Source organism: Rhododendron vialii, chromosome 11a (assembly GCF_030253575.1).
Source record: "Rhododendron vialii isolate Sample 1 chromosome 11a, ASM3025357v1".
Taxonomy (NCBI): Eukaryota; Viridiplantae; Streptophyta; class Magnoliopsida; order Ericales; family Ericaceae; genus Rhododendron; species Rhododendron vialii.
In genome coordinates this window covers 21,708,299-21,840,695 of record NC_080567.1, presented here as the reverse complement: position 1 = coordinate 21,840,695, position 132,397 = coordinate 21,708,299, and the positions used below count along the sequence as shown (strand labels likewise).

The 132,397-nt window shown below is 38.7% G+C and overlaps 11 protein-coding genes and 3 long non-coding RNA genes across 19 annotated transcripts; 7 read left to right on the top strand and 7 right to left on the bottom strand.

Annotated features, from left to right (window-relative positions):
* Positions 1–3,689: 3,689 nt before the first annotated feature.
* On the top strand, positions 3,690–10,270 carry LOC131307685 (auxin response factor 17). Its single transcript, XM_058334321.1, has 3 exons — positions 3,690–4,870; positions 7,262–8,023; positions 9,859–10,270. Exons 1-2 carry the CDS (start codon positions 3,881–3,883, stop codon positions 7,979–7,981), a joined length of 1,710 nt encoding a protein of 569 aa, XP_058190304.1. The 5' UTR covers positions 3,690–3,880; the 3' UTR covers positions 7,982–8,023; positions 9,859–10,270.
* Positions 10,271–10,701: 431 nt separating this feature from the next.
* On the bottom strand, positions 10,702–17,883 carry LOC131307684 (receptor kinase-like protein Xa21). 3 transcript variants are annotated; one of them, XM_058334318.1, is made up of 5 exons: positions 16,906–17,883; positions 14,456–14,818; positions 11,410–13,404; positions 11,224–11,291; positions 10,702–11,193 (listed from the first exon to the last, which is right to left on the bottom strand). In XM_058334318.1, exons 1-5 carry the CDS (start codon positions 17,438–17,440, stop codon positions 10,915–10,917), a joined length of 3,240 nt encoding a protein of 1,079 aa, XP_058190301.1. In that variant the 5' UTR covers positions 17,441–17,883; the 3' UTR covers positions 10,702–10,914. The 3 variants fall into 3 exon arrangements, with proteins under 3 accessions (XP_058190301.1, XP_058190303.1, XP_058190300.1); XM_058334320.1 differs by adding an exon at positions 15,003–15,343 and having other exon boundaries at positions 10,702–11,291; positions 16,906–17,021; XM_058334317.1 differs by having other exon boundaries at positions 10,702–11,291.
* A 7,850-nt stretch (positions 17,884–25,733) lies between these two features.
* On the bottom strand, positions 25,734–38,254 carry LOC131308463 (uncharacterized). Its single transcript, XR_009194439.1, has 6 exons — positions 37,855–38,254; positions 37,409–37,754; positions 28,274–29,243; positions 27,697–27,759; positions 26,706–26,768; positions 25,734–26,118 (listed from the first exon to the last, which is right to left on the bottom strand). It is a non-coding gene; the product is annotated as an uncharacterized LOC131308463 (long non-coding RNA).
* A 7,058-nt stretch (positions 38,255–45,312) lies between these two features.
* On the bottom strand, positions 45,313–51,644 carry LOC131307636 (disease resistance protein At4g27190-like). 3 transcript variants are annotated; one of them, XM_058334255.1, is made up of 3 exons: positions 51,516–51,644; positions 47,046–50,423; positions 45,313–45,927 (listed from the first exon to the last, which is right to left on the bottom strand). In XM_058334255.1, exon 2 carries the CDS (start codon positions 50,193–50,195, stop codon positions 47,076–47,078), a length of 3,120 nt encoding a protein of 1,039 aa, XP_058190238.1. In that variant the 5' UTR covers positions 50,196–50,423; positions 51,516–51,644; the 3' UTR covers positions 45,313–45,927; positions 47,046–47,075. The 3 variants fall into 3 exon arrangements, with proteins under 3 accessions (XP_058190238.1, XP_058190240.1, XP_058190239.1); XM_058334257.1 differs by having other exon boundaries at positions 45,313–45,931; positions 47,046–50,407; positions 51,511–51,638; XM_058334256.1 differs by having other exon boundaries at positions 47,046–50,407; positions 51,511–51,638.
* Positions 51,645–52,517: 873 nt separating this feature from the next.
* On the top strand, positions 52,518–64,553 carry LOC131307662 (disease resistance protein RPS2-like). The gene is made up of 3 exons (XM_058334292.1): positions 52,518–52,740; positions 59,900–62,830; positions 64,043–64,553. Exons 2-3 carry the CDS (start codon positions 59,931–59,933, stop codon positions 64,227–64,229), a joined length of 3,087 nt encoding a protein of 1,028 aa, XP_058190275.1. The 5' UTR covers positions 52,518–52,740; positions 59,900–59,930; the 3' UTR covers positions 64,230–64,553.
* Positions 64,554–66,865: 2,312 nt separating this feature from the next.
* LOC131308271 (probable WRKY transcription factor 70) lies at positions 66,866–71,084 on the bottom strand. Of its 2 annotated transcripts, XM_058335144.1 has the most exons (3): positions 70,590–71,084; positions 70,079–70,183; positions 66,866–67,406 (listed from the first exon to the last, which is right to left on the bottom strand). In XM_058335144.1, the coding sequence occupies exons 1-3, from the start codon at positions 70,853–70,855 to the stop codon at positions 67,103–67,105; spliced, it is 675 nt and encodes a 224-aa protein (XP_058191127.1). In that variant the 5' UTR covers positions 70,856–71,084; the 3' UTR covers positions 66,866–67,102. The 2 variants fall into 2 exon arrangements, with proteins under 2 accessions (XP_058191127.1, XP_058191128.1); XM_058335145.1 differs by lacking the exon at positions 70,079–70,183 and having other exon boundaries at positions 70,590–71,071.
* Positions 71,085–73,529: 2,445 nt separating this feature from the next.
* LOC131308270 (WRKY DNA-binding transcription factor 70-like) lies at positions 73,530–82,970 on the bottom strand. The gene is made up of 3 exons (XM_058335143.1): positions 82,398–82,970; positions 74,940–75,044; positions 73,530–74,052 (listed from the first exon to the last, which is right to left on the bottom strand). Exons 1-3 carry the CDS (start codon positions 82,727–82,729, stop codon positions 73,746–73,748), a joined length of 744 nt encoding a protein of 247 aa, XP_058191126.1. The 5' UTR covers positions 82,730–82,970; the 3' UTR covers positions 73,530–73,745.
* LOC131306994 (uncharacterized) lies at positions 82,805–91,524 on the top strand. The gene is made up of 6 exons (XM_058333425.1): positions 82,805–82,937; positions 85,003–85,161; positions 86,366–86,510; positions 86,682–87,082; positions 87,262–90,029; positions 91,450–91,524. Exons 1-6 carry the CDS (start codon positions 82,805–82,807, stop codon positions 91,522–91,524), a joined length of 3,681 nt encoding a protein of 1,226 aa, XP_058189408.1.
* Positions 91,525–93,721: 2,197 nt separating this feature from the next.
* LOC131308269 (uncharacterized) lies at positions 93,722–100,422 on the bottom strand. The gene is made up of 2 exons (XR_009194396.1): positions 100,289–100,422; positions 93,722–94,087 (listed from the first exon to the last, which is right to left on the bottom strand). It is a non-coding gene; the product is annotated as an uncharacterized LOC131308269 (long non-coding RNA).
* On the top strand, positions 93,949–100,784 carry LOC131308268 (uncharacterized). The gene is made up of 2 exons (XR_009194395.1): positions 93,949–94,090; positions 100,291–100,784. It is a non-coding gene; the product is annotated as an uncharacterized LOC131308268 (long non-coding RNA).
* Positions 100,785–103,545: 2,761 nt separating this feature from the next.
* On the bottom strand, positions 103,546–105,600 carry LOC131308267 (uncharacterized). The gene is made up of 2 exons (XM_058335141.1): positions 105,029–105,600; positions 103,546–104,645 (listed from the first exon to the last, which is right to left on the bottom strand). The coding sequence occupies exons 1-2, from the start codon at positions 105,383–105,385 to the stop codon at positions 104,052–104,054; spliced, it is 951 nt and encodes a 316-aa protein (XP_058191124.1). The 5' UTR covers positions 105,386–105,600; the 3' UTR covers positions 103,546–104,051.
* A 14,548-nt stretch (positions 105,601–120,148) lies between these two features.
* Positions 120,149–123,180, top strand: LOC131308266 (ribosome production factor 2 homolog). Its single transcript, XM_058335140.1, has 7 exons — positions 120,149–120,306; positions 120,468–120,540; positions 120,675–120,878; positions 121,640–121,885; positions 122,018–122,260; positions 122,350–122,415; positions 122,733–123,180. Exons 2-7 carry the CDS (start codon positions 120,472–120,474, stop codon positions 122,832–122,834), a joined length of 930 nt encoding a protein of 309 aa, XP_058191123.1. The 5' UTR covers positions 120,149–120,306; positions 120,468–120,471; the 3' UTR covers positions 122,835–123,180.
* A 385-nt stretch (positions 123,181–123,565) lies between these two features.
* On the top strand, positions 123,566–126,216 carry LOC131308264 (G-type lectin S-receptor-like serine/threonine-protein kinase At1g34300). The gene has a single exon (XM_058335137.1). The coding sequence runs from the start codon at positions 123,590–123,592 to the stop codon at positions 126,077–126,079; it is 2,490 nt and encodes an 829-aa protein (XP_058191120.1). The 5' UTR covers positions 123,566–123,589; the 3' UTR covers positions 126,080–126,216.
* Positions 126,217–128,842: 2,626 nt separating this feature from the next.
* On the top strand, positions 128,843–131,742 carry LOC131308265 (G-type lectin S-receptor-like serine/threonine-protein kinase At1g34300). Its single transcript, XM_058335138.1, has one exon. It carries the CDS (start codon positions 129,032–129,034, stop codon positions 131,486–131,488), a length of 2,457 nt encoding a protein of 818 aa, XP_058191121.1. The 5' UTR covers positions 128,843–129,031; the 3' UTR covers positions 131,489–131,742.
* Positions 131,743–132,397: the final 655 nt, after the last annotated feature.

Here is a 132,397-nt window from a genome sequence, read left to right as displayed (position 1 = left end):
TGTGATCTAAAAATGGCCAAAAAATGCGAAAAGAACTAGAGGGAATACCAACCTCTTGGTATCCCTGGTATACATAAAAGTTTTTTTGTTCAAGATGGTGATATAGCATCCACATCTAACTTTTCAAACACATCTTGAACTAACCAGGGGCTGTTCAGTTGGTCAGGACTTTTGCATCTCACTAGAATATCAGGAGTTCGAATCTTCTCACCTGCGTGTGGGTGTTCTTCCCTAAGAGGACTTTCTTTCTTTGTTTGTTTCTATCCTATAATGGGTTTATTTCTTGTATTTGTTCAGTTGTTAGACTTGGTTATCTCGTGGACTCTCAGAATTGTTATAGTGTTATCGATTGAAGGAAAAAAAAAAAAGGCATCTTGAACTAAATTGAGGAGGAAAACCTTGAAATTAGCCCTTTACCAGCCTCCCTAAAGCACTTTAACAAATTAATTTTGCCACAGTGCCTCCTAAAAAATAAGAAGGTTATATAGTCACTCCTAATTCGTATTTTAGTAAACTTTTTTCTGATGTAGGAAAGATATTAAAAAATGGCTTGCTAAAGTAGAAAAGTAACTTTTTCTCTCTCTAATTTGGTTCAAAATTATGGGAGGGTATATAATGTAGATGCTCTTAGTGCATAGCAACCCGGATCAAGCTTCTCCCCAGATAAAACCAAGGCTCCGCTTCGGAAACCTTCTTAAAAAATAGTAAGTATTTATTTTGCCACTTCTCATTAAAAAATAAGAAGGATCATTCCACAAAACCTAAATAAAAAGTTCATTTTATATTTTCAAACTCGAAAATAATATAAATGGAAAAAAAAATTTAATTTTTTTTGCACCGTATTAAAGATCTCAATGAGATCTATCAAACAAGATTCATAGTAATAGTAAAATTATTTGCGTAAACACATGATTTTTGAGTTTGAAGTTGCCTTATACAAAAAATAAGACTGTTACAATGATAATGGTTGCCGGCGGAGGGAAATCGTACCGACGGCCGCGCCGGGCCGTCTCCGGCGGATCGGCCCCCTCGACGCGGGAATCAACGGCATCCGAGGTATGTAGGGTGCTTAATCTGAGCACCTTTTTTCCGTGTATATATAATATATACACGGAAAATGGGATATATACACAGAAAATAGTTTGTACATTACCGCCCGACAATGAAAATTGATGACGGCTCCGTTGAAAAACTAAAACGTGATATCATGATTCTATAAACTTCTGACGTTGTACCAACACTATGTCTCTTATTAAAAAAATACAATTACGTGTGGTATCAATATTATACCCAATAATTATTTCTCGATTGGGAGCTGAGGGGGGAGGGGATGAGTAAGCACGTTGAACATTTCAGATTGTCTTGCAAATGAACTACAAAGTGCATGAGAGAAAAATAAGATGTATTGCAAATCAAAGTTGTGGTGGGACAAATTTATAGGCTGGCTTATTCAGCTTATTTGCAAGAAAAAAGTTAGTAATACTCTAGTTTGCTAGCCAGCAGGTTTATATAATTATTTGTTGGTTTTTTTAGCTTGTTTCTCTCAAAAAAGGTAAAATTAGTTTAAGCTTCAAGCTCCGTTTGTTTGAACGTAAAATATTTTTCCTATTTTCCGGTGTTTGGTTGTGTAAAAAATGAGAAAAATATTTTATTTGTAAAACATTTTCCATCAATTTGATGAAAATGACTTACCCTTAAATCTTCCGTAAGTTATTTTTCGAAATGAACCTGCTGCCTTCTACTGCAATATTCTCAGTACTCGGTTTCCTCGATCGTCAGTCCTGACCCACGTTCAATTTCAATAATCTTATATCTCTCCACCGTTTAAGCTCCACATCTCTATACTATTTTGTTGATTTCTGAAAATATTTTCTAGTGCCAACCAAACACCGAAAAATAAAATTTTGAAGTTTGTTTTCTGAAAAAACATTTCACATGAAAAATATTTTACATTGTAAAACATTTTACATCGAAACAAACAGAGCCTCAATTTATAACTTTTTACTTATTTAAAGCTGACAAAGTTACTAAGAGACAAAGATAACCTTAATAGCAAAGTACCTAGTTATTTAGTCATTAAGGACAATTTAAACATTCATTCGATAACAAACTACTGTACAACTTATTTATCCAAACAATTTGAATTTTTATTCAAACTTATAAGAAGCAATGCTTGTTATCGAATTGACAAATTTACACTCCCTCCTCTCAGAGGGAGTTCATTTTGGTTCCCTCACCTGAAAAGTAGATAATCATTATTCACTTTGTTTTCCAAATCATACTGAGAATTCCATGTCGATGGTTAGGAGAATATATATATATATATATATATATTTTTTTTTTTTGTAGGACGTGGTATTTAGCCAATCTTGCAAAAATAAAAAATAAAAAAATTCAACGAAATGTCCTATCGATAAATGTTTGATCGAATAACACTCCTATTGCACGTAGCATTGCTCGGTACCGGAAACCACTTACAACGATCCCCTGATTCACTACGCACTTTTTTTATTTATGTGTAAAGTCTGTAATTATTGTTACGTATGTAATGGAACCTAACAAATCTCAACTACCTTAGTCTGATGATGTTGCTATCAGTGGAACATGATGAACCCTTGAGCTGGTTTGTTTGTCCCACCATTTTTGTGTTAATGTAAGTTATTTAGGGAAATGATATCACCATCTACTGAGTGATTGTTAATGTGCAGAATATGTGTTATTAATTCTAAATGTGGAAAGTGTAAAATATCTATTCGATTTTTTACACATTCCACGTTATTTGTTTCTTAAATCATTATTACGAGTAGTTGTTTTTTGATAACTGGATGTCCGGAGAACTTGTAGCACCTATATACTAATTGTTAGCAAGAGAGAGTTTTAATTCTACTAACACACCATAAGTGTGATAATAGGAATTCACCATTTTCCCATGGGGACAATTTCGTCTTTCAACAAGTTCACTCTCAGAGTAGTTAGGGTTCAATTTCTTTCTCGCCCGTTCACTTGAAATATTGAGACAGAGGTGCACACCAATTTGGTAACAAATACAAAAAGAGATTAAATTTTTTATACCGCCGGTGTAAATATTTGTTTCCTCCGAATCAATTATATTATGTCACGTCGTCATGTTCTGTTGGTTGGGACCACTGTCTTGCAACGTGGCGCGATGTCCTTTTACAAAAATCTAGAGCAGTCTAATGCTCTCCCTCCCTCTCCACAATTCTTACGCGGGAAACCACCCCCTTGGTGATTGGGTTAATTGGTTCTCTTTTTTAACACAACCCCTAATAAATTAAAGAAAGTTTAATACTACTAAGTTCTACTAACATTAAGGTTACGTTTGTTTCAATGTAAAATATATTTTTTAAAAATAATTTACCTATTTTTCGGTGTTTGGTTGGACAAAGAACAAGGAAAACATTTTTCGGTGTAAAACATTTTCCACTATTTAGGTAAAATGACTTACGTCGGAGATGGCGGTAAGTTATTTTCCAAAACCTTTGTCTCTTCACATGATTAATTAAACATTTTATGCAAAATCATTTTACATAACAAATATTTTCCATCAAAAAATATTTTCCATCGCAACAAAACGGAGCATAATTAATTAAACTGGGGTGTCCTGAGATGCTTTCGGTGTGCATCTAGAACATCCCCCCTCTCTCGCTCCCGTCCCTGTTCTACGACCCGATACGGCACTCTCTCTCTCTCTCTCTCTTTCCAATACAAACACACTCCACTCTCACTCCAACATTTTCTCCGGCCTTCAAAATCAAACACACTCAGAAATAACACAACAAACCCTATGTTAGAACCCTAATTCCTATCTCTCTCTCTCTCTCTCATCCATCCATCAACCAACCAAACCCTAGTACCAAAAATGGCCACAAACCCGCCCCCTCCCGGCGTCTGGAAATCATCCGCCGGCACCTCCGTCCACATCCCCCCCGTCGACTCCGCCGTCTACTACTTCCCCCAGGGCCACGCCGAGCAATCCTCTCTCTCCTCCTTCCTCTCCCCTCTCGTCACCTCCCGCCCGATGATCCTCTGCCGCGTGACCTCCGTCGCCCTCCTCGCCCACCCAGACACCGACGAGGTCTTCGCCAGAATCCGCCTCGTCCCCGCACGCGACCCCCACGCGACCCGACGGAACCCTCACGGCGCCGAAGAAGATGATGCGGTGGTCTCGTTCGCGAAGGTGCTGACGCCGTCGGACGCGAACAACGGCGGGGGGTTCTCCGTCCCGAGGTTCTGCGCCGACTCGATTTTCCCTCCGTTGAACTTCAACGCCGACCCACCCGTGCAGAACATTTCCATTACCGACGTGCACGGCGTCGTTTGGGAGTTTAGGCACATTTACCGAGGGACGCCACGTCGGCATTTGCTCACAACCGGATGGAGCAAGTTTGTTAATAGTAAGAAACTGGTGGCGGGGGATTCGGTGGTGTTTATGAGGAACCGGCGGAGCGGGGAGCTTTTCGTCGGTGTGAGGAGGGCGGTCCGGTCGAGTGCGGGGGCAGGGGGGAGGTGGAATTATCCGGTGGGGTCAGTGAAAGTGGAGGGGGGGTGGGAGAGGAGTGGAGGGGGTAGGGTTTCGCCGGAGGAGGTGGTGGAGGCCGCGGAGTTGGCCGTGCAGGGGAGGGAGTTTGAGGTGGTGTGTTACCCGAGGGCTGGGTGGGCGGATTTTGTGGTGGGGGCGGAGGCGGTGGAGGAGTCGCTGAGTGTGGTGTGGAGTGGAGGGATGAGGGTTAAGATGGCTGTGGAGACTGAGGATTCGTCCAGGGTGAGTTGGGTTCAAGGGACGGTTTCTTTGGCTGTTGTACCGGATAATAACTGTCCGTGGCAAGGTTCGCCGTGGAGAATGCTGCAGGTATAATCTTTGTATAGGGTTAATTCAATATGTGTTAATATGATTGCTTCTCAGTGTGGTTTTTTTTTTCATTTTCTTTTGAGGGTAATTTTTTGTTATGGAATATGCAATGATATCCAAGCTCCTAAAGCCTGAACTCATTTAGGAATTGCTTGTCCTTTTGGTGTACTACTCAATTAAGCCCCTTTGGATGGTGAGAAATGAAAGGATACCAAAAATGTGTTCGTGGGGTAAGGTTGGAAGAAGTGTCTTAGAAAGCAAATAAATTTGTGAGTTTGTTTGTTGCAAGTGTTGATACGTGTGGACTTGGGTTGTATTATTGTAAAATATGGGTTTAGGCTGCGCCTGGCGTCATGGATTATTTCTTGTCCTTGGTCTTAGTTGGCTCGTTGGTGGTTGAACCAGTAATGCCCTTGGAGCCCTGTGCATATAAACTATAACTATCAGAGTGAGCTGTTAGATTTTGATCCTTGTATCTGTTTGGATTGCCTTCGACATAGGATGCAGGAATTTGGTATATGATATGGGGTTTGATTTGTTTAAGAGTGTGAATGAGGTATTTGTTTGGGCCAGTCTTGTGTACACTCCTCTTAAGTTGCATAAGCTGATGGATCTGAAATGGTGAATCTAAGCTATTGATCATATCCACTTTGGTTCATAATCGACAGCACTTTTGGGTGCAACCCTGAGATCAGTCGGCCTAAAAGAAATGCTATTTTTTCATCCTAACCAACACCATTTGGGGGCATAATTAAACACCCTGTTGGTACAAAGCACACTTTGATTAGACATTTAGCTTGCCTCACGGCCCTCACCACCACTTCTATGCGTAAACCACTTTGATGCATGACAACATACTACATTAATTTGCAACTATGGCCTTTTTGTACAGAACTCGCATCATTTTAAGGGGGTCATAGTTTTTGCCTTTATGCGCACAATTGATTGAGTTTTTTCTGAAACAACCATGAATGAACTAACTCCAAAAAAGCACAAGGAATTAGCAAAACTATGGGTTTTCCCATTGCAGAAGATTTCAACTATAGAAATCTAAGAATGCCATAGCTGTGATTAGAATATGAGAATTACAGGATTGCAAGGTAAGATCAAGGTTGGAGTCAATATGTACCGGTAATGCTAATCAAAAGGCAGATAAAACGTTACTCATTGAGGAACAAGATTTCTTGTGTGTACTGTACAATAGTTGGGATGCAAGTCTCAAAGCAAGAAGCCTGCATGGGGTATCAATGATCCTCAAATAATGAACTTGTGAATTATTATTCGCTGCAACAATTTGTTTCGGGAAGGTTAAAAGGATGAATATTCAAGATCTAATATTACTTTTATGTGCAATAATGTGACAATAAACTCAACTAAGGGAGATATAATTTGCGTTACGAGTTTCTAAATGTTGGAGTGGAATAAGAAGGGAGCAGTGTTGGAGTGCGATGAGCAGTTTTTCATTTTAGGAGATTGGTTTGTGGTTTTGATGTGATAGATTTCTTGATTATGGCAGTATATATAGCCTCTGTATTTGATCTGACTAGTGGAAAAGTAGGAGTTTGATGTTGGAATGTAGTTTTAAGCGCTAGAAAAGAAAGGTCCTTGTATGTGTTAATTTGCTAGTTTCTTTTCTAAGAGAAGAAAGGGGAACCAAGAGACACCTTTTAAAGAGGATTATGACATTTGTCGTTTACAAATCATAAGCAATTATGACAAGTTATAAAGATAAGAAGAGGAATTGTAATTTCCAGAAGGCTGGATAAACCGCATCATCTTGTGCCTCTGTCCATCTGTTTGTTCGTCGATTCTTCCATGGGTTACTGGTTTTGATCACCTTGTTGCTCAGTTTTCAAAACTAGAAGTTAAGTGTGTCTGTGTGACGTGTTGTGTATACACAATGCTTTGCTTATATTCTGCTTAACATAGACTAGGTTTGTGCTTAGTTGCTATGTAAATCATGACTGAGATGCAAATAGAAAATGTACTATGGAAACCAGATGATCTTAGACTCTCTATCTCTCTCTCTCATCTGAGTGCGGGCCTCCGTTTGCTCAGATGTACACCTGCACACAAGTAGATGATTGACTTACTGACATAAGGTACCTGAGTATTGTAGTATGGGCGATTTTCTTTGTAATTGCAGGGATATGGTAGCTATGCTTCCCTATCTCGATCGTTTTTCATTCAGTCACTGCTTTTACTTACATTGTCATTCTGTACAGAATTGGGGAAGCTTGCCCTTTTACTGAGTTACAAAAGAGCGCAACTTTAAGATTGTGAACATCCTGTGATGCTGCTTCTATTAACCACCACCCCTTCCCTTCTTTGTGAGGATACTATTTTTACTTCTGAACTATCCTGAAGTGGTTACGTTTGGCTTTGCCACAGGTTACGTGGGATGAACCTGAAGCTCTTCAGAACATAAAGAGAGTGAGCCCTTGGCAAGTTAAATTTGTCGCGCCCACACCACCGCTCCATTCCACATTCCCTCCTTCAAAGAAATTCAGAATTTCTCAGAATCTTGAGTTGCCAACTGAGGGGGACAGAGACCTCTTCTTTCCTATGAATGTTTTTAGTAATTCACTGACAGGGAACTTGAACCCGTCATTGATGAATTACGATTCTTTTCCTGCTGGCATGCAGGGAGCCAGGCAAGATACATATTATGTATCGACTTTATCCAACTTCATTTGTGAGAATAGCCATAACATCTTCAGTGATGAGTTTTTTGGCAAAAATGCACCGGAAGTGGAAACTGTTTCAACTGAACTGAACATTGGCAGTTCACATTGTGACAACTTGTCACCTGATAGTCAAAGCAGTGTCCATTTTTTGGACAACGAGCTAACTGGAAAACAGGGATGCAGCCCCTCAACAAAAGTCAGTTTGGGATCATTCCAGTTGTTTGGTCAGATTATCCATGCGCCTGTGGAGAGTGGCTATGATGGTGTTGGTTGTGCAGAAGGTAATGAGTGTAAAATGTCCAAAAAAACGGAATGTGGGAATAATTCGCTGGATCTTTCTTTAACCAGCCCTTACACAAAATTACGAGATGGGCTTGATGTTCATTGCCAAAGAGCGTCAGCTGTTGAAGCATGTTCTTTATGAATGGGGGCTCTTGTTGACTTCAACAAATTAGCAGCTGTACAGGTATGCACATCTCTGTTTCTGTGCTAAAGCATTGGCTCTTATCATCAAATATGCAGCTCTGAGCATGCTGACAATTTTTTACAGCATCAGTTAAGCTTTTAACTTGGCTAATTATTTCTGGTTTTTGAGACTTTCCTTTAGTTGGTAACACAATGATAAGTTTCGCTAGTGGTGCTTTGCAAAAATTTGTGAAACTTTCTTAAGAGGCCTGGGGCTAAGAAAATGTTTTGGACGCAAATCATTCTTCCTTGCTAACTGCAACGTCCCATCAATAATGCCTTCCCCTCCTGTAAATATAGCTTGCGTTGTGCCTCCGTAAAAACCTAGGGGCATGTGGATCCTGAATGAAAAATAGGTGACATGTTGCACCAAAGTTTTTTGTTGTTTTTCGACCCTCTTTCTTCTAGCTTTTTTACGATCATCGCAAGGTTTTCGTTGGTGTTTTGTGTTCGTACAGAGGTATATCTCTAATGAAGAATGTCTAGTTTTGATGCCATGTATTTGTACCTTATAGTTTCAGGCCGTCCTATACATCATTTACAGGGAACTTCTATTCGGCAACTCTTATCTGAACTCGAAACGTGCCTTTAAAAATACACAGTTTTTGTTTAAAGATCTTTCGAATTCTATATATTGTATTTTCTTGTTAATTGTGGATGTCATATTATCAACCTACGCTCTTATTCATGTCACCTTTACATTTATTGTAAACTTTAGCCATTTGTGTTGCTCAAAACTGATTGGATTTCTTCAAAGAAACTAACAGTGGGACAAAATGTGGGCAGCCGGGGATCACATGCCTTCTAAACTTTGGTTCTCTTCTGGCTTGGCTAACCGTTCTCACATTTAATGCAATGTCGTTAGTTTCTAGCAAGTTTTCCTAACGGTGAGTTTTGATCATCTCATCCTCAATTGATAGCACAGTAGGGAAAATTTTTAAATACTTGGATTGCCTGGGGCTCAGTTTGAGTGGCAGGAACCAAGGACCACGAATGGGTATCTCATTCCCAGGAATGTCGTTCTCAGTAAAATGATACAGAAATAATCCCATTGTAGTGTTGGCTTAACTTAGGAATGTTATCCATATAAAGAAGACAAAAATTTATTCAAGCGTTTGATTTGACCATCGAAACCAGAAGAATGGAATGAATTTTTACTTAATTTTCAGGAGAACACCATTTTAGCATTTAGTTTTGGATTTTTCATACACCACAGTCTACTTGGGTATCACTAGCTTCACTCCTAAACCGGGAAAGTCTTACCTAGTCTATCATATGTACCGAGTACAATAGTGACGTTCCAGCTGATGCTTTTGCTCTGTTGCTTAAGTGTTCACTTGTGAACTGACAAGTATGAACTTGATAAGCCTGAATCAAAACATGTACAAAGTCTAGGATTCCTGCCATCCAAACGTGGGAATCTCAGGGATCGGGAATCACATTCACATTCCGCCCTAGGATTCATGCCATCTAAACATAGCCTATATGTGAATATGTGACATTACGTGGTTATTGTCTGCTCCAAACTACTCTACAAGCACTTGTAATATTGGAAAAGTAGGTTTACTCTTCATTTCTAATCATCTGTTGCTTTGGAGTCATAAACTGTTGCATGCACTTGCATTGATGTAGAAGAGAAAAGACACCTAACCGCCACAGAAATGGAGGGTCTTGAAAATCATTAATATAGCAAGATATACATTTAACCTTTCTTTACTCGTATATTTTCTTGGATGAGAAGGTGATGCATAATTTCACTTGCTATGAGTTTTAAGTTGCGACTTCTATTTGCTACCAAGTTTGTCTTAACATTTTCTATTGCATCTTGGTATCCAGGTAATCAAGGCAGGCTTGAAGCTGACTTGTAGTCTGATTAATGAAGTAGAGTTACTTGTCTGAGGTAGTTCGCGTTAGTTTGCGATGTTAGGGATTTGTGACCATTGCAGACATTGTTTAGTGGTTTTTATCTACTCGTAGATTTGTATGTAAGGTTTTAGATAATCAGATTTGACACACATAATTGTCCCTGTTAGCGGAGGAATGCCGACAGAAGGTGTGGCTTGGTGTTTGAAAACAAGAGCCAATGATATTGCCTTTGTTTTCTTGATAGTTATGGCTTTTCACAGTTTGGTTAGCTCTTAATGCTGCGTTTGGTTCTGGATCTATTGAGGGGAATGCAAAGGACAAGGAAAGGGGGAAGAAACCGAGGAATTGAAATTCCATGCCTCTTTGTTTGTATGAAGCAAAATCAGACCATATTACTACAAGATATCTCTGATCAATTATGCTTTGTTTTAGCTGAATTTCGTTTATCAGGCAGCATGTTTTCAGTCTATCAAATGGAGGCTCCACGTCTCTCTTAGATACTCTCTAGATTCTCTCAATGCCTTTTTCTATTTTCAGAAGGTTTTTGCGCAGAAAAAACCTACAAATACAGCAATCTCTTATCTTTTGAGGGAAATATAGAGTTCCTCGGACATTTCTAAATTATCAAGGGGCGTTAACAACAAATTCAATTTTTTTTTTCTAGGTTTTTGTGTTGTGTAAATAGATATAATCCATATAATCTTGGTTCAGGTCATTTTGGGCAAGCGGAGCATAACTACATTGTGTGGGGCTAATCGTTTTGATTTACCATCTCGTTTGGTTTTATAAGAATAGCCTCGATGCAACTTAAAGGAAGAAATTACTAACGGGAGAGAGGCGAAATCAGAAAAAGATCAACCACCACATCATATCCCCGGTTAGCCTAGGGATCCGCTATACCAGATGCCTCTATTATATCAAAACGTGAACAAACAAATAGCTTATGCCAACTTGAATCTCTTTTTCCTTGTAAGTCAAGTGTTTAGGCCAGCTCAGGTGCACCTCGAATCTTGGTACCCGTTAGCCTCAGATAGCTTCGTCTTTCAAGCCCCCGCCAACTTTTGCTAGAAACACAGTTCTAACTTTCTCGAGTCTAGCCACAGCATCTTTCATGTCGATCCTCTCTCTGGGCTGATCTTTCGAACAATCCAGGGCCAAATGCAAGACTGACAACACACATTGCTCCTTTGCAGCGAAATTTTCGTCTTCGTTTCGGATCAAATTGGAGTCCACAGCTGAAAGCAATGAACCAGAACACAATAACTGACTGACCCAACTTTTCAAGTTCATTTCTCCTGAAAACATCTCGTTTGTTGGCTTCTTTCTTGTAAACACTTCCATTAAAAGAACACCGTAACTGTAGACATCGCCTCCGGTAGAGACTATTCCTTCCATTCCATACTCTGTGCACGACATTAAACTCCTCAGTACCATATCGACTAATGAAAAATATAGTCAAGATGAGGGAAACAAATTTGCAAAATAGGAACATGGAAAAAAAAAAAGGATAGTAGACATCACCTGGTGCCATGTACCCAATCGTGGCGAGGGTCTTGGTTTGTTCTATATACTCCCCTTCACCAAAGAGTTTGGCAATACCAAAATCACCAACACGTGCAACCATATCTGCATCTAGAAGGACATTGCTGGGCTTCAGATCGCAGTGAACAATAGGCGTTGCAAGGCCGTGATGAAGATATTCCACAGCGAATGCAACATCTATCATTATGTTTAGCCTTTGCAGGACATCCAGGAAATAGTTGTGAGAGTACAACCACTTTTCGAGGCTCTCATTTGGCATGTACTCCAGCACCAGGGCTTTGAAATCCATACTACTGCAGCTGCTAATGATTTTGAGGAGATTTCTGTGACGGATATTGCACAGGACTTCACATTCAGCATTGAAACTCTTGAATGCTCCTTCTGCTTGTAAATTGAAAACCTTGACTGCAACAGTGATCCCATCCGAAAGCGTTCCTTTATACACAGTCCCGAAACTCCCTCTGCCAAGTAGGTTGCTTTCACTAAATGCATCCGTTGCCTCCACAAGTTCTTGATACGAGATTCTTCTCCAGACAACAGCCACCGATTCTACTTGACTTGGTAATTGCTTACTGCCTCTTCTGCATCTTACCAACACAAATATGAGTGTTGCCACAAGTATTGCAGATGCAACTGATGGCAAAATATATTTCAGTAAATCCAACGTTGTCCTCGATGGCTGAAGCTTTTTAGTTTTGCACGGAGGGACTTGAAATCGAGGTGCACCACACAGCCCAGCATTTTGCACAAACGATTGAGCTGTCAAGTTTGCAAGATTTCCTCCAGTAGGAATTTCACCTCGCAATCTGTTGAAGGAGAGATTTAAATATTGGAGATACCGTAGTTCCTCCAACGACTTAGGAATGCCTCCAGACAAATTGTTAATGGATAGGTCCAAGAATTCCAAGTTAATCAAGTTTCCCAGTGACTCAGGTATAGTTCCTTGTAGTTTATTATGTGCTAAAGAGAGAGTGACTAATGTCTGCGCACTTCCAATGGTGCTTGGGATATCGCCAGATAACCGATTCCACGACAAGTCTAACTGTGATATGACCTTCAATTTGCCAATATCCGGTGGTATATAGCCACTTAGAGAATTCGTCGACAGGTTTAGACCAATGAGATCTGTAAGGCTCCACAAGGTTAAAGGTATTGTGGCAGTCAAGTTGTTGGAGTCTAAGTATAGAGATCTTAGGGGTTTTTGTTCACCCAAACAAGGCGGGATCGGACCATAGAGCTTGTTCCCACTTAGGTATATGTCTCCCAACTTAATACACTGGCAAAGATCCTTGGGGATGGATCCTCCGAGGCTATTGTGCTCAAGATACAAGCGTTCGAGGCTTTTTAGTTTTCCAAGAGTTGGCGGGATAAAGCCTGTCAACTCATTGTTATCTAAACTTATAACTTCCAAGCTGCTCAAGTTTCCAATGCCGCTTGGAATGTTCCCCATAAGATTGCATCCAAACGCATGCAACGTTTGAAGCGAAGTGGAGAGATTCCCAAGTGAAGCTGGAAGCATACCGTGGAATTGATTATATGATAGTTCCAGCATTTCCAAATGTCTGCAATTTGCTAAGGAAGTAAAAAAGCTCAATTCGCGAGAAGAAGATTCCCGAGTGAGGTTATTCTCACCTATAAAGAATACCCGAAGGAGTCTTAGATTACCAAGTGTATGTGGTATGGAGCCACTGAACCCATTGCCGGACATGTCTATGATTGTAAGCTTCGAGGCATTGCCGATAGAGCTTGTTATGACTCCTCTGAGTTTATTGTAACTTAGATAAAGTTGTTCAAGACTGGGCAGCCATTGGCCAAGGGTCAAAGGAAGATGACCTGAGAGCTGATTCTGAGCTAGGTCAATTCTTCTCAGGGTTGACATGTTGAAGATTTGGAATGGGATTGAGCCGGTTAAGCTTGCTACATGGATGCTCAATCTCTCAAGATTAAGGTTACCGATCTCTTCAGGTAATGTGCCTGCACAAATACACCAAGCTATAAGCTCTATCTCTTTTAAGCTCAAATTGAATTTAATTGTCATGGAAATGACCCAAAGTTTGCTCAAATATTTCAAGGCATGGGCGCATGCTGCTGATCAGCAATATGTTCATAACTTCATAGATAGTCCTATAATGAAAGGAGTAGCTTTATCTGAACGTATGGTAAGTAGTTATGAAGTATATATATGCCCTCTTATCTGCAAAGCTACCATTGACCTCTGTAGAATTGGTAAGAATCATGCTTTTGCCATGATACGATGATATCTATCTCATTCAAACCATGCCTGAGCGAATTCTTGATCAATCAGAAACTCATGGAACAGAGACCACACATCTCAAACCTCAACCAATCCTAAGCCAAGAAATGCTTTTATTCACTGGTGTAACAACCATATTAGTACCCACAGCGACTTTGACACTGGTCGTTGTGGAACCTAGACCACCCATCTCAAACCTCAAACCAAAAGTCAAAAGAGGTTTCATAAGCCGAGAAATGCTTTCATCTCACTTTTGGTAAGCCGAACTCTGTAACATTTAGGGTTCGTTTCAACTATCCACTATGTTTCACTACTTAAAAAGGTTTCCAGCGAACAAATGTGCTGTGATGGGGATTTAATACAAGAGAGATACAATTCTTCTACAAAAAGGACAGTTTTTCTTACATAATGAATGTAAAATAGTCATATCTTAACAAGTGCAAAAGACATTCCAACCAAACCACTTGGGTGAAAGTAGACTGAAACACCATTTTCAATGTTTAAAGAAACATGCGGATCCAATTTCTGGAGTGACCGCAGCAAGCCCATAAAGTTGTCATTACTGTATCTTGTGGCCGTGAACCACTCAAGTTGCACCCGCAAACTCCAAATTCTATAAACCTTGCAGTGACCACCTTGAGGCTTTCCAACCTCATGGTCCATGTATGCGAACGGTTGGTCTCTCCTCATTATTTAAGGGATTTTGTTTTAAAGTTTACAAAACTCATATGTGGTTCATCGTTACCATAGGCAGTAAAGTATGGGAAGTACCTGTCAAGTTGTTATCCCCAATATACAACTCTCTTAGCAAAGTAAGGTTCCCAATGTTCTTAGATATGCTGCCTGTGAACTTATTAACCGACAACGACAACCTTCGAAGCCATCTGCACTCCCATAATCCAGGAGGAAAATGTCCAGAAAGCTGATTGGAAGTAAGGTACAGTTCTTCCAGAAGAGGGAGGTCGTAATGAATGTCTGCAGGGAGGCTTCCAGACAAGCTATTGTTCCTGAAATCAATTTTTCTCAATGAAGAGATGTTGAAGATAAAAGATGGAATGGATCCGGTAAAAGAGCCGCTTGGTGCACTGAATATCTCTAAGTTGACAAAATTACCCATCTCTGCAGGAATTACACCTGCAAAGTCGTAAAAAACATAGCAAGATCTTATTACCTCCACCAAGCTTTAGAGTTGGAATTCTAATTTTCATGTAAGGTCGCAATTTTACATGCATTTTCATGAGATTGCATTAGAGGGTGGTAAGCAATAAGAAAGTAGCTTCATTCAAGTAATAGAAGTAAAGACAATTTGAGCTCATACCATAACAAGATTTAAGAGAAGAGGTCTAGTCCTGATTAAGGAACGGACTCACATTCATCCAAAGTCTACAAACAAGGAAAGCCATAAGCAGAACATAGTCCACAAGATCATAAGCAACCAAATAGACAGCAACACTTTCAAATATAAGCCAGAAATAAGCACATGAATATATGCAAGTGAGGATCCTAGATGCCTGCCTGAGAGAGTCTTTGCTTTGGTTGTGCATGGGTGCGGAGGTAGAAGTCTATGAGTGATTGATCCCTTTCGGGATCCTCTGCGTTATGCCTGTATGGAGTCCCCAGAGGAGGTAGCTGTGCCAGTTGCCCCTAGAATGGATTCACCTAAACACAGGGTGAGACTTAAACTTACCACAAAATCCTGATCATATGGCTCAAAGAATTACATCAAATTAGCCAAAAACAACTTTGTAGAGCATATACAACATGCAAGGCAAGTGTGTGCTTTAGTTATTTTAGATAGCCAACTACATAAATAAAATTGGTCCTCCAAAAGTCCCAATAGAGGCTATCTAAACTACTTTGAGCACAGTTCTTAGCTACATATGTTGAGGAACTTAAGGAGCATGGACACAGACACAGACACAGACACAGACACAGACACAGACATAGAACATGGTAATTCTAAATAAACAGGGATGAGGACACGGAAAACAATACACCCACACCTTACAATAGATATTTAGTTGTTATTTGTACATACATTCCAGCTAGGATAACCTAAACCAATAGTATCTTTACCATTCTTGTCGTTTCTTTGTAAATAGTATTATACAAGTTAAATGAGAGTTTTATTTGATCCATATTCATTTATTCTCACTATTTCTCATATTTTTGGAATATCATACTCTCAGAATAAGCTTTCAATATTATAAAATTAAATTTATCTCTGTCATGTTTCTATGCATGCCCAAGTTTAGAAACAGGTGTCCCTGATGTGCCCAGATAGCCCAGTGTGTCTCTTTCTTAAAAAATAGGTAAATTAATTGGGCACGCCCTGAGAAGCACGAATACGTACACAGACTCTGACACTGACACAGATATGGATATATACACGAGACATGACAATTCTAAATAAATAGTGATATAGACACGACACGGGACATAGACAAAATTATGTATGTGTGTGTACATACATATGGATAGATGTACAGTTTTATTTATATGAACATTCCATCCACAAATAACCAAAACTAATGGTATCTTTACAATTCTTATTGTTTCATTTTTAAATGTTACAAGTTGAACGAGGGTTTTATTTGATTTCAATTCCTATACTCGTATTTTGTTCCTTATATTTTTGAATATCATTACCCCGAAATTATTTTTCAATATAGATTGATCACTTCCATCCGTGTCCAAATTGGGACACTCGTGTCCTTGGTGTGTCCTTTTCTAAAAATAGTTAAATTTATTAGGCACGCCAGGTGGTGTGTCCCATACGTGTCCGTGGTGTGTCGTGTGTCCCCGAAGTATCCGACACGAATATGGCAAGCAATTAAGAGTGTCGATACTTCATAGGATATGACACGTAGCGTGTCCCATACATGTCCTCGCATGTCCCTAGGCATATTGCGTGTCCCCAAAGTGTCTGACACTGATATGACAAACAGTTAGGAGTGTCAGTGCTTCATAGTGCGGAATTATTCAGATACGTTACTTCAATATTTTTGGTTCCACTCTTCCTTTTTCATTTTCTGAAGGAAAGATAAAGATATCCTATAATAAAGTATCACGGATTCACGGCTAAAATGAATAACAATACTATAAGTGTAGAAAGAAAATATAACTTGCTAAAATAAAATATGCACTTCTAACTAGTTATTTTAGCTAGTCATTGTTGTACATGTTCATTAAAGGAAAGTTAGTCATTAGGTGAAGCATACCTTCGAATTCGTTACTGCCAATATACAACTCCTTAAGCATAGTCAAGTTGCCGATTTCTCGCGGAATGCTGCCGTTGAAATCATTGAAGGACAACGAAAGGTACTGAAGATTCCTGCATTTGTATATACTGGATGGAATTTTCCCATACAACCGATTCGCAGAAACGTAAAGTCCTTCTAACTTGAAAGCATGATCACACATATCGTCCGGGAGACTACCATACAAGCTGTTAGAAGTGAGATCGACCGACTGCAACGTCGAAGTGTTGAAGATGGCAAACGGAAAAGAACCTGTAAGCTGGTTGTACTTCAAATCCAATGACACCAACTTGGAAAGATTTCCAATCCCTTGTGGAATACTCCCTTGTAGAGAATTGTAACCTAATCTCAACAGCTCAAGCTTTGAAACGTTGAACAACAGCAAAGGGATGGTGCCTGTGAAATTGTTGTTGTCAAGAAGCAAGTGTTGAAGTTCTGGCAAGGAACCTAACCATGAGGGTACCCCTCCACTAAAGTTGTTGTACCCAAAATACATTCTCTTCAACCTATGCAAATGTGCCAACTCCTTGGGTATTTGGCCATGGAAATTGTTGACACTGAGGTTTAGCAGAGAAAGGAATGAGAGTTCCCAAGGTGTGGAGGGAGGGTGGCAGTGAGACCCATGTCAGAGAGGTTAAGGGCAGTGACCCTTTGTTGGAGGACACCAGCACAAGAGACCCCAATCCAGTTGCAGACTGAGGTAGCTGTGGTCCAGTTATCAGCCAAGATGTTGTTGGGGTCTGAAGTTATGTGTTGCTTCAAGGCAAGGAGTGCAGATTGATCTGTGGTTAAATTGGTCATCGATGAGGAAGCTGTTGGATTGGTCAGCAACATCAGTAGAGCAGCAATGAGGAGGCTAGTTTTCTCCATGTTTGTCTGTAAGCTGTAAGCTGGAAAGGGAAATTATGTTTTTAGGTGATGAGAGGTACATGAAGTGAAAAAATCTGGCTGCCGTTTGTCGTCGGTGTGGCTAGGGCTGTAAACGAACCGAATTGAGCCGAACCCTGTTAAGTTCGGCTCGGGTTCGTTAAGGTATGAGTTCGGCTTGAGTTCAATTCGAGCCTGAACAACTTGGCTCGAGTTTGGTTCGTTAAAATTTTTCAAGGCTCGGGTTCGGCTCAGTTGGGTTCGTTAGGGTAATAGTCTGGCTCGAGTTCGGCTCGGGTTCGATTCGAACTTGAACATCTTGGCTCAAGTTTGGCTCGTTAAACTCAAATGAATCGAGCTGAGCCGAATCTAAGCTCGAATTGAGCTCGTCAAGACTCAGCTTTGGTTCGGCTCAGCTCATTAAACTCAAGCGAACCCAAACTATCTCATTGATCGTATAGAATTTGGGAGAAAAATAAGTATTGAATTATATATACAACCTTAAATTTTTTTACATTTACAAATAGACCCCTATTGAATTATTAATTAAATTTAAGTAGAGGTTCGCGAACATAACCGAACCGAATACCGTTAGGCTCAAGTTCGGCTCATTTATGGAACGAGCCTAGAATTGAGGTTCAGGTTTAGTTCGTTTAGCAGACGAATCGAACTCGAACGAGCTCTTGCAGAGCCGAGTCTCGAACAGTTTGCGAATGGCTCAATTTATTTACAGCCCGAGGTGTGGCCCCCAACCCATTATGGATTGGTAGCAAAATCATTGAACGCAAAAATTTATTACTTGGTCCCGGAGCATTGCAATGCCACGTGCCTTCTCCATCACACATTGGTGCAGTAATTATTTTAGCAGTCTTCAGGCATCACGCGGCGGTGCTGCAACATGCTTTTTCACGAAACATTTTTGTGGAGTCCATAGTAATGGACTCGACAGGAATGTGTGGTAGTGAAATGTGTTGGGGTACAACGTGACGGTACCCCAAGACCAACCATTAGTTTTTCACATTGGTGTGGACTTCAGCTCCACCTCGAAGTTTGTAGCTCCCACACCAACGTGTGGTGGAGACGGCTACCGGAGCACCTTCACATGGTGCTCAGAAAGATTGAATAATCAGTCACATGGAGTAATAGTTAGAACATCCCGGCCCACATGGTGCTCAGAAAGATTGAATAATCAGTCACATGGAGTAATAGTTAGAACATCCCGGCCCTTAACACTTCTTTTTTTCCATACAGAATCCAAAATTTGGGTAAAAATTCCTTGAAATCCACATCATTTCTTGATTGAAAGTTATAACAAAATGAGTTAAACACAAAATTTTTACTCAAAATTAAATTAAGAAAGACGGACATATATTCAAATTTTACAAGGTTATTATTTCTCCTCTCAAATTCACGCTTATGCTTGAATTTGTCTACTGGAGTACTTCATGTTAATTGAAAATTTTTACTCAAATTTAAGTAAAGACAAGAGATGCCTTACCTATTCCCACTAAACATGGCTACCTATTTGATTGGGTGTTTATTGCAGCAGGTAAAAAAGTTGATTATTGAAGAGGAAAACCCCAACAGGCATCAGAAACTTCAAAGATAACTTGAGTTTCAAAGCAGGCTTTTTGCTTTTTCACTTATTCCAGCCAAAAAGCAAAAGAAACAAATGAAAAAGTCTTTGGCTTCAAAACTTTTAAGCTGACAATTTTCATCATGTAAAAAAAGCAATAAAAATGCACACACACACAGACATTTACTGGGAACTCACACTATGATTTAACTAGTTAGAGACCCCATATGTTGCATTAAACAAGGCCTAGAAACAACCTACGATTTCATTTTTAGTACACTAGTCCTTTACTTGGTTGTGAAGCACGCCATACGTACAAAATAAATGTCCGTCCTTCACTTGGTGTTGTTTAAGTCAAGGACTTCCCCGTTCTCTTGAACTTAACTTAAATAAGGCCCATAAACACCCTACGACTTCATTTTTAGTCCACTAGTCCTCTACTTGGTTGTGAAGCCCGCCGTACATACAAAATAAATGTCCGTCCTTAATTTGGTGTTGTTTTAGTCAAGGACTTCCCCGTTCTCTTGAACTTAACTTAAACAAGGCCCAGAAACACCCCATGACTTCATTTTTAGTCCACTAGTCCTCTACTTGGTTGTGAAGCCCGCTGTACATACAAAATAAATGTTTGTCCTTAATTTGGTGTTGTTTCGGTCAAGGACTTCCCCGTTCTCTTGAACTTAACTTAACTTAACTTAAATCTAGAAATTTTGTCATTACTTGAATTTTTTTAGCAATTGTAAGTTTTGCGCCAAATTTTTATAATTTATTGTTTCGTCTCGACAAGAGGAATCGGAAAAGTATTTTTTATTTTTTTTACCTAACCATTTTTAGCCCAAAAAAAAGAAGACATTTTGGCGCTAAAAAGTGATTATTTCTCAAAATACTTGGGTAAAAGGAAAAATTCATTCCCGACGAAACTACGCAATTGGTTTTGAGACAAGTTTAGGCTTTGGAGTGATTCAAATGGGAGAAGAATAGAGGCATTTAGATGCCAATAACCATCTGATTGAAAGTATCCTGTTATACCACCAAGTTCAAGTTTAATAACTCGATGCGTAGTGGAATTACACTCAACACGTTCCCAATGGCAACAATCCACGTTATCGTCTTCCTCCCAAGATGGCAATTTATCGATGCGGTTTGGGAAGTTGATGGAATGTTTGAGTTGCAAGAGAGCAATTCTTTCTTTTTCCAAACACCCATTGCATCCATTTTCTACCGCCGACATAATCGCCAATACCCATACTGACCTCATCAATAAACGTTGCAAGTACTCCATCCCTACACTTAAATAATATGACTTGATGACAAAGTGTTCTATTAAAGTGCTTAATAGAATACTATCAATTGTATGGCGTTTGCTTTTTGCTTAAATAGTGGTTGCAGCTTACCACAACATCATACTGCTATTTCTTAAGAGCATCCGCAATGGTAATAATTAAAACCAATAATCAAAATATGTCACGCCAGCATTTAATTATCCATTTAGTCGATAATCAAACGTAACAACATCTACCTCTACATTGGTTATTTTTGCATCTTTAACCCAAAAAAACCCCCACAATACACAATACACATTTGTCCAAATCGCAAACGAGTTCCAATCACGCACCTGACCACACCAAATTATTGGTCTCGATAAGACGATTCCAATGCATGTGGGGTGTTTTTGAGTTATTGAGTTTAGGTATTGAGTTTTGATTATTGGTAAAAGTTGTTAAGTTTGGTTATAGAATGAATGAAATTTGATTATTCACTAAAAGACTTGTAACTTTGTTTATTAAAATGTTGGGTGTTTTTGAGCATTGTTGTTAAATTTGTTTATCCACACTCATTTGCTTATTACAAGTTGAACATGAAATTTGCACAAAGTGAAGTAACAATATTATAAATAGACTTAGCGGATCAAAAAAAAGTACTTAGTAATTAGATAAATATAAATTAAGGGATGCTTATGTACGTGAAATTCATTATACAAGAGTATATAAATAGTCAAAGTCATTTGTTGACGTAGAAACGTCTTTCACATAATTATATATACAAGTATATAATAACATTAGCGGTCAGCAAACGAAGTTATGAATTAAGCATATATCTCCAAGACTCCAACCACTACAACCCACTCTTCAAGATATAATGTTTCACTATTAAAAATTTAGACCCAATTTGCATCTCCGGTTCTTAATTTAGACCCAATTTGCAACTATGCTGTTGATGATTTTTTTAAACTCAAATTTAGAGGTAGCAATTCAAACTCATATTTCTTAACCCATTCAAATTTGCTCATTTATAACCCAACCCAATCTGCCCATATTATATAATGGGTTAATATGGATTGAACTCATATCAACCCATATTTAAATGGGTTGAGAGTGGGTTAAATATGAGTTAAAATAAAAAATGGCCCAACACCTCTTTCTCTCTCTTAGCTTAATAGTGTAGGCTACGCTTCATTTGATTAAAAAATGCACGAAAAGATTCAATTGGCTAGACTCAGTATAACAAAATTATAAAACGCGTAAAAAGATTTGATTAGCTGGATATTAAATTCCGTGGATTGCACAAGCACAAGGCTGCAAACGAGCCAATCCGAACTTTGTCGAGCTTGGTTCATTTATTAAACGAGTCAAAAATTTGAGCTTAAGCTCGGCTCTAGCTTTAAGGAGTCGAACTTAGGCCATCCACAGTAGTATAATCAAAAAAGGATAACCAAAAATTGACACATCAGCTTTTGATTATTCACTTAAGAGGTTGCTAAGCTTAACAATGTTAAGCTTCACTATGGTCACTTCTAGTCCATAATCAAAATGTGAGGTCCACTACAATTTCATTTTCTCTCCCCCCTGTTTCCCGTCATTCACTTCCCTCCATTTACGTTTTTTATGAGTTAAAATATATCGATTCCCTATCTTAATTTTGAAAAAAAAAATCGGTAACTTTCTTCTCTCCTATTATGATTTTTCCCTTTTTTTTTTTGGGCGTAGGTAGTAGAAATAGGAAAAAAGAGTGAAATACCTTAATCCGGCGACAATGAATTGAATTGTAGATGATCGAGAGATATGAGTTTCACTTTTGGAGGAAAAGAAAGAGAAATAGTTTGTTGGCGAAGTGAAAAAGATATAGAATAATGAAAAATCTTGGCTACATAAAAAATTTATTCTTCAATTTTATTTTTTTAACCAAAAAAAAAAAGAGTGGGCGAAGAATGGAAGAAGAAAATACTAGTTGAAACACGTGTGTATATAAATTTTGGAACTAGTTAACTTATGTGGTGTAGGATCCACAAATTTTGATTATTGAAAAATGTTGTTAGTTTTGGTTATCTAAAGCCCAAAATTTGATTATTTCTAAGGATGTTGCTAAGTTTGATTATACCATTGTGAGTAATCTTTTGCACCAACATTGTTAACTTTAAAAACAATTGGCATTTGATTATACCACTGTGGATGACCTTAGTCATTTACTACTAAACAAGTCTCTTTAATCGACCTCTCTTAACGAGCCGAGCTCCAATCAAAAAATGACAAAAAAAAAGAAGTCAAAAATTGTCTTTTAAAAAAATGAGTTCCAATCAATTTTTTTTGTACTTTTTCGATTCGTCTCGTCGAATCAATAAATCATAAAGTTTGACACAAAACTGATAAATGCGATTTTTTTTAATAAAGACAAAAAAAAAGTCACTCCTAACTTTTTAATCCAAATCCACCCTAAGGCACATTTAATCTTTCAGCAAGTTACGTCACCTTTTAAATGAGTTTCCGTTCTAATTAAAGCTGGTTAATTTAATTCGATACCTGTTCATTAAAGTTTTTTTGTAATTTTTATCCAGTTTGTTAAAGTTTGTGAAATGGAAAATTTCGAAACATTTTTTCTTGGTACGTACAGTATTGTGAATTTTTTGCTAGAATAGAAAATGGGTCGGGTCAGGTCGAGTTTGGGTATGGCCTAACCCATATTCGACTCGACCCCGTTTAAAATTGTTTTTTTGAAAGTATCTTGAATATTGCAAAAAATATTAGGGTAAAAGTAAAATAAAATAAAAATAAAAACTTTTTCGATTCTCTCGTCGAGACGAACTAATAGAGGTAAAAAGTTTGTCACAAAACAAACAAATACAAAATAAAATTGAATAGAGACAAAAAAAAAAAACCAGAGACAATTTAATGTTTTTTTTAAGGTTTTTTTTTAAGGCATGACTTGCGGCTTTTTTTTCTTATTCGATTCTGAAAGGTTCGTAGATGTGGTATTTTTGTTTAGCAAGTCTGAGTTTCGATATAGGGGAATTAGTTTATTTATTTATTTATTTATATTTAAAAATAAAAATAAAATAAAACGGGTCGGGGTAGTCGGGTTTGGGTTTGGCTTGACCCATATTCGATCTGACCCGTTTCAACCCGTTGATTTTTTTTAAACCCATATTTGACCCACCCATATTTAACCTGCAACCCATTTCAATCCGTCCAGACCTGTTCGTTTGCCACCTTTACTCAAATTCATGATTGCCGCTTAAGTTATTTCATATCAGCAATAAAAACTTTTACTTAATTAAATGCTGGAGATGTTAAATTGTCGCAGTCATCTTTAAAAACGTGTTGTACTTGTTTATCTGGTTTTTGAAGGTTTTGTTGAAAACACGGCCAGCTCAAACCAGCTAGCTTACAACAACAATAGTATCTATGTAGTTTCTAATCATTGGGGGTATAGATAGAGGATGATTAGAGATAGAGCTAACCTTTGGCAATATGAACCGAGTGGTTGCTCTCAGAATACCACTGAAACAGTGACCCTCTATACCTATTATGTTGCGGAACCATATACCCCCAAATCAAAGCCTAATGGTATCAGAGAAGTTAACTTAATGAACCAATTCAAACCAGCTAGCTTAAAACATACAGTAAAAACCAATGCTCCATTATTGGCGCCATAAGATGAATCAGCTTCAAGGTAACTACATAATCCAATCAAAATGTTGGAAAACCCTCGCAATTCAACTTCACTCGTTTATTTAACTCATTTTCAAGAGATCAATTATTGCTATGGATAAAGACAAAAAAGAACGTATGAATTGTAAAAAGGAAAGTGTGAACACAAATACTCTTTTCTTGGGCACCAATGTGCACGTGAAAGGGTTGAAGGTTGGGCTGGCTTTTTAGTCTCCTAAGTGGACCCAATAACGCTCAAGATCATTGACTTCGTCAGGGTAATGACCCAATCAATGGGGATTGATATAGGATATGAAAGTGTTCTATGAAAAGAACATCTACGAAAGAGAAATGAACGGTTCATATTCACAACACTGTCTCAACCGTTTATTTCTCTTTCACGTTCCTTTTCATGGAACAATTTCAAGTAACCTAACATTTCCTCAATCAATTTTGGACTAATTTTTCTTTTTCTTTTTTACTAAGCTGATACAAGAGGAAGGAAAAAGAAATTTTGGACTAATCGACTTCCATGGCCACAGGCTTTGCTTCGACACTGAATGAAATTCTACTTTGCGTGCCTATCATCGAGCAAAACCAAATTGAACAACACGGTACACCATCTCTTTCAACCATATTCAAAACTAGGCGTCAAATTATAAAAATATTTGAACATTGCCACTGCATTTTTTTGGGCCTCCTAAGCTTTTGAACGGGGCCAATTTTATTCAGATAGGCAGGCATGCACTCTCAAATGAACACATAACTGTGCACAACAGTCAACAACGTATAAGAGGCTTAAATCTTTACGGCCCCCAATTTGAAACATTTCTCCGGGGCCTGAAGCTGCTTGGGCTTCTCTTTTGCCAATGTGTGTTGGAGAACGGTCTGGAGCACTTAGTATTTTTCTGCAAGTACAAAAAAGAGGGGAGAGACGAAGGAGTTGGCTGATTGTCACCTAGCATCTAGGAGCCTTCGGAAATCTTTGGTTGGCGTTCAAGTTTTGACTCTTATTCTCTTTCTTTCGATTCCTGTGTTAGGCAGTCTACACGGGAATTTGCTTAAGTATAAGTTGGCCCCTTTCTTGTGGACGGTAAGATTAATTAATCGATCTATCAGGCTAGATCATGGTGGATTAAGTGTTCCCGATTGGAATTTTTCAATAATTTAGTTTTACCTTTTTGTTTAGTAAACTAGGTCCGGCCTCGTGCTAAGCACGAGAATCATGCCCGTTGAAGAAGGTGTTTTTTGCCCGTTGCAGGAATTGTTTTGATGTTTTGAAGGCTGAGGTAGTTGTTTTTTTTTTTTTTTTGGTTGCAACAGTAGACCAGAAATGAAGACATAAATGTAGACAAAAACGTGCAGAGGTCTGTGAAGAAGCAGCTAGAGCGCCACAGAAATACACATATGAACATAAAGATTTGCAAGCCAAAACACCCAAACTATCATGGCACATACATCATCCATCAATATTGGCACATATCCAGAACCAATTGTTCATGACTGCAAATAATTGCAAAGAAGAGGCTTGGATAACTTTTGCCAAGAATTTATAACCAATGAACTTTCTATATATACGAAGAAATAGTGGTTCGATAGGACCAAACCCCAATGCAGTATATTTTCACACAAGCAGCACATGCACATGCCTATAAATTACAATGAAGGGATGATCAAGTGGGAATTTGTTTTCCATTCAGCAATCCAAAACGACAAGAAGAAGCCATAACCAGTGTAGAATCCAAGTTATGAATTCAAGCACCATGCACATCCACTGTCAAGACACTTAAGAAACCAAATTTTGATCTGCAAAACCAAAAAGGTATCACATGCACAGTTAAAAACAGAATATGGCTCAAGACTACGCAAACTCGATAACATGTCAAAGTGGCGAACAGAGAGAAAGATAGATATACAACAAAAGCTAAGCCTGGACAGAAGCACATACGAAGTACCCAGTTTCTACAAACTAATTCCTAAACTACTTACAGGAGGAATACAAGACAAAAACGCACGGCCTACGTGCATCGGTGCATAGAGCCAAAGTTCTAAAACCCCTGTCTAGGCCAATACCACAAGTGCAACTCTGTGGCACCTAACATGACCTTACAAACATCAAAACCAACTATATATTTTTTCAATGTCATCATCCACTGGGAAGACGACAATCCGGAACTCAAGAGTGGGTAGCATGATAACCAGAAGATAATCACAGTTCGATTAGACGGCTTGTCATGGTGTTTCAGATCAACTACTGAACCAAACCAACGAAATCCACTTTGATCTGACCGAAATAGGGCAAACCTCTGTGGGCATTTGAAGTTTTAGATCTGCAAACCTCTGAAACCACACTTTTTACAAATGCATATACACTGAAGAGTAAGCAATTATACCTTTTGTCACCAAGGAACAGGGTTCTGTCATTGTTTTCCAGTATCCCTGCACCCTATTGATCACTGCACAGTGAACATATCTTTCAGAGAAAAAGGAAGAAATAGACATGACAAATTAGCCCAACTAATGAGTAAATCATTTTAAAAAAGACCCATTGGAAGCTGTATATCAATGTGTCCCCAGAAAAATGAGCCATTGGTGGCTTCACACTTCCTTAATAAACTGGTACATCAAATGTGGCACAAAAAATTCATCTTTGCAAGGATAACCCTGCCACCAAGCACATTATAAGAATTCAAATTGAACCCAAACATGTATACCAAATAAAAATTTCATAAAACCAGTCAAAAGTAAGCCTCTCCTACTCCAAATTCTCATAAGGAATTAGGGAATACACGCGCATGGTCAGCCATACCAAACAATGTATGGATCTTATAATGACAACTCATGAGTTGGCGAGAATGTATTAAAATTATAAGGGATAATCAACACCATCAACCATCCCACTAAGTAACCCAACAAAATGTTCACTTTTTAATCTACCTAGTGATCTAATTGATTACCCACCAATAGATCTAATTGATTTTTCCTGAGCTTTAAATAGGAAGCATTTGCCGCTTTCCTAATCAAAAGATAGGAGAGCAACCTATTGCAACAAATGAATTTGCAAACTTAGAGAACCCTATATTTCAACAATGTCTATTCAACCGTTTCTGACTAATGCAGCCTCCCTCAGGTCAGAATCACATACACTGTAAAATAACAGATCATCCGTGCCACGTTCCTGGGAAAAAAAAGATTACTCGTGCGTAAAGTCACCTCGCAAAACATATGAAGCAAAACTAAACGGATCAATATCTGGCACTATCTATAATATCCACCAAAATCAACCATCATCCCAAAATCTGCTTTTCTCACTTGAAGATAGGTAAAATAAGCATCACATTCCAGTCTTTTAAATTTTCCAAAACATTCAAAAGTCGGGCATACCTTCCAAATGGTGCACCGGTTTCCCTTGCCAAAATCGGTAGCCAGCAAAATACCTTCCGAACGCTGCACCAATTTTTCTTGCTAAAATCAATAACAATATTTCCTTTAAATTTGATGCTTCTAATTATTAATGGTAGCATAAGAGGAAAAACTAAAATTACTTCGAGCACGAAGAAAAAGAGAAAGACACAATAGAACACCCCACACACTGAATAAACCACAGAAAATAGCAAACAAATGAAATGCTGTAGAATGAACCCACCAAACCCGAAACCCACGACCGGAAAACCTAACATAGCTTCGATGCAGAAGGGAAATATTCAAAGAAATGTACCCACCACATTCATAACCACAAACAGTAATCACAAACAGCCCGACACTCGCAAACAAGCACAACCGACAACTCGGGGAAAAATAAAAGCAAACCCCCTAAAAACGCCGAATTTTACCAACAAAAAAAAACCCTAAACGAGAGATCCGAGAGCACTCACCTCATACCAGAGGACGATACAACAACCACTCGCACAGAAGAAGGAGCAAAGGAGAGAGAAAACATCAAAAAAGAGCAAGTACCAACCTTTTCGTGGCACAGTGCCCATACTGGAGGAGCTGATCATCGGTGAAGGAGGAGAGGAGGGAGCGTACGTCATCGGGGGTGAGTTGGGGGGGAGCGGCGATGAGGTTGGGTTGTTGGCTGTTGTTGTCGTCCATGGCTGGGGGTTTGTGGAAGGAATTAGGGCTTGGAGTGAAGCGGTAGAGGAGAGAGAGAGAGAGAGAGAGAGAGAGAGAGAGAGAGAGAGAGAGAGAGAAAATCTGTAGACCAAAAGTCTCCCCCTTTTTAACAGGCCCTCTAAGGAAGGTCCCCGCTGTAACTTATAATCGAGCAGTAACCTTTTGCCTCCTTGATATATGTACAGCCTGACAACTGCGTCGTGTTGCAATGGTATGCTCCTTTCCAAGGACTGCAAGGGGCGGGAGCAAATTCAGTTCCTTAGTTGCTTCCCCTATCAAGACGATCAGCCATGTTATAATTCACCTGGTACCATCCATTATCCTCTAATAAGGGTCAGTGTCATTTTCAAAACAACTGATCTAGTAGTCATGATATCATTCTACAGAAGCCATTTCTATAAGTGGGATCCTAAAGCACATTATTGAACATTATTATTTATGACACTGGCAGCATACGAGCAATTTACCTGCGGAAATTAGTGTATAGATTTACGTAGCATCGCATATAATCGTATCAAGTTTTCCTTTTTCCAGTCATTAACTGCACAGTGATCAACCAATATCTTCTACCAAGCTTTAACGAACTAAGGATTGCAATAGCATTATTGACAGATAACAAATATTGGTAGTTAAACAATCAGATAATGATATCAACAGATAATAAAAGTATTGGTGGGAAAGAACGCTACAATAGCATTATTGACAGGCTTCACAACAAATTGGAAATTTGGAATAGAAAAGAAGGGTAAACTAATTGAAGTACCACGCGCTCCCCAATCTTCTAGCTCTAAGCCAATGAGATTTTCAGAGAATGCCTGCCAATAAACAGTAGTTTTAATATAGGTATCAATGAAACCACAACTCCACCTATGAATTTTCCACATAATCAATGAAACCATGAAGAACACATACCTCTCACTGATAAGCCCTCATTAGTGTATATAAATGGGCTTATCGATACCAATTTTGTCCCTCTTTCGTGCATAATTTACTTTAATTAGTTGATATTGCGCGGAGTTGGTGTTTTTGGCCCTTACAGGTTAAATGTGGAAATAAGACGTTTTGAACGCTAAGGAGGACAACCCGAAAGCATCCAAAGAGCCAAGACCATGTGGCATCCCGCCACCGAGTCCCAAGGAGCATGTAAAGAAGGGTCGAAGGCTATTCGGGGCATCAAAGTGGCCGTTGGAAAGAAGAAAACAATTTGGAAGTTTTCTGCCAGCAATGTACCGGTATCGCGGATCTGTGATACCTGTACAACTCGGACAGATTTGGTTCAAAATGCTGAGAAACAAGACTTGTACCGGTATCGAGGTTTTGTGATACCGGTACAACCTGGAAAAAATCTGCGTTTTTGTACCCGACTGCACTTTGACTTGGGGGTATTTTGGACCTTTGTAACCCGACTTTGAGGGCCTATAAATACTTTCTAACCTCATTTTCGTAGGGTATCATTCAATTTTCAGCCCTAGGAACTTCTCTCTCTACCTCCCTCTCCTCTCAAACTCTTCATCTCTCTTCAAAGGAGATTGAAGAGTTGGGTTTTGAGGTATTTCGTCTTCATTAATGTTGTAGGTACGGTTGAGATCTTTCGTAATCTTAAGTTTATTTTCGTTTTTATCCATGAATCGTATTTATCTTTTTATGCTTGTTCTTCATTCTTGTTTTATGGTTGAGTAGTGATAAAGGCTTGGTCATGGGGTGATTTCTATCTCGTGACTTGGGTAGTTTAATGGCTTCTTTCATTTCTTGTACTTAATGTGGTTTGTGAATGGATTAAGTTCGTTTTTATGTAACAAAACCTAGGGTTGTTAACCTCTTTGATTATGTGTAGGCAAGGACTTGATCTCTTGCCACATATAATGCTTGGAGCTATGTCACTCTAAGTGTTTGCAAAAATGCCTCAAAGAACTTGTTAAGCTCTAATATTTGGTCTAAACCTAGAGATGTTAACTTCTTTGATTGGGTGTAGACAAGTCTTTTGGCACACCCAATGCTTAGAACCATGGCTCTCTTTGTGTTCGATAAAATGCCTAAACGAGTTTTCATCCATTTCCAAACCCCGTTGTATGAGTTAAACTTGATTTTCATGGTTATATCTTCCGAGTGGGATCAAATGACAATGACTCTCATTTGAGTTATCGAAGAGAAGCATTGAACGGCCTAAGTTATGGGCGGAATGAACCCCTAGACCTTGCCGCTTTTAATTTCTAGTCAATCTTTGTTTTCAATTACGTTAGGAGGTAGAGAGAATTTCACCACTCAAAAGTTGGCCGTCTCAACGCCAAATCTAAAGGTTGGCGGTCCTAACGCTAAAAACCCTTCGTAAAGCAAACCTTCCGGCCTAGCTCTATTGGCTCCCTGTGGATTCGACCTCGGACTTCCGAGTTTATTATGCTATAACCGACCTAGCCCTACGCTTGGGGCGCTTCTTATTGCAACACACTTTAAGGTCGCAAGCATTTTTGGCACCGTTGCCGGGGAATCAATTGGTAGCTAACTTGGAGGTATTGCTTTACACCGCACTGTAAGTATTCCATCTTTTGTTTTCAATTTTTATTTTTATCTTTGTAGTAGAATGGTGGCATCAAATGAGGAAATAGTCCTTCCTACTGCCAGTGTTTTTAGTGGTAAGCCAAACATGCTTCAAGTGTTGCCCCATTTTCATGGGTTAGCTTCTGAAAATCCATGTGCGCACATCGTAGAACTTGAGGAGCTTTGCATGAATGATAAAGTGGCCTTATTTCAGATATTTCCATCATCTTTGAAAGATAGAGCTAAGACTTGGTTTGATTCATTGAACCCAGGATCAATAGTTACATGGCAAGATATGGAAAATCAGTTTTTCAAAAAGTTTTCCCCAATTCATGAGACTCATATGCTGCTACATGAAATCGTAAATTTTTATCAACTTGATGAAGAGCCTTTTGCATGTTGTTGGTGGCGGTTTAGATATCCCATACTCTATTGGTCGCAGCATTGCTGTGAAACAAGGCACCTTATTCCCATTTTCTATAAAAGTTTAAATTCTACAACGCGACAGCTTGTAGAAAAGATGGTTGATGGTGTATTTTTGGATAAAACCGTTAATGGAAGTTGGGATTACTTTGATCAATTGGCCGAAAATTCTGAATCTTGGGTTAATGATGTCAATGTTGAAGAGGCCAACTTAAATGTTGAGGAAGAGGAAATAAAGCCACTTGTCATTGTTGAAGAGGTTGGTTTAGGTTTGAAAAAACTCTCGGAGTTAGAATGCCTTGATGAGTTTAATGTCCAATGTTCTCCTCGTGAGAATTCTGTAGATGTTGTCGGCACTCCTGTTGAGTCTCCACCATTCCAAGATTTTGAGGGAGTGGAACTAATTGATTTTCTTGGTGTTGATGACTTTGATGTGGTTTACCATCCTTACATTGTAGATTTTGTCAACAGGCTGAAAATCAATCTAGTTTGGAATGCGCACTTGGTTGAACTTAAATTTTTAAAACGAATTCGGCAATTACTTTACTCAAAGTATCTATTTTTGTGGTATGGCCGAATTCAATTTTTGACCAAGATTTTGGAGTGGAGTGATGTGCTCATGGTAATAGCTCTTGATGACATATTCAATGTTCGAAATCCATGTTTGGCTGAAAATGTTTGAACTTGGCATTTTTTTTTTCTTTCTTTTTCTCTTTTGATGGTCTGGTATAGCCACCTGTCTCTAACTCAAAGTTGTTGTATGACTCATTCTACAACGCTTTGAGTGAGAGATGGGGAGAAAAGTAGTACTCGTTCAATCACGTGACGATTCGGTGGATTTAAATACTTGTTCATAATAATTTTTGTTGCCGGGCTACCTTGAGCCGGCGGTACTAATGTCATTTGTCTCTTAGTAGGTAGTCGGTTCTTAAGTCTTTTGCAGGGCAACACGCTACCGCACCAGCCTTGGTAGTTTGGGTCTAGAAGCCGGGGTGAGTGAGGCATTCAGGAGCCCTAAGCATGGGTGCGACTATGTGTCGCGGTTGTAAGCCCAAGAAAGCTCCGGTGATGGCCTTGTGCGACTAGCTATGGTTCCGAACGTGGGGCCGAAAGAGTGGGCCTTGGAAGCGGTTTCGATGATGAATAGAGGCGATGACCCAAAATCCTCCAATTTGGTCGAGGTATAGGGTGGTTGACATTCCATCCCGTCGGTACTTTTGTTCTATCCCTTTCCTTATTTTTATGCTTTTTGCATTGAGGACACTGCATATTTCAAGTTGGGGGGGATGGTTTATGCGTTTAGTTTATTTTCTCGGTTTTGCATAGAAAATTTAAAAAAAAAAAAATTGTGCAATTTTCCCTTGTAATTAGTGATTTCAAGTGCTAGATACCTTGTTTATGCTCAATTTTCTCAAATAATGGCAAGAGTCGTGCACCCCTTCGAATTTGGTTATGTGTTGAATCCATGTGCAAGCATATATATGAACTTTGTTGAACAAATTGAGCTCCAAGTTGTGTCGAGTAGTATGCATCGCCTAGAGTTGAAGTTCGTTTTGAAGCATCCCATGCTTGTTGGTCTCTTTTTCCGCACTTGCGTGAATAATATCTGTTTGTTCATACTTGAGTAGTTTAGATATCTTTTATGCATCATATGGGAGTTGATTGGCATACGTAGGAAATGATACAAGGCAATTTTTGCGTGATAAAACCACAAATGTGTCCCCTCGTTCCAAATTGTTGAACCGTAGTCCGAGTCTCCGTTTTTGTTCAAACTTAGGTAACCGGATGGTTGGAGGGTTGCGTGAAATTGTGTTTCAATGATCTAAGGTGGTTTGGGGTGGTGTGAATGTGACAGAAGTGGTTGGGATGCAAAAGGGCGAAGAATTGATATGTGATTCCCTATCTCTCCTCTCCCACTACAAAAGTTAAAGCCCAAATTTTCATCTTCCTCTCCAAAGCTCTTGAAATTGGCCCCTTAATCTCCCTCACTACAAAGCTCACCTCAAATGACCTTATTCTTCAAAGAAAAATCAAAGAAATGCTATGAAAGAGCAAACTCTAATTCAAAAGAGGGGTGACGATTATGATGAGAGGATTGATTAGACCTCCGGGCTAGCATATATTTTGGATGAGAAAGAGTCCAATGAGGAGGGGGAGTTCGAAGCTCAATACTGTGAGGAGCCGGATGAGGAGGACGACTAAGTGTGGTGGAGTCGGTGGTAGTAATTCTAGTATGACTTAATTAGTAGTTTTTCTTTATTTTTCATAACTTTGTTTGGTGTTTGGCTGGCAAGTGGCTGTGTCTTGGGTAGTTTAAGGGATGGTAGTGGCCAAGGGTAGTTGAAACCAAGCTAAAAATTTATGGCCGCTACCCTTTTTGTTTCCCTTTTCTTGGCACCAAGGTCATTATAAGCTACTAAAGTCCTTAGTTGATCTTAATGTACGCTAGTCTAACTCCTTTTGATGCATGATCGATATTTAATGCTAATTTAGTGTGGAATTTCCCTTAGCTCAGTTTGTTTGTGAATAATTGCTTAGCTCTCTTTGTCGGCGCTCTTTTGATTAGCACGCATAGCTTTTTGTCTCTTGCTATTGCGATTCTTGCTAGCGCTTATCATGGGATGTTCTAGTATATTGCTTTGTGCAAGTTCATATCAAAGTACGCTCTTTTGAGTCCTGGAATTGAAATTCAAGGTGGATGTGTGTTGCTTGGCCGTTGGCATAATTTGTTCACCTTAGTTCATTGTATGCATGTGCGTGGGTTGCATGTGATTGAGTTCGAAGGGGTGTTGATTGTGGACTCTTGTCGTGTCTTATGTTGAGTATAGTATCGTATGTTGTTTCAAGGGTAGATTGCACAGCATTAGTTAGATGCTTTTTGTTTAAGTTTGCTAGGGACTAGCAAAGTCCAAGTTGGGGGGTGTGATAAGCCCTCATTAGTGTATATAAATGGGCTTATCGATACCAATTTTGTCCCTCTTTCGTGCATAATTTACTTTAATTAGTTGATATTGCGCGGAGTTGGTGTTTTTGGCCCTTACAGGTTAAATGTGGAAATAAGACGTTTTGAACGCTAAGGAGGACAACCCGAAAGCATCCAAAGAGCCAAGACCATGTGGCATCCCGCCACCGAGTCCCAAGGAGCATGTAAAGAAGGGTCGAAGGCTATTCGGGGCATCAAAGTGGCCGTTGGAAAGAAGAAAACAATTTGGAAGTTTTCTGCCAGCAATGTACCGGTATCGCGGATCTGTGATACCTGTACAACTCGGACAGATTTGGTTCAAAATGCTGAGAAACAAGACTTGTACCGGTATCGAGGTTTTGTGATACCGGTACAACCTGGAAAAAATCTGCGTTTTTGTACCCGACTGCACTTTGACTTGGGGGTATTTTGGACCTTTGTAACCCGACTTTGAGGGCCTATAAATACTTTCTAACCTCATTTTCGTAGGGTATCATTCAATTTTCAGCCCTAGGAACTTCTCTCTCTACCTCCCTCTCCTCTCAAACTCTTCATCTCTCTTCAAAGGAGATTGAAGAGTTGGGTTTTGAGGTATTTCGTCTTCATTAATGTTGTAGGTACGGTTGAGATCTTTCGTAATCTTAAGTTTATTTTCGTTTTTATCCATGAATCGTATTTATCTTTTTATGCTTGTTCTTCATTCTTGTTTTATGGTTGAGTAGTGATAAAGGCTTGGTCATGGGGTGATTTCTATCTCGTGACTTGGGTAGTTTAATGGCTTCTTTCATTTCTTGTACTTAATGTGGTTTGTGAATGGATTAAGTTCGTTTTTATGTAACAAAACCTAGGGTTGTTAACCTCTTTGATTATGTGTAGGCAAGGACTTGATCTCTTGCCACATATAATGCTTGGAGCTATGTCACTCTAAGTGTTTGCAAAAATGCCTCAAAGAACTTGTTAAGCTCTAATATTTGGTCTAAACCTAGAGATGTTAACTTCTTTGATTGGGTGTAGACAAGTCTTTTGGCACACCCAATGCTTAGAACCATGGCTCTCTTTGTGTTCGATAAAATGCCTAAACGAGTTTTCATCCATTTCCAAACCCCGTTGTATGAGTTAAACTTGATTTTCATGGTTATATCTTCCGAGTGGGATCAAATGACAATGACTCTCATTTGAGTTATCGAAGAGAAGCATTGAACGGCCTAAGTTATGGGCGGAATGAACCCCTAGACCTTGCCGCTTTTAATTTCTAGTCAATCTTTGTTTTCAATTACGTTAGGAGGTAGAGAGAATTTCACCACTCAAAAGTTGGCCGTCTCAACGCCAAATCTAAAGGTTGGCGGTCCTAACGCTAAAAACCCTTCGTAAAGCAAACCTTCCGGCCTAGCTCTATTGGCTCCCTGTGGATTCGACCTCGGACTTCCGAGTTTATTATGCTATAACCGACCTAGCCCTACGCTTGGGGCGCTTCTTATTGCAACACACTTTAAGGTCGCAAGCACTCACTTAGGGTTTCTAAGAACAATGATTACAGAATCGCCTCAGAGGAACAACTTGCTAATGAACCGATCTTTGTTAACTGGGTGAGGTTTCTTCTTACCTTTCCCAATCTTTGGTACCTGAGCAAAAAACATAGAGTTTACAAGTGGACCTTCAATAGTATTCGGTACTATAAAAGTATTGACAAAGTAGAGGAGGAGTTCTGATGTGATGCATAGAACTAACCTCTGTCCACATCTCACGAACATTTTCCAACACCATGTTGCAATGCCGATCAAATGCTCTGATGCGTCCCAGAAGCTTCTTGTTGTTCCTGCAGTTGGTAATCGTAGAAAATAGGGCATAGCAAAAATTAAAGTCAGGTAGCGTATATAAACAAACACACAAACATAAACAAACCACAGCACACACTCAATGCAAGAAGGAATTGTAGCCCAATAGCCTGTACGCCAGGAAGTTTGAAGATGCTGAAATTTTGACATGGCTGTTAATTTTGATGTTCACAACACCAAAGCCCCCGTACAAGCAGTAGCAATAATATAGACGCATTAAAGGCATGAATTTAAAGCCGGAGAACGCAAAAGTCCTCATCCAGCAATGTCAGCATCGTTCGTAGCCATACTCGAAAACCCTCCAAAAATTGATCATCATGCACACAGCAAACTATGTCACTAACAGATTGTCAATCGGAGATTTTATTGCATCATTCAGACATATGTATTCTCAATTCACGACACAGGAAACCTAATCATCTCAAACGACAAGCCTCGCGAGCTTTCCCATCTCGATTGCTAAAGATTTGTTGGCAATCTTGTCATCGACATGGTCAAGTCTTCAATTCCTTCGAAATCGTAACTAAGCAGGTGGGTACACGATCAGTACATACATGGAAGAATTACAATTATAAGCTGCCCTGTGTTAAGTTTCTAGCTTTCTTACATTACTGCCCAACAAAAATATGTACTTATTGGTTTACATATTTCTGAAATCTATCTTTGAGATTTCGTGTTAATAATACTTTGACTCATAGAACAACGAAACAATAATTGTGATGTCAAGAGACAAATTATATTTGAGTTTCTATTGGTACATCAAAACAGGTATGCAGAACAACAAACAGACTTTAAAATAAGCACAAAGGAAAAAATGAAACCCGAGATTGAGTATGCATAACTCAAAAGGAACATCCACCTTTATCTGTTTTGTCTGTATTTTACATTGATTTGGTTGACAAGGTAGATTACATCAACTTCATGAACCATATTTTTACCATCAATTATTACCCTCGGATAGATGGTATCGCGTTCAACTACCATTTGTACTCCTAGTGTGACAAGGAGGACAATGGAGAATCCTTCACTTTCAACTCAAATTCACTGTATTGACCCAAAAAATATTTAAAACTCAAATTCACTAAATTCAATTAGAAACTTGATTATGAATTTGATGTTTTTCGTTGTTCGGGTAAATGGATATAGTCCTTGGTTCCTTACTGAGATCATTTATTTTGCATTTTGTGTAGTTGGTGTGTGTAGTTTAAAGTAGACAAACTGAAACCGCAATCGAAAACCGGAGGAGCATAGGGTGGTCTGTCGTCTTCTCGACACCAGAAAACCCAACCGGCGACGTGGGTTTCTCTCTAATGTCGTCCTCCAATCGAGACCAGTTGAGCTCTGCGCGCAAGTACTTGTCGAAATCTTCAGGAAACTCTTCTCTCTCCACAATGCTACCAAAGCCCTAATCAATGAAATCGTAATCTAAAATTAGGGCTTTCGAAGATTGGGGGATTTAAAAAACTACGGCATTCGATGAAATCCAAACCCAACCTACTTGAATATTGGGGGATTTCACATCCATTGGAACAAAATACCCAATGCCTTCACTTTTCAGATTTAGAGGAACCCTAAAATTACTGATTATCAAAACTCAAAGAAACCCCAATCAGTAGAGCATGGTATACAACAGCAGTTTTGGTAATTAATTAAAAAAAAATCTTTTTGTACCTTGAACCTCAGCACTTCGACCCAGACTTTAAGATCATACGTCGGCCGACAAGGTTCAACATCGAGACAACGCCAGGAAACCGATCGCCTATGGGGCGGCGTCGGTGAGGGCTTCGGTGGTGGTGAGACAGAGAGGCGGCGTCGACGGTGGTGGATCTATCGTCTGCGTTGGCGCGGTGATGAGAGAGAGAGTGCACATGATTTGTGAGGAGATCGTGAGGCGGCGGTGAGAGGCCATGGGAGTCACGAAGAACAATCCCAGAAGATAGAGGGAGAGAGGGTGAGATATAGAGAGAGGCCATGGGAGTTGTCATCTGCCAGAAGATTCGAGAGGGAGACACCGATGGAGTAAAGGACGGTAGAAGCTGCAAAGTGGCCTTATATTGTTCACTCTTTTTGCCTGGGCAATCCGTAAAATGGTTGAAATTAAAGGGTAAATTGGTGCCAAATTGAAAAAACCTCCGAAAAACTCCTCCTTTATATATAGGAGGAGGATTATGACAAGTTTCCCTCAAAATGTTCTACCCAAAATCATTTCTAGCAACTAGTGGAATCTCACGTGCGTTGCACATGGTAATTTTTCCCTTATTTTTCAGTGTTAGTTCATTGGTCTTCTACGGCACTCATTTTTATGAATATCATTTTTGGTGAATGTCATTGTAAAGTTCAATGAGTGCCATTGTTGTGTCTTGGGGAGGCTATATATATAGTTCGGAAATACAAGTAACATACTCAAATGTCACATAAAATGTATTTATCATTTTCAAGAAACATATCCGAGCTCAAATCAAAAAAGTAATAGAGACATTGTTGGATATACCTCATCTTTTGCATGAATGATCTCTTGAAGTTTGTAAAGCAACAATGAGTTGGATTTCTGCTGGATGGAATTGACAACATGAAGAACCCATCTTGAACCACATACACGAACAAAGGCGCTCATACAAAGGAAGATATGGACATGGGACCTGACAATTCTGTCCATAAAATCAAGATACAGACACGGTAGCTAGGGAGAGGGAAAGATAATAAATTTTACACAATTTAAGGAGGAAAAAAGAAAACTTCTTCTTAAATGAAACATTATAGGAGGGAGGGAAAAATCCATAGGGTGATCATAGCTTGGATTTTGGACAGTTTACCATTCCAGAGAGAGAGAGAGAGAGAGAGCTGTTCGTGACATTGCCAGAAGTGGTAAGCTTTGTGTTTTTTTTTTCCCGACAGAATTTAAAATTAAGATTTTGGGGTGGTTTCGAATCGATTACTAATTTAGAGCTAACACACCATCACAAGATCAGGTAATAAAATAAGCACAGCAACATAGGCTATCTATATTGGTGGCCATGGGCCGGGCTTGCTTACCCCGTCCCATAAATAGTCATTCCCATTTGATTTGTCTTGCTTTAGAAGGTCAACAAATTTATTTTCCAAGGAGAGAAACTTTTTCGATTCCTCTCGTCGAGACAAATCAATAACACACAAAAGTTTGGCGCAAAACTAACAAATGCAAAAAAAATTTAAATAAGGACAACTTCCAAATTTAAGTTAAGTTCAAGAGAACGGAGAGCCACCCTGCGATCTGGATACAGAGAGATAAAAGAAAAGAAAAGAAAAGAAGAGTTGTGCGGGATTCGTACATGTTGTTTTGGCCCTACTATGGAAAAATAGTTGAGACACTATTGGCGGTTTATCACGGGCATTGAATAATAGTATTTATTTCTCTTATACGGGTCTGTGCAAGCTTGTTTGTAACGATCCTGAATTTTGGTCAATAAAAATTTTGTTAAATATTTAAATTTTATTTAAATTACTTATTTTCTCTTGAGTGTTATATGATTTCTTATTAATATTCGTCGTAGTTAAATTTTGGTCATTGGTTAAACTCTTGACTAGAAAAACCCACGTGACCAATTTAGTTAATTTCCAACCGATTACTTGGAGGAACCAAGCAACCGACTTACCTAGTTACTAGATGAACCTTTTGGACCTTTTGAAACTTTTGAACCTTTTGCTTTTACCCATTGGTCCATAATGGTTAGGGTAATTTTTGTCCATTGGATAATAAACTTTTTATTATAAAAGTACATGTAGTCTTTCAAAATCTTATTTTAAAATAAATGGTACTTGTACTCTTTTGTCCAATGGTTATTAACCGCAAAGGAAATTATTACCCATTGGGTAATAACCGTTAGGGAAGTTAGTGACCCTTGGATAATAGAGTCTTTTGACTAAATAAAGTACCGATGTGACTAGAGAATCTTTCAATAAAGTAGATTTGACTAGTCAACCTTTTCAACTCTAGAAAATTACTTATTTTATTTCCTTTTATTAATTTGGTTTTATTCTTTGTCCTTTGGACAATAAAAGTTAGGGGAATTATTATCCATTGGATAATAGAAACCCAATTCTTTATATTAAAAGGGTTTAATGAAAGATTTAAACAAAGTACTATGATAAATATTTTGAAAAGCACTTTTAATTATTTTTTCTAATAAAAATTTCCTAGTAGCTATTGACCATTGGACAATAAATGTTAGGGTATTTATTATCCATTGGGTAAAAGAGTTATTCTTTTAACTAGTCTTTTTTTTTCTTCTTAAAAACCCATGTGATGAAGTACCCATATTTTAATTTGAAAGTACTTATTAGCCTTAGTAGCCTTTAAGGCCTAAGATTTTCCAAAGTACTCATTTATTATTTTGTATTGGGGTTTTGTACCCAATTGAATTTAATTATTGGGGAGTTAATCTTCCTAGATTACAAAGTACCCTAGTTTATTTATTTAAAGAGGCATGTGCCTAATTGGATTTCTTTAATAGGTATTTGATTTTGGAAATCTTATACTTTGTACCTTTCTTATTCTTTCTTGCATTTGTGTATATATATATATATATATATATATATATATATATGTGTGTGTGTGTGTGTGTGTGTGTGTGTGTGTGTGTGTACTTGAGAGAGAGAGAGAGAGAGAGAGAGAGGAGGAGGAGGAGGAAGGAGAAAGGAAGGTTGGTTGTACCATGCTTGATTTTTCCTTGATCTTTGTTCATCCTTGGAGAATCTTTTCCCTAACCAAACTTAACTCCCCATTTGTACTTCCATATTTGTTTTATGACCAAATCTTGTACCATTGTCTCCTTCTTTCCAAACAAATCTCCCAAAGATGAAATCCAATGACTAAACCTAGCCTTGCAAGCTACCTTATTAGGCCTAAGTCTATTTTTTGCCTAATGACAACCTATGATGGACTATTATGACACAATCCTAGCCTTTATTAGCCTTAGACCTTGACTACAAGCTAAACCTAGATTATAATTACCTAGATTCACCTAAAAAGCCTAAGATCTTAGTTGATTACATAGCCTTACACCTAAGATTTGGATTGGACAAGCTATGACTTGGTTGAAAGGTTGATTTGATGACTTAATGGATCAAATCCATGGAGGATTTAGAGAGAGAGAGAGAGGGCCGGCCATAGAGAGAGGGGAAGAGCCAAGAATTTTGCCTATAAATAGCACCACATGCTTCTCATTCAACTCACACCTTCACCTAGCAACTTCTCTCTCTAGAAAAATTGTGTCCTTTCTTTGTTCTTTCTTTTGTTCTTCATGTTCTTGAGTAGTTCTTGAGTTCTTCAAGAAACTCAACCTAGGCCGCCACTAAACCGCCACTCGACCACCCTCTCGATCCAAAAGTAGAGTAGTGATTAGTCAAGTAGAAGTTTCGAGAGAAACCTTTCTCTTTCGAAGCTACCGGAGACCACCGTAGGAAGTTACTCCGTCCGACCACCGACGTACCTTCCGTAGCCGACTACCGCCTAGAAGAACTGTAAGGAAATCCTTACTTACGTCCTAAATACTTACTTCCTATTTACTTACTCAAGTATAAAGTAGGTTATCTTTATTTACGTACTTATCGTTTGTTTAGAAATATTGTATTTCGATCTTTAAGATGATTATGAGTATGTATATATAAGTTGCTTGTATTACTTGTGGTATGTGATAAAGCATAAGTGATTTCACTCCAAAGACGTCCGTACATGTGGTGTTGTGCTTTGAATAAAGCATAAGTGATACACTCCAAAGGCGTCCGTACATGTGGCGTTATGCTATAAGTAGTAATTGAGCATGATGAGTAATATAGAATTGGATGATCTTGTTAGGATGATTCTTGCTTACGTTTGTCCTACACCACGGAGTATATGTATGTAACGTGACACGAAAATCAAGAGAATAGAGACATGGCACCTAGGGTGTGTTAACGAAGATAAAAATGTGTATCCGAGAGAGGAAATATTTTGAAACAACATAATGATCGGTTTTGGATAGCATTATGTGAGTTGTGTGCGTATGTAAAAGAAACGTTTGAAAAGGTTGAACTGTTTTGAAAACCGCAACGTGGCCGGACTTGGTAGCCGTTGTGTGTATGAAAACTCGTAATGTGGCCGGACTTGGTAGCCCATTGCGTGGATTGTGAAAACCACAATGTGGCCGGACGTGGTAGCCCATTGTGTGGTGTGTGTGTTCCAATGGGATCCGGAAAAAACGGAACCATTGTGAGGTTGTGTGCCAATGGGAACCCGGCGCGGCGGAACCATTGTGAGGATACTTGGGAACCCGGCGCGGCGGAACCAAGGTTGGGTGTGTATGCTTGGTTATCCGCGGTACGGAGCCAATGCAAATATTTTTGTGTGCCAATGGGAACCCGGCGCGGTGGAACCATTGTGAGGATACTTGGGAACCCGGCGCGGCGGAACCAAGGTTGGGTGTGTATGCTTGGTTATCCGCGGTACGGAGCCAATGCAAATATTTTTGTGTGCCAATGGGAACCCGGCACGGCGGAACCATTGTGAGGATACTTGGGAACCCGGCGCGGCGGAATGTATGCTTGGTTATCTGCGGTACGGAGCCAATGCAAATATTTTTGTGTGCCAATGGGAACCCGGCGCGGCGGAACCATTGTGAGGATACTTGGGAACCCGGCGCGGCGGAATGTATGCTTGGTTATCTGCGGTACGGAGCCAATGCAAATATTTTTGTGTGCCAATTGGAACCCGGCGCGACGGAACCATTGTGAGGATACTTGGGAACCCGGCGCGGCGAAACCAAGGTTGGGTGTGTATGCTTGGTTATCCGCGGTACGGAGCCAATGCAAATATTTTTGTGTGCCAATGGGAATCCGGCACGGCGGAACCATTGTGAGGATACTTGGGAACCCGGCGCGGCGGAACCAAGGTTGGGTGTGTAGCTTGGTCATCCGCGGTACGGAGCCAATGCAAATATTTTTGTGTGCCAATGGGAACCCGGCGCGGCGGAACCATTGTGAGGATACTTGGGAACCCGTCGCGGCGAAACCAAGGTTGGGTGTGTAGCTTGGCTATCCGCAGTACGGAGCCAATGCAAATGATTTTAAAAGGTTGGGTGTGTAGCTTGGCTATCCGCGGTACGGAGCCAATGCAAATGATCTTTGAAAGACTGTTTTGTAAATGAAATTGTTGACACAGTCTACGATGAGTCACGTAGGAGAAACACGAAACTCTTGGACACCAACGATAGATGATTAATGAATGTGGATGTGTCATTGATTAAAACTGTGTTTATACTTATCATGTGGAAATTGATGTTGTATTATAGTTTTGTTTATAAGTTATGGGGTAGCGGGTATGGAATTACTCTGCTGAGCCTTGTAGCTCACGGTGTTGCCTTTTTGGTGACCCTGACATATTATATGGGTGGCGACGCCGGTATAATGTGTCAGATTTCGTAGATGATCAGGGTAAGCAGTTCACTGTGGAGGCTTTTGGAGCTGAAGAGCTGGCTAGGATGCAGAAGAAGGAGGAGCTGTAGTTAAGAACCTTAGAACCCCCTTCATTTGTGTAAATATTGAACTCTTGTGAGAGTAATTGTTGTAATAAGAGCCAGACTCCATTTGATGTTATCAATAAAATGTCCTTTTAACGTACCCAAAATTCAGGGCGTTACAGATTTTATCAATAAATTGTCTTCTTAACGTACCCAAAATTCGGAGCGTTACATTGTTGTGCAGCCAATATAATAGGGCTCACACCGGATTCAGTTATTTGATCTGAACCTTTAAATTTTTTTTTACCTCATTAAGTAGGTGATTCATGATCCAGCTCCTTTTGTTGTTTTTTTCTTTTCTTTTTTTTTTCCCTAAGAAAAATATACTTGGAGCACATGCTATCTATGTCCCATCCACTTGGTTTCTATATGGGTCGGCTACTCAATAAGACGAAGTAAATAAACATGCTTGCTATGTCGCTCGGCTCATCAACTATTTATCGTTGTACAACTTAACTACTCAATGAGACGAAGAAAATAAACATTTCGAATTGAATAACCGGAGCCGGGAGGGGCCGATATTTCCCGCACATGCTCTAGATTCCCTGCAATGAACTTGGATCAGAGAAAACATTGCAAAGAAGTAAACTACGAGAACAAAGAAGATACTCATGATGCATCTCTACGAAGGATAGCACCTAAATCTGGAATGTTTTTCGTGAATCCCCCTTTGATAGACATGGATAGTACTTCGCCCTTTTTCATATTTTACACATGCATCAAGAGTATAAAATGACTCTATATTCCACTGCATCGCATTTTGTCAAAAAGCTAATCGTGAATTTATCGATTTTTCTCCACTGGGTAATCTTTTTTAGGCACAATACATGAACATCCATTGAAATATTTTTTTCATATTATCTACTTTATATTATTGTTGTAGAGAGAATAATTTTTTAGGCACAATACATGAACATCCATTGAAATATTTTTTTCATATTATCTACTTTATATTATTGTTGTAGAGAGAATAACAAGCAAAACGTTAGGGTGATCTAGTGGTGGAGCTTGGGTTCTAATTTACTTGTGCACGGTAATTAGAGCCACCACGACTTACTAGTGGGGCTGTTGTATCATAGAGGGAAAAGCCATACGGGAATTCTGTTGCATCGGTGGTGGTTCAAGTTTTACCAACTGCAAAGGGTTCAAATCTTCTTAAAGAAAGCGAGATATCCGCGCTTCAATCCACTATATGTAAATTCATTACTTTTGGATAACTGTGGAATATCTGCTATGATTTACTTGATGTAAGTGGATCTGTCATAGAGGAGGCAAATTTGGCTAAAATACCAAATTTGTCTGAATCAAGTAAAATCTTGGTCTGTTCTCGTGATTTGATTATTCGTGTTTATTTTTTGGTGAAGACCACCAACAGACCTATTCGGGCTGGGTCTTGTAGGCGCGGAAGGTCTAAGGAAGCCGACCGGCGGAAACCAATCATGCGTATTGACGGCACGCGAGGCCCACTCCGGCGATTCCTCCTGGCAAGGGATGGTAGAATAGTCCTCCCAGGCTTTCAAAATTTTTGCCACAACTGGAGCTGGGTTCAAAGGGCAGTGCTGGAAAATGAAACTTGCTTGGTTCAACAAACATAATATTCTAGGAAGAAACAAAGTTCATTAAAAGTATCTAGGAACGAACAAAGTTTACAGTTGAAAATTAAAGAAAAGTTCCAAAGAAGACTACAAACAACATAGACATATATCTTGGGATCTACTTGTTTCTCCGGGCTTGGGATTGACTGCGTGAATGACAGAATTATAAGCACACAAACATATGCATCCCCAACCCATGAAGCACATACAAAAGTAGTCGTAGCATTAGTACGACAGTAGAGTAATAAATATTTAGTACATAGATCACACTGAAGGTTTGCCTGATCATTAGCTACACGCCCCAGGATTAGCTGAGATGTGTGTAAACTCGTCCGGACACTTGGTTAGAAAATATAGTACTAATAAGAATGACAACAAGCCACATCAAGGATAAATCAATTCTTAGTTCAGACCAAAAAACAAGAAGCACACCCAACATTTATTTTCTCTTTGGTGATGGAAAACGAGCAACCTGAAGGTACTCAAATGGACATTCAGAGTCAGAAAATCAGCTGAAGCTATGATCCTAGCAGCTCTGGATAAAGAGACCTTATCAGTTGTGGCTATTGCCATTGGTAGCCAAAATTTCCAAGCTCGGCTTCATCGGCTGTCACGACCTGTCTTGCCCATTGCAAATTAAAAAGCAGTAAGAATATATATGCAGCCCAGAGAGTACAATAATATAGCTGAATTTTGATATGTTGAAATGTGTGAGGAGAGATGATTGTGCTTCATTCTCTTTTTCATTCGCACAATATTCTACATTTCAGGGAAAAATACAGAATAAGACATGCAGCCCTGAATCAAATATTAAACATATCATTCGTCAATGTAAGCCTCCCGGAAATTTTCATATGGAGGCAGGATGCCTCTGTTATCTTGCCTGAGAAATGGTCGTCCACCAAAGACCACCCAATTGGCAGTAGTCAAGGTGTTAATAATACCAAGAAGTTAAAATTTCAGTACACCATGTCACATACATGCGAATGCTGTTATACATTTCTTTGGTGTGAATAATCCCGAAGAAACAAAGACTATTCAAGTTTGCTTAGCCAAAATAAGGACACTGAGTTTCGGATAGAAAGGAACTTTAATCATCCACAGTGTATACAAGGTAAAACAAAGAATACTGTTATGTTACCATATTTTGGGTATCATTTGACGTGATACCTAACTAAGCCAACCACGTTATTTAAGCAGGGCCTGTCACCGAGTTTTTTGGGGGCCGAGGTGACTCCTTAAAATGGGGGCCCTTCCACATTTTCAAGAAATAAGATTCCACAGTACACATGTTAACATCAATAAAAATAAAATATGGAAGGCAAAACCACAAAAACTATTTATGATTACAAGAACTCAAAAGTACAAAACTGTAAAAATTACATGTCATTACAAGAACCCAAGAGTAACACTTTTGATACCCAATTGAACATAATAGATTTGGGCCTTTTTTACCCTACCTAGAATAAGGACAAATAATATCAGGGGACCTTAGCTTTTGGCTGTTTTGCAGGTGCCCTAGGCAATGGCCTCTTGGGCCTTGCCCTATGACCATGGCTGCATTTAAGGGGCACCACATAGTAAGAGGGACTGATTCAGGTAAAATATTACCATATCAGACGTGGTACCAACTCGTGGTTAATCTTATATTTGTTGACAAGGAGTAGATCAAAACAGATACTTTCTGAGCAGTAAATAATACACCATCAATAAAGTGAAAGAGTGAGACATTTACCTGGCTGCTAAGACAGCTGCAAATCTTTCCTTACGGTGAAATTCCATTATCTGCTAGTTGATCCATCAAACTTGCATCCCTTTTTAATTCGACAAAGACACTAGCCATAAGATCTTTACGTTCGCTACTCCACTTGGATTCTGGCCACGTTAATGCTTCCCACCATTCAATCTCCCCTTTGATCATTTTTAAATTGCTACTGGAGAATTCAGCGGGAGAAAGAGTTACAAGCATTGGACAATCATAGATGATAATTTTTTCCAACATCGGTGCAATAAATAGTCCGCTGGCAATGCTACCCAATTCCGGTAGGTCAAGAAGCAATATCTTCTTCAAGCGCGGGAGAAACAGACTTGATTCAAAGCTGGATGATTCCGGAGTTACTAAGCTGTTGATCTTGGGGCAGTCTTCAATTGTAAGCTCTTCCAAGTCCATCAGATTAGCAAGCAAGCTTGTCGTGAATATGGTTGTCAAATTGGGACAATTGTGCAAGGCCAAGGACTTCAATTTGGCTAGAAAGCCCTTTCGGATTGGACCTTGCCAGATACTCCTCAAATTCATCATGCAATAAACACCCAAATATTCTAGTGATTCCAGTACCGGTCTCTCGGCAACACCTGAACCACAATAGTGTTCTCCATCCTCACATGGCTCTCTACCATCTATAATGGTCTGAAGCTCATTGCATTCCACTAACAAGCAAAATTTCAGGTCAACCATATTTTCAGTTCCAAATTCAGATAGCTTCTTCACAGTCCAATGACGATCTAAGAAAAAAGCATCGGTACGTTTGAGTGTGTTCTGAATCTCAGTAGGTACGTACTTGCCATTTGCATATTTGAGGTAATTTTTCTGTTTCTCAAACTCTTCTTGCACCGCATGTGGTAGACAAGATATGACACGCTGCTTGTGGAGACCGGCTGTAATTTTGCAATTCGGTACATACTTAATTGCCTCCAACAGCACAATTTCAGGCAAATACAACTTTAGAGTCACCAACCCTCTCAATTCCTGCAGCTCAAGTATAAAATCAGCAACATCGGCAAGCCACTCTTCGTCATCTGGATTCACATCAATGCTTAATTCTTTCAAGGATTCAAGGCGGGTTAAAAACCCCATCGGTATCCTTTTCTTTATTCTTTTACTTTCTCTAAAGCTGTTTCCATAACCATAGAAGGATACTTTGAAGCATTCCAGCTTAGTAAGGTTTCCCATTTCATGGGGCAGATTGATAATCTCAGTTCCTTCAAGATCAAAAACTTGCAGATTTGAGAGTTCCCCAATCTCGGGTGGCAGCTCCATGAGGAGTTCACAGCCTCTCAAAAGGAATTCCTGAAGTGAAACCAACCTTGAAATGGATGGTGGCAAAGACTTTATGCTCGTATACGATAAATCTAGAAATTGAAGCTTAGGCATGCAATCAAAGAAAAGCTGAGGAATTTCCATAAGATCATTGTTATTTTGCAGAAACAATTTAACTAGAACAGCACAGTTTGGTCTCTCTGGTAGTTCGGACAGCTCGTTGTTGTTCAATTTTATCACCTTTGCGTCCCACTCTGCAACCTCTGGTGCTTCTGATAACCCCGAACCCTCTTTCCAAACGTGAAGAGGACATAAATGAGGAATGAAGTGTTTGAATAGAATGTCTCTGGTTTCTCCTCTCATATGAGTATAATTGTAGCCAACTTCCTCTAACAAGAAGGAATCCATAAGATCTCGGAGAACATGTTCTCCTTCTTCTTCTGTTTCTATCAAATCATTACGGATCCAAGAGGATACTAATGATGACATACTGTGCTTTCCACCCTTTGTCATAACTGAAGCACAGTTTCTTATGCAATGTCTAGTGACAGTGCTCTTGTGTTCCCAAACAAACTTCAGTACACGAACCATGACATTTTCACTTGTATCTTCCATTGGAGAAGGGAGCTCAGATGACGATGTTAATTCCTCAAGCGCGAGTTTCCAAACCACCAGATCAGTGACAGATTTTAAGGCCCTTGCAAGTAGAACGATGGCAAGTAAATGGCCGTGACATGCTTCAATCAATTGGAGGGCGATTTCTCGGAAAGAATCAAAATAGTGTACATTTACCCAGAACAACTTCCAAGGCAGCAGATGATCCTCCATCTTGATCTCAAGATCCACTGGCATCGTCTGATAAACGTTACTGCCTGGAGCTGTAAGCACTACAAACCCATCCTCGGGGACTTTGAAGTCACGTAGATCTATCTTCTCATTGCTGGAATGCAGAAACAGTAAGAACTTATAGGGTGTGAGTGGTAGTGAAAGGTCAGTTCCTACAAGTCTATTTATCTCTTGTGCAATGCTGGTTTGGACCTCACGGACATTGTGACATGGCAACACAGTTGCTCTGATGATGGCTCCGAACATGCTTTTAATCTCTGGTAGATCTTCCAAGGCTTTTGTTAGAATCCCTGCATTTGCTATCCCCGCATAGCAAGAAATCCCTATAGCTGAAAGTTTGCCACCCTTAATGCAGCATGTAATCTGGCGAACAGCAGAATCTATTATCCAACGGCGCCGCTCTTCTGCCTCGCATACCAAGGCAAGCGCTTCTTTTAGTCCACTTGTTGAAAGCAGTCTTAAACTTGCATGATAGAGATTCATGTGAAAACCGTACTTATCCAGACAGTATTCAAAGTTGTCAACATCCTTTGCCACTGACTCCAGTTTCTCATGTAAGTGAGTACTAGGAGTCATACTTAACTCCACAATCTCATCCAGTCTTTCACAACTCTGATTTATACTGGTGAAGTTTTTCGATAGCAGAAAAAAGTCAGGCTGTTCTGCTTCTGGTTTCATAGGGTAAGACAAGAGGAGGTGTAATAAGTCCTTCCTACGCCTGCAATCCATGACTCTCTTCCTCAATAGCTCAGCCTTGTGCTTCATTTCTGGAAGTTCATATTGTGGAGCTATCCTATCTGAAACCTCAACAACAAAGTCCAAGTGGAACAAATTTGAACTCGCTATGGGGTCTGTCACACAACTGTGCAGGGATGTTTCGGAGATGACTTTGTGCTCTTTCTCATGGCTGAGAAGGTTCTCTCTTTCGGGACTCTCCATCATGTCGTCCCTATAGTCATGACTATACTCCATTAGGCCATCAAAACTCAAATTCGAATCCATGGTCTCTCAGCCAGTGTCAAATCCCAACTGATATATATTTAAACAAAGCTAAGATTTGTTTGTCATTGATGAATGTTTTTGCCTATTTAAAGGAAACCACAAAAAGATTAATGTGGCTTTGTCCCAGATTATGCCCTTTTGTCATCTCCCTTGGAAACGTTAAGTGCCCGAACTAGCACGACGACCATCACTACCATCTCCAACCACCACCGCTTTCACACGTGTTTCCTAGATTAAACAAGCAGCAGAAAGGCGAATTAGATTCAATTCAAATCATCCCAACCTTATATCACTTTTATAGGTGCCCTAATATTGTTAATAAGGTTAGCGAATAATTTTGTTTCAATTCAACAAGTTGACAGAGTTATAGTAGTCTGTGAACTTCCGAGAAAAATCCACATGGCCTTGAAATTTTGAACACAAAAGCTAGAAGTATACAATAACCTTAATTCCATAATTTCTCAAGATTGGCAAGTATTCTTCAAGTTGGAAAAATCAAACTAAAATTTGCACTGCAAAAAGCTAGCAGCAGCTTGGTTTTGAAATGTTATGCTCCCTCCATTTCAATTTATTTGTCCACTCCTTTTTTACTTTAAGTTCTCCTAAAATGTTTGCCCATTTTGGACATTCAATGGGTTGCAGACAGGAGTGGTGCTACAACCACAAACACATACACACAAATTCCCAAGTGTGGGACCTAGAGTTTGTGGGTCCCACATTTAATGTGAGGGAGTTTGTGCGTGCATGTGTTTGTGATTGTAGAATTATTGAAAATAATGATCATGTTCCCTTGAAAAACTAGTTCCCAAATTGAACAAATAAATTGAGTCTGAAGGAGTAGAATTTATGAAATTCAGTTATTTCTCAACATCATACACAATGGAAATAGATGAACCTCCAGTAAAAATTCTAAAAAACTTCTACCAATCCGTCAAAATTCTAGTCTGTGCAAGATTTAATGCTGTGTTCTGATGGATTTTTGAGAATTTTAGAGTTTGAGTAATGAGTAGAGAGAAATTGAGGTAATGATTGGAGATTAGAGAAACGAGGGGAGAAAGATAGTGAGAAGTGAGAATAATAATTGGAGAGTGGAGAAAGAAATGAGATTAATAATTGAAAGCAGTGTAATGAGTATTTTTCGAGTTGAATTTTTTTTTTTTAAAACCAAACCAAACAAGTTTCATCAAGAGTTCATCAGAATTCCACCCAAACTTCAAGTACTTATTTTTTAACAAGTACTAATTCAAACCCCAAAAACAAGTGCAGAAACCTACCATCGAAATTCTGAGATAAAATAGAAAAGCAAGTATAAAACATTACCAGATAGAAGAAGCTTCAATTCCAGTATCAACAAGAGTTTTCCCCAATTTCTCAGGTCGCTCCTTTCTTCCAACTCTCTCTCTCTCTCTCTCTCTCCCTCCCTCTTGTGTATCTTTAGCTTTCAATTAGCACCGTTCCGGAACGGTGTATTTATTTTTTAAAAAGATAATTTTAAGCTCAAAAAATAATGTGTTTATGTAAATAATTTTTCTATCATAATGAATCTTGTTTGATAGATCTCATTGAGATTTTTAATAGGATGAAAAAAAATTAAAAAATTATTTTTTATTTATATTATTTTTAAATTTAAAAATATAAAATAATTACTTATTTTTTATTTTTTAAGAGCGGTTCTGGAACGGGCCTTAGTCTTTTCTAGGAAGAAAGGAAAAGCAAGAATTGACGTGGAAACTTTGGGGAAAAATCATCCCATGTGCTTGACCGCAAATGCTGAAAACAACTCCTTCGATCTCGCAGTGGTGGGATCAGCTCAATGGGGCTTCCAAACACCTATAAGTTTTCTTGTATATCTTGTTTTTTCTTGGTTCAATGGTTAGGAATGTCCGGTTCAGTTTACGCGCACTTCGACTATTAATCTTTCCGGTCCGGTTAAAAGTAGGTTATTTATGCTAGAATTAGGAGATTTATGCTAGAATTAAGAGATTCATAATAGATTTCTCTTTTGCAACCTAGCCTCAAAAAGCTGTCAAGTCCGGTCCGATTAAAGGTAAGTCATCTATGCTAAAGCTGCCAAGTCCGGTCCGATTAAAGGTAAGTCATCTATGCTAGAACCAGACATTCACAAAAAATTTCTCTCTTGCGATCTGTCCGAGAAGTTGCCAAATTTCGAAGATGTCTGAGTTTAAGACCCATTCCTGGTCTTCTTTTATGGGCATGATACTACTTGCTACTGCAACTGTCACGCAATTTCCAGGAACCGTAGTCAAGCAGTGGACTGAGAGGACTAAGTCAAGACTTTTGTGGAATGGAGAATAGTATCATCAATCAAGTTGATAAAAAAGAAAAGAAAAAGAATAGTATCCCATTGAAGGCCAAAAAAAAAGGAACAAAAAGGAAGACTCTTATTGGCAGATGGATTGCACCCCTAACTCTGCCAAGATCCAATTGTCCAAATGAGGATGAGAAGATCAACTGGGTCTGGTGTTTTTGAATAGGGTTGATTCTCTTCTTCGTAACTACCTGTGTTCTGTATGCTTTCAACAAGGTATGAGCCCCTTACTCCTTACTGTATTCTCTGATAGTTTCCAGTTTCTTCAAAATTTGCTTGTTTACCTACTTGTTTTTTGTGATAAATATATCTACTTGTTAACTGTGTGTCAAATTGATGGTTTATTGACGGATTATGAGACTTTGCACGTTTGATGGGTTTGAACAGTGGACTAATAGTTAGGCCGTGTTTGGATGATTTTGGGGTAAAAGATGTCGGAAAATTCGGGTTTCCACAAGTGAGTTGTGGATCAAAGAGGGAACCACACGCCATTTGAGGTCGGAACTTTTTTTGTTTTCTGTTGCTCAAAACCGGTTACGGGTGAATGGAAAATTGAGTTGGAAAGTCATCACTTGAACAAATTAAGAGTGTGTGACTAAGAGTGTGTTTAAGAGGGTCTTGATACCCTTCTCTAGTCAGCAATTGCCTAGTGGAGTTTGTAAGTGAAATTACTCTCTTACCTTTTCCTATTAAAAAAAAACGAAGGAGTGCAACTAGCTTCCTAAGAAGCAGGGACACTCAAAAAGGAGGTGGCGTGTCCCGTGTTACTCAGACCCTCTTAGATAGGTGTCCGATGCTCCTTTGTAGGGTTCATTGTTAGACAACCAAATTCCTAATTCGGACTGACACTTTTTCTTCCATGTGCTCGACACTTCTTTACGTTTATGATTAAGAATAAATATGTGATTGAACTTGCTAACATGTGATTATCAATATCTCGTAATTTCACTTATCACTATGGTGTAAAAAGTTGGAAAGATAGTAATTCTTAACAACTAATTGTATATAAATTCAATTGAACTTTTTTAAAGAATTTCTTGAGGATTCCTAACCGTGCACTTCTTTTTTAAGGAATTTTTGAGTCTTGTGTCCATCTAGATTTTTCATAACTTTGTAGTATGTTATCTAGTATAAAATTCGGGACATATTATTATGGTGATATGTATACATAACATATATTTGAATATGTTTCATGGTTGTATTTCCAACGTGTCCGTGTCTACATTTTAGAAAATAATGTATTTGCGTGGCCAGGTCGGTGGTATCTGTGTTCCATGCACCCGTGTCCGAGTCGTATCTGTTTCCCATGCTTGTATTGGGAGGTGTGTCCGGGTCGTATCTGTTTCCCATGCTTGTATTCGTGATTCTTAGCTAGCTTCGATCCCACATCAGTTAAGTGGGAAATGTTTCTTGACTATCCCAGACTGGATATTGGAATTATGATTGGGCCCCAAGGGATACCCAAGTTGTATAGAGGGAGGACCGAGGCTCATTTGGGCTTGGCCAATTACCGCCAGTCTGACCGGACCTAGTTAGGTTTGGGTCATTCAGAAAAGTATAATTCATTTTTCTGAAAAGTTTATTTAATTAAATTTTCTTTCCTATAAATTATATTTCTACTCTAGGAGCTTGTTGGTTACAGTTAGTTACCAACCATACCGGTTTGTGCCTGTTTGGATCCAACCATTTGGCCCGTTCATAACTGTCGCCCATAGTTTTAAAAACCGGCCTACGTAGCGGTTTTTCAGCTGGTATCGCTATACCCCTATATCCCTGCTACCCAAAATTCACATTTCGTACTGCCCGTTCCCGCTACGGATCGCCCATAGTTTTAAAAACCAGCCTATATAGCACTTTTTCGGCTGGTACCGCTATACCCCCTATATTGTTGCTATCCAAAATTCACATTTGTACTGGCCAGTTCTCGCTACGTATCGCTTGTTATCTGATATTTTACCCGCTACACAACTGCTTCAGGTGCTTTGGCGCCGCAACTAATTTTAAAATATTCATGACCGCTACACTCAATTCCAATTACGTCTTGTTCGATAGTTCCGCTACCGCTACACCTGTACCGCTACCGCGACACAGTTCCAATCTGCTATTTAAAACTATTCTGTCACCCCCAATTGTGTCTATTTATCGGTTTCAAGCAGGTGTGGTTTTACCTGAAATAGTAGTTTCATTTATGCACCATTCACAGGATCAAAAAAAATTTTATGTTCCATTCACTAATTCAACTTCTCATGTGCCTGAACATGCATTTTGTAGTTCTGAGTCCTGACTCTTTGTAGCACAGATACAGATACAGATATGAAAGATGAGATTTCTAAAAAAATGGCACATAGACACTGCAGGAAGTATGACAAAAATAAATGAATAATAGATATATTTTATACCAGTGGAGACATAGTCATACTTAGAACCATGAAGAATCAATATATATAAGCAAGCATCACATCACACTTTGAATCCAAAATATTAGAAGTAATACACATTTAGCCCCCAAAAAATTTTAAAAATTGCACAATTAACCCTTGTCGTGTCCCTATACGTATCCTACCCCCTAAAGAAATTAATTTAATGTAATGGACATGCCACGTGGCATGTCCCATAAGTATTTTGATGTGTCCCCCCGAGTCGGACACGAGGACATGTAGCCTCTGGGAGTGTCAGTGCTTCATAGAGTTTTGAGAGACCAGTAATACACTGCTGTTGGTTCGGCAGGCACACAGATTGCACTTTTGCTTTGTCGGATCGCTTTTGTACTATCTCTCATAAAACCAATTGGTGTTAGCGAAGGCTTCAATTAAGACTTTTATGGCATTCGACATCGTACCTAGAAGTTTGTTTTTAGAGCGGTAGCAGGGAGTGGCATTGTGTAACTAAATCCATGGGGGCACTGCGGGCCCAACAATCCTTCCTCACGATGATGCTCCCGCGACTCGAACCATGACTTTCTGGCTCTGATACCACTTGTCGGACCGCTTTTCCACCATCTCTCCTAAAATCAATTGGTGTTAGCGAATGTTTCAATGAAGTCTTTTATGGCATTCGACATTGCACCCGCAAGTCTGTTTTTAGAGCGGTCGCAGGGAGTGACATTGTGTAACCAAATCCACGAGGGCACTTCGGGCCCAACATGCTTATGTGTGGTCCACTTGCAGCCATATTTCTCAAAATGCCCAAGTTTAATGACTTCATCAGTCACTGGCCCTCTTGTCGACCATGGTATCTTGAGAGGGAATGTTAGGAGAGTTCATATGCACCTTTGCGGGGACGAATCTATTTGAAAACATAGTGCTAGGCAAGAGACTTGGTCACTTCTCTGTTCTCTGATTCTAAAAACTCTGCAAGTGCTGTAAGAATTACGTTTCCGGATTTCTTTTTTTGTTTTTTTTTTCCTGGTTTTTGTTCTTGCCAGCTTCAGTTTTCTGTCTCTATTTCCTGTATCCTGTTTCTGTACTAGTTTGTTGATTTTGGTTAAACAAATTTTATTTCTTACAACGAAATACCATCCAATTTGTGTAGAGAAATTCTTTGCACATTCTTTTCCTGGTTCAAATCACTCCACAAATTGGGAGAGATTCGGAGACAGATCGGGAGCAGAGGGACGGCGATTTAGAAGAGAAGTTAAGGCATGTTAATGTTAGGTCTAATAGGAACTTAAAGATGCATCAGAAGGGCAAATTGGAAACCGAGCATGACTACCCACTGGTGAAATATGTACTTTAAAAATGTAGTTGGGGCAATTGCCTCTGCTAAGTACCTTGGTATGTCTTGCCTGTGTTGAATTGAAAGTTTGGCAAGTCCATGTGAAACCATGTGCACTGCAGAGCTTCATGTCTTCCTTAAGTACTTATTTGCGTGTTTTTTCATGTATGCAAACTATCCAAACACAAACTGTGTAGGCACCGAAGAGCAGATGAGGAGATGTCGGTACTTAATATCGGAGAAAGAAGAATATCGTCGTTTGAACTTAGTGGGCTCGTATCCTACATCGACACAACAGAGATCCATGAGGCATCTTGGCCTCCTAGGGAATAGAAAGCTTAAATATGACATTTTCCTTGAACCTTAGACCGATTTTTGTATTCTTCATCTTCTTTGGGCATTTTGATTGTCAAAAAGAAACTATCAATGTGTTTTATTTGCTCCCATTATCTGTTGTGTTTGGTTGAGCCGAGCTTGCCTTTGCTCGGGTTTAACTCTTTAGAAAATGAGGCTGTAAATCAGGCTCGAGCTCATTCAGTGACGATATCCAACGAGTTTGACGAGCACCAAAGTGAGCCTAACACCAAGCTATTAGGGCAAAGTCCACTTTCACCCCATGTGGTTATCGCCATGTGTGGATACCCTCCTCATGGTTCAAAAATGACCACATAACCTACCTGTGATTTTGAAAATGTGCGGATAGACCCTCTGCCGTCATGTTTTCTATCCATATTAACGGACACACATTAAAAGACCGATATACCCTCATCATGTCCCTTGATTCTTCTTCTTTTTTAAATCTAATCACACCATCCCTATAACGGAAATTGAATCAAAACCGTTGATTTTGCAAATTTTGATGAGTACTACATCTGTGTCAAAATTCAAGTCAATCAAAAAAATGAAAAGCTCATGGTCGAATCGATTTTATTATGAAATTAAAATTTCAAATTTGAATTGACTAAAAATTAGATCATTGGGTTATTGATGATTGAGATGATTTTTTTTACAGAGATATTCTATTCTTTATTTAATACATTATGAACGACTCAGATTACATTGTAGAGGCATGTGAGATACACCTCCGTTAATATGGATGGAAAACATGACGACAAGGGGTCTATCCGCACATTTTCAAAACCACAGGTAGGTTATGTGGTCAGTTTTGAACTATGAGGGAGGTATCCGCACATGGCGATAACCACATGGGGTGAAAGTGGACTTTGCCCAAGCTATTAATGAACATGTCAGTTTGTTTTTCTAACAATGCCCTTAAGGATTGCAGGGCATGGACCGTAATGTATGCCCTTAAGGACTGCAGGGTAGCGACTGTAATGTTTCCCCTTAAGAATTGTATTGTATCAGTTACAAAAGTAAGGGTAGTCTAGTTTCGTAGGTAGGTTGATGGGTGGTGTGCATCTGCTTATTTTACTCACCATTTGTCCAATAATTTGAGGTTATTCAGATTAAGATAGGCTTGAAAATAGTTGTGTCCAAAAGAGAATAGTTTTATCCTAAAAAGTTGTTTTGAAACACAAGGTGGACGCTAATGGAATCTAAATTTTATAGATAGTTCTTGGCCGAAATATAGACTCAGGAAATTTATGACAAAGGCAATGACAAAATCTAGACAATCACTCCTGTCTGTGAGCTCAAGTTTTCGCTGACTAGATCCTAGAAGCTGTGAGACACTAACGTTTATCGCCACCTTTTTGTTGGGAAATGCTTCAATACACATCCCCTACTTTTGGGAAATGTTATGCCTATGTTTGGTGAATTTTATGCCTCCTTAGGTGAAATGTTACGGCTTGTTTTGGTGAATGTTATGCCTTTTTATGGTTGGGGTTGCATATGGTATGCACTTGTATAGGTGTTGTGCCTCCGCTTCTTTATGATGAAATGTTATGCCTCTTTTTGCCTCAAAATGTTACGCCTATTTGTGGTGAATGTTGTGCCTCTTTTTGGTGAATGTTAGGGGGTGCATATCATATTCTCCCAAAAGGGGGGTGTTTGTAGCTTGACAGCTGACACTCATAGGAGTAACATGCCTCAAGAAGTTATCTTTAGTTTCCACAATATGCTTAACTAGAAAGAAAACAAGAAAGCAAAATGCCAGCAGTAAGGTTGGGACAAAAATTTTATCGCCTTTAGAAGCTGGGACGTAGGGGTCATGATGATCCAGATTCCGGTGGGAGGGATCTTCCTCACGAAGCCAGAGAGCTTTAATAATATTAATTGTAGTGATGGTAGGGGGATGTTGGAAATTGGACACTTCCTCGGTCCCGCTTGTAATGGATCTTGGACCGCTTCCATTTTGATACATAGTTGGCCCTCGAGCTGGTCCACCTGTTATCTATCTCTGGCGCGGGCAGATTCAAAGTGGAAGCAGCAACAATTTTCATGTTTTGCTTTTCTCACTTAAATGTCTATAGCAAACGCACGATATGGCAATAATCACCTTGATTTGGCTTCCTTACACTGACGAATTACGATAGGTGTTAGTCACCTCCGGTACCTAAAAACCAATTAGAGTGTGACTTTGTGCATCTCGTGCAGTAACACTATTTTCTTTTTTATTCCAATCTTTTTTTCCAAATTCTCAGATCCCTATTTAAGCTAAACAACTAAAGATATTGTTATGTAGTCATTGACTCGTAGGTATTGTATTACAAAGACTCTGTAGATTTCAGATTTATTTCATGCTAATTATGTGGAAATTGACAATAAGTTGAATTAAAGAGCCCAAATTTCCGGCCAACCAATGAAAGATTGGGAATCATACTTCCAGCTAAAATATCTATGTACTGTTGGTTCTTCATTCCAAAAGAATTAATGCAGCACAATTAGATAAAGAAAAATAAAGCTTTAGGAATCCGCACCTATGGAACCTTAGTGTTGGAGTTTGTCCCACATCGGTTAATTATCTCCTCCAAAACTAGTATATGAGCATGGACGGCATCTCCACTCTTTGCCAATTGGTTTAGAGTTGATGCTTTAACATGGTTTCGGAGAATTTGTTCCCCTTGTTTTTGCCATAAGTGCACAATTATTTGTTGTGATCGAAGTGTTTGCCATAAGTGCACAATTATTTGTTGTGATCCAAGTGTTATGGATTCTTTGTTTGTCTCTCCACGTGCGAGTCGGGGGTTGCACGTGCGGGGGAGTGTTGGAGTTTGTCCTACATCGGTTAATTATCTACTCCAAAACTAGTATATGAGCCTGGACGGCCTCTCCACTCTTTGTCAATTGGTTTGGAGTTCGATGCTTTAACACTTAGAAATCTACATCTAGGAGGCATCCACAACAGTACTCAAACGATCCATAAATCAAAACAATATTTGATGAGTCCTTTAAATAGGGTCTTCCGAAGGATAAATACTAATGAACATAAGACAACCTAACACCACTATCTAGTGGATAAATTCTAAATAAACAACTAAAACTACTTGGTAATGTCCAATAAATAACAATATGGCAGATAAATATCCTCCCCCTATCAAGAGTTCACCTTATCAAGGGCCCCTTCTTCGTACAAATGTACTTCTTTCGTTACCGTTTAAGCTTTATCAGTTCATTGGAAATTCCAGCTGATTCTTTTGTTCCAATCTTGCAGTTACTTACTCAAAACTTTTTCTTCCGTCTTTTTACTTTTTTGTTACAGATTTAAGTTTCTTGATGCACAGTGAGGCTTAATGGATATTGTTCCAGTGTTATATACTGGGTTCAAGGGCACAATTTCTGCTTCAAACAGTTTGGATGAAATTCATGGATATCTAAATGATGCATTGAAAATGCTTCATGCTAAAAGGGATGATTACAGGAACAGATTTCAGAGGCACAAGAACAAGAAGGCAACTAATGCTTATACTGAATGGAGTTCCATGGTGACGAAGATTGAGAATGAAATGCGAGATCTTGAAACGAGATACGAATTAGAAAAGAAGCGCTCACGATTATGGAAATTTCCTCAACGTTCAGGATTCTGCCAAGACATGAAAGATAAGTGTGAAAGAGTTCTCCTTCTTTTGAAGCAGGGCAATGAACTGGGAGAAGTTATGGTTGATCCTCCGCCAAAACCTGTGGAATTGATGCCCGCACCAGAAATCCATAAATTTAAGACACTTCAGATGCATGTGGATAAGATATTGGATTTCCTAGGGAAAGACAAAGTTAAAGGGATTAGGATCCATGGAATGGTGGGGAGTGGTAAAACAGCCATAATGCAGAGCTTGAATAACCGGGAAGAGGTTCGTGAAAAGTTTGATATTGTCATATGGTTGGACGTTTCAGCAGAGGGTAACAAGGAGAATCTGAGCACAGAGCAGTTGCAAGGGGCTATTGCGAGAAAACTGAAACTTGATGTTGAAAGCACCAGTGATGCTCATGCAGTTGCAAAGAGGATATTGGAAGAGTTGGAGGGTCAGAGGTATTTGCTACTCTTGGATGATGTGAGGCAAGATCTGGACTTGTATTGCCTTGGAATCCCAGAAACTAAGAATGGTAGCAAGGTTGTTTTGACAACTAGATTTGGCCATGTCTGCTCCTCAATCGTTAATAGGGCCGTCAAGGTAGATGGTTTACCCGAAAATGAGGCATGGGAATTGTTTCATGATGTTTTGGAAAATCCAAAACTTACAGAGAATACAAAAATCTCACAACTTGCCTGGAAAATTGTCAAGAAGTGTGGTGGCCTTCCGCTCGTTCTAAAAATGCTGGCAAGTAACTTCAGAATTAGGAAGAGTGAAGATCAATGGGTGGATGGATTTAACAACTTCAGAAAATGGCCTAACATTAAACATGAAGGCATGGGGGAACTGTACGAATTGCTGAAGTTCTGTTCCAATAACTTGGACAGTGCACAAAAGCGTTGCTTTTGTTATGGTGCTTTATATGCTGAAGATAGTCAAATCCCCATAGATTGTTTGTTGGACTGTTGGGGTGCTCAAAATTTTCTTGGCAGTGACGATGATGGAGATGAACTGCGCATCAGTGGCCGTATCATATTGCAGCATCTTAAGAATGTTTCCTTACTTGAGGAAGGTATTACCACTGAGTATGTGAGGATGCACAAAATTATCAGGCAAGTGGCGCTACATGATGGTGAACATACACATATGGTAAAAACCAAGGAAGCCTTGCGAAAAGCCCCAGATATCAAACATTGGTCAGAGAAGAATTGGATCTCTCTGATGGACAATGAACTCCAAATGTTACCAGAGTGCCCAGATTCTAGTGTGCTTTCCACTCTCTTCCTGCAGAAGAATTTAAGCTTGAAAAAAATACCTGTGTCATTTTTCAATCACATGGAAACTCTCCTAGTTCTGGACTTCTATAGAACGGGTATTGTGTCCTTACCTCAATCCCTATCGAAGTTGATCAGACTCAAAGTGCTCTATTTAAATGGTTGCATATATCTGACTGAGCTTTCTTCTCAATTAGAAGGACTTGTGAATCTTGAGGTGCTTGATTTGCGGGGTAGCGGGATAAAACATATTCCACAGCTCCTTGAGAAATTGCTCCGCCTAAGGCGTTTGCTAGTATCATTTCCTGACACCTATTCTTCAGTGGTAGCTACTAATTGCGAAGTGATTTCCAAGCTGTCTGCATTGAAGGAGTTGATCATTGACGTGAAAGCTCCCCGTAAGCAGTGCAGTGACGAAATTCTGAATTCTACCATAGAAAAGATAGTCACCCTAGAACTGACCACTCTCCAGTACCGGTTTTCAGATGAGACAGTAGATGTCATAAAGGTGGAGGCGGCCACTACATATATCTGGGTTCCCGATGCAGCTATTCTAAGAATTTTCCTCGAGAGAGGTGACCTTTGCTTTGCATCATTTCAAGTTTGCATCGGTTTCTATTCAACCTCTCCTCAAATTCCCATGTCTTACCAGTATGAAAGGTACATCAAATGTGGAAACTACAGTCCAGAAGTTTCAGCGTTGCTTGCTAAAGCAGATGCATTTGAATTGGTTAACCACCCTGACGCTGTGAATCTAATGGAGCTCGTTGAGAGCATGAACGAGGTCCGAGGTTTACTGATTGAAAATTCCAGTAAAATCGAAACAATCGTGGATATTAACTCTACAACTAACAGCCCAATACTGCCAAACCTTGAGCAACTCTACGTAAGGAATTTGCCAATGTTGAAGAGCATTTGGGAAGGCCATGTACCATTTGGTAGTGGTCTATGCAAACTCAAGGTTCTTGTTTTGAGAAATTGTCCAATGTTGTTCAAGATATTTTCAGAGGGGTTGGTTCAGACGAATCTGGGAATCCAACAACTAGAAGTTGAAGACTGCTTCGAAATTGAAGAGATAATTATGGGGTCTGATTTTCTGCTTCCAAACCTGGAGAAAATGACACTTAATAATGTGCCAAAATTAAGGAGCATTTGTGCAAATGAATCGATGGAGTGGCACTCCTTGAAGGAGCTTGAGATACATGGATGTCCCAGATTGAGTAGATTACCTTTCGGCAAGGATAATGCATTGAATCTGGGATCCATTAAAACAGATAAAGTTTGGTGGGATGCGTTGCACTGGCAACAGCACGAGGTCAAGGAACACTTTGAGCAATATTGCACCTTCAGGTAATGCTTATGGTTAGGAAATATCCTTTATCAATGAAAGTAACTTAAGATATATGTGCTTCTTTTTATCAAGCCAGCTACCATTTGAAAATTTTATTCGTTTAAGATATTTCAGAAGTCAACTCCCTTGGTGCTTTTGATGAGATCCATTTCTCTTAATTTGCTTTACAGGAGTACTATTTTTGTTGATCTCAAGTACCCGGCATTAATTTCAAGACCCATGTCATTTTTTCTGACCGAAATGTATGGGACTTGGTTCAGCTGGTTTGTAGATAGGGTTTTGAGCTTCCTATTACTGTATTACGTTATAAATAAGGTCTTGGCATTCTACTTATCAGCTTTAGATTAATGGGATTGTGAGTCGATTACGGCTGTGGCCTTTTGTGGATTAGAGCTGTGCCCTCGCATGCTTCATCTGTCCCATCTCCCTTTCCGATTTTGCGTGTCTAATTACACGGCCTGCACTATCAACTACAGATTGTTTGAAAATTGAAACCATTTAGGTGCCATAGTACTGATACCTAAAGTCATTTTAATGTAATGGGTGTAGAATCCAAATTTCATTCCTGGCCTTAACGCTTACCCAATGTGGGTACTGAGTACTGATCTGCAGATCAAATTGAACACGAATCTGACATTGTTTAGGAAGCTCGAGGTTGTAGGTTGAGAACTTTTGAATTCATAATGTTAGTCTTGGAATCACATATCTTTTGACCTTTAGAACTTAACCGTTAAAATGGTGTTTTTAAAGTTAGTTGTGTCTCAGTGTGTCTAAGACAAACTAGGGTCTCAGCTTTCAAGCCTACACATGAGACATTATCATCAATGTATCATGTATGTTGAATCTGAGACTATGAAATTGCATCTTAGAAATACGAATTCTTCTTGATATTAGAAAATTGACTCGATAGTTGAATCTGAGACTATGATTAAAGCCGAGAGATGAAAAACAATTCAAAACTTTGATGTCATTAAGCTTTAATACCAAATGGGTACAAAACGAAGCTAAATCATTGTCTGTTTGGTTTTTTTAGCCTCAATCACTTTGTCTATTCTTTGTTCACTCCGAATTTTGTACGTTAATTTACTTGTTGAAAAGAATACTAATAAAACACTGGGATTTCAAGACCATGTCTTGGTATTACGTTTTGGAAGTGTATTAGGAAAGTGGTCAACTCGTTTCTGATTTGCTTTTTACTTCAACTTGTGCAGCACCATGCCAACTACTGCTACTGGTGTTATTGACAGCATTGGCGAGGGGACATCCAGACGCATGTCCCAGGGAGAACTTTCTAGGGCTGCTCCCAAGAGAAGGCTCTCAGAAGAAGAGAAGGGGAAAGCAGTTGCCTCTCCTGAAACTAGCAAGAGAGGTAGATCTGAACAAAATCCCTGGGTCTAAACAGGATATCCATCCGATAGCAGCTAGTAGTTGGACTGTCTATGGTGACGGTAACCAAGTGTCATTAACTTTCTGCCTATAGGGAACAGCTGCTGCTGGGGGATCAAACGTTCAATGAAATTTGGTCTTGGCATGACAGTATTAGTTATTGGGTCTTAGTATATAACTTGACAAAATCACACTTTAAGGCATTTTGTAGGAGTTTGGAGACATGGCAGGGGTCTTCGTTACATGTTTGTCATAATTTTGATAATAAGTTTGTTTCCGTTTCAGTTGACTTATCTCTATGCATAGTTTGTGCCAATCTGCACCTATCCCTTCTTATTTTGGTTCTTTCATCAGTTTCTCCGGCTTGGCTTACCTTAGATTGGTTACCCCTTCCTTCCACTTACACATTTCCTGTATCAAGAATGTTTTTGTGTAGTGATAAGGTTTGGGGGAGATGGAACTCGTGAATCTGTTTGCAACGGCTCCATATACTTGCTTGATATCTTGGGCTGCTTTTCTTTTTCTGAAACTGCAATAACTGGGTGCACCATATGTGTTTTGTTTGAGTGTGAATTCTTGCTGCTGTTGCATTCTCTGTTGGATCTGAAAAGCGTTCATTAGCCACCTATATCCAGTGTCACACGGACACGGGTATTACCCCCTGTTTGTACCATAATTAATATTTCTATTTTTATCCGTCGATCAGGCGACACGTGGCAAGGGTAAAAATGGGTAAGTGGAAGAATGGAATGGACTCACCTTAATAATTTAGAATGGAAGTAAATCGATGGTGAAACTATAAAAAGTCTTGCCCGTCGATTGGCCTACACGTGGCGTATTCCTATGGCCTTTTTGTCCGTCGATCAGGTGACAGGTGTCAAATGGAACTGGATCCCATGATTCCACGATTGAAGAGGACGATAACCGCAATTAACGAGACAATTTTCTCAACGTGGGCATGATCGGCAGTTGGAGGAAGTTCTTAATCAGAAATCAAGGGAGTTTTTCAACTGCTACTTTGGGGGGAAGATTTGAATTCAAATGTAAAAAGGCCTATTTAAGAACAAGTTAGTAGCAGTTTCAAGGATACACAAACAACGCCAATCAGACCTTTATCTTTTCTTTTCTAGGAGTAGAGCTAACTTGTAATTGTTCACTCAATCATCTCGATTGATTGTTTGGCCTTTATCTTTTCTTTTCTAGGAGTAGAGCTAACTTGTAATTGTTCACTCAATCATCTCGATTGATTGTTCTTCTACTTTGAGGGTTAATAAAGTCCATTTTGTTAATCTTCTTCCATACTTCATCCACTTCATTGTTTGTTTCCAAAGAAGTCCTGAAATAAGGCAAGGAACCAAACTCCACTTTTCACACCCACATTCCAGCAAACCTCAAATACAATTTCCCGTCGATTCTCCGTTGATTGGAAAGAAAACAAGAATTTTGGTAACACCCCCGAGTCTGGAACCCCATATTCAGAAAGGAAACAAGGAAACGGGCGACATTGCCCCATGTGAGCATGATGTTCAGGGCTCTAGCCATTTGAACATAAGAAGGTGGAGTAAAGAGATCACGGTGAAAATGACAAAAAAGCAAAAATACATTGTTGAAGGATGAAACCTCGAAGGGACGGGTATAAATTGGTCGGAGGAACCTTCTTGAGGGAGCTTGAGAGGATTCACATAGATGAGAAGAGTATGGTGAGGAATGCTTCACCCCTTGGTGAAATTATAGGCTCCTCAACAGGCATCTTACAATCGTGTAACAGGGAGCTTGAGAGGATTCACATAGATGAGAAGAGTATGGTGAGGAATGCTTCACCCCTTGGTGAAATTATAGGCTCCTCAACAGGCATCTTACAATCGTGTAACTCTGGCTGGATGGAACGATGTAAGCTGGTTTCAGTTCCTGATTCGTTTTCGCGAACGTAGAAGAAGTCCTGATTGCAAATGAAAAACGAGCACAGAAAATAACAATTAGTTTCACCTCTTTTTTCTTAGCTTACATCCTTGGAATAAAATTTGCCCGAGGAGGAAAAATGTGCTAGGGACGATTGTTGGAGGTGAAACTAATCTTTGAATATTAATTAGCTTCGAAGCTGAGCTAAGTTAACTCTCTTGTTTAAAGGAAGCATAGGCATATTGTATTCATTATACTAGAAGACAAGTATAAAGGACACTAACGGGTCATGATTACAAAAAAAAATCCAAAAGCAGCAAAAAGCGGTTACAGTAGTGCATAATCCACGAGCCCATTGAATACAGGTTTTGGAAGAATCAGATTTGCATCAAGTGAAAGCACCAACCTCGCCCCCATCATTGCCGTCTCTACCGCTACTGGCGGAACTCCACCACCATCTTCTCTGGGAAGCCGTCCTGACACTGGAGGTCCAAATAACTCTAGAAGACTGAAATGAAGGGAAAAGACACTTGCACTCCTAAATAAAGTTCATTCAATCTCAAGTACTTTCTTTCTGTTGAACTATACACATAAACCCCTTGAGATTTCCTGTTCATAACTTGGTTGATTTTGATCAACCAAGGTCTTCACATCCATTTTCCTGTACTGACTTAACTATTGGAGTGCTCTCCGGCCAAACACAATTAGCTGGTGAGCATCTGACGGTGCTCTTGTTTTGCAGGCACATGTGATAAATGGTTCCATTAAATTAATAATCACACGCTAGGTAGTGACACAAAATTAAACCCGCTACATGACAGAACAGTTTGCCACTTTTACATCGAAGCTTGAAGGAGAAGCAGCAGTGCTGAGCAAAAAAAAAAAAAAAACACAATTACAGCAGCAGTTGCACCCTAGTACTCATAGGCATCCCCCGTGATCAAATATGATGACAACATTGGCCTGGACCCAAACAAATGAAACGCTCAGGTCCGATAACTGGATATAATCACAGGAGGATGATGGGTTTTGGTTGAGGTAGGGTAAGATGGGTCTTTCAACTCATCGTTTGTGCACTTGCTTGTATCCAAGCCAAAAGCTGATTTGATGGGGTCTGTAGGAGTAGTGGAATCAAACATTATGCGAGGAGGAGCTTTAAGTCGGTTGTTGCAAGTATGGTGGTTTGTGTATGTGGTCTGATACATCAGTGGGTTATCCTCGGTTCTTTGCACCAGTTTCTTGGCTAGGCAACCCTGAGAAGTCCTGTAAGTACACTCATAGTAGTAGCTCCTGCACATTAAAAAAAAAAAACTGGATTAGCTAGCCTTTTAACTTCCAGGACTCCAAAGCCCAAAACGTGTTAGTATTTTATTTGAAATACCAGTCAAGTGCAGTTTCATATCGGTTCCTAATAGATGGAAGTCTAAATGGTTACCCTTTATAAGTCTTAAAATCCTAAGGAGTGTGTCACAAACTCACGATATTCTTGTTCGTTTGTTGATGCACCATATATTATTGCGGCTCAAGGCTTTTGTATTTTGAGTAGGGCCTTGAGCCTAGGGTCGGCAAATGGTGCCTTGGATCCCAAAAGTTCTACTTTGCCCTTTCTATTTTTCGAGGTCTCATACAAAACAGCCAATTGAAGTCCTCTAATCATTTTAAAGCAATGTCCGTTCATTTCCCAAATGCATGTTTGTTTATAACATGAAGTTGCCTGCAGACTCTGTATACCAGTTACAGTAGCCTACCGGAAAAGGAGATTTTCCAATTTTAAGTTGATGAGTTGATCACATGATTACATCTTACATATGGTCAACCATGTCCAAGAAAAATTGAACTGCAGTACGTTATATATCGAAAACTGATCAACAATGGCCAAGAAAAACTGATAAATGTCTACTCTATTCCTAGAGGGTGGAGAAGGGGTGCTCTAAGCGTGGGGGGACCCGCAATTCCTTTGGCCAGGGATGAACCCTCAACATTTTGGAAGTCTTGAGGAGATACCACCGGACTAAAGGCCCATTTGATGCCGGTCAAAGTCCTTGAAGTCATTCAAGAAGTCATTGAGTCGATCAAGGAGTCTATTTAAGTTTTAAAGTGTCTTTTAAGATTTCAAGAGTCTTCCTAGTTTCTAGAAAGTCAATTGTCTTTATTTTTTCATTAAGTTTTAATTGAAATCTTAGTTTATTTTTCCTATGATGGAGGATTGTTCCAACAAGTCCTATATATATCTTTTGCTATGAATGAAATGAGTAGTTTTTGAGTGTTGATTAAAATAGCCTTTGGCTTGTGAGAAGATATTCTTCTTGCAACTCTTATCCTTCAGTGGATTCCGATAGGTGGTGAGTTTCCCGTTACTGTATCTCTTAGGTGGATTCCTTAGAGTGGTGAGCGGTTCCTAGCCCTGTATCCCTCGTTAAATCCTCAGGTAGTGTCAATCTGTACCCCGTTGGGTTCCTAACTTGGGTGGTGAGCTTTACCCTTTTTATCATTCTCACTTTTCTTCTTTCCCATCTGCAAAATCCAGTATCAAATTGGTATCAAAGCTCTTGGGTTGCCATGGCTGGGGTGGTACAACATCAGCAACAACAAGAACAACAACAATCATTTCAGAATCCACATCGTGGGGAGGACAAGGATAGTTTCAAGGTAGACGATGCTACTATTGAATGGCCTTTTACATAAAAAATTATTCCAGATCCAATTGTGGATTAGTGTAAACCACCAATTTTCGACGAAGAAACGACTATTATTGAAGAAGTTTCTAAAGCAAATGATGAGTTCCAAATACGTGGTGGGTCTTTCGAGCAACAAAATGTGGATCCATTTTGGAAATTTATTGAAGGCTCTGCAAGCAAGAATCCATGGGTTACGTACCTAGAGCACAATGTGAAGGAAATAGTTCATTTAGTTTTTGGCGATGTTTTAAAGTTCACATCTGAAAAAATTAATTTCAAGTACAAGGTTGATGCAAACAAGATTCGGCGTTCTAAACTGTTTCAAGCCTTGGAAACTCGAGGACGAGTTTTCTCAACCGGGGGAGAATGATGCCGGTCAAAGTCCTTGAAGTCATTCAAGAAGTTATTGAGTCGATCAAAGAGTCTACTTAAGTTTCTAAGTGTCTTTTAAGATTTCAAGAGTCTTCCTAGTTTTTAGAAATTCAATTGTCTTTATTTTTTCATTAAGTTTTAATTGAAATCTAAGTTTATTTTTCCTATGTTGGAGGGTTGTTCTAACAAGTCCTATATATAACTTTTGCAATTTGCTATGAATGAAATGAGTAGTTTTTGAGTGTTGATTAAAATAGCCTTTGGCTTGTGAGAAGATAATTCTTCTTGTAACTTTTATCCATTCCGATAGGTGGCGAGTTCCCCATTTCTGTATCTCTTAGGTGGATTCCTTAGAGTGGTGAGCGGTCCCTAGCCCTTTATCCCTCATTAAATCCTCGGGTGGTGTCAATCTGTATCATGTTGGGTTCCTAACTTGGGTGGTGAGCTTTACCCTTTTTATCCTTTTTACTTTTCTTTCTTCACATCTGTAAAATCCGGTATTACCATTGACTAGTGGAAGAACTTGATTATGCAAGTTTAATAAAACTTTGGTAGGTAAATCTAGTCGAGAAGAATAATGTTTAATCTATACTTGTTTACTTGTCTATCCTTTTTGGATTTTTGGTGATACAATTTTTCATTTGTTTCCTCTCGTAGTTGGGCTTGTGTTTTCGAATGTTTCTGTCAACATATGTTGAGGACCTCATCTTAGAAGTTTGCCTTCAAACCGAAAACTGATGGGTAGTCCTGATTTCTGGACTCGCTCAACAACATATTTAGAGTGCTTGGAAGGAAGATTTGAGTTTTTGGGCACAAAAGATCACTGGATAAAGTTGGCACAAGCCCCTCCCTCAACATTCTTAAGAGTTTTTGCTTCTGAAAATTCGAGGAAGATTAGTACTGAAATCAAACCTTGGGTATCTGGGATTGAGGACTTCTTTCCGTCTACATTGTCTCCATACATGACCATCGTCGGGTAAATTTGGGGTGATTCTTGTGCGTGATGAGGGGTTCTTTCTGCATTTAGAGATATAATATTATGAACTCCATACATAAAACACAAAAATTCTCTCAAGTATAAGGGATTCAAGGGTTTCGTGGCCCCAATCCGCTAAGGTTTGTATTTTTTAAGTACTTATTTTATAGACATGTCATCCTCTCACAATACATCACTTTTAATTAAAATACAACACTTTTAATTAAAAATAAGTATTGATTTCCCTTATCGGAACAGGGCCAAGCTAATAAGCCCAGACACGGACACAAACATGGACACAGAGTCATAGACACATACCAGCAATTCTAAATAAGCACGGACAGAGATTATTAGAAATGCACTATCAATCAAGAAGAAAGAAAGAAAGAAAGGCTAATCAAAACCCAGAATCAGTCGATCAAGAACAAAGAACGGATAATCGCTCACCTTATCGAAGTACCCAAAGTATTCAACGGTGCCCCGGGGTTCTCCGGACTCGGATCGGGAGCCTTGCCGGAATTCAGTATCGAAATAGTATCCGCAAACGACCTCAGGATTTTCCCGATCAGATAATCGGCTTCAACGGATCTATCGGTACCGAAGGGCTCGTGGATGATGGCTCGGAGCTGGTTTGCCAATTCAAAGCCTTCGGCCAGCTCATGAACGGCGTTTTCCCGGCGAGCTAGCAAGTTTTTCAGCAAATTGGAGTCCATTTTCGTGACTTGAATTTGTTGATCTCTCTTCAGTAGGCTTGGAAAGTAAAGAAGGGTTGGAAGGGTTTTCGTTTCATGTACTCCAAGGCGAACGAAAAGGACAGTTGCTTGCTGGGAAGATTGGAGTGAGCTTTCTTGGAAAACTCAGACGACTTGACGGAGTAGAAACGAGCAATTCGAACAAAGATGCATTTGGAATCTTTCTCATTTAATATACGTGGATCCGATACGATTAATATTTAGGGGTGCTATGAAACGCTGAGTCGTTCGCGACTTGTTCAAGACTCGACTCAAATCTAGGGACTCATCAAATTTTCATCGCTTAAAAACTTAATGAACGAACATCCACAATCTAAAACTCGGATCAGTTCGGCTATTTGGATATGTGTACATTATTATTTTTTTCAAGATTATATACATAAGAGTTAACGGTATATTAATATGTAAGTCCACAATGGATTCAGAGACTGTTTATAGTCCTAAACCCCAACAACGTTACCCGTGGGGCTCGAACCTCCGCCACCGCTGTGGGAGGGTGAGAAAACCAGCTGGTGGACATTAGTTTGAGCAGATAACTTTTTTGGTTGAAAATACTCATTCGTTCTAATTTATTTATTTTTGGGAGAGTTTGCGCAATATTTCGATTGATTATGTTTGATAATTTATAATCTTTCAGGTGATTTTGAAATTATAATTTTAAAAAAATTAATTAAAATTTTTCAAACAAAATTTTTATTACATATATATTAAAAGTATTATTAACATAAAAATAAAATTAATTTTTTAACCAATTAAAATAGAAGAGAAATTTAAAAATTACTAGTACGGAAGGAGCAACCCCAAAGACCTCTAATCCACTCTAGTCAAGCACCACCCTTCTAATCTCTTTCATTCCATTGTTTATTTTTTAGAGAAATACATATTAAACCCTAGAGTTTAACAGATATTGGAATTGAAGTACATTACTTTGTAGGGAAATATTTACTTACAGCACTTGTGCTTGGGGCAATTTTAACTTGCACACCTTCAACTTCTTTTTGGAATTGAACTACAATCATATTGTAGGGGAACTTTTACTTACACACCTTATGATTGTAGGGGAACTTTTACTTACACACCTTGTGCTCGGGGCGATTTTAACTTACACACCTTCTAACTTCATTTTTGGATACTTACACCCCCTTTACTATCAGGTTAAGTGATCATTGTTATCTCCATTAATTGAACTTGTAAAAAGTCTAATTTTTGCAGACCCTCTCTCCACCGACTGTGGGTCCAATAATTTTGTTTAAGGCCTTAGACCTTGTTCGTTTTGAGATTTTGGATTTTGAATTCTAATAATTATCCTATTTATCTTCAATCATTACTCACGTTTTTCTCTCTAATTATTACCCATATTTTCAATTAATATTCTATTTCTCTCTATACTCATTACTTACAAATCCAAATCCAAAATTTCAAAATGAATGGGGTCTTAGGGTTTGTTTAATTAGAAAGAAACAAAATAATGGAAAAATTATCTTTGCAAGTTTTAATTCAATCTCGGTTGAAAACATATCCAATTTTTGCAGAGATAAGTTATCTACTTGTTATAGAGATAAATTTTGAAAAAGATAATTTTATTTGCTAATTATTTTGGACATATACAGAGGTAAGATTTTACAGAGATAATTTTATCTGTGAGTTATTTTGTTGTGTTGGATAGATGTATCTCCCGAGGTAAGCTTTTATAGAGATAAGGTTATGAGTTATTTTTTTTGTGTTGGGCAGATGTAGCGATAAACTTTACATCGAAAAAGGTAGCGTACCAAGATTCGGAAGGTTTCCTGTGTTGGTGAGATTAAAGCATGAAGATTGTGTAAGTATTCACATCAACTCCATTCCACATTCTCTATTTTCATCTTTCAAACTTCTCTTAAATAATATTTTCCTCAAATTCTTTATATTTGAAATTTTGACTTCAACATGGTCAACATTGGTCTCTCATTGGAAAGATCTTGGCGACCCACTCCCGTAGGGCACCTTTGGTCGGAAACTACACTGTTATCATGCATTCTTCATTTGCATTAGAGATAGACAAGCTTTCTTATACGAAAAAGAGCTCAACGAAGTTAAGTCGGTCTTCTCTCATCCTCGGCAATGTCGCCAAAAGGACACAAAATACACGAAAATTTTGCCCTTTGGGGTTGGATTTGAGAACTTCTTTTTGTTGTACTTGCATGCCAAGATGTAGCCGATGGTATAAATTTGAAGAACATTAAAGTTGTGGAATCAAAGTTATACCTATTTCATAGAAATAAATCAAAAGGCATAAAGGATATGGTTGTCATTGAAGTTCAAAATCATAAGGTAAAATGGGTAAAGTAGGAATTTTAAAGTCTCCAAGTTCAAAAGGCGACCCCTAGTTTTAAAGAAGAAATCTCAAAAGGCAAAAGGGAAAAATACTCTTGTACCTATAAATAAGAAGGAAAGCTCAGAAGGAAATTCATTCCATCAAACGTACTGTGTCAAACTACACCCTTTTAAGGTTTTCTATTTAACTTAGTTGAGTTTGATCAACCAAGTTCTTGAGATTGAATTTCGTCTCCCGACTTGACTATCAGTGTCATCCGGCCAAACACAATCACGGCGAGCACTTGACGGTGCACTTGTTTAAGTTTTGCAACACAGGAGATTAGCAATTATTATACTACAGTATTAAAATAGTAATCACACATTCAGCAGTGGCATGTAATTACACACACTACGTAACCAAACGGGTAGCACTTATGCATCAAAGCCGGAGGGGGGAAAAAAAACACAGCAGTAGTAGCACACTAGTACTCATGGACGTCCACTTGATCAGAACCTGACGACAACACTGGACTAGACCCAAATAAATGAAACGCTCTTAAGTCCTATAACTGGAAATAATCACAGGAGGGTGATGGATTGTTGTTGAGGTAGAATAAGATTGGCAATCCAATTCGTCGTTTGGGCTATTGCTTGAGCCAAAGCTAAAAAAATGATTGAAATTAATGGGCTCCATAGGAGTAGTAGAATCCAAGATTATCTGAGGAGGAGCTGCAAGTTGATTTTTGCAAGTATGCTCGCCAAGATATTTCGTCTCGGACATTGATGGGTCATCATCGGTTACTTGAGTCTGTTTTTTGGCTTGGCAACCCTGATCATTTCTGAAAGCGCACCTATAGTAGTTCCTGCACGTCAAAACTGGAATTAGCTAGGCTTAACTCCCAGAATTCCAAGGCCTCCAAAATAGTACTTTTAATTCGAAATACAAGTCAAATGCAGTTTCATATATTTTCCTAATAGATGGAAGTCTTAACGGTAAGCCTTTCCAAGTTTAAATATCCTAACGAGGGTGCCACCAAAATTCTTGTTCCTTCGTTCCAATGCACTATATATTAAGTGGCTCAAGACTTCTGCATTACAGATGCACTATGAGGGTTGAACCCTCAACCGTCCATTTGAAAGAGTTAAGGAGATATAGCTGGACAAAAGTCTTGTTGGGTAGTGGATGAACTTGATCACCCAAGCTTAATCAGTACTTTAATAGGTAAATCTACGAGAAGAATAATGTTCAAGCTATACTTGTTTACTTGCTAACTTTATTGGTTTTTAGCTCTTTCAATTCTTCAATTTTTTCCCTCTTAGCGTTGGACTTATTTCTTTGAATGTTTGTCTGCTGAAATATACAGAGGACCCCATCTTACATCTCCGGTCCTCACTCAAATTTCAGCAAAAGCAAGCATTCAGAAATTTTAGTAAAAAATTAACTTTCCCTCGATTTGGTAGAGATTTTGAGTAGAATTCAGTTTGGTATCGGAATTTGGCTCCGAGTCAATTAAAAGAGTAACGGTGAGATACACTTCGAAATTTGCATTAAGCCGAAAAAACGAGGGGTATGTATTCCTGATTTCTAGACTCGTTCAAAACAATATCATAGTGCCTTGGAATGAATATATGAGTTTTTGGGCACAACCGCACAAAAGATCACCGGATAAAGCTGGCACAAAAGATCCCGCACCATCGATATGAGTTTTTCCTTCTGAAAATTTGAAAAAGATTAGAACTGAAATCAAACCTTGGGTGTTTGGAACCTAGGATAACTTTCTGTCCAAACTTCCTCCATGAATGGCCATCGTCGAGTAAATTTGGGGTGATTCTTGTCCGGGGGATGGCAGTCTTTCTGCATTTAGAGAGAGATTAATGATATCGTTAGGGCATAGGAACTCCATACATTTAAAAAAAAAAAAACTCTATCAGTAGGATTATTACAGATCATCAAGGGTTCTTGCAACCTAATAAACACAGAAACGGACTAGATACAACACATGACATGATAATTTTGAACAAATAGAGATAGGGGCATGGCGGGAGACACGATAGAAATTAAATAATTGCGTGTTTTGAATTGCTATTCTATTCTATGAATAGTGTACCCACAACACCAAAAGTAATGAAAACTAACACTACGCAACCATGAAAACTAACGACGGTTCTACATAATTAAGAGATGATCCATCAAAAACGAACCACTAGGCAAGAATGACAAGTTTATTACAACTTTAAATATCTGAAAACTGTTTTCTATGTTATGCAATGTCACCACTCTGTGCCTCCAAACGTGTCTCACGTGTCACCGATTTGTCCCAAACGTGTTCCCTATATAACTTTTATTATCAATAATTGCCAAGCCACTTGGCGTGTTCCGTACAAATATCCATATATTTCCAATGTATCAGTGTCCCCGGCGTCTGACACAGACATGGCAATCATTTAGGCATGTCGGTGCTTCGTAGGAGAAAACCCTAGTTTCAATTACAAACTAAAAGAAGGGATTGCCTCCATATGATTATTAATCCAGCTGATGATGGCTGTAATTCTACTTCCGAATAAGGAGTTTCAGAAACATAGTTCTTGCCTCGCTCATTCACTGACTTGGAACCAACCAAGGATGGAGCAAGGGGGACAAGTGGCGGCGATCGCCACCGTAATGTTTTAAAAAATGTTATTATTACATTAAAATAACAAATTTATTCTCAAATTAAATAAGCCCGCCATCACTAGATTTGGCCATTAATTATTTAAAATAGGAAGTCTTTAGTCCTACACTTTTTTGTTTTAATAAAAGAGGAAAAAAAAAGTAGTCCGAAGCCAAATTTAATGAGCTAAGTGAAATATTTCGAAACATGAGGTTTAAATTAAGAAACCAAACTGCAAATTGCCTTTTCTGTAAATGTAGTTTTGTAGTTAGGTGTTAGATCAACACGAAAGGGAATAAACCTAACAACAAACCAAGGAAGAGAAAGCAATGTGTCAAGCGATGTCCATTGACTGTGATATACGGGCACATGACAACATTGTTTATTATAGTTTTTAGTACGTTATTTTGAAATTTTTCTAAAGTCCCTAAATAATCATTTCATCTTTTTAAGAATTAAAGTGAATTCTAGGATTGCTTGGATCTTGATGGAAGGAGGAGAAAAGAAAGGGAAAATTGAAAGGTTCTCTTCCCTTATTTGGTTTTGACAAGAAATAGAGGACGAAATAGCAAGACAAAGTATACATTAAATTTTTTTTCCTATCCTTTCTTGACACTTACCTTCGACAAGTTCCAAACATAATTTTACGAAATTTTTACTCGAATTTTGATTGCCAGTGAATAGGGATTGGCAACGGTGGGATTTGGTTCAATTGGCAAAACTGAAACCGGAACATAAATCTAAAACAAAAAACGGTGATTTTTATTTTATCTAAATCATAACCAAAACTGCAATTACAAGTTCGGTTTTGTTTTCACCAAAATCTATGTTCAACATCGCTAATAAAGTTAAAGACACGATAAGAATCTATAGATGGATCAAGGTTTATATAGAATCGGTGGTGAATTGTACGATTCGCCATTTGATTCGCGATTCACGCAAAAATAATACGAATCTATAGGTGAATCAAGGTTTATCACAGTTGTTGCATTCGACTAATATGAAACCACAATTACAATTTGCCTCAAAAAAGATAATATATTGTTAAGTGTTGAAAAAATTATTTACTTTTTGTGATAAAAATCAATAATATGAGTGCAGTATATATAAAACACAAAACTTGAAAATCAATGAAAATAAATTGCTGATCAAAGCGAGATATAATAGTCTGTCCTTAAGAAAGATTCGTCCCCGCTACGATGCTTACGGCTTGCATGATGTATATCTTTCAGCACTATTTGATTGAACGCCCCACAGAGTCGGCACTAAACTTGTGGGTCCGTTGAACCAAATTTGAGTTTGTACTCTCTCATATGAATGAACTCGAATGAAAGAAAAAATTCCCTCCCAAAAAGAATGAAGCATGCGATATATATAGGTTAATTGGTGACTCTACGAATGATCACTAGCAGAAAGGGGAGACGCTTCCGTCCATTGCAAACAAGTGTTACTGAAAAGAAACGACTCTAAATCAATTCAATTTGCATTCACACTAAAAATAAAAACTATATATATATATATATACACACACACACACACACACACATATACACACACACACACATATACACACACACACACATACACATACACATATATATACACACACACAAATATATATATATATATAAAATCTGGGCAGTCCTATGGTACACACCCCTTATTAGAGGGTGTACCGTACGCATCATAATTTTAAACCCTTGGATTTCAAAGTAAATAATCCGGACCACCCATTTATTAAATCAATTTATAAAATAAAAAAAGGGCTTATCAGGTAACAGGTTGTTCTCTCCTCATTGACTTTCTCTCCCTCTCCCTCATATGTAAAATACTACAAATTATATAACATAACCACAATTATTATGACAACACAAAAAATTGACACTTTCTTAACACAATGTGTTGTACAAAAGAAATCGATCAAAAGATACTAGATACAATACCAAAATATATCGTAGCACAATCAATAATTATTATACCCAAGCAAGATACATGTCTAAAATATCACAAATTAAATATTGTATAACTTAACATCCTAACAGTCCTGATAGATCATTTTAAAAATATACTCACTAATGACATTTAGACTGTACAGTCAATTTATAGTATTTGGTATGAAACCTAGTCTTCTGTTGTAGTTGAATGTAATGTAGCCATGCGACTGTGACACAATAATGACGATCAAATCCGTTGAATTTTTTATGTTTGTTGATTAAGTCACCTACGTAAATTTTTGTCTCAATCAGGTTTAGAAAGCTCCATCATCGGCAGGCAAATTGAATAATAGAATGATATTTTCCATCCAATTAAGTGTCTAGCTATAAGCCATCAACTTCATTCTTGGTACGAATGACCTAATTAATATTATGTAAAAGACAGACGATTCTGATAAAATAAAAAATAAAATTAAAAAAACACCTTACGTGGGGCTCAGATGGTGCATTATTATATTTTAATGTTGTATTGAAATTGAACGACGAGATTTGTTGAAGTATGAAACTTTAAGGACTAACTATGTAATTTATCCTAAAAAATAACAACATTCTTTTAAAAAAAAATAGGAACGAAGGGTGTAAGACTTGAACCCCAGATCTTTTAGATAAATGTTCAAATTCCAACACTTTATCACTGTGGTACACAATTGAGAATTTGTAATTCTAAAGGCTATTAATTATAAAATATTTTCTTGTATGTTGGGACTTTATTTTCAGGCTAAAAATTTGAGAAGACAGAGACCTTAAATGCTTCCGTCCTAGTGTTGGGCCTACACTTGTAGATCATATTATAGCCTATGTCATTGGTGTAAATCAATATGTCGACTATAATATTTTTTTTGAGAGAAAGTACAATGACAATAAATTTACAAAATTATTTAGATTTTACTTCCACGACCTAGTTCCAATGATCACCATTAAATTTTGATTGGTATGCATAGGGTGAAGGTTTGACACCGATCTATGTGTCAAATATATAGTGCCAATTGTTAAGTGCACCGCCCTGAATATTAATAAGATTGGGTATTAATATAATTAATTTCACCAATTACAAAAAAGGGAGTAATTTTCACTCTCTATTTTTTGATATTCACACTTATTTTTTTGTACTCCATTTTAGTGTCGAAAGTGTATGCATTTGAGACAATAGGATAATTATTTTTTTAGTGACCTCTCATTTTCCACGAAGGAATTTTGATTTTTTGATTTAAATTTTGTAGAGAAAGCATTTGATTTAGACAATATTTTGAGAGGAAATTGTAGTTGTATTCAAAAATTTGGATATAGTACTTACTTTTTGGTGAATTTCTTGGATGAAAATTTTGTGCGAGAACTTCATTTTTAGTTTAAATTATTGAGGTATTGTGTAGGGACAAATAAGAATTTGAAAAAATAGTATGGAGGGAATCGAAAATTAAGATAATATGGTGAAAATTTTAAAATTTAAAAAAAATAATGTGGCAGGAATTGAAAATAATTAGTGGTATTGTATTTTGCCAATTATAACTATCGTTTACTGAACATTCCGATTGAATTTTTTTTATACGACACGTTGTTAGTATGAAAACAAAAATTTATGGTGTTGTCATAACAAATTTGGTTATATTACTGAATTTGTGGTATGATATTTTGTTAATTATAACTATCGTTAATTGAACATTCTGATTGAATTTTTTTATACGACACGGTTTGGGTATGAAAACGTCAATTTATGGTGTTGTCATAACAAATTTGGTTATATTACTGAATTTGTGATATTTTAGACATGTGTTAGTACGGAATATTTTAATTAATTTCCTTTGGTACAACATATTGTGGTAAGAAAACGTCAATTTATGATATTGTCATAATAATTATGGTTTGTTATATAATTTGTGCTATTTAAATATGTTTTCTTTTGATACAACACATTGTGTTAAGAAAATGACAATTTTAGGTGTTGTCATAATAATTGTGGTTATTTTATAAAATTTGTGGCATTTTACAAATATTTTTGGCTTGAGTATAACAATTGTTGATTCTGGTACGATATATTTTGATTTTGTTACGGAATATCATACGAGTCAAAAAAAATTTGGTTCGATTCATTGTGGTAAGATAATGCCAATTTATGGTGTTGTTATAACATTTGTGGGTAACATTATTTAATTTTTGATATTGTACGCATATATTTGGTTAGGGTACAAGTATCATGGATTTCGGTACGAATAATTATGGTTACATAATAACAATATTTTTTAATTATGGGTAACCTGCTAATGACCTATTCAACGGGTAAATTTTAATGTACAAGTCGTAACTAGAATCATAAATATGCATTAAAAAATCAAAAATCGGCATAATGAAAATCACAAATTGTCATAATTTTGACATACGGTATACCTTGTGTACCATTGTTTCCTCCATAAAATCTTCAGGTAAGAACCTTAAAATGAGGACCTTATATACGGACCTCCCATTTCTCGCCTTTCCCGATCGGATTTCGATGATCCGAGCTGCTCAATGTGTTCAGAACGTGATTTAAAAGGTATCTGTGAGAAATCGGCAAAAAAAATGACTGAGAAGGGTTTGATTTGAGCAGTTGTTATTTGAACTGTTAGATAAAAAACAACAAAAACTGCTCGGATGAAGCCCTTCAAGGTCTTTTTTTTTGCTGATTTCTCGCGGGTACTCTTAAAATCACGTTCTGAACACATTGAGCGGCTCGGATCATCAAAATTCGATCGGGAAAGGGAGGTCCGCATTTTATTAAAATAAGATAGTCCTTATAAGAAGAGGACTCTCTCTCTCTCTCTCTCTCTCTCTCTCTCTCTCTCTCTCTCTCTCTCTATATATATATATATATATATATATATAAGAATATATAGGAATTTTCAAGTGAGGGATCCCTCATTTTGTTAAAATGAGGGACTTTCATTTCCCGATCAAATTTTGAAAATCCGAACCGTTCAATGTGTGCAGAACGTAATTTTAAGGGTCCCCGCGAGAAATCAGCAAAAAAAATGATCGGGAAGGGCGTCATCCGAGCAATTTTTTTTGAACCGTTCAATGAAAACTGCTCGGATGAAGCCCTCTCTGGTCATTTTTTTTGCTGATTTCACACAGAGACCCTTAAAATCACGTTCTGATCACTTTGAGCGGCTCGGATCATCGAAATTCAATCGGGAAGGGGAGTTCCGCATTTTAATAAAATGAGGGATCCCTCACCGGAACCTAACTCTCTCTCTCTCTCTCTCTCTCTCTATATATATATATATATATATATATATATATATATATATATATACATATTGTATAGTATTTTCTAACATTAAGTACAAAAATTTGTTAATATTGGTATTTATTCTGATTCGGAGCATGTTAACTCTTTTTCCCTCATTCTTCTTAAAGATTAAAATAGTCATTCTAAAGATGTTCACAACTAAGATACCTTATGCGGATGAGTTATGATTTTATTTTGGTAAAATTCTCATATTTTGTTATAATGAGATTTAATAGATGTGCTCAAAGTCTTTAAAATGTTATAATTTTAATTTGCTAGATGGTAATTATACAAGTAACTATGAATACGTTGAGGATAATATCTATAGATGCATTGTCTTACAAATCGATCTTTTTAATTTGTGTATCCTCTAAGTCATAGATCGGGACTAGGCTCAGATCCTCAAACCAACCCACATATGTTTCCATACAAGCTAGTTTAGTTTGCTACCAATAGGCTACAAACTTTTATAATGTTAAGGCTAAGCTTTAACATTATAATGAATATTTAACATCTATATGCATATCCATTTTACTATAGCTTTTATTATCCAATTGTTTACAAGTGTCTTTCCTAATAGACCATGTGATCAAAATAAATAATATAAAAAAAAATTTAATATAGAATTAAACTTAAATTTTTTAATGTTTCAATGTATCTTTATTACACAGTCGCGTAAACACATTTCTCAATTTATTCTTGAAATTTAGACCGAATCATTACTATTCACGATTCGGAAATGGGCCAATCTGATTCTCGATTCGATTCACGATTTTACAACATTAATATATATATATATATATATATATATATATATATATATATATATATATATATATACACACACACATGAGTATTTGTTTAATTATGATGTGATTCGATTACGGTTCGGTTTTCGGTGTGATTATCGCGTGAACCCAAAATCGACACCGAATTGGTTGATTTTTTGAAATCAAAAACCGAAACCATAGTTAAAAATCGCACCAATTAATTCGGTATGGTTCGGATAATCAGCTCTATTGGCGAGATTGCCATCATTACCAGTAATAAGTAAAATAAAGAGTAAAGTAGGAGAAAAGTGGGGAGATGCTCTGCTTTTTTTTATCTTAATAATATTAATAATCAGAGTATTATCAAAAAAGTTAAATTATAATAGACAGATGTTCAAATCCTGATCTCTTATCTCCTCGTCCTAAGAGGACTTCTCGTGTCTTTGAGCCAAAGGCCTCTTAGCAAGGGTGGAGATGTTCTACTCGAACTCAAAACCAATCAATAAATCGGACAATAAAGAAAAGGATTACCTTTCCTTGAACACCATCCTGTTTTTTAACGCCGAAGAACTCTTCATACGCTCCTCGGAAACTCTAAACTCCCGGCTAGCCGAATTCATGGGTACCCCAGCTGGCTTCGCCGGAACTGGATCGGTAACCTTGCCGGAATTCAGCATCGAAATAGTCTCCGTGAACGATCCCAAAATTTTCGTGATTAGGTAATCGGCTTCCACCGATCTATCGGTACCGAAGGGCTCGTTGATGATGGCTCTGAGCTGGTTCGCCCAGTCATGGGCTTCGGTCAGCTCTTGAACGGCGTTATCCCGGAGAGCGATCAAGTTTTCCGGCAAACTGGAGTCCATATTTGGGGTGCCTGATCTCTTCTATGAAGTTGAAAAGTGAAGGAGGAGGGGAGTGATTTCATTTCATTTCATGTAATGCGAATTATTAATAAAGACAGGACAATTGCTTTGCTGGGAAGCTGTGAGAGAGCTTCGAAGAAAATTCCTTCTGTGGAAACACAGTCCACCCTACGCTTCAGCTTTTCCGCAGAAGTTCACCGACTCCCAAGTCGGTGGGCGTAGCGTTATTTGTGGAAACAATAACCCCGCTGACACAGTTTGGAGTTTTGAATTTTAAATTATTTTTCTTTTTATCTTTCTAATTATTATAATTTCTTTCAATTATTTTGTTTTTATTTCTCTTTACACTCATTACTTATAAATTCAAATTCAAAATTTCATAACGAACAAAGCCACGCGACACATTTTATCACGTACAAGTTAATAAAAAATTAAAGAGCTCTGCTATAAGCAGGGACAATTTGCAGGGAACTCCGCAGAGACAAACGCGTTTGGCCCCATTACGGGTTCCGAAAAAATTTCAAAAAATATCCATAAATATTTGAATATAATTTTATGAGGTCTTGTAAAAATCAGCTCCACCAGATATCGGTAAGTATTACTTTTGGATTCTTAAGGGCGAACCGAGCAGTTTCGCCCCTACGAATCCAAAAGTAATACTTATCGATATTCGCTGGAGCTGATTTTTTACAGGGCCCCATAAAATAATATTCAAATATTTATGGATATTTTTTGGAATTTTTTCGGGACCCGAAATAAGGCCAAACACGTTTGTCTCTGCGGAGTTCTCTGCAAATTGTCCCTGCTGTTAGAATTTTTGAAAAATAATTCATAGATTTGAATTCTAATCATTATCCTATTTTTCTCTAATCATTACTCTCATTTTTCTCTCTATCTCTCTCCAATCATTATCCTTATTTTCAATCATTGCTTTATTTCTCTCTACACTCATTATCTACAAATCCAAATCTAAAATTTCAAAATGAACAAAACCACGCGTCACATTTTATCACGTACAAATTAATAAAAAAATTCATAAATTATTAGGCCCCGTTCCAGAACACCTTCTTAAAAAATAAGTACTTATTTTATATTTTCAAACTAAAAAATAATATAAATGAAAAAAAAAATTTAATTTTTTTTGCACCGTATTAAAGATCTCAATGAAATCTATCAAATAAGATCCATATTGATAGGAAAATTATTTGCGTTAGCAAGTGATTTTTGAACTTAAAATTGCCTTCTTAAAAAATAAGTACTTATTTTTCTTTCCGGAACGGAGCCTTAGCAACTACTTTTATTATGGATGAATTTTAGTTAGTGAAACAACTTACATTTTTTAATTACTCTCTTCTTCAACAAATTTGAAATTTTTCCGCAACTTATTGGTTGGTGGAAACAATTTGATGTTTTTCAACAATGAGTGATTCTTAAGTTATCGCTTGCCCAAAACACTCCTTAGCATTTAGAGTTTATTTATAGCTAGATGGAAAATGTTTGGGCTTGTTCGTTTTTGGGTTTTTGGATTCGGATTTGAGATTTTGGATTTGAATTTATAATGATTAGCGTAGGGAGATAGGGGTAATGATTGAGGTAATGATTAGAGAGAGATGAAGATAAAAAGGAAAATAATAATTAGAGATAGGGATAATGAGTGGATTTTGGAGTAGAACAATAATTTAGAGTCCAAATCCTAAAAATCCAACCGAAAAATGGTTTGAGCTCTGCTTCATATCTCATGATAGGCATTATTTACACAGTCAAGTTATCTGTTAGTATGACATTTGAGCGCCTTCGCATCAACCTCAACAATTTTGGACCAAATTAATCACTTTTCTATTTTAACAAGTTACTTTTCAGAATGGGCACTGCATCAAACTATCTATTCGAGCTTTACTCTATTAAATATATTCACACTTTTTTTGATTTAAATACTTTTTGGACTCCACGGCTGTTACGGGGAGAGAACGTAATTTAGCTCAATGAAATATAAGAGAGAGTAGTGGATGAACAGTCCCTCCCCGAAAAGACAAGTGACTGTAGCAAATATGCAATTCGGGGATGGAGGATCAAGTCCCGATGCAAGGTTATGAATGTTGTATCGGCTAGAGTATCAATTTTTCTATTGGTGGGAGATTTAGCTAAAAAAATTTCATATTTATATATTTTTTAAGCTTAAGGACAAGCACCTTTTACAATCAGATATAAAAATAAATGTGCCTAAAACTCTAAGATACACTCAAACACTGGTGTTGCTTTTTGGGAACGTCCAGAGGAAGGTGTGGTGAAAATCAATGTTGATGCTGCGGTTTCGAAGGAATCAAATATGGTGGGCACTGGCGCTATGGGTCGCGGGGGAAATGGGGAAGTTCTGGGCATATCTGGTAAAAGACATGAAGGAATAAGCTCTCCGAGAACATCAGAAGCGTTAGGTAAATTGCTTCCCCCCCCCCTCCCCTGACACCACACACCCCCCGACCCCACACTCCTTTTCTCATATTAGCCCCGCCCCCCTCTCTTACTTGAAGTACCCTTTTAATTTATTTTTTAATTTAATTACTTTTATCTTATTTATTTAATTTCTGTAAATACATCTTTTCTATATTAAAAAATATAATTCAAAAATTAAGTGCTCCGATTTTCAATTCAGTTGAACCGGGGCAAAGATTGTATTTTTTTGATTATTTTACTCTAAATGGTCATAATGAATTTTTTACTCTAAGGCCTTTCAACGAACACCCTAAGACTCATTATTTAATTTCAGAGCTCTCTTAGGGTGTCTATTAAAAGGCCTTGGAGCCAAAAATTTATTACGACTATTTAGGATGAAATGATCAGAAAAATAACATCTTTGCACCGATTCAAACGTATTGAAAATTGAAAGACTTATTTTTTTAACTATATTTTTTAATATATATATATATATATATATGGAAAAAAAGAAAAAAACAGTCGGATTAATTTTTAATATATAAACGGTGTAAAAAAATAAGAGTTTCAATTTTCAATCTGTTTGAACCGGTACGACGATGTTATTTTTTTGATCATTTAATCCTAAATGGTCGTAGTAAATTTTTGGCTCTAAAGTGTAACGACCCGGATTTTTGCCCTATTTTTTTTTAATACAAATTTGAAATGTTAAAACTAATTCAATAATTAGTTAGATTTATTAATTAAATTACATTATTATGTGTATATTTGATATTACCAAAAAAAAAATCGTATTCGAAACATATTATACTTTAGAGATATACATTCATCTCTTATCCTTCGTATCTAAACGCTAATTAGAATTCTATTGAAACTATATCTCTCTCTCCTCCCGAATTCCACCACCTTTATACTTCTCCTCTATAAATACCTCTCTCCTCTCTCATAATACAACACTCCTAGTCCTCTACAAAAACAAAAAAAAAAAGAAGAAAAGAGGGATTCGATTTTCGTCCATATCACGTCCCTCTATTCACGGCCTGTTTCCTCGTAGTTTCTGTCATTTTTAGGCCTAAGTTTCTTCACAAAAGTTGTAGAGGGCGTCGAGAGCTTCAATTTCGACCCAAGAATCGCCCAAAACGGTCAAGAATTGATAGAGTTATCGCCATTCAAAGTTAGGTAAAATTCTCGGATTCTGATTTCCAGGCAGATTTAGCGATCCTTCTAAACTTCCATTTTTCTACTACTTAGATTGGTTTTTGGGCTTAGACTTCTTTAAGAAAGTCGTAGAGCGTTTCAAGATCTTCGCGAGAGACATAAGAATCATCCAAAACGGCAGATGTTTGGTCAAGTTATTCCAGCCCTAAGTTGTTGCTAAAATATCAATCTTTCGCCACCAAACGAAAACCCACCGGACTCCACCGAATCACCTTGTCCGGATTAAAGGCATTATAATCCATCCCCTGCCTTCCCTGAGTATATTGGGTTTTTCGGGATACCCCTTTACTTGGCGAAATAATAGAAGTGGAGGAGATTATGTCCAGGAGCGGCTTGATAGGGTCCTTGCATCCCCGTCTTGGTGCCTCCTTTTTGACCAAGCGTTTGTATCGCACCTTAACACTGTTGGTTCTGATCATTACGCCATGCACCTGAAGTTGGAGGGTGGCACACCTCGTAACCGAGTCCCCTTCCGTTTTGATGCAAGATGGGCTGCAGATGGAGAGGTACAGGATGTTATTCAGCAAGCTTGGTCAACCAATATCTCTGGTTCAAGGTTTTTTTCTGTGGTTAAAAAGACCCAGCATTGCCGTGTTGCGTTAACTAATTGGAAAAGACGTAAAAGATTGAATTCAAGTCGGGCTATTGGTGAACTGCAGGACAAGATTTTTGCTCTAGTTTATTCTAATTCTGGGCCTCCAGCTGGTATGGTTGACAATCTTAAATGGCAACTAAAAAAAGAGTGGGACCACGAAGAATTGTTTTGGAAACAAAAATCGAGAGTGAACTGGTTGAAACATGGAGATAAGAATACTCGTTTTTTTCATACCTCTGTGATGCAACGACGTTCAATTAACAAAATTTCAGGTATTGAAAATACACAGGGGAGTTGGCTCTCAGATCCACAGGAAGTCCATTCGGAATTTCGTCGCCATTTTACAACTTTATTTCTGCCAACCCCTCGGTACAAGTTCAGGAAACGGTGGAGGCCATCCCGAGCAAAGTTACTGATAATATGAACCATTCTCTCACTCGCTCTGCGACGGACTTGGAGATTCATTCGGCTCTTATGGATATGGGCCCTACTAAAGCACCTGGAATAGATGGGATGACGGCACTGTTCTATCAATCGTATTGGTCAACTGTTGGCGAGGATGTAGTGGCAGCTGTTAAAAGTTTCTTCCATTCTTCCCACCTCCTTCGTTCAGTGAACCAAACACTAATTACTTTGATCCCAAAGGTGAGTTGCCCTACCACGCCTAGGCAGTTCCGCCCAATTAGCCTCTGCAATGTATCGTACAAACTTATCACCAAAATTTTGGCTAACAGATTAAGAGATATTCTTCCTTCTATTATCTCGGAAAATCAGAGTGCTTTTGTTGGTGGTAGGCAAATCTCGGACAGTATTCTTATTGCACATGAGATCATGCACTCCTTAAAGAATAAGCGATATGGGAGGAAAGGGTGGGTTGCTCTAAAGCTAGATATGGCCAAGGCTTTTGATCGAATAGAGTGGTTTTATTTGGAAGCAGTTCTACGCAAGTTTGGGTTCAATGAAACATGGATCGGATGGGTTATGTCTTGCATCACCACAGTTTCTTTTGCAACTTTGATTAATGGGGAGAAGGGTGAACTATTCATGCCCTCTCAGGGTATTCGGCAAGGATGTCCTCTCTCTCCTTATCTATTTATTTTATGTGCTGAAGGGTTCCATTATCTTATTCAACGGGCTATTATGAACTCATCTCTTAATGGTGTTAAAATAGGGCAGCACTGCCCTTCTATCTCGCATTTGTTTTTTGCTGATGATTCGCTTATATTCTGGGAAGCAACATCCTCGGGGTGTCGTGCCATTGATGAAATCTTGCGGAAATATGAGATAGCTTCTGGCCAAATGGTGAATACAGATAAGTCCTCTTTGTTTTTTAGTCCTAATACTCCAGCGGACGTGAAACAGGGGATTTCGGAAGCTCTTAATATTCGCTTTGAGAATCCTGGTGGAAAGTATTTGGGTTTACCAACTATTATTGGCAAATCGAAAATCGGTGTCTTCCAGTATGTTAAAGATCGGGTTATTGCCAAACTTAAGAGTTGGAAGGACACGGTTTTGAACTTGGCTGGGAAAGAGACCATGCTTAAATCTGTTGCTATTACGATGCCCAATTTTATCATGCAATGCTTTCTACTGCCAAAGCGAGTATGCAAGGACTTATGCAGTGTGATTAGGAAATTTTGGTGGGGCTCGAAAGAAGGTGAGAAGAAAATCAGTTGGGTTAATTGGAATAAGCTTTGTGATAGTAAACTGCAGGGAGGGCTTGGCTTCCATGATTTTCATGATTTCAAATTAGCTTTTCTTGCTAAGCAAGGATGGCGTTTGGTTAATGGCCCTGATTCTCTGTTCCAGCGTTTGTTCAAAGGGAAATACTTTCATCATTCCTCTTTTTGGGAGGCCTCCTGCCCAAAGTCAGCCTCCTGGGCTTGGAGGAGTATTTGTGTGGGTCGAACAGTGTTGCAAAAAGGGTGGAGATGGTGCGTTGGTGATGGTAAAACTATTAGTATTTGGCGTGATCCTTGGCTTCCCCGTTCACTTAACTTCCGTGTGCTTAGTCCCGCTCCACCTGTGGATTCTCTTTATCACAATGTCACTTGGGTCTCTGATCTTATTGATGAGGTAACTCACTCTTGGAATATCCCTTTAATCAAGACTTTATTTTCTGATATTGATGTGGAAGCTATTCTTTCTATTCCAATTAGCTCTCAAGGGGCTCCGGATAAAGGGATATGGCATTATACAGATAATGGTTTATTTTCAATCAAATCAGCATATCGCTTGACGAGATCTAGCAATATTCCGCACAACTCTAGAGAGAGAGGAGAATCTAGTTCGGGCTCTTTACAGGATGGTATTTGGAGACTAATCTGGTCCTTACGAGTTCCCAACAAAATTAAAATGTTTTTATGGCGATGCTCTCACAACGCTCTTGCAGTGTTATTTAATCTTTTCAAGAAAAAGATTGATGTTTCTCCTTACTGTCCGAGGTGTAATTCTGCTTTTGAAACTATTGAGCATCTCATTTTTCAGTGTAAATCATCCAAAGAGGTGTGGAAAAATTCCCCCCTTGCTAATGTAGTCTCACCATCCTGGGATTCGCTGTCATTTATTGAATGGTGGATTTGTATGATCCAATCGGTTCGTAATTCTAGTGGAGTGGAGGATCTCCAGGCTATTTTAGCCACTTTGTGCTGGATGTTATGGAAGGGGAGGAACACTACATACTTTGATAAAAAGCTATGGACTTGCTCTGCTATAGTTGACAAAGCGATCACCCTTTGTGAGGAGTTCAAAGCAGCTACAGAAACGGTCTATTCCGTCCCTAAGCTCTCCACTCCAACCCACCCCTCGTCTTGGCTTCCCCCTCCACCTAATGTTATTAAACTTAATGTTGACGGTGCAGTTAACAAAAAGAATGGCATTTCTAGTGTGGGTATTGTAGCAAGAAACCATCTTGGTGAAATTTTGGGGTCCATTTCGATTCCTTTTGCTGGTTTCTTATCGGCACGTTCTACTGAGGCTTTGGGATTTCGTGAGGCCCTTGTCACTGCGGCTATTAAAGGATTTGCTGAAATTATTGTTGAAGGTGACTCGTTAGAGGTAGTTTAGGCTTTGATTCAAGATGAAAAATCTCTCTCTGATTGTAGCTCTATTCTTGCTGATTGTGTAGAGCTTTTTCCTTTATTTTCATCTTGTTCCTTTATTCATGTTAAACGTTCTTGTAATAGGGTAGCCCATTCATTGGCTAAGCGTTCCCTATTAGGTGCTAGACTGGAGTGTTGGGGGGGTCCTGTCTCCCAACATCTCGCTAGTCTTGCCCGTGATGATTTTCGGTCCTCGGACCGCTCTTTGTCTTAATAAATTCATCCCTTCTTCCATGAAAAAAAAAAGATGTTAGTTTTTATGATTAGAATCGAAATTGGAATCGAACGAATAAAACCCAATTTTTCCGAGAATGCACTGTTCACTGTTCACGGGCGTGAACACTATTCACGTTTTTTTGGGGGTTACTGTTCATACCCGCTGGAAGTAAAAAAAATGGCAAAACAACTACAGTTATCCCCCTGGACTTCTTGAATTTATAATTTTGGCCATTGGGTGGTTTTAACTTACGTGTTATATATGAACGATAATGAAAATAAATGAGTTGCCTTGGTTTAGTGTTAATTGAATATAATTCTTATAATAAATAAATAGAATGATGAAGGATTACTAGTTAAATTATTTGTTTGATAAAATTTCTCATTTATTTAATAAATTAAGGGCATTGGCCTAATCATAAAACTCTACGTGCTTTACTTACTCGCACAGTACCAATTGCTATGTTTACTTTCCCATTAAAATATATCATGTTTACTGATTATGTTAATATGGATTCATGATTGTTATATTGTTGAGTCGAACTAAGATTCGTTCGGTGATTTCAATGAGAAATTATGTAGACGTTGTTATGGTTAATGAAAAAGGAAAAATAGATGAAAGTTGTGGGCTTAGCAGGACCTCTGGGGTAGCCTGGCAGGACCTCAGGTATTGAGGGTAGCCTGGCAGGACCTTGAGGGTAGCCTGAAAGACCCGGTGTAGCTAGGGTGGCCAAGCAGGACCTTAGAAGTAGCCTGACAGGACCTCAGGTATTGAGGGTAGCCTAGCAGGACCTTGAGGGCAGCCTGATGGACTTAGAATTGTGAGGGTGGCCAATCAGGACCTTAGGGGTAGCCTGACAGGACCTCAGGTATTGAGGGTAGCCTAGCAGGACCTTAAGGGCAGCCTAATGGTCCTAGAATTGTGAGGGTGGCCAAGCAGGACCTTAGGGGTAGCCTGACAGGACCTCAGGTATTGAGGGTAGCCTAGCAGGACCTTGAGGGCAGCCTGATGGACCTAGAATTGTGAGGGTGGCCAAGCAGGACCTCAGGGATAGCCTGATAGGACCTCAGGTATTGAGGGTAGCCTAGCAGGGCCTTGAGGGCAGCCTGATGGACCAAGAATTGTGTGGATAGTCTACTAATACCCCGTGATATTGAAGGTAGCTGAACGTTTGAAATATGTTCAACGGAATTTTGAGTTTGAAAAAGTGATGGATACTATGGTGCAAGTATGATTATGAAATGTGAGATTCAAAAGAAATTAAATTAAAGGCTTGCTAATGGATTTATTTATTTAATGCTTGTCGTTCTATTATGAAATTTTCATATGAATTGTGATAAAGCTGCTTAGCTGTAAAGTAAGGGGTTGGTAAGGTTGGGCTTATTCTACTGAGTGAATTATCACTCACGGATACGTTTGTATCCTGGTAAATCGGTTGCTTCGGCGATCAATTTGCCAGAGTATGCAGGATTCAATGGTGGAGCAGTTTGACACAGGAAGAATACGAGGGGCGGAGACCGAGTATGCTTGGGATCTGTATCAAGATTAGAGTCGCTCTGAAGTTATTTCAATAAATTGCCAGATTTTATTAAAGTTAAATAAATTTTTTTTTGAGTCAGTATCTTCCATGAGAAGTCGGCTCAATGCTTGTCAGACCAATGTTTACCTTTGAATAAAAGTTTTGTATTTTCAATTTGAGTTGAAATAAAGAAATCTCTATGTTGATACTTCCGTGTTTATTTGGTTAACTAAAGAAATCTTTTTCGAAAAATAATAATTTATGCTGCCGATATTCGTTTAAAATATCGGGGCGTTACATAAAGCCTTTCAACGAGCACCCTAATACTCATTATTTAGTTTCAGGACTCTCTTAGGGTGTCTATTGAAAGGCTTTAGAGCTAAAAATTTATTACGACCATTTAGAATGAAATGATCAGAAAAATAACATCTTTGCACCGGTTCAAACAGATTGAAAATTGAAAGACTTATTTTTTTAACTATATTTTTTAATATATATAAGGGCAAAAAGGAAAAAAAACAGTCGGATTAATTTTTAACTATATTTTTTAATATATAAACGGTGTAAAAAAATAAGTATTTCAATTTTCAATCCGTTTGAACCGGTACAAAGATGTTATTTTTCTGAGCATTTCATCCTAAATGGTCGTAGTAAATTTTTAGCTCTAAGGCCTTTCAATGAAAGACTCTTTATTTAGTTTTAGAGCTTTCTTAGGGTATCTATTGAAAGGCCTTAGAGCCAAAAATTTATTACGATAATTTACGATGAAATGATCAGAAAAATAACATCTTTGCACCGGTTCAAATTGATTGAAAATTGAAACACTTATTTTTTTAACTATATTTTTTATTTTTTATTATATATATATATATATATATATATATAGGAAAAAAGAGAAAAAAACATTCGGATTAGAAAATAAAGAATAAAAGATGTTATTTTTCTGATTATTTTATCTTAAATGGTTGTAATAAATTTTTTGCTCCAAGGCCTTTCAATGGACACCTGAAGAGAACCTCAAAACTAAATAATGAGTTTTAGGGTGCTCGTCGAAAGGAAACAAATAAAGAAAAGAATTGAAAATTAGAAAAGAAAAAAAAAAGATTAAAACTGAAAAAAAGGAAGGAGGAGGTGTTGGGGTTAAAACGGGAAAGGAGGGTGTGGGGTCGGGAGGGGCGTGTGTCAGGGGTGGAAAAAGCGGACCTGGAGACCCTGCCAAGCAGGGGTGCTTGGCAGGGGTGCCGAGCACATCTCGGCCGTCCAAAAGTGTTTTGGACGGCCCAGATGTAAAGGTATCAAACGAATTTAAAAAAAAAAGAAAAGAAAAGAAAAAAGATGTTTCGATCCAGACCGTTGATTCCAAGATGAACGGCCGGATTGACCGCTCGACACCCGCTTGGCAGGGGTGCCGCTCAGCAGGGTCCCCGGGTCCGGGAAAAGCACCTCTCAAGCGTTAGTAATACGAGAAGGTATGCTTATAGGTATTACACTTGATTATTCGAGGATAATTATGGAATCGGATGCTGAGGCAATTGTCAAAAGCTCTGTGTCTTTGAAGTCCCCTCCTTTAGATATTGCGGCTGTGATTCAAGACTGCCAAGCTCTCAAGGTTTCGTCTTTATCGTGTGATTTTAATTTTGTTAAAAGTGATTGTAATCGAACCGTACATATTATGTGCAAAAGATAATTATAATCGAGCTGTATATGTTATGTGCAATAAAAAACCTTTTTTAGTGGTTCGTCTGGCTTGTGGACGACTACTCTGTCCCGTGGGGATCTGTACTCTGGCGTTTTCCGCCCTTTAGATGAATAAACTTTCTATTTTTTGACAAAAAAAAGAAAAAACAAAACCAAACCAGAAAGACAACAAAATAAAGCGTAGTTTCTACGCGGCTTCGGTGACGTCGGAAAGCTCTCTCTTTTTCTTTTCTTTTGAACGACCGTCGGAAAGCTTTCAGTCATCTTCTCTCTCTCTCTCCAAAAGAGTCTGAATGGAGACCTCATCGTCCTCACGTCGATCGCCAATTCGTTACTTGTACTGCAACTGCTTCAGACGCTGTTGTCGATGTTTCTGCTGCTGCTACACCTTCCCATAAAACCCCCCCTAATTCCCAACTCTCTCATGGCTGATCCAACTCTCTCCGCACAACTACAACCACCAAAACATCATTTCAAGGAACCAACCGCAATCGCAAACAACAAACGGGTCGATTGCGCCATGTTCGGGCCCTCCGAACCGGGCTCGATCCGACCCAGTTGGGTTGAGGATCGAACTATGCTGGTAAGATCAATCTGAACTTTTTAGCGATGTTGAATTGGATGCTTTTGATTCTAGTTTTTGAGTATGGAGTGTGAATTTTCGGTCTTATTCGGGTTTTTTTTCAAGACGATAGGAATTTTTTTTTGGGTAAAGAAGACGATAGGATGTTAGTTGTTAGTAGTAGTACAAATTAGATTATTGCGACGGCCAACCTCCTGTCCATAGGACTTCATGCCTGAAGGAGCGCTACACAACCATCGGGCCAAACCCGAAGGTTGGTCTTATTCGTTTACATGTCCTAATTTTAGTTTGGGTGTTTTGCATCCGGTTGTTGGATTAGGGGATTCAATTACGATGCAGTGACGAGCATGGAAATCTTGCCAAACGTTTATGCTAAATTTTTTGTAGAAGATCAGAGTCATCAGACACTTTGACTTAACAAATTTTTATCAGCTTCCCAATAGACTTCTCTAAACAAAAATAAAGGAGAATTCTAATATGTTGGTGAGAACCTCCACTGATCTTTAAGGAATTTCAGACTTTCTAGGCATAATAATATGTTACTGTAATTAGTATGTGGGCATTAACAATTCATTCGCCTAAGAGTAAGGGGCCTAGGGCTCTAATCTATGTAATTGCATCCATGGATAGTCATGGTATGTGTAGATTTGAAATTCTTAGGACTCGTTTCAGTTCCATGGTTGGTTAGGAACAGAAAACGGTAAGAATAGCAAGATACCAGAAATTCGCACGCACGCACGCACACGAGAGAGAGAGAGAGAGAGAGAGAGAGAGAGAGAGAGAGAGAGAGAGATTTACCAAGGATTTCACGGACCTATGGAACTTGTATGTTATACAGTTCCATGTTTGATTAGGAATAGAATACCCAAAGAGTGCTGGGGGGTTGGCTACCTTCCTTCCTTTGTCCCTCCGCCAAGAGATAGAATGCTCCAATCCGTCACCTTCTCCATGAGATTTAACTACAAGAAGATAAACAACTCGTTAGCGACAAAGTGCAAAATCACAATGGAGATAGAGTACAGCGTACCTTTATTGTTTTACCCGGTACAGTGGTACTTGATGTAGAGTGAGTTGCTTGGCTTCCAGGTGCCTCGTGTTTGGCTCGTGGCCCCATAACGAATTCTTGTGATGTCATGCATGACGTTACCAAACGCCATGACGGCTTATGCCATACGGCCGAGTGGTGCCACCCTAACCTCCACGTAAAGCGGACATGTGTAGTGGCCCGGCCTTGATCCAGTAATGTACAGGGTACCGGTACCTGGCCCGGTACTTCTAAATACGTGCCGGGTACATGAAACACGTACCAACTACCAAGATTTTCCCAATGATTTTTGCCCCACCCTGGATGTACGTTCCCAGCATATATCAAGCTGTACCCCAGAGGTTACCCCAACATGTATCTAGCCGTATCCAATGCAAAGATGAAGCTAAGTGCATAAGGCTCCATATTCAATGCTTAGCATGATTTTAGATTGAAGAAATCAGTGAAGTTTCTCTATTATAATGGCATTAAACTTTGATTTGCGCCCTACGGTTGGCGTTAAATAGTTAATTGATGGTGGATTTTAAATCACTGAAGTCATTTAGCTATTTTATTTATTTGACGTGTAATTATTACGTGTGATACATTGTTCTATATTATACAAATAAATGTGGTATAGCCGTACCCCAGCGATAGCCATACCCTATATTTTTTAGATATTGTCATACCCCTGTATCCGTATCGTACCAATTCCCATACTTGTACCCGACACATGATTCATTGACCACAAGTGCTGTAGAGAGATATCTACCATTGGATTCCTTCAAATTTAGCAACATCTTTTTTGGAAAGAGATGAGTAGAAGTGGCAAATGAGCGGGTCTGGGCGGGTTGAAACGGGTCACGGGTCAAATATGGGTCAAATAGTAAATGTGTTGAAATGGGTTGGGTCGAATATGAGTCAAGTCAGCCCAAACCCGACCCGACCCGTTTCCCCTCTTCTTCATATTCTTTTTTATTTATTTTTTGTTTTTTTTCCCTCCTCGGTTCCCGTTTCCCCCTCCTTTCAAATACTACTCAAAATCAACTCAACTCCCTGACTCGGACCATGTACGATGTTGTCACACCATTTTTCCCTTTCAAATACATTCCAACTGTTGAATGATGGAATTTTGTGTGCTATTCTCTGTTTTTTTTTTTTCCAATCCCCACGACATGTACATGTGAATTCTGATCATATGCTAAATTTTATCTTCTAGAATCTCTTGATTTTGTGTGTGTAATCACATGCCAAATTGTGTTGTTTCGGTGATGAAATCGTTTCGTTGTGATAGACCATTTTTGTTGCAGTGAAATGAAAAGAAAGCGCAGAGTTTGTTCAAATATCGGTGAAGACCAAATGAAATCGAAAGAGTATATAGGCTAGTTTTGGATTAAAAAGTAAAGTCGATTTTTTTGGTCTTTATTCAAAAAAATTCGCATTTGTTAATTTTGCATCAAATTTTTGTGACTTATTAATTCATCTCAACGAGAGGAATAGAAAAAATGAAAAATCATGATTGAAACTCATAATTTTTTGAATAACGAAAAAATAAAGTCAAATAAGTATTTTTTACTTATTTTTGTCTTTCTGAAAAACATTACTATGAGTTATTATAATTTTTTTTACCTTTTCTATTCCTCTCATCAAGCCGAATTAATAAGTCACAAAAATTTGACACAAAACTAAAAAATGAAAAAAAAAATTGAATAAAAATAAAAAGTTCATTTTTGACTTATTATTGTCTTCATTTAAACCGACGGGAGTAAAATTATTGATTTGTTCTTTAAATTGATATAAACCAAAAATGTTTTACTTTTTTAATCCTAAAAAAAACATAAATTTTCATATCTGTCATAGGGAGTAGTTTTTAATCTGTATTATTTGTAGACAGAAGTAACCAGATATCAAGTGGTACTAAGTTGAAAAACAAAAAAAAAACGTCTGGGGAATTCACATACGGGCCAGTCATTGTTTTTTAATTTCAACCCACATTAAACCCATTTTTAACCCATGTAAATATGGGTTGATATGGGTTAACCCATATCAACCCATTATACAATATGGACAGGTTGGGTTGCGTTTTAAGTGGGCGGATATGAGCGGGTTCCAAATATGGGTTGGAATTGCCACCTCTAGAGATGAGAGACTAAGAGATGAAGAGTGCACACACACGCACTCAAAGGTGAGAGTTTTTCCTACAAGGTGAATCCACGTACAAGTCATGCTGAATATGATGCGCAAAGGTTAGGTGTCTCCTAGCCTCACGCTTGGATACAGACATTTGTCAAGCATGCCCAATTATATCTTTGATATGTGGAGTATATATTTTTGGATATGCTAGGGTCATAGACAGGCTTGGCACACTTTGGGGTCATGTTGGGGACACATGAGGATATCAGAATGTAATTTAAAAAGCCAAGGGAGGGTGAAAATTGCAATAGATAACTACTTATTTAGTGACGAATTTCATATCGGCACAACATTGAATGTTGTTTGTGTTGTCGTCCCATGTCTGATAGAAATTTGTTTCTGTTTACTTATAGATTGTAATATGTTACCATAATCTTTCTTTTTTTACATTTAACGTGTTTGTGTTCTATTTTCTTAATATAGAAGTATCCACGTCATCATGTTGACATGTCGTCTTTGTATCATTTGTCCACATCCGTGCATCTTCGATGATAAGCTTGAGGATGGCACGTCACCTGACAATATTGAATAGGGGTGGGAGGGAATCTGTAGCAGGGTGAAGGGATTATGCTATGTTTAGGCTGACTGTATATAGATGTAGAACATTTTTTAATATGCAACATCACCGTAGACTTGTAGCAGCAACGCTTTGAATTCTATTGTAGAATGTGCGTGGGATGCAATCCTTGATATATGTGGTATGTGTCATGCTATGATACACGGATCCTTGTTTTCGGGCGAAGTACCCGTGTCAACACGGCATGACACGGGTGCGGGATCCGCACGGGATTCGTCGAAAAATAATCAGACACGTTGGAACAATAAGAGTCATTGTCGAAGAAGGATGGAGTACGATTGTACCTGCTTTGGAAGAAGAGAGAAGTAGATCTGGCTTATAGTCGGAGGAGATCGTCGGAGCAGATCATTGCCATTGAAGGAAGAGCAGATCGTCATTGTCGGAGAGCTGCTGCTAGGGTTGGGCGACTGCTGCGTATAGATATATGTTTTAGGGTTCTGTAATTTTGTTACTATGTAGTGGCTCTTTCTTTGTTTGGGTTGGGCCTAAGTGGGCTGGCTCAACTAAGACTTGTATTTCTCGCATAGTTGGCCATAGGACATCTCATTTATTAATGGGCCATAAAAACATGGGTTTACCCTTTATTATTTACTAGTATACATCTTTTTTGTATTTGTTGGAATGAATAAAATTTCAAATTAAATGATTATATTTTGGAAAATAATTTTATATATTCCAATAAATAATATAAAAAATTCTATATATATAAATATTCGGCGGATCCCCACACCCGTGTCCAAATTCGGATACATATCCCCGAATCCTCTATTTTCAGTTTTGAGATGTCCAACCCTTAGATATGTACCCGCACCCAATTCTCGTACCCGTGTCCATGTATCATAGGTGTCATGTTGTACTGCGGAGGTTTCGCTTGTAGCTCTTGACTTGCATTAGATTTTCCTTTTATGCTTCGTACAAGCCATGGCCTTATTTCATGGTGTAAGAATAGCTATTATACATTTTACCTGAAGTCATTGTCAAATCTATGTCGGTATGTGGGTTACCCTTCCATGCATGTGACATTCTTTGCAATAAAATGGTTCAAGGCTTGATCAGATATGTGTGGCTGCTCTGAATTCGTGCACCCATGTTTTGTTGGACATAGTCACATAATAGCTGTCGAACATTGTCGGTCCACCCAAAGAGAGAGTTCAAGTGGTAGGAAGGGTGGCGGTGACTGTCTTACAAGCGCTGTCTCTGGTTTGATTCTCAGAGAGACCAAAATCCTCTAGGCCTCAGTCCCCACAAGGGAAAGCTTGTGTAAAAAATGGCTGTGGTAGGGGGCACCACTTAACGTGGCTTCGCGATCTAAGTTTATGGTTGGTGGGATCCGTTTCAGGTTATTAACCAAAAAACTTCAGGCCGTTGGCCTCTTTTTTATGAAGTGATGATTGATGGGTATGTAGGAAAATAAACTACTCTCAAGGAGGAGGAAATTGAAAATTCCAGACAAAACACCGAATCAGGATAAGGTTTGGGGAGATCAACCCTGAGATCTGTCCAGTTGTCCCTTCATCAGGCAGTAGAATTATCCTGCTTTTCCCCAGGTTGTATAAACCCTTATACTTGATTCTATCCGTCTTGATCGTATCTGGCAAACATATAGCCCTAACTCAATAATAAGAAGAATGTAACTAATACCAAATTTAGTGGAATCAAGAGTTTCAGTAAACACTGCACTCTCATGTTAAAACAAAAGTATGAACAGTTTTACTTTCATTCCATTCAAATACAATGTTCAATGTTGTGCTTCATATTCCATTGGGAATATCGTGTGTTCTATGACTTTTCCATTGAACACAAAATTTCGTAGGTGATAAATTGATGTGTGTTTTTGTTGGTCCCTTGCTTACCAACTTAAGCTTTTGGGATTAGTAGGGTTGGTTTCATTTATCTGGCCTTCTTTTTGTCTGTTTGGGTGGATGATTAGATCTTTTGGCCCATTGTCGAAAGGACAGACATCTGAATACTTTGCACTTGCTCGTTGCTAGTTTTCCGTCACTTCTATCTGTTCTATGTATGTTCTTCAGCGGAATACATTATAGGGCTGAATGAGAAGTTGCCGAGATTTACTTTAGTATTCACTATTTCTCCATGATCCTGAATCCTGTTGGTCACAAGTGTCCTAGATTACTGTTTCACCATGCCCCCCTAGGTTGTATTTGGATCAAGAACTTATGCAGAGATCTGTGGAGGGAAAAGAAAAGTAAGGGGAAAAGATTAAATCCTGACTGTAGGATTCATTTGCTTTTCTTTTTCCTTCACCAAATTTTGTACAGATACACTGGTTACGTATTTTGTTGGGGGGTTGTTTACTTGGTATCTATTATGTAATGTTCCATTCTCTGCCCCCATCCTGTGATGGCATCGGGAGGTTGTTAGAGACTGACTTAAAACTGATTACAGACTTCCTTACAGCATCTAGATTGCGAGAACTGTGCAGAGGAAACATGGGAAGTTGCTGAAACTAAGAAATACTGAAAGGTCTAGAAAATGTGGATATCATTCAGCTCCGAAAACAGGTTGAATATTTGCTTCCAAGTTTTTGTTCCGAGGATTTGACATCTGATCATGCATATAGAGGAGTGGTTTGTAAATACTCCCTCTCTTATACATAACCGTGTATCCTGTATCTTGCTCTCTCTCGCTCGCTCGCTCTCCATTTTTTTTTCGGGTTTTCTGCTTTCAGTTGTGATGAGGTTTCACCCTGCACGCTATTTTGTCTATGTAAGAAGTAACAACAATTGTGGGGTAGATCTTGAATCTTTTTTCCTGAGCTGTTTAAGCCTAGTTTTGGTTTGTAAACAGAGAGAATAAGTGAATGTGTTTCCCTGTACTTGTATTACAAGCCTGTCAATTTCGAGCTCTCTATTAGTGGTGGTTTACTGCTGTTGATTTTACTTTTGTGTGAAATATATTTTTCACCTATGGGCATCTATCACCTCTTAGAAACTTGTCAATCTCTTGGGGCCAGGCGGCAAAATCTCTTGTAAATCCCCTGGTCACGGCGTGGATGGGCTCTGCCTTTGACCGGACGGGGCCTGGTATAGTCGAGGTGTGCGTATGCTGGCCTGGACACTCCTAACCGTAGAACCAAAAAGAAATAGGAAAGAAATATATTGATCACTTCATTCCCTTGACTTCTGGAAGCTCTAGTAAATGAGAAAAATGGATTTTGTCTCTGGTCAAGGGACATTCCCAGTCTTTGGGGGTTGAATTACAACTTTAGGTAACACGAGATAGAAGTTGGAAGAGTAAAATATATCCCACATCCCAACTGCTTCATTGAAGAAGATTTACTTAGATTTTTTTGGTAAATGCTAATAAAGTAATCTAATCAGCTGATCAAACAGATATTAAGGGTCTTCTGCCAGATTAGTTGGAACTTAATTCATATTGTTATAACCTCCAAACTTAACCCCTGGTTGGTTTTGCAACTGCTTTTTTAATTATCTATTGCTTAATCAGTACTATTATAAAACTGTTTAATACCAGTAATCATCCTTTGGAGGGAGATAGGGCGTGTATTTCTGACAATGGACAAAAAAGGCATGAATTTCCGGTGAAGAACAAAAAGCATGAGATTTGGTTATGTTATACTATGCTCCCTCCTCCGTTTGGTCGTTCTTTTTGGGAAACCGTGCATTGCACTGAATATATATAATGTATTAGCATGAATTATTTCCCAAAAATATTACGCTAATTTAAAGATTTCATTGAGAAGAAAAATTGGTGTAATTTTCTTTAAAAAAAATCTCATAAATACATTATTTTGGCGTGCCAAATACACGGTTCACAAAAAGGCAAGCAATTTGGGATGAAGGGAGTAGTATAATTCTACCACCTCGAGAGAGAGAGAGAGAGAGAGAGAGAGAGAGAGGCTTTCATCATCAACTCCATTTTGGGGTGTCCTTGATTGCTATTCAATTTGCCCAAATTGCTTGTGGATCACTAGAAATCGATAATGATTTTGCCATAGATGCTTTTGTTTTATGCTAAGAGCATCTTTAATGGTGAGCCATTTCTCTTGCCGAAGCGTTTTTTTTTTTTGGCAAGGAGTCTCAAAGAATTACCTCTATCCTAGTAATATTTTGCCGTTTGTTATGTCAAAAGAATGATTTTGTCATTTCTCGTAACAAATTTGATAGTTCTAAAATTCGCAGCCATTTACTGATTCGTGTATTGCAATGTTAATGGTTTAAATCTACGTGCAATTATCGAAGTAATACAACAGTCGCTATGAGTTCATGTCAAATACTCCCTCCGTCCCTTTTTTTATGTCCAGTATTTCATTTTGGGCTGTCCCTTAATAAGTATCCACTTTGTAAAGTTAGGAGGGTAAAAGTTGGTGTATTGTCTATTTTGTCCCTAAAAGTAGATTTTATTCCTAAAAGTAGATTTTATTTTGAAAAGTTAGTGAGTAAAAGTGTAATGATGATGGGTAAGTAGGAAAAGTGGAGGAAAAAATTGATGTGAAAGGTGTAATGATGATGTCTTTTTAATAAGTTAGAGTTACGAAGCAGGATACTTAAAAAGAGACGGAGGGAGTATTACTTTTGGCATCACTTGAGCAACAACAACTTTTTCAAAATTTAATCAAATGGTACAAGCCAATAAATAGTTCTCACTTGAAAAAAAATGGCTCAAACCATTGGAGATACTTCAATCGCTTCCAAATTTTTATAGTTAGTAGTTATTGAGCTTGAAATTTTTGTACTTTCATTTATGCAGTAATTATCAGATGAGATGTGCATCTTATGCCATATTCAGCCCTAGTTACTAGACTAGACTAGATATTACTTTCTGAGTAGGACTTTGAAAACAATCATTTCTTTGAATCACAAATGGAAAAGCAAATCATGAAAAAACAGGGTTGGTCTTGGTCCACTCCTCAAACCATTACCTTCAAAAATGAAACTGAATCAGACAAAAGCTTCTTACCCTATAAAAAGAGACTCTTTTTTTGCTTTTGAAATTAAAGTACCCCAGTAACCCAATTCCCAGTAACCTAACAGTGCCCCTACACATAGCCTCTACAAAGGTTAAATTAAAGGGGCTGAGGTTAACTCTCTAGTCTCTACTTTCATCAGCTAGTATACAAGTAACTAGAATGATAACTAAAATTTACTGCAACCACCAAAGAGTCCCTTGGGGATAAATGGGAAAGGAAAATGCTAATATCAGGATTTTTCATAATAAAATGTTACTTTTGTCGATAATTTTTTTTTTATCAACCTTGAGGACACTAGATAATGCGTAAAAGATGCATTGATATTTGAAAAAAGTGTAATAATACCTGTGAAAAGTGTACTATTATCCGTGAGATATGTATTGAAATCTGAACTTGTTTGGCATTATTTGAATATTATCCGTCGCTTATTGAGCAGAGGTTAGCAATTGAGCGGAGGTTAGCAAGACCCAAAAATAAAAAAAAACAACAAAGATAAAATGAAAAAGGATATAACTGTCTTCCTCTTTTAAGTAATATATAAGAAGCTTCTATTCTTTCTGCCCATTTCATTTTGTAACAAGAGAAGGATTACTTTTTTATTTTGCTTGGATAATAATAGCTTGGCTGCATTGTAGCTTTTCCCATTCATTCTATTTTTCTTTTTGTTGCATTTTTATGGCACCAAGATTCTGCAGTTTGGGCCTGCCAAATGGTTAAAAACAATGTTCATATTCTCTTTTCCTTCAAAATTTTCCTCCTTGGCTTCTTACAAGACAAAAGGTTTCTAACCTGCTTCAACTATACTAGATGTAACATGTAAAACAACCACTACTCTAAAGGGAGGAATAGAAGGAAAGGAAAAGATCATAAACACAAAGATAAGACCACAATGTACAACCGCTCCTTAATTGGCTGATTAATTCCTCGACCAGTACCCGTTTCTCTTCCCCCCGTTGTTGCTTCAGCATCGATATCTGGAACTTTTCCGTTCATACATTTCGAAACTTATATTAAGTATTTACTTTCGAAGATAACCCGTTCGTAAAAAAACACACCACGACAATGTTTTCAATTCTCCAAAATTGTTTTCACTTCGGAACAAACGCGCAAAATACGCAATGGGTGTTTTTTTTTTTTTTTTTTTTCAAAATAGTTTTTCTAACAAGTGTTCTGATACTGAAGCAACAGAGTTTTAGGCATAATTTCTCTTTTTCCCCTACCTGTGACTGCAAAAGTCCAAGAGCTTCTTCCTCCCTTCAACAATCTCATCAAAGAAATCATCAAGCTGCCCAACAATGTTCTCCACCCCAGACCTCAGCACCCCGAAACACCCCTTCAGCTCCTCCACCCTCTCTCTCATCCCACTCTCTCTCTCCCAATCCGCCACCCCCTGACCACCCCCCACCCTCTCCAGCTCCCTCCTCAGCTCGTCCACCGCCACCTTCGACCTCCGGAACTCGTACATCAAGACCCCCCGCCGCCCGTTCACCTGGTTGTTGATCTCCTCCGCCACCCTCTGCTGCAGCCCGGACCCGAAGAACAGGCACCCTTCGTCGCCCCCCCTCAGAAAGCTGGAATCAGGCCAGCAGTAGACCAACCCATATAGCAAAATCATGAGGAGGAGCGAGCTGATGTTCCTCATTGCGTAAAGAACTCCCCTGAATCCGCTGAACCCATTGAGCTTCGATTCAATCGAAACTTGCGCGTCGAATTTGAGCGATAGTTGTTCAATCCTTGTCTCCATTAATCCCCTGTTCTCTTCTTCCAATCCCATTGCCTCCCTTCTACACCCTGATATTGCCCTGACAACCTGTTTTTTGCAAATTTAACAGTACATTAACAAGAAGACTCAAACCAATATAACAATCTCGAATTTATTTTAAATAGAATCATTATTTTTGGTTCGGTTGCTGTTTTCAGAATCAGTTTTTGAAATATTTGTCAGAAAACTTATTGGGTCGCGGTTTTCGAAACTTATTTTGTTATAATTTTTTCTTTAAAGAACTCATCCTTGAAAAGATACTCATAAATTCCCAAAACTGTTTTTGATGAAAAATGAACATTGATTTAAAAGAAGAGTCCTTTTGTTAAAAAATAAATGAAAAAAGAATTCTGCGAAACTGATTCTGAAACCTACATCCAATAGAATTTTTTTTTTAACAGACGATGGAAAAAAATTGGGGCGTGACAGACCTGGCGACAGAGGAGGGGGGACAGGTGGCGGTGCGCGTCAAGGGAGGAAGTGATGTTAAATCCGGCGGAGTAATAATTTTCCATGGCGGACACGCCGGATTTGATGACGTGGCAGGTCTCCCAGAGCTTGGAGCTCTCATCCATGTACTCATCAAGCCACTTCTCACCCACAGGCAATTGAAGTTTTTGGACGAGAAGGACTAACTGGGTGTGGAATGATCTGAGGAGGGAGAGGACTGTTTGGAGGAATTGAATTGACATGAAGTTATTTGATAGGAAAACAGTTTCCAGATCATGGATTCCTGTGGTTAGGAAGGAGTAGAAGCCATTGACAGAGTTGGTGGAAGAAGGATCCATCAATAGGGAGAAAGGAAAGGAAAGTGAAAGGGAATTATAAAGGGAGGTATTTGGTGGAAAAAAGGTAGGAAAGGGAGGGGTATTTATATAATGGGGGGGGGGGAAGAGGGAGAGAAAGGGAATGAATGTCTTGGAAGCTCAGGTTTCTTAAGGTTTGTATTGGAATGGGATTGTTGGGAGTAATGATGGGTGTTTCCAATAGAAGGGAAAAAAAGGATGATTTGTAATGTACCAGTTTCATTGATTAATGGGCAGAAAGAAAAAAGAGAATCAATTTAGAGAGGGAAGAAGGGGAGGAAAAAAAAAAAAGTGTCAAAATATGAGATTTAGAGATTTGGTTTCTCTTACAGTTTCGAGTTCGAAATTGAACTTTTCAGGTGCTATAAACTCTTTTGAGTTCAGTTCATATCTTTGTTCGGGTTTCAGTTGGGCTCCCCGTAAGAGAACGGTGGGATTGGACATCTGAAGTTAATCGAGGTGTGCGTAAGTTAACCCGAACACTTGAGTTATAAAAAAAAGGGAACAGGAGGAGAAAGGAAGGAAGAGTGAAACAAGGCAACCTAATTTCATGAAGTTTTCATGAGCTAACTTCCAACTTGTTCCTTTTCTTCCTTGTTTCCATTTGTCACACACTAACTTAAAAGAGTAATTGCTTGTGGAGAAGCTTATGGTACATCTCCTAAAAAATTGCACAACTATTTTGGGGTTTATGGTACACTTTTATTCAAATTTTAACCAAAAAAATACGTAATTAGTACCATAAAAATGCTTAACTAACGAGTAAAAAATGTCCACACCATATACCAAAAACATATGTACCATGCATACATTTTATATAGTTCCAAGGTACGCCTTAAGTAGGCAAAAAGAGAGAGCGTAAAATACACTTAAAATAACTCTTACATCCTTACCATAGCTTTCTCCGTTGTTAATACATCACTATTGATGAGCATATATGTAAATATATCTTTTGTGTTTATCCTTGTACGTGCTTGCACTTAAGCTTGTAGTATTGAGTTCTACCATCTTACCTAAAATCCATTAATAATAGGAAGGACGTAACTTATTGCACGTTTTATGCGTTTGACATTGCATCTGCATGTTTGTTTGTTTTGAGAGCAATTGCTGAGAGAAAGAGAATTCAATGGTGGGGGTTGCTATACGACTTGCTATATCATAGTAATCGAATGAATAGTTTTAAATTGCTAAATTTACAAATGTTGCACGACTTGTGTGTGATGTTATTTTTTCTTGTTAATTATTTTATAACTTAAGGTATTTGGGCCAGCTTACGCGCACCTCAACTAATTCCTTGAAAACTAATCCCACCGTCTATTAGTGGGGCCCAATTAAAATCGCGAAAATTTAAAAACTTTTTCACTATCCAAAACTTGAAACCTTCGCACTGGAAATATACTCTCTCCGTCCTGTATTGCTACGGTTGAATGGAATACTCAACCTGGCGACATTTAGTGTTGCTTAAAGTTGAATTAGATTTTCTACTCTACTATAATTTATTACTCGTGAAAATATTTTAATTTATTCAGAAGAAAAAATCTATAAATTATCTAAATACCAATTTTCTTTAATTTTTTTAAGCATTAAAATTTTGGACAATCTGAAATGAAATCATAGACCAGTAATAGGACGGGAAGAGAATATCACAACAGCAACTCAATTAGCAAGTCTAACTAGCAAGGGAGAAGTTTTTGGGTGCCGAGTGGGCACCAGGTAGCGGTATCCGTCGGCGATTCCAACCGTCCAAACGTGTTTTGGACAATCTAAATTTCTTCCCCCTCTCTTCCATCACCCCACCGAAATCCGGACCATCCAAAACACGTTTGGACTGTCTAGATCGCCGATGGGGTACCACGTCTGTATTACCCTTCCAGCACCCAAAAATTTCTCCCAACTAGATAGGAGAAGTAAATTTGTATTTTAATCGAAAGGATTGGCCTGGTGGTCTTGCCCTTGGATATACGAATTTGCTCCCTTCTAAAGTCTCCGGTTAGATTCTCCTTACCAACAACTATTGGGCTGCCCTTACTACACGTGTAAGCGTAAAAAAGTCAGTTCGAGATGCGCTCAAACTGGCTCGGAACACTGTGGAGAAGACGGGGTGGCACGTGGTAAGATAGAAATCTTGCCGGCATTGGTCCATGGTGTTAAAGATTGAGTAGTACATTGGGTTGTAAAAAGTTTGACTAGATTGACTGGGATTGTGCCTGATTCTACTCCTCCTTCCTCCTCCTCCTCCTCCTAATAAATCCTTCCATTTTGGAAATCAGTTCCCTCCCTCCCCCCTTTTGGTTTGAGTGCTCCCCTTTGGCTTCTTCTTTCCCCTTTTTCTAGCCTCGAGCAACTGACTTTTTGCTCCTTTACTTCCCCTCCATCCTATTGAAATTTGGGGGGAGGGGCTTTTGTTCTTCTTCCTAGATGCACATTTTTTTAAACTCTATTTTTCTTGTTCCAAGTTCTTTAAAAAGAAAAAAAGATGGGAATGATGAGGTTCCTTGTATTTGTGTTCTGCATGTACCTTTTCTACCATGCAAGAATCAGTCTTTTTAGGTCACCCAAACCTTCCAATTGGACTCTCTTTTTGTCTCTCTGATTTTTTTTTCTTTTTTCTTTTTGGGTAATGCAGGGGTGTCTCGGGCCAGCTTGCACGCACCTCAAACTAATCCCTACAGCCCCTCCCACAACCCGACACGGGAATTGACAGCTGGAGTGGGAGTCGAATCTCAAGCCAAAAGCTTTTTCATATTGTCAAGTAATTATTGATGCGCTGATCTTGAGATTTTACCTCTCGAATTTAGGTCATACAATTAATTGTAAAATTTACAAAACACAACTCTGAACTTTACTACGTCTAGAGTTCTATTTTAAAGTTATGTCGATGGCTTTGCTTATTGTATAGCGATGATCTCTCTAGACCTTTAGAATAAGCCAACCCACATGATATTTGATGGTAGCCATTAATTAATTTGCAGGGGCCCAACATTTATCTTATGGCTCCTATTTGTGCAGTCGCTTTAACACATGTATTACAATCACCTAATTAATCTTGTAAATACCCCAAATTGCCCTTATTAAATGACTAAAAGTCTTTGTTTCCTATCATTTTTTTAAAAATTTTTTTGATTGCTTTTTTTTTTTCTGTCAGTCGAACAGTGACAAAAAGCTGCCAGTTTTATCTTTTGTTTTTTCGTCGAAATTAAAAGAATTAGTCTAGACTACCCTAATTCCAACCCAACCGGCATTAACATCCTCTTTATAACATTTGAACCTGTCCACACCCTGAATGGCATCTACACAACCGTCAAGCCAACTGTTTGCAAGTTGAGAATTCTTTATCTAATATATGTCTTTCGGAGTTCATTACTATATACATTGTACGTAAAGATAGTTTTCAACCAGTAATTGACGCTCCTCGGTTATTACCCACTATCTACGTCATTACCTCGCTATGTATACGAATATAAAGACCAATGTTTCTTCAAAGGGGTGAACAAGGGGACCAGGTGGTCGTGATTATAGGAGGAAATTGGTGTTGTGTTTAATAATTGTTTTATGGTAGTAATTGGTTTTATACAGGAGACGAGATTGCTTTGCCGGCTTTGCTCGTGGGTTTTTGGAGACTGGGTCACTTTGAGGAGGGGGGGATGTTGGTCTTTTGAGATCTCATTGGGAAGGAAGTGAACAAAGAAGATCTTCAAAGGGAGCATTCTTTGAGGTCATTTTTTTGGGTGCCACTTCTCTCTCTTTGCTCTATACAGTACTGTAGTGGTATAATAAGACTGGCGTCTTGCTTGTTCGATGAACGGAAATAAAAAAAATAGCATTTGTGAAAACCGTTTTTTTCCTGTCGTCCTGTGCATCAAAGGGTCGGCATGTATATCGATCTCTCGAAGTTTACTCCTTTTTTTCACCAAAAAATTAGGAAAATTCACCAGCAATAACAATAAAAAGAGATTGTTTCATGCAAAATATAGTACTATATATTTGTTATGGTATTGCGGGGCGATTCCAGGGACACCTAAAAAAACACCCAAATTTTAATCTCACAGCTTCCGATCAAATTTTGATGATCTGCACCGTTCAATATGTTTAAAACGTGATTTTAAGAGTACTTGTAAGAAATCGGCAAAAAAAAAAAAGAAGACCGGAAAGGGCTTGATCTGAGCAGTTTTTTCATAAATGCTGATAGAAACTGTTTTATGAAAAACTACACGGATCAAGCCATTCTCGATATTTTTTGAGCTGAAAACACGTTTTAAACATATTGAATGGCTCAAATCATCAAAATTTGATCGGAAACTATGTGGTATTTTTTTAGGTGTCCCCAGAACTGCCCCGAAGTTCTTGATGGAACTTAGTTTCCTTTTCAAACAAAATACTATTTGTTTTACATTTCGTAAAAGATGTAGAATAATAAACAAAAAGATGAAAATTTGAGAAAATTCCATTTAGGAGAGAGAATTAAGGAAATTAGCTTCTTTTTATTTTAGGTAGATACATTCTTATAGCATATTGTATGGATAAGATTTGCTACTCTCTTTTTTTCTTTTTACTCTTTGGGCCCGCGAAGTCCGGATTTGGATTGGGCTAGGCCATTTCTCGAAACCCTGCGAAAGTAGGACACGTATCTGGTCTAGGTGATCTTAGGCTTGGCTTTTGTTGGATTAGTGATTCGTCGTACTTGTTCGTCGTTATATTTGTGAAAATTTATGAATTATTGAGCTTTTCATTCGGAATACTTGGAGGGGTAGGCATTGGGTGGGTCGGCCATTAGGTTAGGCCACTAATTTGTTTCTTGAGCAAATGGAAACATAAACACTTATTAATAACCCCAATTAATACAAAGGATTCAAAGGTCCTTGAGCAGAGTAAAACAAGACAATGATTAGTACATAGTAGGACATTTGAGGCTCGTTTGGATTGTGGTATTGTGTGAAATAAGGGTATCACAAATGAAAATGAAAAATGATGATATTTATTTCCACTTCATTTATTTTCCTCTTCATTTCTTTGTCCTTCAAGATTTAAAAAAGCAGCATAAATAAGAAACTATTACAATTTTGGCAAAAAGAAGAAGTTAGAGACCCAAATGGGACTAAGAGCACACTTTGGCCAATCACTTGGTTTTGGGATTTTTCGTTTGCAATAGTTGGACTTTTAACACATTCAAATTGAAATTTCCAAGGACAAAAATGAAAATTTTGAAGCACTGGGACCCATTGACATTAAGTTCTTTGGGTCGACCGATCATTTAATTTCATATAACTGCTAGTCAGCATGTATCATTCTGTTTAGAACCCACTTCCAAGGCACATATATTTCTAGATGGAAGTACTAGTATTCGTATAGTCTCCACATTCTCTTCAACTACTCACGGATATGTAATTCAGAAGTGTTCACATTGTAAAAGTTAATTTTTTAAAAATCTATATATTGCTGAAGTATTGCATACATTTTGGATACTTTAAGCCATGTATCCAATAGCTTATCCGAGAGGATTGCACATAATCACACCTTTCATCTTTGCTCCAAGATGGTAGTATATCATTTTACCAAATGCGCCAATGAGTTGCCTACCTCCCAACCAGAAGTTAAGACGAGACTATGACCTCATTCACAAACTCGCATATAGCCATGTATCCAGGCTCTTATGAATCATCAAAAAAGTAAAACTTCTTGCATAGTGTTCTAAAGTTCTAGTAAAGAGTAAAGACGCAATAGATTTTTCCGCGCTTTGCTTTACTTTGCAGAGAGGGAAACAAAAGGAAATAGGTATCAAAGTTTTTGATCCATAAAATTGCATTCCAATAATTAAACAAGTAATAAGTAGAGTTGTATTCTCCGTTCACGCTACTAATTAACTTATGTTCCACAACTTTTTTGGGTTTTGTTCTTATATGTGATATGAGTTTGTCTCGACGAGAGGAACCAAAAAAGTAAAAAATTATGACTTCTATACAAGTATTTTGGGCAATATCTAAGAAAAAAACCAAAAATTGGCTTTTTGAGCTTTTCTTTGGATATTTTCCAAAATACTTGTTTAAAAGTCATAATTTTTTACTTTTTTGATTCCTTTCGTCGAGACGAACTTATATTACATAAAAGTTTGTTGTAAAACTAACAAACACAAAAAACAAATGAATAAATACAAAACTAAAAAATTATGCTGCATAAGTTAATCACTAGCGGAAACAGATGAGAGTATGTGTTAAGTACCAATGAATAGTACGGGACCCACTCCAGGTCCCATTAGTTGATCTAAACCGTTTATTTTTTTTGTCTCTTTGAGTATGTTGCCCACGTAAAATTAAGGTCGATCAGATAACTATTTCGGTGAGAATTTAACTTATAGTATCGTAAAAAAATCACCTACAACTGTTTCTTCGACTGTTTCTTTTTGAAAAAAATGCATTTTGACAACATAGTTACCGATATCCGATCAACTTGAATTTTCACGTGAACTGCGTACTCGACGAGACGAACAAAATGAACAATGATCAACTAATGAAACCTGTTGTGGGCCCCATAACGAGTGCACAACACACACCTTGAACCCATCCTAACATACAATACTACAATAGCCGTACTTGTATCCCACTTTTTAAAAAAATTCCTCGTATACCCTACTTGGCTAATAAGTTCGGCTAAAAATTTTAGGATTCTTTATTTTGTTTTTATTCAAATTTTTTTTCGCGTTTGTTAATTTAAGCCTAATTTTTGTAGATTATTGATTCGTCTAAGAGAAGAATCGGAAAAGTAAAAAATTATGATTTTTACCCAAATATTTTAAAAAATATCCAAGAAAAAATCACAAAAGTAAGTTTTTTTGGCTTTATCTTGGATATTTTCAAAAATATTTCAATAAAAGTCATAATTTTTTTTTTACTTTTCTAATTCGTCTTGAGGAAACGAATCAATGATATGTTTAAAGTTAGGCATAAACTAACAAACGTAAGAAAAATTTAAATAAGAACAAAACAAGAAAAAATCCAAAAAATCTTAGCGTAACCATCATGTCCCTAATTTCGTATTGATATTCATACTTGAGAGGGTCCCACCCATCGTGCGGAAGTAAAAGCACATGGAATTATAGTTATGGATGGAAAGACTACAGTTGTCCTGCGCCAAATCCTTTTCATCAAACAGTAGATCAGAGCTACTCATTCAGTCCGGATTTAATAGTTTGTTGTTCAATTCTAATCGGATAAAAAATGAATTATATTTTTAAATTATTAGTAATAAATTTTATATCCAATATAGATCTTATTTAATAGATCTCCATCTGTTCTATAAGATAATATTTTCAAAATTGCATAACATGTAATAAATTATAAGATATAATCGATTGAAAAGTGACAAAAACTCTAAAAAAAGACTATTAAATCTGGACGGAGGAAGTATAACCTACAAATTCCTTCCTAACAAGAATGTTCATTTTCTTCTTAATGATCTTTGATGGGTACAACTGAATGGTCCAGAGCCTCACAAATCCCAGCCTATCGACATGAATGTGCCCACAGAGACAAGAAGGATTGGCTCCCGTCCACTTTAGATACTCCGTTACGTTTTGTAATAACTTAGCGTATTCTGACCAGTTTATGTGCACGCCGACTAATTTTCGGGATATTTATTCCGTCGTCCACCGTTTGGAGGCCGATTCAAGCCAAGGCAAAACGGTGTAGCAAGAAAGAGATATATTGGATGAAGTGTTTGAAAGGTCTCTGGTTTGATTCCTCTTGCTAGCAATTTCTGGGGCCACCTCGCGTAAGCATATGAAACGGTTGTGGAAGGAGCTGTAGGAAATAGTTCGAGGTGCATGCAAGTTAGACTGGAACACAATGCATTACAAAAAAAAAAAAAATGTTTAAATCCCTAATCCAAGGAATTGGTCATGTAGTCAAAATCTGCAACTTAAGGGCTTACCCTTTCTTAGATTTCAAGTACGAAATCTTGTAAGTGCTATCAACCCTCATGGAGCCAATCCATGCGGGGCTTAATCTCCGTTTTAATTAATTTGTCACTGCTGGTAGATAGTGGGATTGATCCTGTTGTCTTTATGGGGGCCAACATTTAACCTGTACTCGAGGCGCCCCTGCTAGCACGGGGCAAGCATAGGGAGAGGACTAACCACCTCCTCCCGTCGGTGCTGTTTGGGCAGTATTGCGAAGGGTCTCATATCTACCTACCGCTAAGTGCAGGGCTTTGCGATGCTCTTTAAAAGATTAAGTTATGCGTTCCCCTAATAACAATTGGTTTTAGGTGAGTTGGTTAGCATCTGATTCAACAAGTGGTATAAAAGCGAGGTTATGGGTTCGAGTCCCAGGCTAGGGGTGGGGGGAAATTGTTGGCTTTATCAGGGCTAATATCCACCCTATACTCGCGGCACTCCTTGCTGACGTGAAGCAAGCATAGAGAGGACTAATCACCTCCACCTGTCAGTGCTGTAGGGGTAGCATTGTGAAGCGTCTCAATATCCGCTTGCCGCTAAGTGCAGAGTTTTGCGCTGCCCTTTAAAAGATTAAGTTGTGCATTTCTCAAACAATAATTGCTTTTAGGTGAGTTGCTTAGCATCTGATCCAACAAATTCCCTATAAAATAATCGAGAAGCGTATAAGTTAGCTCGGAGTTAATCATGTTCGATTGGCTTTACTAGAAATGAGATTTGATTATAAAAACGAGTCCCCAGAGAAGAACGTTAAGTGCAGGTCACCAAACCGTTAGCCATCACTTTTTGTTGTGTGCATACATATATGCATGTCGGCCATGGAATGACCGGCCGGAGGTATTTCGGTCATTTTCTTTTTTCATTCCCCTGGCACTTACTAAGTGTTGAACTGCCATTGTCCAAGGAAGAATATTGGAAGATTAAACTGGTATATCCTTGCTTAGTAGTTCATCTTCATCATAATGGTGATGCAACGTATGGTAGTCCTAATCCCACCACAGACGAATTAGAAATTGAAGCGGTTCGGTTTGAATCGGTGTGATTGGTTTGGGCCTCAAAGTTCAGTTCTGATCATACGATATCAAAATTTTGATATCTTATGTTCAGGAAAGAAACTTTCTATCTATTGTATTGGCAAAAGTGACAAAGGAAAAAAAAGAGTTTTGAAATAAACGGTGGAGTTTATATAGTGTTAGAGGAGTACTAAAGAAAGATGAGAGAACGCTTAACCTCCGCTTCCAAGCAATTAACAACCGTGAATGAAAAAAAATAGTATGAGAACGTAGTACCGTACTGATACTGTATAATGTAAATAAAATCGGTCAATTCAGTTTTATTCTGTGTATGAATCCTTTAAATGAAACCCGAATGGACTGTTTGAACTAAACCGAGCCGGTCAATTTGGATCGGGTTTTTGGTAGTATAAAATTGTTTGGTTCTGGTACTATAGTATTTAGGCCCTAGGCACCCTCCTAAAGCCCAGGAATGAAAAAGTAAAAGATATTTGTAAATGTGAAATCTAAAATGCGTGGTCCTGTGGAGTAGTACTAATTTTTAAGTTACTTTTAGTAGCACATATATTTTCACCGGAGAAAATCTTTTTTACGGCTGTTATGTAAAAAAAAAAAAAGAAGTTACGGAGCTCAATCACGACTGTCCAAAGTATTTTTGGACGATCTTGATTGAAAATCAATTATGACCGGTATAATTGATTGTGATTAATTTTTCTCCGAAAATTTTTCATTAAAATCTGGACCATCCAAAATGAAAATGAACGCGCGAAATTGAACAGCTTCACGGAGGCTCCACGAAAAAGACACTCTCTTTGCCCTGATCTAACAGATTGAAAAGACAGTGGTGTCTTAATAGTAATAATGGTGATCAACGAGGATCATGCTCAAGGGAGGAGCTATCTAGCTAGTGAAAGACTTGACAACAATTTCAAGTAAAAAGCAATCTTGACATCAATTTCAAGTAAAAAGCAATCTCAACCAAAGAAGTCGGATATTAATAACCACATGAGCGGATAATATTTTTCTTTAAAAAAAAATATTAGTGGTTGGTGTAATTCGGTGAATGCATTAGCATGCAAAATGTTCTTGATCGCGTGCTTATAAATATCATATTAACTTAATTTTTTATTGTGATTTTTATTATCTCAGTAGATCCAACCGAGATGCACTACAAGTCCGAAGCAAGGTTTTAAATAACAGTTTTGGTATGCGAATTGATAACGATTGTCGTGTAACAGTATTGCGAGTATCGAACAATATGTAACAGGAATCAGTTCTAGCAGTTGTAAACTTTTAAGAAATTATTTTTTACCAAATTTTTTTTTTTCGATCGAGTATCGGCCATAATAGCCATGAATAGTGAACCGATTCGTGAATTGGAAACGGACAACACATAATGGAAACTAGCCCTTACGCATGCAACTTTTCATCTCACCGATATATCGAGGTGTAACAGTATCAGAAAACTCAAAAATCGTAATGTAACAAGTACGTTATGGACGACCGATTTTTAAAACTTCGGTCCGAGTTGCTATTGCTACGCTACAGAGATACTAGGCCCCGGAAAGATTTCGATTTTCAGTTGCCTAGCTAGGGTAAGACTTAGAGTTAATAAATGGTTATAGCCACAGAGTGTGACATGACCATAACAAGACTTTAATTTCCAGCCGGAATTTGGAGCAAAAGAGCATTTGGCCCACATCAAAATAATTACAAAAGCTGGAACTTATATTATGGGCCTAGGGTTGGCAATGAACACACCTAATTGCCTGTCAATTTACAAATCATGAACAGAGCCTGGCTTTTTTTAAGCCCTTTTTTAGCGGTCAATTATTGGGTTCTGTATTGTGCAGGCCCACTTGATTGCCTATTAATGTTAAGTCGTCTAAAAGTACTTCGATTGTTTTTAAAAACAACCGGATATCTGGGTCAGTTTGCGTGCACCTCGATTAATTCCGAAACCAAAAAGTTATCGACCGGACAAATCTTCTGATAGCCCCAAAGTTTGGAATGTATAGAATTCGAACATACAATCTCATGAAGGACAATCGCTTATTAGCTTTCTATCCCCATTAGCCAAACCCTGGCGTCGTGTAAGAGTGGTTCTATTCTACTCACTGCAAGGAAACATCTAAAGTATGGTGGCTTTGCCAGCCCTACAAGGCCGGCACTAGCCTTGCCAATGTAGGATTCAGACCAAACCATAGTTTGGATTAGGTTTGGTTTGAGGTTAGGCATGGAATTCCATCCGTCTCTTTCGGCTTGTGTTGTTCACAAAAAGCTTATGGGTGACCTTAGGACACTGAAATGGATTTTGCCCTGTTCGATTTAGATTTGGAGAGAGGTTTTTTTAAAGTAATGAGTGGAGAGAGATAGATAGAAAAAATTATTGTAGACTGTAGAAATTTTAAGACTCAAAAACGAACAAGGCTAACTATTTGTGTTTCACCTGAAAATGTGGTGGTGGGGTGGCTAGGGCACCAGCCGCCGTGCTATGGTGCCCTAGTACTATTGAATAGTTAGTCGTTGTTCTCGCGACCATCGCTTAAATATCAACTAGAGGTACAAAGCCAACCCAAATTGATTTTTACGGTATTCGAGTTCGGTTCATTCAGAATTAGTAAAACCCGTCAAGTTTAAATTGCTCAAGCTTGAACTCGAACTTGGAATGCTCAAGCCTAGCTTAAATTGAAAATTTTTTTTTGGGTAATTAAATTTAATTTTGGGTAATTTAGCTTAAATTGATTGACATTAAACAACTGTAACGAATCGTATGAGTACATAAATTAAAATTTGCTTAGTATATCTATTTGTTCACGAGCCTACCTGAACTGATGGCATTTGGACCGGTTACTTGACAAGCCTAAAAGTGTGGCTTGAGCTTGTTCAATAGGGAAAACACTTTGATCACCTCAATGGATCGAGCATTCAGGAAGCTAAAATTCTAGTTGTTCATGAACATCGTACACCGTATGCAAATCCTAACTTTAACTAAGAGGGATGGGTTTGTGTTATGGACGGGAAATTTTTTTAAATCAAATAGTACGTAAAAATATATTAAGTCATTGGTCTCGAAATCTTAAATTCACGCACTTTATAATAGATTCCGTAAAAATGTGTGGCTCTTAAGCTTGGGAGACAATTCCAATGGATAATTTCTTGGTGGATACACAGATGCTCCGGATTGCAATTTTTAATAGTAAAGATCCTTCCTACTCATGGGATGATACTATAATTTAAGGATCCTACAATCATGAAATCATGCCATCCAGATGTGAAGCAGAAAGCTCATCATGAGCCTTTGGTGCTAAATGAATTACTTTAGCACATGCGTCACTCTGGGGCGCTACTGAATTTCTTTTGATAACTCAAGTTCACCAAGGTCTCGAGTTCGAGACTCAGCGTCTACTAACTTACCGAGTTTTTTAATTCATATTGTATGAGTTTTTTGTCATTCCTTAGAAAAAAAAAGAGTGCCAAGAAATATAAACAAACAGAATTTCTCCAAAATAGGTTTTCTTTGTTGAAGGGACTAGTGAAATAGAAATATACGCCCAATTTAGTCACCATTAGTTTTTTTTTATTTTTTTTTATAGAGAGATTAGGTATAGACCTTGCCGTTATTTGAAGTCACAACTTCCTTGCCATTATTTGAAGTCACAACTTCAAAGGCCATAGTTAACCATCGAACCATTGGTCTTGTAAATTACAGAAGTCTGTTGACCATCGTGCAAGAATCTAAGACATACGTAAGACAAATACAACACTAGAAGTGTTTCAATATAACATATATTGATTTTTTTGTAAATCTGGATTTTTTAAAGAGTTTGGAGAAATTACGTACTCCTATAAGTTATGATTAGTAGGAAAAACCCTAGAAGTTGGGTATTCGTATAAAATATGCAAATTATGCTGCTTTGTTGTAGATTTTAGGTCACAACATAACAATCAAATTACTTCCCAATCAAATGTAAACAAAAGTAAGTACCAAAAAAAATTGTAAAAAAAACAAAAAAAACAAAAAGGCACAGCTTTGGAAAGAATTTCGTTTTTCTTTCCATTTGGTTTTCCTCTGTTTTCACAATTCACAAACAAGGATTTTTTTATCCTAAAAAAAATACGAAAATAAAATAAACCTAAAAACTCTCTTTTTTTTAACCGGAACAAAAGGCCATCATGTTCCAAGTTGCCACAAAGCCTGAAAGCCGATGGGCCAGAGGCCCAGAATCCACCCCTGTGGGTTTAAAATGGGCCAGAAAGAACTCCCGGATAAGAGCTAACATAGATACGGCTCCAGACCATAAAAAAGGAAGGGGAGAAATGAGCAAAAAGCTTAGGAAAGATGCAAAGTAAGATAATATTTTATAGAGTAGAACGCTGAATTCTTTTAAGTTGAATATAAATTAAGTCCGAGTGAATGGCGGTGTTCCAAAGACCTTCTCCATCACGTATTGGTGTGACAACCGTACACTCGTGGCCAAGGAGGAATCCCCCGATTTGTCCGGCATTTCGTGCTAGAAGAATGCCTGAGATTCGGACACCTGCGGGCACCGTGTTTCCTTGCCTGGTATGTGTCCCTTCTGAATTTCCCACGTAGTTTGATATTGGCAACCAAGGACCAGAATTAGAAAACCATCCTACCATTTCATCCAAATGATCGAGTCAACAGAAGGTGTGAGTAATGTTTATCTACTTCTTTGAATTGTTCCTAAAACAAAACAACTTACTCTAAATACGTAAACGAGTATTCATGACATGATTTTTAGTGATCTTAGAGTACTTCTTTGGAGTATGCTCGAAGGCCTTTTTTCACCGCACATTGATGTAAGAGTAATTTATTTTAGAGGATATCACTCATATAAATGTGTGGTTGAGAAAGCGTTGAAGTGCCACATGGTAGTGCACCAGGAACACGTAACCTTCTTTAGTTCTCGTCTAAAACATTGAAGGAGCAACCTCATTTGATCCATTTAATAGGGAATCCCATCTATACCTCGCATAGAGAGATCAAAGGACACGCTCCCTTGGTCTCTTCTGTCCCCTTACTTTTTCCTTCACCCCTCTAGATCACATCTCTCTTCTCTTTCCCAACCATCAACCAATTGCATCTCTCTAGCTCACACGAATTCACACGCAGGCAACTTTTCAAAGAACCCCATCCTACAAGATGGAACTTAGCATTGAGGGATCTACAAAGGTTGAAGAGGACCCTGTCCACGGATCTCTTCCGTCAAGGGCCCAAAGCATGCCACCAATTGTTTAGCTCAGAGAAAGGTGGATTCGCCATCCCCAGTCAAGCTAAGGGCTGAGCAATACCTCTAGCTAAACTTGAACTTTGTTTTCTCAAGTCCAATAAGCATTATGGGGGAGAGGCTTGTACCCTATGTTTCATGGATGCGGGTGGGAGTATCAAGTGTGGGTGTATATCTAGTGGTCGGATACCTAAAATTTAAAAATTATGGATACGTGGACAAGTATATAGATTTAGACACGGTTGCGGGGACATGTTAAACAATATTATTTTTAATTTATTTTTTCAATATTCTTCAAATTTCATATATGAAAAATAGAAATCTTATGCATTAAAAATTCTTTAAAATTTTTTTTTTTCGGGGTCAACAAATGATAACTTAGCCCATTTTGATACCCAAAATTACAACTTAGCCCAGTCCAATACTATAGCCATTTCACAGCACACAATATGTGTGCCCTAGGCCCAATTCAACATGTTGGCCCAATACATCAGCCTGATAATAAGCAAACAGGCCCCAATGAACAAGTTACCCTAACCTAAAAAAGAAAAGAAAAAAGAAAGAAAAACATTAACCAAAAAACAGCCCGCGTTTCTTTCATCGTCTTCCTTCCACACCGACTCAGCGTCTGCAAGTCGGCCGATCTCCAATCTCCGATCTGCTTCTTCGATTGCGCCTCCAGTCTACGTCAAGGTAGGTTCATAAAGCGATCGCTCTTGTGCAGATCCGTTCAGGTTGAGTATCATACACTTTAATTCAGAGCAACACATTTCTGGAGTACTTGTTCTAGTTTTTGAAAGTTCTAGTTGTACTTACTGTATCTTTGCTGTGTTTCTACTTTTACGTTGTTACAGAATCATGTTACAGATAAAAACTCCCAAAACTGGAAGAGCCAGGCGAGAGGTTCAGAAACGTGCCCCCAAACTCGTGAGTTTTCTAGGGCTTCCTCCTGAGCTATTGACAGCTACTCAGCATTTTCTTTCGTTTATCAGGAAGTGTCAAAACAATTTCTTTTGGGAGCGACCTGTGTTCTTTTTGATTTTTGGCAATGTGTTTTGCAGGTTGAAAGTGGGAAGAAAACCTTAATCCTGCATGGTACGAAAACGAGCGATGTATTGAATACCGTATTATCTGATATTTATCATCTTAAGAAGGGTGAATCCATTAAATATTCCCGGAAGAATGATAGCATCAGACCATTTGAGAGTGGCGGCGAAACTTCTTTGGAGTTCTTTTCTCTCAAAACTGATTGCAGTCTTTTTGTGGTATGAGAAACCTCACATCTTCTTCATTTCTTTTAAGCAATCTAGTTGACGATTTGTGGAGTTTGTTACTTGGTGTACTTTCTCGTTGTGGGGATGTTGCTTTTTGTTGTCCTATTATTACTGCTGAATTGAAAACTGTACCAATGACACAATTGGACGGATGATGTTCTCCTATTGAGTTAAGGATAAAAAAGCGACGTGTCATGTTTTCTGGAATTGAGTCCTTAATGGATGCCCCTTGCTCCAAATTTAACTTACGTTGTGTAAGGTCTGTTGGGGCACTCAACACTTGGGGTAAAGAATGAACCTAGTATATAACTGCTTATTTTTGTCTCATTTGTTTTAGAGAGGTCAAGCCATGACTGCAGGTGTTAATTGTCTCTCTTGTTTTTGGATAAGTTGGACTGTTTCCGTGATTTGCTATCATCGTGAGGAGTGAGGACTATGTTGTCCTTATAACAAAGTCATGTGTGCTACCTTTCACCCTTGGTATTTCAAAGTAGCTGAAGACTTGAAGTATTGAAATTTGAATGTAATACTCCTTGTTACCGTGTATTCCTTCTTCGAGTTATAGAATCAGAAGGTGCTAGCAGATACAATGTTCCCTTGCTTTGACAATTCATTCCCTGCGTTGAGATGCCAAGTCTCAAGCTCATACGTTAGACTAGATTTATAAAGAACCTTTGTTTGGGACTTTTTCTCTGCAGCTTATTTTGCGAGTCTGGCCTCTGTTCGAGTGTTTTATATGATTGTATTTGCAGTTTGGTTCTCATTCGAAGAAGCGACCCAACAATCTTGTTATTGGGCGAACTTATGATCACCACATATATGATCTTGTAGAGCTTGGGGTTGAGAACTTCAAAAGCATGGAGTCGTTCTCATATGGTAGGAAATTAGCTCCTCGACTTGGCTCAAAACCTTTATTTGCTTTTATTGGAGAAGGATTCGAGAGTGTCGAAGAGCTGAAGCATTTGAAGGAAGTTTTGCTTGATCTGTTCCGGGGAGAGGTGTATTTCTGTTGCTTTCTGCTGCCTTTTCTCATTTATTTATTTCTCATACAATGTCGATAATTAGTAACCCTGTCATCTGGTCTCTGCATTCTGTATAGTATTGTAAGAAGGATGATTTTCTTGCTACAGGCTGTGTCAAACTTGAACATTGCCGGGTTAGACCGTGTTTATGTGTGTACAGCCTTGTCTTCAAATAAGGTGCTCTTTACGCACTGTGCACTGCGACTTAAGAAATCCGGCACCATAATCCCAAGGATGGAGCTTGTTGAAGTTGGTCCCTCCATGGATTTGCTAGTTCGCCGGCATCGTCTTCCTGATGAAAGCCTACGGAAAGAAAGTATGAAGAAAGCTCATGAACTGACCAAGAAGAAGGTCCTCTCTCTCTCTCTCTCTCTCTCTCTCTCTCTCTCATACACACACATGTGAGGACTTGTTTTAAATGCCTATTCTTTGTGTACCAGGAGAAAAATGTGAGCCGGGATTCAATACAAGGAAAGATAGGGAAGATATATATGCCAGACCAACAGGTGAGAAATCAACATTACACTTTGGTTGGGTGCATCAGTTGGTGGAGTATAAGTAATTATTTTAGAGGTGTAATGTAGTTGGTACAAACACTTGACGTGGTTGACGTCTCTGTCCTCTTCGAAACCCGTACTGATAGCTATGTGGTTTAGAATGAGCCGTAGGACTGATAATAAACATCCGCGGCAGTCTTTTCTTTCGCTTCCGTCTCTCCCTTCCCCAACTCCCCAGTTTACTTGATTTTGCTGATTGCGTTTACCAGGACAGAAGCCTGCTATCCTGTCCTATTAGCCCTAATGATTTTTTTTGCTGTATTTAGGTTGGAGAGAAGGTATTACCTAACAAAGCAAAGGGAGTGAAGAGGGAACGTCGGGAAGCTAAGATGAAAGGAGAGGCAAAGAAGCAGAAGCAAGATTCTTGAGTCTTCAGAAGTTTGTAACAGCCAGCCGTTGGCTGTGAGAATTTTGTGCTTTCCAACTCCTATTGATTTTGTTGTTGGGGCAATGGGCCCCGGAGTTTAATGTGTCGGCAGATGCACTGGTATTATCATCGGGCTTCACTTTTCTGTGTTCTTCTTCTTCTTTCGTTAGCTTTCGATTCAAATGAATGTATGTGCTTGTGCAATGTTGTTTTTAGAGAAGCAAAAGGTAGAGGTATCAATATTGTAGTGGATTTGCTAGAGTTTTCTGGTAATTTTGCTTCGTAAAGCGATCTTGTGAAAAACAATACCACCAAAGCACGGTGCAATCTATTAGCCCTTGATATTTCGTTCTTGTATTTGTTGCGATTTAAATCTGGTTATATTTGAGGCAATGGCGTAACGTTCCTATCGACGTAATTGACCCTTTGCAGACGTAAACACTCTCAGTCAGAGTCTTCTATTGGAATGGAGTTTGACCGTTGTTTAGCTTCTTTGTTATTTGCTCGTAGAAAATTCGAAATTACTTCCAATTGACTGAGCTAGAGAAAATTATTGGAATAACGGTCACTGTAAGGTTGGTTTCGTGCTATGAAGGCTTGAGTATGTGGTTCTGCATGGCTTTGCCCTTAAGGATGACCTTCGCAATCCAACTGTCTCCATCAGCCTTTCTTTTTCCCGGGTCTGTATTAAACATAAATTCACATCTGTGATCTGTCTAGAGAGAGAGAGAGAGAGAGAGAGAGAGAGAGAGAGAGATGGGGGTACCATTTGCACTAATGTTGACACTCTTGTTTTCCTCCGTTTTCTCGACCGATATCTCCCCCGGCTCAACCCTCTATGCCTCAGACCCAACGCAAACTTGGACTTCCCCAATGAAAAACTTCTCTCTCGGCTTCATATCCGACGGCTTCGCCCACTTTGCTGCTGTCACCTACAACGGCATCGCAGTCTGGAAGGCCGGAGGCAGCGATGACGGTGGTGGGGCAGCCGACTCATCTGCCTCCCTCCGGTTCCTCGCCAATGGCAACCTCCGTCTTGTCAACGGCTCCTCTGGCTCCGTCGTGTGGCAGTCCAACACCGCTGACCGCGGCATCATCTCCGCCTCCCTTGACGACTCAGGTAACTTTGTCCTGAAAAACAGTGCTGTTTCTATTTGGTCCACCTTCAATAGCCCAACTGATACCATTTTGCCCTCACAAAACTTCACCATTAACCAAGTACTGCGATCTGGGTTGTACTCTTTCAGTCTCCTTACCTCTGGAAATCTAGCACTAAGATGGAATGACTCTATATTGTATTGGAGTTTGGGTTCGGATTTATCACACAACAACATAAACATAACATCACCTAGTTTAAGACTTGAATCGAATGGCACCGTATCAATCTCCGATCCATCACTTTCAAACACTTCAGTCATGGCTTATAGCAGTGATTATGCCGAAGGAGGTGACATACTTAGGTTTCTGCGATTGGACTCTGATGGGAATCTGAGGATTTATAGCTCTGCCAAGGGAAGTGGGAAAATCACAGAGAGATGGGCGGCTGTTCCTAATCTGTGTCTAGTTTTCGGATACTGTGGGGATATGGGCATTTGTAGTTACAGCGATACGGGTCCGATTTGTGGGTGTCCTTCCCTGAATTTCGATCCAATTGATCCGAATAATAGACGAAAAGGGTGCCGGAGGAGAGTGGAGATAGAGGATTGTCCCGGTAGAGAAACAATGTTGCAATTAGACCACGCAATGTTTTTGACATACCCTCCCGAGTTGGTTCCACAACATTTCACCGGGGGCATAGCAGAGTGCCGGTCGAATTGCCTGAATAGCCGCTCTTGCATTGCCTCCACTTCATTGGCGGACGGGCAGGGGTCGATTTACATGAAATTCCCGGGTTTTTTAAGCGGGTATCAGTCTCCGGCCCTCCGTACCACTTCATTTCTCAAGGTTTGTGACCCGATAATACCAAATCCATCTATTTCCCGCAAGAATGCTCGCGGGTATCATGCATGGGTTGTCGTACTTGTGGTTCTGGGCACCATTTTTGGTTTCGTTGTGCTAGAGGGTGTCTTCTTGTTGTGGTTACGTGGAAAAAGTCAGCTATTCGGGGGTCTCTCCAGTCAACATTCCCTTCTCGACTTCGTCTCTGGGGTATCACTCCAGTTCTCCTACAAAGAGTTGCGATCGGCCACAAAAGGTTTTAAGTATAAGGTCGGAGGAGGAGAATTTGGGGCTGTTTTCGTCGGTACTCTTGCCAATGGAACCGTCGTTGCAGTAAAGCGTCTCGAGGGAATCGAGCAAGGGGAGAAACTGTTTCGGATGGAAGTTGCAACTATAAGCAACACCCACCATTTGAATTTAGTCAGATTGATCGGATTCTGCTGCGAAGGACATCATCATAGGCTTCTGGTATACGAGTACATGCAAAATAGATCCCTTGATCATTTCCTTTTCCCAAGGGAAGAATTCTTCGAAAAATCGTTGAGTTGGGAGTGTAGGTTCACGATAGCCCTCGGTACGGCCAAGGGAATCGTGTATCTACACGAGGAGTGTCGAGACTGCATCGTGCACTGTAACTTAAAGCCGGAAAACATCCTCTTGGATGAGAAATACACTGCCAAAGTCTCGGATTTCGGCCTAGCAAAAATCGCTAGTCCTAAGAAAGACCATCATCGACACCGAACCCTGGCAAATGTTAGAGGGAATACGAGAGGTTATTTTGCTCCAGAACTGGTCGCAAACCTTTCAGTAACATCAAAAGCTGATGTTTACTGTTACGGCATGGTTTTACTGGAGATAGTGAGCGGCAGAAGAAGTTTCGAAGTCTCCATAGAAACAGATGAGAAAAAGTTTTCAGTTTGGGCTTATGAGAGGTTTGAAAAGGGGAATGTGAAGGGAATTGTTGACAAAGGAATGGTAGATCATGAGGAAGTGGATATGAGCCAAGTAATGAGGGCCATTCAGGTGGCCTTTTGGTGCATCCAAGAGCAACCTTCTCAGAGGCCAACAATGGGAGAAGTGGTGCAAATGTTAGAAGGGATTACTAAGATTAGAAAGCCACCAAACCCTAAGGCTGTTGGTGAGGGGGCTTTTGATGAGGATGTGGGTGGTGGTAATGTGAGTGGTTTTTCGAACTTTGTAGATTCAACAATGGCTCCCTCTCCATCATCCTCATTTCAAACCTCATCTTTTCATTTGGAAAGGAATTTAGAGAGGGCATCTTCATCCCTTTTACATTTAGAGCACTAAGTAATATCACTTTCAAACCCCAAGGTGTTTTCCCGAGTGAATATGAAAAAGCAAATGAGTACTTGTTCTTCGTGAGGCCACATGTTCGAATCCTACGGAGGCTTGACATTCCACATCTTGAGGCCACTGGAGAATTTGCCTAATTGTTAATTTCAGGGCCTCAGAATTAGTTAATGTGCACCATGCGCGCCTGGACCATTTGCTAGCACTGTAAATTAATTTATGTGGTTGAAATGTTCAAAAATGTTAGGTAATGGAATTTGGGAGTTAATGTCAATGATTACCTGTTCAGTTTCTCCAATCTATTTTACTATCCTTATTCACAGGTTCTTTGTAACTAGAGGCCATGTGTAGATAAAAGAGTTTTGTTTCTCTTTTGAATTAATTGCAGAAGTGTTTCGATCGAAGTTAGGAGGGCAATTTCGGAAGGTAGCATACAATAATTTGGAAGTCATGAGCACATTGTAAATTTTTCGTGTTATACCCTCTTCCATTGTAGGACAATCTACATGGAAGGTAATTAAATTGAAAGATATCTCTCAATTTAGTGCGGCTAAACGAACCAAGTTATTTGAGATCGAGCTCATGTTCATTCGTTAAAAGCTTTTTTTAAGATGGAAAATTCTAAAATCAGCCTAATGGGCTGACGATAGTAAGTGTGTGAATGTGTATTAAAAGATGTAAAAAGTGCACAGAAATATGTGTTTTTCTTGTCTTTTAGTGTGTTTATCGTCAGCCCACTGGGCTGACAATATCAAGACCGTTTTAAGATTTGTTAGTCAAACCAACTTTATTTTTTTGGTAGAAATATACAAACCAAGTTTGAACATTTTTTTTAAAACTCTTTATGGGGTCAAAACAAGCTCGAACGTGCTACCACTCTAGTCGTTTTGCTTTATCTAAAAAATTCAAATTACTCGATATCGGCTCATGTTTGGTTTGATTATTAAAGCTTATTTGGGAGCAGCTCGCCTCATAAACAAGCTACGCTCGAATATTTTTTTGAAGCTCATTAAGTTTTCAATCAAACTTGATCAATCACCTACTTAGCCACGGGCAGAGGTATGTAGGGTTCCGGGGGGGCCCGGCTCCCCGAGCGTCCGAGTTTTAAAAATTTTATTTTATAGATACTTGATTTTAAATATTATTGATAATTATTCATGTATAGTTACTTACAATCTTAATAATTTTGCTTCAATTTGATAAAAAATTGGTTATTTTACATTCTTATTTCTCAATTTCTTTCATAAATAAAAAATAAGTACGTAACAGTTGAAATAGTCTAAAGAATAATTCAATGTACAAATGTAACGAATTGAAAAGTAAAAACCTCATGATATAATAATTATACAATCTGATAAAAAATATATGTCTATTAAGCCGGCCCCCAGTAATCCTAGCTCTGCCAGTGCGTTTAGCTCGTTTATCACCCATATCACTACCTCTCTCCAAAATAACAGGCCTCCCGCGGGAAGCTGATGAGTTGGCCCATTGATTTTGATTTGACATCCTTCGTTGTCCAGTCCGTTTCTAGAAAGATAGACTATGGAAATTTTCTCAAAGCAGAGTCGCCAAAACAGTAAAAGACTTGTATTGGTGAGACTTCGTTGGATATTGGACATCTGATGCGGCACACTTATTTTGTTTAGAGTCGATCGCCACTTGATTTTAGGAACCAAAAAACCATAGGGATCGAGATTCAGAGTTCGATATCCATGAATACGGTATACACACATATATGTATTTTTTAATATCACGATTTAGTCTTATACCCCCCTCCGTTTTTATTCGATGGCCCAACTTTCCTTTCTTGGAGTATTGATCGGACAAAATTCTGGACTAATTTGTTTTCTCATTATTCAAATTTTGGTTTGCAACAACATATAACCAAATCACATGAATATATCCACAACACATACCAAAATCATTCAAATTCGACGTGGTATACTGTTTTTGTAGGGAGGCAAAGTAACAAAAAATATAATGCATCATAGTATCACTACAGGATCACTTTTTTTATGTCTAAGAAACATGCCGAATTTGAGAAATCCAGCTAAAATCAAAAGAGAGATTGAGGAAAAGCATGAGATTCGATGGCCAGCAGCGGTCGACGGGAGGATGGCGACCACAATGGGAGAGAACGGGGTGGCGTGGGGTGGACGGCAGAGAGTACAAGCCAATGGCCACGGTTGATATTGTAAAGAGGAGAGAAGAGAGATAAAAAAAAAGACACAGACTCAGAATATTTTTTCCAGCTAGAGTCGAACTCTCTTCTATTTAGTGCGCATATCCGCTTACAATTTACACTCCTCGTAATAGAAAATGCCAAGGTATCTTCTTTTATCTGGAGAATCCTATTACCTTTCACTGTAAGAAAGCATAACACTAATCATAAGATGACCTAACAAAAACCTCAAAAAGGCGTAACAAAATAATTCCACAAGTGGCATAGCATTTGCGAAAAGAAGGTATGACAATTTCAGAATCATTTTTCTTACGGTGACTCTCATCATAACATTCACTACAAAATAGCCACAAAAAGACTTTAACAAAATGTTATAGTCAGACTCTCTCTCTCTCTCTCTCTCTCTCTCTAGTCCAACAAACAGGACCACCAACGTCCACCACTCTGTTCCAACTTCCATTCCAAGTCAACAAGTCTCCTCCTCCCTCCTTCCTCTGCGCCTCAAGAATTTTCCAAATAAATATTCGCTCTGTGCTATTTTAACAATTTTTTATGAGAAGACGTGTGTTAAAAAAAAAGAAGTGTTTTCGTACATGTTTTTTCAAGTTTCTTCGCACTATATTAAAAATCTGGACCAGTTTATTAATTTGGCGCAAAGAAAATCAAAAAATCATAAAAGAAAGTACTTTTAATTTTTTAGATACATATATAAAATTATAAATAATACTATAATGTAAAGGTGGGAGTGGAAAGTGAAGAAATAAAAAATGAAGCCAAAACCCACGCTAATCCCATTCCTCCTCCTCCTCCTCTTGTCCTCCACCTCCTCCGCAGCAGATGCTATACCCCTCAACTCCACCCTCTACGCCTCGTCCCCAAACCAAACCTGGACCTCCCCGTCTGCCACCTTCGTCCTCGGCTTCACCGCCGCCGCCTCAGCCCACTACGTCTCCATCACCCACAACGACATCCGCGTCTGGACCGCCGGCGGCGCGGCCGACGCCACCGCCTCCCTCCGGCTCCTCCCCGACGGCAACCTCCGCCTCGTCAACGGCTCCTCCGGCGCCGTCGTCTGGCAGTCCGACACCGCCGGCCGCGGCGTCTCCTCCGCCGCCCTCAACGACTCAGGTAACTTCGTCCTCCTAAACGGCACCGTCCCAATCTGGTCCACCTTCGATAACCCCACGGATACCATTTTACCCTCGCAGAATTTCACGACCAGTAGATTTTTAAGATCTGGGCTGTACTCTTTCAGTCTCCTTCCGTCTGGAAACCTAACCCTGAAATGGAACGACACGATTGTGTACTGGAATTCAGGGCCAAATTCGTCAATTACCGCGGACCTGACGTCGCCCAGCTTAGGGTTTCAGTCGATCGGGATCTTATCCCTCTACGACCCGACGCTTTCGAGCGCCGTGGTCATGGCTTACAGCAGTGACTACGCCGAGGGGACCGATGTTTTTAGGTTTCTGAGACTGGACAGTGATGGGAATTTGAGGATTTACAGTTATGCTCAGGGAAGTGACAACAGCACGGAGAGATGGGCAGCTGTTGCTGACCAGTGTCTTGTTTTCGGGTACTGTGGGAATTTCGGTATCTGTAGTTACAACGATACGGGTCCCGTTTGCGAGTGTCCGTCCTTGAATTTCGAACCGATCGATCCAATGGATAGTAGGAAAGGGTGTAAGAGGAAGGTGGAGATTGCGGATTGTCCCGGGAGTGGGGCGATGTTGCAGTTGGATCATGCCGAGTTTTTAACTTACCCGCCGGAGCTGGCTTCGCAAGTTTTCTTTGCAGCTATATCCGCGTGCGGGTTGAATTGTCTGGTTAGTAGCCCTTGTATTGCCTCCACCTCGTTGTCCGATGGGACTGGGCTGTGTTATCAGAAAACTCCAGATTTCGTGAGCGGGTATCAATCGCCTGCTCTTCCCAGCACTTCATTTGTCAAAGTTTGTGGCCCAGTCGTGGAAAACCCTTCTCCCTCAGAAGGAGTAACGAAGGGTAAATCTTCGAACCTTCAGGGTTGGATTGTTGTTGTGGCGGTTATAGGCACCATTTCAGGGTTGTTGATGTTTGAGGGTGGTTTGTGGTGGTGGTGCTGTAGAAACAGGGCTAAATTCGGGGCGTCGTCTGCTCAATATGCTCTTATTGAATATGCCTCTGGTGCACCGGTCCAGTTCTCATACAAGGAACTTCAACGCGCCACCAAAGGCTTCCGGGATAAGCTCGGAGCAGGAGGATTTGGGGCTGTTTATAGAGGTGTCATTGCCAATAAGATTGTTGCGGTGAAGCAGCTTGAGGGAATCGAGCAGGGGGAGAAACAGTTTAGAATGGAAGTTGCAACTATAAGTAGCACCCACCATTTGAATCTTGTTAGATTAATTGGGTTTTGCTCCGAAGGGCGCCACAGGCTTTTGGTATACGAGTTCATGAAGAACGGATCCCTTGATAGTTTCCTCTTTACGACAGACGAAGAGTCAGGAAAATCATTCAGTTGGGAGTGCAGGTTTAAAATTGCCCTGGGGACTGCGAAGGGTATCACATACCTACACGAGGAGTGTCGAGACTGCATTGTGCACTGTGACATAAAGCCAGAGAACATTCTATTGGATGAAGCTTACAATGCCAAAGTCTCAGATTTCGGCCTTGCAAAACTCTTAAATCCAAAGGACCATAGGGGCCGGACATTGACAAGTGTCAGGGGGACTAGAGGGTATTTGGCTCCGGAGTGGCTTGCAAATCTGCCAATAACATCAAAATCTGACATTTACAGCTACGGCATGGTTTTGTTGGAGTTAGTGAGCGGGAGAAGGAATTTTGAAGTGTCTGCAGAAACAAATCTGAAAAAGTTTTCTATTTGGGCGTACGAGGAGTTTGAAAAGGGGAATGTGAAGGGGATTGTCGACAAGAGGCTTCCGGATTATGAATTGGATATGGAGCAAGTAATTAGGGTGATTAAGGTGAGCTTTTGGTGTATCCAGGAGCAACCAACCCAGAGGCCAATAATGGGAAAAGTGGTGCAGATGTTAGAAGGGATTGTTGAAATGGAAAAGCCACCACCCCCTAAGGCTGCGGCTGAAGGATCCGTTAGTGGTACCAGCATGAACATAAGCGCTAGTGTCAGTCCTTTCTCCACCTTTGCAGCTTCAGCCCCAGGTCCCTCTTCATCGTCTTCATTCCGAACTGCAGAGATTTCATCTTTTGTTTCGCGAAGCAACGGGTAGAGGGCAACTTCCTCCTCTTTTACAGCCTAAGCTAAGCTCAATTGATGCTCATCGGTGTGTACAAGTACTTTTGGGTTCTACTTCTCTGAAACCTTTGGGAAGGGAAGAAGCTGGAGGTGGGTAAGCTTTGTTCATTCATGACATTTATAGAATTTTCAAGACCAGGCTTTGTTGTAGGAGTCTAGCTCTTTATACAGGTTCACTCATGTTGTTCAACAGAGGAATTATGATTAATATGATTGTGAATTAGTGAATGCTGAGCCTTTTTTTTTTTCTTCCTGTGGTTTTGCCAAATCATTTGGAGGGAGCAGAGAGACTTGCCTCGTCCCTTCATAATCTAGAGAGAAAAAAAAGAAGAAAAAGACAACCTTTAGGAGGTCCTTGTATAAAGAGAGAGAGAGAGACTGTTTAAGAGCCCTAGGGGTGAGGAAATTTGGGTTGGGAGGTCCTTGTCTGGAATGAATAGCCAGCCATACCTAAAGAGCCCCGCCCTCGAATTGGAGAAAGATAGAATTTGGCCTGGGAGGTCCTTGTCTGGAATGAATAGTCAGCCATACCTAAAGAAGCCATGGTTTAGGGGTGATACCGGTCCGGTTTCAACCGGTTTGGGTGTATTTTTCGGACGAAATCGGTTATCCGGTTTGAGATTTTTAGAAACCGGAATCGGTTGAAATAAACTGGTCCGGTTTTGACCGGCTCAACCGGTTTTGGTCCGGTTTATCCGGTTTTCGTTCATGGTCCATATTTTGGGCCCAACACATCAAAAAATTTACAATTCAACCCATAAAATATCAACCAAAAATCTATAATTCAACCATTTTTTTTGGCCCAACAAAAAAGGATCAATTTTGAGCCCAATACATTAAAAAAAAAACCCATAAAAACATAATTAAGCCCATAAAAACAATT

Coding starts and splice junctions, on each gene's coding strand:
- LOC131307685 (XM_058334321.1), top strand. CDS start 3,881: ATGGCCACAAACCCGCCCCCTCCCGGCGTCTGGAAATCATCCGCCGGC. Junction 4,871..7,261: donor CGCCGTGGAGAATGCTGCAG/GTATAATCTTTG, acceptor GCTTTGCCACAG/GTTACGTGGGATGAACCTGA.
- LOC131307684 (XM_058334317.1), bottom strand. CDS start 17,440: ATGTATTTTGGGTACAACAACTTTAGTGGAGGGGTACCCTCATGGTTA. Junction 13,405..14,455: donor TGGGGATAACAACTTGACAG/GTACTTCCCATA, acceptor GTATTTGTGCAG/GCACATTACCTGAAGAGATC. Junction 11,292..11,409: donor GATTGGGTACATGGCACCAG/GTGATGTCTACT, acceptor TGTCGTGCACAG/AGTATGGAATGGAAGGAATA.
- LOC131307636 (XM_058334255.1), bottom strand. CDS start 50,195: ATGGATTCGAATTTGAGTTTTGATGGCCTAATGGAGTATAGTCATGAC.
- LOC131307662 (XM_058334292.1), top strand. CDS start 59,931: ATGGATATTGTTCCAGTGTTATATACTGGGTTCAAGGGCACAATTTCT. Junction 62,831..64,042: donor GAGCAATATTGCACCTTCAG/GTAATGCTTATG, acceptor CAACTTGTGCAG/CACCATGCCAACTACTGCTA.
- LOC131308271 (XM_058335144.1), bottom strand. CDS start 70,855: ATGGACTCCAATTTGCTGAAAAACTTGCTAGCTCGCCGGGAAAACGCC. Junction 70,184..70,589: donor ACTTTGGGTACTTCGATAAG/GTGAGCGATTAT, acceptor CTCTAAATGCAG/AAAGAACCCCTCATCACGCA. Junction 67,407..70,078: donor CTCAATCCCAGATACCCAAG/GTTTGATTTCAG, acceptor TTTAATGTGCAG/GAGCTACTACTATGAGTGTA.
- LOC131308270 (XM_058335143.1), bottom strand. CDS start 82,729: ATGGACTCCAGTTTGCCGGAAAACTTGATCGCTCTCCGGGATAACGCC. Junction 75,045..82,397: donor AGGATGGTGTTCAAGGAAAG/GTAATCCTTTTC, acceptor CTCTAAATGCAG/AAAGACTGCCATCCCCCGGA. Junction 74,053..74,939: donor CTAGGTTCCAAACACCCAAG/GTTTGATTTCAG, acceptor TTTGACGTGCAG/GAACTACTATAGGTGCGCTT.
- LOC131306994 (XM_058333425.1), top strand. CDS start 82,805: ATGCGAATTATTAATAAAGACAGGACAATTGCTTTGCTGGGAAGCTGT. Junction 85,162..86,365: donor GAGAACATCAGAAGCGTTAG/GTAAATTGCTTC, acceptor TCTGATTTCCAG/GCAGATTTAGCGATCCTTCT. Junction 90,030..91,449: donor TTGAAGGTGACTCGTTAGAG/GTAGTTTAGGCT, acceptor GTGATATTGAAG/GTAGCTGAACGTTTGAAATA.
- LOC131308267 (XM_058335141.1), bottom strand. CDS start 105,385: ATGGATCCTTCTTCCACCAACTCTGTCAATGGCTTCTACTCCTTCCTA. Junction 104,646..105,028: donor CCCCCCTCCTCTGTCGCCAG/GTCTGTCACGCC, acceptor TGCAAAAAACAG/GTTGTCAGGGCAATATCAGG.
- LOC131308266 (XM_058335140.1), top strand. CDS start 120,472: ATGTTACAGATAAAAACTCCCAAAACTGGAAGAGCCAGGCGAGAGGTT. Junction 121,886..122,017: donor TTGATCTGTTCCGGGGAGAG/GTGTATTTCTGT, acceptor TTCTTGCTACAG/GCTGTGTCAAACTTGAACAT. Junction 122,261..122,349: donor ATGAACTGACCAAGAAGAAG/GTCCTCTCTCTC, acceptor TTTGTGTACCAG/GAGAAAAATGTGAGCCGGGA.
- LOC131308264 (XM_058335137.1), top strand. CDS start 123,590: ATGGGGGTACCATTTGCACTAATGTTGACACTCTTGTTTTCCTCCGTT.
- LOC131308265 (XM_058335138.1), top strand. CDS start 129,032: ATGAAGCCAAAACCCACGCTAATCCCATTCCTCCTCCTCCTCCTCTTG.